At 39.1% G+C, this 137,932-nt stretch overlaps 26 protein-coding genes and 3 long non-coding RNA genes across 51 annotated transcripts; 11 read left to right on the top strand and 18 right to left on the bottom strand.

The window, feature by feature from the left end:
• Positions 1-1,774: 1,774 nt before the first annotated feature.
• On the top strand, positions 1,775-41,827 carry LOC137575346 (protein qui-1). 9 transcript variants are annotated; one of them, XR_011032152.1, is made up of 20 exons: positions 1,775-1,981; positions 3,022-3,195; positions 18,570-19,269; positions 19,952-20,277; positions 20,496-20,659; positions 20,725-20,869; positions 20,929-21,097; positions 23,469-24,390; positions 24,445-24,935; positions 27,035-27,482; positions 27,599-27,731; positions 27,816-27,927; positions 29,813-29,995; positions 33,416-33,511; positions 33,570-34,653; positions 34,719-34,961; positions 35,017-35,333; positions 35,583-35,661; positions 39,413-39,801; positions 40,060-41,827. XR_011032152.1 is itself a non-coding variant. In XM_068287885.1 (19 exons), the coding sequence occupies exons 3-19, from the start codon at positions 19,075-19,077 to the stop codon at positions 40,098-40,100; spliced, it is 5,148 nt and encodes a 1,715-aa protein (XP_068143986.1). In that variant the 5' UTR covers positions 1,775-1,981; positions 3,022-3,195; positions 18,570-19,074; the 3' UTR covers positions 40,101-41,827. The 9 variants fall into 9 exon arrangements, 8 of the variants coding, with proteins under 8 accessions (XP_068143986.1, XP_068143985.1, XP_068143987.1 ...); XM_068287885.1 differs by lacking the exon at positions 39,413-39,801; XM_068287884.1 differs by lacking the exons at positions 39,413-39,801; positions 40,060-41,827 and adding an exon at positions 38,998-39,327.
• Positions 41,828-44,722: 2,895 nt separating this feature from the next.
• LOC137575377 (importin subunit alpha-like) lies at positions 44,723-46,517 on the top strand. Its single transcript, XM_068287931.1, has one exon. It carries the CDS (start codon positions 44,848-44,850, stop codon positions 46,321-46,323), a length of 1,476 nt encoding a protein of 491 aa, XP_068144032.1. The 5' UTR covers positions 44,723-44,847; the 3' UTR covers positions 46,324-46,517.
• A 2,165-nt stretch (positions 46,518-48,682) lies between these two features.
• Dnaaf3 (Dynein axonemal assembly factor 3) lies at positions 48,683-50,394 on the top strand. Its single transcript, XM_068288135.1, has one exon. It carries the CDS (start codon positions 48,789-48,791, stop codon positions 50,316-50,318), a length of 1,530 nt encoding a protein of 509 aa, XP_068144236.1. The 5' UTR covers positions 48,683-48,788; the 3' UTR covers positions 50,319-50,394.
• rswl (roswell) lies at positions 50,339-51,789 on the bottom strand. Its single transcript, XM_068288136.1, has one exon. It carries the CDS (start codon positions 51,711-51,713, stop codon positions 50,385-50,387), a length of 1,329 nt encoding a protein of 442 aa, XP_068144237.1. The 5' UTR covers positions 51,714-51,789; the 3' UTR covers positions 50,339-50,384.
• A 54-nt stretch (positions 51,790-51,843) lies between these two features.
• On the top strand, positions 51,844-55,502 carry Prp19 (pre-mRNA processing factor 19). The gene is made up of 3 exons (XM_068287625.1): positions 51,844-51,971; positions 52,035-53,388; positions 55,271-55,502. The coding sequence occupies exons 1-3, from the start codon at positions 51,953-51,955 to the stop codon at positions 55,413-55,415; spliced, it is 1,518 nt and encodes a 505-aa protein (XP_068143726.1). The 5' UTR covers positions 51,844-51,952; the 3' UTR covers positions 55,416-55,502.
• Positions 53,414-55,169, bottom strand: LOC137575439 (trichohyalin). Its single transcript, XM_068288019.1, has 6 exons — positions 55,139-55,169; positions 54,993-55,069; positions 54,820-54,929; positions 54,128-54,764; positions 53,935-54,068; positions 53,414-53,873 (listed from the first exon to the last, which is right to left on the bottom strand). The coding sequence occupies exons 1-6, from the start codon at positions 55,167-55,169 to the stop codon at positions 53,414-53,416; spliced, it is 1,449 nt and encodes a 482-aa protein (XP_068144120.1).
• Positions 55,503-55,518: 16 nt separating the features above from the next.
• Positions 55,519-56,176, bottom strand: Lamtor2 (Late endosomal/lysosomal adaptor, MAPK and MTOR activator 2). Its single transcript, XM_068287626.1, has 3 exons — positions 56,022-56,176; positions 55,779-55,965; positions 55,519-55,717 (listed from the first exon to the last, which is right to left on the bottom strand). The coding sequence occupies exons 1-3, from the start codon at positions 56,087-56,089 to the stop codon at positions 55,595-55,597; spliced, it is 378 nt and encodes a 125-aa protein (XP_068143727.1). The 5' UTR covers positions 56,090-56,176; the 3' UTR covers positions 55,519-55,594.
• A 742-nt stretch (positions 56,177-56,918) lies between these two features.
• slim (scruin like at the midline) lies at positions 56,919-62,149 on the bottom strand. Of its 2 annotated transcripts, XR_011032151.1 has the most exons (4): positions 60,714-62,149; positions 58,293-58,853; positions 57,359-58,217; positions 56,919-57,235 (listed from the first exon to the last, which is right to left on the bottom strand). XR_011032151.1 is itself a non-coding variant. In XM_068287877.1 (3 exons), exons 1-3 carry the CDS (start codon positions 61,587-61,589, stop codon positions 57,786-57,788), a joined length of 1,869 nt encoding a protein of 622 aa, XP_068143978.1. In that variant the 5' UTR covers positions 61,590-62,149; the 3' UTR covers positions 56,919-57,785. The 2 variants fall into 2 exon arrangements, 1 of the variants encoding a protein (XP_068143978.1); XM_068287877.1 differs by having other exon boundaries at positions 56,919-58,217.
• Positions 62,150-62,827: 678 nt separating this feature from the next.
• Positions 62,828-64,828, bottom strand: LOC137575382 (uncharacterized). The gene is made up of 4 exons (XR_011032155.1): positions 64,273-64,828; positions 64,087-64,214; positions 63,860-63,976; positions 62,828-63,790 (listed from the first exon to the last, which is right to left on the bottom strand). It is a non-coding gene; the product is annotated as an uncharacterized lncRNA (long non-coding RNA).
• A 4,065-nt stretch (positions 64,829-68,893) lies between these two features.
• On the top strand, positions 68,894-77,910 carry Ttd14 (TRPL translocation defect 14). Of its 4 annotated transcripts, XM_068287563.1 has the most exons (12): positions 68,900-69,227; positions 69,278-69,752; positions 70,983-71,050; positions 71,418-71,455; positions 71,881-71,918; positions 72,914-73,045; positions 75,623-75,751; positions 75,809-75,945; positions 76,196-76,409; positions 76,476-76,806; positions 76,874-77,058; positions 77,353-77,910. In XM_068287563.1, the coding sequence occupies exons 2-12, from the start codon at positions 69,488-69,490 to the stop codon at positions 77,406-77,408; spliced, it is 1,593 nt and encodes a 530-aa protein (XP_068143664.1). In that variant the 5' UTR covers positions 68,900-69,227; positions 69,278-69,487; the 3' UTR covers positions 77,409-77,910. The 4 variants fall into 4 exon arrangements, with proteins under 4 accessions (XP_068143665.1, XP_068143664.1, XP_068143663.1 ...); XM_068287562.1 differs by having other exon boundaries at positions 68,900-69,752; XM_068287565.1 differs by lacking the exon at positions 72,914-73,045 and having other exon boundaries at positions 68,903-69,752.
• A 192-nt stretch (positions 77,911-78,102) lies between these two features.
• Positions 78,103-82,004, bottom strand: PIG-O (phosphatidylinositol glycan anchor biosynthesis class O). Of its 2 annotated transcripts, XM_068287560.1 has the most exons (7): positions 81,880-82,004; positions 81,600-81,819; positions 80,859-81,511; positions 80,617-80,800; positions 78,934-80,536; positions 78,430-78,878; positions 78,103-78,370 (listed from the first exon to the last, which is right to left on the bottom strand). In XM_068287560.1, exons 2-7 carry the CDS (start codon positions 81,744-81,746, stop codon positions 78,170-78,172), a joined length of 3,237 nt encoding a protein of 1,078 aa, XP_068143661.1. In that variant the 5' UTR covers positions 81,747-81,819; positions 81,880-82,004; the 3' UTR covers positions 78,103-78,169. The 2 variants fall into 2 exon arrangements, with proteins under 2 accessions (XP_068143661.1, XP_068143662.1); XM_068287561.1 differs by having other exon boundaries at positions 81,600-82,002.
• Positions 82,005-85,838: 3,834 nt separating this feature from the next.
• On the bottom strand, positions 85,839-87,368 carry LOC137575313 (FAD-dependent oxidoreductase domain-containing protein 1). Its single transcript, XM_068287806.1, has 2 exons — positions 87,119-87,368; positions 85,839-87,055 (listed from the first exon to the last, which is right to left on the bottom strand). Exons 1-2 carry the CDS (start codon positions 87,347-87,349, stop codon positions 85,940-85,942), a joined length of 1,347 nt encoding a protein of 448 aa, XP_068143907.1. The 5' UTR covers positions 87,350-87,368; the 3' UTR covers positions 85,839-85,939.
• Positions 87,369-88,755: 1,387 nt separating this feature from the next.
• LOC137575412 (tumor protein D52) lies at positions 88,756-92,795 on the bottom strand. Of its 10 annotated transcripts, none has more exons than XM_068287987.1 (6): positions 92,646-92,794; positions 90,537-90,661; positions 90,299-90,459; positions 90,105-90,164; positions 89,722-89,884; positions 88,756-88,904 (listed from the first exon to the last, which is right to left on the bottom strand). In XM_068287987.1, exons 1-6 carry the CDS (start codon positions 92,653-92,655, stop codon positions 88,872-88,874), a joined length of 552 nt encoding a protein of 183 aa, XP_068144088.1. In that variant the 5' UTR covers positions 92,656-92,794; the 3' UTR covers positions 88,756-88,871. The 10 variants fall into 10 exon arrangements, with proteins under 10 accessions (XP_068144088.1, XP_068144084.1, XP_068144089.1 ...); XM_068287983.1 differs by lacking the exon at positions 92,646-92,794 and adding an exon at positions 91,042-91,828; XM_068287984.1 differs by lacking the exon at positions 88,756-88,904 and adding an exon at positions 88,955-89,440 and having other exon boundaries at positions 89,680-89,884.
• Positions 92,796-93,122: 327 nt separating this feature from the next.
• Positions 93,123-93,634, top strand: LOC137575534 (uncharacterized). The gene is made up of 2 exons (XR_011032179.1): positions 93,123-93,283; positions 93,339-93,634. It is a non-coding gene; the product is annotated as an uncharacterized lncRNA (long non-coding RNA).
• Positions 93,635-94,401: 767 nt separating this feature from the next.
• Dp1 (satellite-binding protein 1 Dp1) lies at positions 94,402-102,487 on the bottom strand. The gene is given in 8 exon segments (XM_068288116.1): positions 94,402-95,920; positions 95,983-97,368; positions 97,432-98,031; positions 98,033-99,286; positions 99,374-99,636; positions 99,691-99,774; positions 101,605-101,680; positions 102,414-102,487. Coding segments are annotated over 6 exon segments (3,948 nt in total). The 5' UTR covers positions 99,722-99,774; positions 101,605-101,680; positions 102,414-102,487; the 3' UTR covers positions 94,402-95,506.
• A 668-nt stretch (positions 102,488-103,155) lies between these two features.
• imd (immune deficiency) lies at positions 103,156-104,627 on the top strand. The gene is made up of 2 exons (XM_068288117.1): positions 103,156-103,994; positions 104,060-104,627. The coding sequence occupies exons 1-2, from the start codon at positions 103,293-103,295 to the stop codon at positions 104,219-104,221; spliced, it is 864 nt and encodes a 287-aa protein (XP_068144218.1). The 5' UTR covers positions 103,156-103,292; the 3' UTR covers positions 104,222-104,627.
• On the bottom strand, positions 104,591-105,368 carry GstE9 (Glutathione S transferase E9). Its single transcript, XM_068288119.1, has one exon. It carries the CDS (start codon positions 105,314-105,316, stop codon positions 104,651-104,653), a length of 666 nt encoding a protein of 221 aa, XP_068144220.1. The 5' UTR covers positions 105,317-105,368; the 3' UTR covers positions 104,591-104,650.
• A 426-nt stretch (positions 105,369-105,794) lies between these two features.
• LOC137575234 (glutathione S-transferase 1-like) lies at positions 105,795-106,630 on the bottom strand. The gene has a single exon (XM_068287683.1). The coding sequence runs from the start codon at positions 106,531-106,533 to the stop codon at positions 105,865-105,867; it is 669 nt and encodes a 222-aa protein (XP_068143784.1). The 5' UTR covers positions 106,534-106,630; the 3' UTR covers positions 105,795-105,864.
• Positions 106,631-112,054: 5,424 nt separating this feature from the next.
• LOC137575484 (uncharacterized) lies at positions 112,055-113,838 on the bottom strand. Its single transcript, XM_068288064.1, has 2 exons — positions 113,148-113,838; positions 112,055-112,799 (listed from the first exon to the last, which is right to left on the bottom strand). The coding sequence occupies exons 1-2, from the start codon at positions 113,825-113,827 to the stop codon at positions 112,118-112,120; spliced, it is 1,362 nt and encodes a 453-aa protein (XP_068144165.1). The 5' UTR covers positions 113,828-113,838; the 3' UTR covers positions 112,055-112,117.
• A 124-nt stretch (positions 113,839-113,962) lies between these two features.
• On the bottom strand, positions 113,963-115,033 carry LOC137575222 (glutathione S-transferase 1-like). The gene has a single exon (XM_068287663.1). It carries the CDS (start codon positions 114,703-114,705, stop codon positions 114,046-114,048), a length of 660 nt encoding a protein of 219 aa, XP_068143764.1. The 5' UTR covers positions 114,706-115,033; the 3' UTR covers positions 113,963-114,045.
• A 2,290-nt stretch (positions 115,034-117,323) lies between these two features.
• LOC137575263 (glutathione S-transferase 1-like) lies at positions 117,324-118,103 on the bottom strand. The gene has a single exon (XM_068287727.1). It carries the CDS (start codon positions 118,080-118,082, stop codon positions 117,423-117,425), a length of 660 nt encoding a protein of 219 aa, XP_068143828.1. The 5' UTR covers positions 118,083-118,103; the 3' UTR covers positions 117,324-117,422.
• Positions 118,104-120,782: 2,679 nt separating this feature from the next.
• On the top strand, positions 120,783-122,401 carry LOC137575525 (uncharacterized). The gene is made up of 2 exons (XR_011032177.1): positions 120,783-121,913; positions 121,978-122,401. It is a non-coding gene; the product is annotated as an uncharacterized lncRNA (long non-coding RNA).
• Positions 122,402-123,348: 947 nt separating this feature from the next.
• Positions 123,349-124,253, bottom strand: GstE3 (Glutathione S transferase E3). The gene has a single exon (XM_068287612.1). It carries the CDS (start codon positions 124,066-124,068, stop codon positions 123,406-123,408), a length of 663 nt encoding a protein of 220 aa, XP_068143713.1. The 5' UTR covers positions 124,069-124,253; the 3' UTR covers positions 123,349-123,405.
• Positions 124,254-124,289: 36 nt separating this feature from the next.
• On the bottom strand, positions 124,290-125,059 carry LOC137575184 (glutathione S-transferase 1-like). Its single transcript, XM_068287611.1, has one exon. The coding sequence runs from the start codon at positions 124,957-124,959 to the stop codon at positions 124,291-124,293; it is 669 nt and encodes a 222-aa protein (XP_068143712.1). The 5' UTR covers positions 124,960-125,059; the 3' UTR covers position 124,290.
• Positions 125,060-125,123: 64 nt separating this feature from the next.
• Positions 125,124-125,856, bottom strand: GstE2 (Glutathione S transferase E2). Its single transcript, XM_068287613.1, has one exon. The coding sequence runs from the start codon at positions 125,827-125,829 to the stop codon at positions 125,173-125,175; it is 657 nt and encodes a 218-aa protein (XP_068143714.1). The 5' UTR covers positions 125,830-125,856; the 3' UTR covers positions 125,124-125,172.
• Positions 125,857-125,959: 103 nt separating this feature from the next.
• On the bottom strand, positions 125,960-126,813 carry GstE1 (Glutathione S transferase E1). Its single transcript, XM_068287576.1, has one exon. It carries the CDS (start codon positions 126,737-126,739, stop codon positions 126,068-126,070), a length of 672 nt encoding a protein of 223 aa, XP_068143677.1. The 5' UTR covers positions 126,740-126,813; the 3' UTR covers positions 125,960-126,067.
• A 3,077-nt stretch (positions 126,814-129,890) lies between these two features.
• Positions 129,891-130,318, top strand: LOC137575499 (bomanin Short 2). Its single transcript, XM_068288079.1, has 2 exons — positions 129,891-130,022; positions 130,091-130,318. The coding sequence occupies exons 1-2, from the start codon at positions 129,965-129,967 to the stop codon at positions 130,168-130,170; spliced, it is 138 nt and encodes a 45-aa protein (XP_068144180.1). The 5' UTR covers positions 129,891-129,964; the 3' UTR covers positions 130,171-130,318.
• A 2,124-nt stretch (positions 130,319-132,442) lies between these two features.
• On the top strand, positions 132,443-132,975 carry LOC137575579 (protein JTB-like). The gene has a single exon (XM_068288176.1). The coding sequence runs from the start codon at positions 132,451-132,453 to the stop codon at positions 132,868-132,870; it is 420 nt and encodes a 139-aa protein (XP_068144277.1). The 5' UTR covers positions 132,443-132,450; the 3' UTR covers positions 132,871-132,975.
• Positions 132,976-134,961: 1,986 nt separating this feature from the next.
• GstE10 (Glutathione S transferase E10) lies at positions 134,962-136,077 on the top strand. The gene is given in 2 exon segments (XM_068287892.1): positions 134,962-134,995; positions 134,998-136,077. Coding segments are annotated over 2 exon segments (729 nt in total). The 3' UTR covers positions 135,693-136,077.
• Positions 136,078-137,932: the final 1,855 nt, after the last annotated feature.

Below are 137,932 nucleotides of genomic sequence, written 5' to 3'. Positions count from 1 at the left end.
AATGTGTGTGTGTGAGTGTGTCTATTTCTATCTCCGTCTCTGCACTTGATAAATCAATTAATTTATGCAACAGCCAGTGGCAAGTGCATTAGCCAAGCTACGCCGCAGGATACACACACGCACTTGCACACACACACACACACACGGTCGTATATCTATTCAATTACCAAGAATAGAGCATCCTTTGCGAAAAAAGAAGAGAAGAAGGGCCACAGCAGGCGAGCGGCTTATTAACTATTGAAATTGATTTTGCATGGAAAGGGCAGGGCTCCCTTTAGTACCCCATTTTTGTTTATAACCCCCTTTCCGCTCCCCTGAATACAGAAGGAGCTGGTAGTAGCAACATGATATGCTAATGCCAGTAGGGCAGACAGCCCGTTGCTCTTGGTCCTCCTGCTGCTGCTGCTTGTTGCTCCTGCTGCTGCCTTCATTCTAATCGTGTTTAATTTTACTGTAGACTGTGGGGCTAGGCCATGACACCTGGCCATATTCCCCCGTATCCTTGCCCTGCACCGCCATCTGCCCCTCCAACGTGTGCCACAAAAGTTCGTTGCCATCATTTTGCCTGCTGCTGCTTCTGTTGCCGCTATTTGTGTTTCGATAATGAAGGCTTTTATGTAAATGTTAATGTTAAAACTGGGCGAAATGGAATGAGAACTGGGAGGGACTCGGAGGGAATTCTTTGTCGTTGTTGCCTTTCTCTGTTAGAGTTATGCCAGCAATTTAATTACAGTTAAAGTTCCGTTACGTTCCCATTCCGTTCCGCACTCGCACTTTAATGGAGTGTCTTGTGCCTTGGCCCCATAAATCTTCAAGCCTAATTTGACGCCAGAGGCACAGAAGAGCATTAAATCCTTGTAAAAATGGCTAAACAGGACATGTGTGTTTCAGTGTTTTTTTTGGTGTTGGTGACTAAAAAGGGTTAACGTGTCTGCCATCTTTCGACGTTGCTGGTCGGAAGGATGTCAAGGATAGACTTTACATTTGATTCATTTCTTTAACTTCTTAAAACAAATAATTGAGTCGCGTTGAAATGTTTTTGAAAGTATTCACGAAAGATGCAAAAGGTCTTTGCCTCCAGATGATGAAACAAAATGGCAAATGGAACAAATGCCGCTAGCAAGAGGGGGAAAGCTTTTGGAGTTTTTCTTACCCCTGCCCAGGGACTGAAGCAGACAATAAGATTGCCAGATATCAATATCAACACACACAAATTGTTTATGTATATCTTTCTGATCGTTAATATAGATACATACATCCGCACATACATATATGTGCATTTGAAACTGTTTATCTTATCACCAAAGTGCCTAGCCAAAACAGATGGCCCACAGAATGTGTTTACATAGTAGCCGATTCTCGCACAACCTCCCCCAACTACCCACACATGGTCTGACTAACATACAAGTGAGGGAATAAACGTACTCACCTAGTTTATGGGTAAACTTTAATGTATTTTCAAAATTTCGGATTTCGCATATATGCAACAGTTTTGCCAACATTCATATTTCTCGTTTGTGGCAACATTTGATGCCTTTTGTTGCTGGCAACATTCCGACGCCACAAGTGTCCCTAAAGCAACACATGGCCCCCCAACACCCACCGCTCTACGGTTTCCCCCAAAAGTCTCTAACAGTTCCCCTCCTACATAGCCTAGCTCCAGAAGCTCGCTGCTTCTCTTTCGCTCATTCATACGGTCTGTGCCATTCCCATTTCGTTTCATTTTGCCCCTAAAACGAAAGCTTTGCCGAGCTCCAACAGCCGCGGCACGTTCAGTTCCTCGTTGAAGTTCAAAGCGTTTGGTTTGCGGGCAGCGCTGGAAAACCTGGTGAAAAGTGAATAAAACCTATCCTTAAAGAATTAAACCAAACCAAACCAAAAAAAAAAAGAAAATACAAAATAAAAAATACCAAAAAACGGGCGCGAAGATGTGAGCAGCCGCATTTAAGGAGCCAAGAGAGAGAGAGAGAGAGAGAGTGAAGTGTGTTAAACAAGTGAAACAAGTGAATCAACTAAAGCACATAGAAATACAAATACAGTAATTGGAGTTGGGCAGAGGTTGTGGATTGGGTGGCGTTGATGGAGCTGGTGGAGTGGGTACATTTGTTTGGGAGATATTTCAGCTTCAGCAGGTGTTTCAGTTCTTGGGAAAAGTTGAGAGACTTTTCCTTTTTCGTTAGAAATCGGGGAAATGAATATTCGTCCCAATCGCATTTATCATTGTCAGAGAGATTGATATTTGATATGTGAGCAACAAATAACCAAACAGGAAAATGAAAATGGCAATGCAAAAGAAAATGCATTAATTTATTCATGTTTGAGGGTCACAGTTTTTTAATTCAGGATACTCCACCGAGTTATCCCTTTTCGCAACCCTTGAAACTGCACCTCAACGTTTTCAGTTTTAATTGAAAAACTTGACTAATTGAAGTTTAATAAGTGCACACAAAAGAAAATCGCGAAAAATAAACGCGAGGGCAAATGAACGCAAAGGAAAAAGGAAAATGCCAAATCCAGTCACTCAAGTCCAGGAAAAGTTCCCACAGTTTTTCCTTCTCTACAAATTTTTTCAATTAAATGAAAGCGACAACAATGAATACACCAAGGAATGGAAGGAGCCGAAGGAGCAGATAAAGATGACGAAAACAAAACCAAACGAAATGAAAATAATGCCAAGTGCATTGACCACCATCACACACACACACACACACACACACAGGAGGCTGATTCTAATATTGGGTCGGCCATTGTTTTTCCATCTCCATCTCTCTGCTCCTTCAAATTTCTATTGGAGGGCTCAAGTTGTTGTTGGCTTTGCTTTATCTTGACTGTTTTTCCAGTTTGACCGACAGACAGACAGACAGACCGACACCCCGACAGACAATCCGACAGGGGCTGAGCTGTCAGCGGTCCTGCAAGCAATTAAAATATGCATAAAATGTAAATGAGAGATGCCCACTTAACGCCATCCCCACCATGACCCTCTTTTCCCCTCCACTCCTGCTGTTCTTTATACTTTAGGAATTCTGTTTACAGCACAATGGTTGTGTGTGGCCAATTGAAAAACTGAATGTACATATATATGTGTACATAGATATATAAATATTTTGTATATTTCAATTTATAGATGCAAATAATAAAATTTTAATTGTCATAGCCTAGAGGAAACAACAGAAGGGCTCAATTTTACTGCGGGTAAGTCGGTTTTTGTTTTATATTTTAATTGATAATCAATATATTTTATTTGTTATATTTATTTCAAAGAGGAAAAGTAAATAATTCTTTAACCAATACATTTTGTAATTACATTTATGATTTTATCTCTTCCGTATTGAGCGCTGAATTCCCTATTCCATTAAACCAGTTTTCTATCTCACCATCTCTTTCAATTGCTATCTGTCTCTTTCTCTTTTCAATAAAAAAAAAAGAATTACTAAATTGCCTCACTGTGCACCCGGCGTATACGCAATATTAAGATAATTGAATGGCCATGACAACAGTAAAGAGGAAAAAACGAGGGAAAAATGTTTTACTATATGTTAGCGGTCTTTCAACTCCCCCCAACCCCCCTTCGGTTTAAACAATGTTGTGGCTGGCATATCCTTTCATTGCTTTTCATCCTCGAAAATGGCCAATAAAAATGTTTATGGCAAAGGTAAAAAATAAACGAAGGCTGCGAGGGCATCGCGACGAATTCTTATTATAAATATGAATATGGTTTGAACGAGTGTTTAGGTACTTATTTTAGGCCTTTCAAGTTCATTATGCAACATTTAATATAGCGAGTTTTATAGTCCAGCCACATGTAGGCCAAAGAGATTCCCTGCAAAACAAAAAGGACAAAAAAAGAAGAACAGAAATAAACAAAATCCCCAAAAATAGAAAGACAGAAACCTAAGGAATCAAACCATGGTGTACATGGAGGCACTTTTCCACAGCGGGCGGTCCACAGGCGATGGGCAAAGTGAATGTGTGCTCTTCTTCTTCTAGTTAATTAGAATTGGGGCGAGAAGCTGATGAGGGTAAATTGGCAAATAATTAATCGACGGTTAATTAAGAACTAACATGGCACAGCTAAAGAGTCACGAAACCGAAACCATCAGCAAAAGGCGTCAACGTTAGCTCACTGAAGCTTCTCTTTATGCATTATACTATTTATTACAGTATTTATTTATTTATCTAAAGTAAAACGAACTTGTTTCTGTGTAATTAAAGACTTACAACAACAATCAATCTAAATCGATAATCCAATGAATCTTCTGAACATGGGAAATCTGATAATGCCTTTTGTTTGGAATATATTGTGACTTAACGTCTTCTATTAGTAAATCGATCAGAATCAAAGTGTTCATTAGGATCTTTCTCCAACTTTTACCTTCTTCCTTGTTCTCTTCTTAGTTCTTGTTTTTCTTTTCGCCTCTCTTATGCAATTTGCCTCAGTTCATGTGGAAAGAAACTTTTTCCATCAGCGGGAAGCAGGATCGATAGACAAAGTCGTATGAACTCAAGGTGCTTTATGTTCTGATTAACATCTAGATGGAATTTTATTTCAATATCGTATATTTTATTTCCAATGGGCAGCGTCTATCTTCTCGGACTTTGTATAACCTTTTATAGGGATCCGCCTCAAACTGTCCTTAATAAAAGACTAAACATACAAATTTGAATAGATATTGAAATGTCAGACCGCCAAATCAGAAGGAGACTTAATTAGTTTTCAGTTTTTGGGTTTCTGAGAAATATTTTCCAGGCCAACGAAGATGCTATACGCACTATATACAATTTTTACCTGTTAAATATCTTTTGACAACATAAACATTAGACATTAACATATTTAAATAATTCTAAGAAATTCAAAATTGGAATCACATTGAATATTTAGTGCTTAGTTTTAAAAATACATTTGCTTTAACATGAACAAATATATTTTTGATTATTGATTCTGAATAATTCATTATTCCCCTTTTAAAATCTGAAAAGTTGTGTCTTCGTTTGATTTATTTATGGACTATCTGGATTATTTATTTCTACTTACTCCCTTTGAGTCTCAAAAAGACGCTGATCAGTCTACAATATTGAATGAAAGCGAGTTTTTCGCAAGGGTATACAAATATCGGCGTATCCAAAGCCGTTCTGGAGCTCTGGTGGAAAAGTTAGTTGAAAAGACTTTTAATTAGCTAAATTTTGTGTGTGTTTAGGGCGGCGAAATTATTACAGTGAATTCATAAAAAAGTATTAGGAAGAAGAGCCGTTTATTTCCTTTTGTTCTTTTTAGCCGAACAAAAGGTATAAAATAAATATATGGCTTTTGCTTACAATTAGACGAACGGTTTTCTTCTTATACGAATTGCCGGCAAGGCGTATGCGTAATTTGGCTACTGGCTATTGTTGCTGCTGTTGCCGCTGCGGCTGTCTTTGAGCTATATAAACATAAAACTTGTTTATATTTGCACGCTCGATTTTCAATGTTGCGAGCACACACACACACAGACACACACACACACACTCGCATTGAGAGGCATAAAAGTTGAAAACAGCTAAACAAACAAATGCAAAGTGCGTCCATTCGTTTATTATTGGGTTTGCTTTCCGCTCAATAGCCCATTCCTCTGCTGCTGGCCCGGCCCCTCTACTGATATTAATTGCCATTCGATTCGATTCTCGCTGCTCTCGCAATCGATTTTATATTCATTGAAACTATAAAATGTTTATATGTGTGTGATGATGCTTGTTGCATCCTGCCATCCTCTTGCTCTTGCCACTTTTCCATTTGCATCCTCACTCTCAGTCTATGAGCTAAGGGCTGACTCATCACGCACTAAGCCAATTCAATTGGGCACACATTTGTTTGCCACAGTTGACCCAAATAAGGTCCGAAGTGCTTCTTCCGCATCTTCTTTGTCTCACCGACCTTGGCCATTTGTAGCATAAGTCAATTTCAATGTCCGACCATTTGTTTAATGTGTAGCCCCCAAAACCCATTAAAATTAATAATATTCAGCTTTTTGAATTGGCATAATTCTTGAAACATCCGTTAATTTTTTGGATGTGTGTTGTTTTGTGTTCGCAAACTTAAATGGAAAGCAAAGTCATTAGATTATTATATAAACATTCAAAGGAAATGGCACTGGAATATTGAGCTTCTTTCAAGTGGATAGTAAACTCATTTCTATCGGGGAATCTCTGTCCCATCAACCCACTTTTCATTTACTTGACTCTTGTCTCCTACACATCCCTCGTGTGTTTTCTTACCCCATTTTCAATAATTCGATTACATAAATAAAACAATCTTCCACAGCTGAACATTTTTTCCAAAACAATTTGTTCACTGTCGAATCCATTGAAAAGGCTGAAAATGCAGTTTGTCTTTGTGCAAAATTAAACAAATACTTTATAGACAAACACATTTAGTTTACAAAATATACATCGATATTGATTTGACATTCTGAGTAAACATTGTTTTGTATTGTGATATGCTTCAACCATCATTTAGTCGAAATATTGCTTTAATAAATATTGTCTATCACATCCATTTAGACAGCTTTTCATAGTTTTCATTTGCATGGGGATTTCTCTCTACTTGTTCGAGACCTTCTAATATACAATCGGATTGAATCGACTCCGGATAATCACGACTAAGGAGTAGTTAAGAAACAGCTTCATTTGAAGGAGTCTAAACGGCTTGTTGTGTTTGCTTAATGTATTTCAGGTAACACCTGTGATTGCTATAAGGTTGTCCAAAGTTGGGGGAATGATTTAATATTCTTAATTCTTTAAAGTGTTTTTGTTTTTTGTTGCCGATTCGTAGACAAGCCGAGAAGCCAAAAATTGGATAACGAAACACAAAAATTGATTTATACATTTTTTATAATTTCCAGTTGTAAGCGAAAAAATGTTCTCTTCCTCTTCAGGCAACATCAATCAAATTTGTGTTATTTTTTCCATGTAGCTATACACTTTTTAAATTTTCTTCCTGCCATCGCCAATTAGGTAAAGTGCGGTCTGGCCTGGTCGGTCTGCTTTTGACTTTCAGTCGTTCCCGTCGCTGTCTCTCTGGGACCTCCGACAGCAGCAACAGGAATAACGTGGCGTATGAGTAATAAGCTAAAAAACGTATTTATCTGAACCACATACACACAGACACACAACACATATACATTTTAAATGCAAAGTGGCGCTTTAAGTTTAAACGTGAAGGTAGGGCACACTAGCACAAACAACCACGCATAGCCACACACACACACACTCATACAAACATACGATCAGGACAATGAACGAGTGTCCTTCACGTGGCAGTTGCAGGGTGCCTGCTAAAAACAGGATAACCGGCGGTAAAGTGCTATAAATCAACACTCAAACCACTTAATAAAGGCAACGCCATTAGACAACAACAAACCTCCCAATGGCATTGCCTGGCTGCAGCCGAAACCCACCTCAGGCAACCCACAATACACACACACACACCTACTCTAACCCCCATCCCCCACCCATTTGTGTGCTACTGCCAACTAAAACAATTTTTCCCATCATTTCCACGCGCATTTTTCGCGTACTTTCTTCTCTCCTCCAGCAAGCGTGAAATGAATTATACAAGGGCAACAGCAGGGGACCAGGGGTAGGGGCAAAAGGAAAAGCTGATGGAATAAAAATTATTAACAAATGCTGACAGCTCTCGGTGTAAACAGGCGTCGATCTGTGGCAAAAACAGAAATATTATTTGCGGGTGTTTTCGTCACGCGCTTTAATTGCCACGCCTGTCTGAGTAGCAACGCCAAGAGCCGGGCCGTGTGGTGGAGAGGGCGTTGCTGTTGGGTCTGGTGGGGCTGGTGGGCGTTGTGGATGCTAATACCTCGGCCGACTTTTGTCTGTTTTGATTTCTCTCTTTTTTGACTTTTTGCATCTGTTTAACATAAAAGTATTTGGAAATAGCCAAACATTTTACATAGCTTATTGGCCATGTCATTATCTATGTATGTATATTCATCTTTTTCTATCAACAACTCTCTCCTTTTCTCCCCACCTCTCTATGTCATGTGGTATCTGGGTTGCTCTCTTATCGCCAAGCAAAAGCCAAACCTCATTAACGCCGGCATTCCGAATATTATTTTAAATATTTGCACAACGTTTAACTACTTCCATTTTTTTTCTTGTCAGTTCGAGCCAGACAAAACACAGAATATTTGTGTGTGGGTGTGCGTGTGTGTGCATCTGTAAGGGTCCATAGGCGTAGGGAGGAAAAACCAAGTAACAAACAACAATAGATTAAACCTGGGTGGAAATGGTCTTCTCATTTTGTAACGAATCGAAGTTTACTTCTTTTTTCTAAGGGTTACATTATTTTCGTAATCCTTAGCATCAAGCTAATACTTTTCCGAATATTGGTAGTCAAGTTGTCACACCCTGCGTATACGCAATTCTTAGAAGACCAGTCTATTGCGGGAAGAGCAGAAGCTGCCCGTGTGATTTAATCACAGAACAATAAAGAATTAGTTGAAATTCAAAAGGTTTATCGTTTGTTATGAATGTTAAATACCTTTCAAAAACCATAGGACTAAGGACGAAATAAGATTCGGCTACGCCTTTGTGCCAGTGTGTGTGTGTGTGGTTATGCCAATGAATAACATACGTTGCTCCGTTCATTTTTTCCTTGCCTTCTCCATTGTTATCTCTTTGTCATGTAAGTGTCTCGGTCTTGGTATTCTGCGTGCTTTTCATATGTGTTTTTGTATTTGAACGTGTGTGTGTGTGTGCGTGTGTGTGTTTGCCACAATTTTAATTAAATATGAAATACTTTTGTTGGGTAGAGCTGCTGGGCACAGCTGGAGCGGGATACCCACAAATACACAGACACACGTGCATACATACACATACATAAACAAGAATTGAAATGAAGAATGCTTTGCCAAACGATAACAGTAACAATAACAATAAAAACAACGAAGTCCTTATACCCTTGAAGATAACTATGCAAATATAGACAGTGAAATATTTGTCTGTCTCGTATGTGCATTATTTGTATAGCTTGATCAGGTCAACACGGATGCAATCACAATGAATTGGAAGGATAATCCTCAAGCTAGAGTTTAATTTATCAATATGCATAACCTTTTAGCTTAAAAAGTAATTGCCAATTATCTGAGATAAGCAAATTTGCGTCAGCTTACAAATATTTTTCAATTAATCTTAAGTCATTGAGGGGCCTTTGTTAGGAATTCGCTGAAATGATTAATTTACGTGTGTTTTTATAGTAAACAACCGTGAAATTGTTGGTTAGTCAAAGTCTCAAAGTAAAAACATTAAATTTATGTTCACAATAGAATTGTGGAACTCAAAAAATAATTACATATTAATAAGTATTTGATATACCATGCACGAGGAATGTGAAATGGTATGTAAAATCCGCCAAACTGGGCAGAAGTCGGCTCTTCTGGTTTTCCTATTAGGTAGATATACAATTATATATTTGATCAGCATCAACATTAGAGTCAATGTATCCAAGTCCTGTCTTATAAACATTTCGATCTCTGAGACGATGTTAACTTTTCTGAAGTTGATGTGATTGATTGTGATTAGTCTCAACTCACCGAAATAGACCGTGATTCTGTGAACTTGTCAAAGAGGCAAATGTCAAATGAATTTGTTTTCAATTTTGAACATTATTTTACTTTTTATATGTTTTGGCCTGAAATACCTCTATACTCTTGTTCAAATTTAAAGAAAAAAACCGATTAGAAACGATTTCCCCATCAAATTTTGATTTTTTTTTTGTCGCAGTGTCTCCTTATAGTATTTTGTTTCAACTATATAATGAAATAAATTTAAATTTATTAAATACGGAATTGAGGAAGAGTTTTTTGGAAAGGCATGTCGTATATTACCTGTCCTCTAGTCTTATCAACAGGCTACTTGGTAAATTCGGAAAAAGAGGAAGCCGGTCAGTTGACCTCATCAACTTCCGAATAATTACCAAGTCCCAAGTCAAAGTTTAAAATCTCCACTTGGACACCATTTTGTTGGAAAAGAGTAACGCAAAAAAGAAACTAAATTTTCTTTGGTCACTTGTTATGGATTTATCAACATAAATACCTCATTTAAGCCTTGGCGGAAACTTATGCAGGAAAGTACCTGGTTGGTCGGTGTACATTTTGAATTGGTCTTCAAATTCTGTAAACTGGGCTTCAAAATATGACCATGGATGACGCACCGTTTTCTCTCTGGGGTTTTTCTCGTTTCTCATTTAAATTAATTATAAAAAGTTTCAATCTGTGTACATTTTTAGTTTTTATGGGTTCTCAATAAAGTGCACTGAAAAGTCCTTGGGCTCTCTGGGTCTCTCTCTCGTTCTTTCACTCTCTTTTCTAGCCTTTTCAGTTCTAGTAATTAGAATTCGCGTGCGTGTCTTTGGAAAATTTTTATAGCTTTTGCAAGACGCTTCGGCCCATAAATAAAAACTGTTGCATGCTTCTTCTGGCCACGGCATGTGGCTGTAGTTTTTCCGGAGAGCGTTATTGCGGTTGTTGTTTTCAGCGCAATCTGCGCCACTTGTTTACGACCGTTTAATGAATGTTGGCACTTGGCGTCAGGCAACACAATGGGTCACATGTGCTGAATGGGCCAGAATGGGAGAGCCCCGAGAGCCTTGAGAATGCCTACAGGCAAAACCAATTTGCCACAGCACCGAAAAGGAAGCCGCAGCGAGGTAAATGGCGGAAGGGCATGAAGCGAAACGGCTTCAAGTTTTGCTTTTATTGGGTTGCATTTTGCATTTTGGCCCTGGCCCGAACTGAACTCACTTCAACTGAACTGAACTAAGCTGTGCTGAACTGACCTGACTTTTAGGTCAACTAGAAGCACATGCAAAACAGCAGCAGCCTTCAGATGGGCCCAAATGCTCTAACCAGTCAGTCAGTGAGCCACTGTAAAAACAAAACAGGCCATCAACAACAACAGACGCATCAAGTTTCATGCTCCTCTTAAGTTTTCCTACTCCATTTTCCCAGCATCACCTCCTCACTCTCTCTCTCTCTCTCTCTCTTACTTAAGCTTAAGTGCGACTCTTGTAAAAAAAAGGGAAAACTTTTGTATTTTATTGAGATTGAGACAAGGACTGCCTCCCAACCAGACCTTCACCCACTTGCACAGCTCTTTTGATTCCCACACAAACTGTTTAAATTGAAATTTAATTTTCCTGGGCGCCAGCAAAGTTTTCTTTTGGCTTAATTTGTCTAATGAAAAGCGCAAATTTTACCAACAACCACATGAAGAAATGCTGGTTAACTTTGGAGCAACTTGGCCAACTTGGCCTGCATTTGAAAGTGGATAGCGGATAACTATCCGCTTGGCTTTGGACGGCATACAATTATTTCATTATAGAAACAATGCCACGATTGAGTCATGAATATTGAATATGTGTGACCCATTTTGCTGCAGAAGGCCAACTCAATAAAAATTGATTCCCCCAACCCTTACCCCTGAGCGAAAATCAATAATTTTTGACTTTAGCCCCCACAATGTTTGCTTTTGTTAGCCTTATCCTTATGTCATGTTGCCTTATGCCTTATACATTATCCCCTTGTATAAAGTTAAAGCCAAAGAAAAACTTTGCCAATATTCCATTCCATTAATGTTGTTGATCTGGGAATGGTAACGGCAATGACTTCTGATTTGTACTGATAAATGGGCGGAAAGAGATTCAAATCGAACCGCTGTCGATTCTGGTGTCAGGGGAGAACGTGGCATGCATCATTAACTTGAAAGCTGCTTATCATATTTGCTCATTGTGCAATTACGCGATGACTTTCCAGCCATCTAACCATCCCGTGCACTTTAAAAGCTTGGCAAATTGCCAGAGATTGGAAATTGACACACAGGTAAAAGAGCAGTTGGAGGGGAAATAAATGCAAATCAGAAAATTAAAGTCATTCCTTCACCAGAAATCCGACTAAACGCTGTCTGTAGGAAAGTTTTTATAAGCTCTGAGTGAATAATCACTTGTAATTATATACACCAGGCGGGAAAAAGTCTTTATCGAAAGATATTGGTAAATAAAAAAACTTCTAAGTAGTTCATTTTTCTGCTGGTAAACAAAAAGTTGTTCCTGCTAAAGGACGATAAAGGGAAAATAACAGGGGAAATGTGTACCCGAATTTGTTTTTGGATAAAAGAAACATTACATTGAAGAATTTTGCCAAGAAATTGGCCAACCGCAACACAAATATTGGCAAATCCTTTAATAATTAAATGGCAAAAAGCCGACAATCCTTTCACAATGCCGAAAATCAGAAAATCACAAAATGCTTTGCCATAATAATGTGTAAATAGAATCAGAAATTGTCGACTTTGGCGAAAGGCAGGCACTTGCCAAAAGGACGACAAGAAAGCCATGGAAGGGGAAAGGGAACGAAAGTGAAAACGAGAAGCAGAAGTTTTTTTCAAGAAAATTCATTGACATGAAATTCGGTAGCGAACATTTTATGTGACAATGGCATGAAATCGAATTTGCCAAGCGACCGGAAATGCGCACGGCTGTTAAAAAATATATCTATGTATAAGTGTGTAGGTACATAGGCGTACGTGTGTTTGTTCTGGGTGCCAGTGTGTGTGTGTGAGCTAAGGTTTTGGGCTTCAACTCAGCCACAGACAGACAAAAGGAGGGCTGCTGTCTGCAGGACTTTTTGATTTATGCCACACACTTCTTTCTATATTTGTTATACCCTTTCGTGGAGTGGAAACTCTTCTTACTAGCCCACTTAATGCATATATTTAGCTGATATTTATTACAACTCGTGCTGAGCTCATCAATTCCTTTTACCCATTGCGAATTCTACGGGGACCTTTTTAAATTATAAGAAGTAAAAGTAAACGTAAGAGTAAAGTATAGCGAGTAAAAATTTTAAGAATTCCAAAATACATTACATATTAAATCTATAAAAAACTATTAGTAAACTAGAATCTTCAGCACAATACGAAATTCTTGGTTTAAGTTTAAATTTTATCTAGTAACTATTTTCTAATTGTTGTCGTGTTGGAAATTCTTTCTGATCTAGGAATTTAGAGATGACCTTAGTAGAATGATTCTGACTTTAGCAAGGATCTTAAGTCTTAAGTTGACATTGAAGATCTAAGAGAATTTTACTTGTATCTGCATTCGGCAAGAGTGTACAAACTTTGTTAGGGCTTTTAGTATATTCCCAAGTCATTTTGTAGGCCAGGTCTGGCAAGGAGCTTCCTACTTGTTGGCAGGCTCTTTCTCTCCGTCTCTCTCTTTATCTTTCACTCTCTCTTACCAAGTCACGAGCACAATGTATTCAAGCATGAATTGCGTGAGTTGCCTGTGCAAGCTTATTTACTTTTGCCGTTTTGCCAGGAAAAACAAAGCGATAGAATGCGAATACTATAGGAAAGGAAAACGAAACAAGAACGACAAGTGAGAGCCCAAAATGAAAGACTCACTTGAAATTGTTTTTGCATTTTTCCCATTCTATTCTTGTGTCACTGCCTGCTGTGCATAAATAAGATGAGGCTGGACAGTGGCGTCCCTCAGAGGGTAACTGCCATGAACACCTGAAAATCCAAATTCATCCTTGGCCAATGGTGTGGTCGAATAAGGCAAGCAGGAGATCAAATATTCAGAGAGAACTATCGAATAAGGAAACTTCTTTGTTTGTTACTAAAGATCCTTTTCCCAGACTAGAAGTCCTAGGCCGCCTCTGGGGTTGGCATCGAGCCGTGAAGGAAAGTAGGGCTTTTTGTATGTGTATGTGCTTAGAGAATAAAGAAGGCACAGTAAAACGACCTTCAGGTAGTAAAAAAGAATAAAAATTGTCAAAAGGCATTGCAACCATTTTCGAGTCTCCAAATTAAAAGCCTCGTCACAATCAAACGAGCAGCAGCTGTGTGTCTGTGTGTGTGTATGTGGGTGTGATTGGTTGGGTGAGGGTCTGGTATGTGGATGGGTTTTGACTGTATAGATACTGTCTTTATGTTAATGTGAACCCTTCAAGGGTCAGCAATCTGATTGAGGACGGTTAACCAAGCACCGACTGGGGGCCAAATGGTCATCGAAGCTTTACAAATTAACTTCATAACTGCCAAGCTTTCTCTAGTCTGAAGAGCTCTTGAAAAACCCAGAGAAGCATAGTGTAAGCACATGCAATCGACATCAATTGAGGTCCTTATTCACATCCACATCCATATCCTTGTCCATGTCCCCCGTCGACATCCTCAGCCTCGTCGATGTCAATGTCTCTGTCTATGTCTGTTGCTGCCACTCTAATTGCCAAGAGTGTGTTAAGTATATTGGAGACCATAAATCATCCAGATCGATTCCGATGCATGCAAATTGCTTCGAGCTAGACACACGTAGCCTGATTACAGGAAACATTCAACGAAAGGCAACGATTCGACAATTCGACTCTACGATTCTCCGGTTCCCCTTATTGGACCGGCAACAGTTGAAACGGTGAAATTGCTCAATTTTCACGCATCATCTGACAAACGAACAGCCGAAAAAGCCAAAAAAATGAATGAACAAAATCAATTATGCCACTGTGAGAGAGGGGAAGAGAAAGAAGGAAAATGGTGCGGGTGGTAACCGAGGGGAAAACACAAACTTTTACCCAAATGGCAGCTCATTTTGTATTTATCAAGAGAAACAGAAACAGAGAAAAAAACATTGAGGAGCGAGATGCCACGTCTGGCCTGATGGCGAGGCATAAACTTTTATTTCAATGAGAGCTGAGCCTGAGTTGGAGCAGTGGCAATCCTCGCCAGCCACAGCTGGGACTGTGCCCAAAAAATAAGAAATATATACAATACTTATGTATGTATGTACACTCTCTGGATGACTGTGTGTGTGTGTGTGTGTGTGTGTTGCTATTTCTGTCGAGACACAAAACAACATTCATGGCATACTTTTAGGACATCGTCAGAGTTGAGTGTGGTGGCAACATTTATCCTTGGCATACAAATGCAGGTAATAAAAGGCACAAAACATGCAAAATGTGATGAGGAGGAAGAGTAAGAGATGGAGATAGTGAGAGAGAGACAGCAACAGAAAGATGAAGAAATAAGAATAGAGTAGGCAAAAGTTGCCCCGATGGGGGAGGACAGGCAAATGAAATGTTGCGACTGTTCTAATTTTGGGCATTCTTAAATATTTCAGGAAAAATGAGCAGCTAAGCAGCCAGGATAACTATGTACTTATGTTAGTCCTGTGAGAGAGAGAGAGAGAGAGTGTGTGTGCACGTATGTGTTTACACACATATAACCCACATACATACATATGTATGTATATATCCTGCATAGCATTCCATGCTCTTGGTCGTCGCCCTAGTCCTAGTCCTAACCCTACCATAAATCCATACGTTTCCTGTCTCTGTTGAAAAAATGCTGCCACAGTTTGTTTGCTGATTTTCCTCTTTTTGTTTTGCATTTTTGCCAGCTTTCTCGTTTGCCTCTACTGTTGCCTCTTTTGTGTTTGTTATACGCCTTCTTTTCCTTTTCCTCATTTTCGCTTCGTCTCTCTCCCTGCTATTTCTGCTTGTGTTGCCTGTTGCGGTCTTTGACTTAGTGCCATTTATTTATTTATGTCCTGCGCGTCAGTGCCAATATTTGGTTAACGGTTAATGTTCAGTGGCTTCAACAATCTGGTTTCCATTATGCAACTCGATAATCGAAATGAGGTCAATAAGAAAGACCCATACATACATACACAATAATGAAATTCTTACACAAGTATGAAATTCTTATGTATGTAACTGAAACAGAGCAAAATGTTTGGGTGCATATCTTTTTAAAACTTAGATTAGTAGAACCTTTTAAGTTAGGTATGCAAAATGTTTAGATTTCGTTACTAACATTGACATATGTATATAGATCAGACTTTGAAATCATATACACATGCGACATCTAAGTTTCACTCAAAAAAAAGCAAGTATTATGAATAACTTTATATCAGTTTTATGTATAACTGTAGATAACATAGTTGACGAATTGTTATATAGTGTTATGTGTGCTATAGCAAACATTGTATATGGTTCTTACAGGAAACCGTCGAGCATTTCAGCTTCTTCACCGGATAAGGGCGTCCTTTTGGCACTGTTACTATACAATTTTCAATCGGTTTTTGATGAAATTTGGTATGCAGGTACACTTCTAAAAAATATATATAATCTGCTCACTGGGTACACGAATCTACACACTCAACTTGATGACTCTAGCCCTTTGAGTCTCCGAGATCTAGGTGGTAATACAGACGGACAGATTTTGTGTATATACATATGTGAATTCCAATCAATCAAATATCTATCCATTTAAATCCTAGTTATCCTCTTAAACGCCTTTAATATAGCGTTTACTTTCAAGTGGATTTGTAAACCAACTATCTTATCCATCTATCCATTTTGTTTTCAAATTTGCAAGCTTCATTGCATTGCAATTATCCTGTATATCTAGTAATTTTGCTCTCATTCTGCGTCGCTCCTTCTTGATGTTGTTTCTCATTTCAGCAGCCTGCCAGAGTGCCAAAGGCAAAAAGTAAAAGTATGGCGAAAATGTTCATGTTATGTAAACAGCAAAATGGTTATGTCTTTTCCACATTTCTGTCAAGCAATCTTGTACTTGATATTTCCCTTTACCCCAACCCGTTGGCATCCCTTCCAGTGTTAGTCCTGTCTCCTGGTGTCCCATTTTCCCCGTCACTGCTTCCGCTGAAATGCACTTTCACTGTTGGCAACTGTTGAGATGCCTTCTTTGTGGCATTTCTGGTAAATATTTAAAATGAAATCGAGTGGATGTGGCTCGCTTTCAGTGTTGAACAATTTTTATTCACTGCAACGACGGGTGACCATCCACACACGGATGCACGCACACACATACATTGTGAGAGGGAGAGCCGTTTCCGTTTCCCTAATGGAAGTCATTTGACACCCAAACGCCCACAAACCGAAGAATGGGAGCAAATGATAGACCAAGACAGTCTATTGACAGCAGTAGCACTAGGAGAATGGGAAAGGAAAGTTAGGAAGGGAAGTGTCTGAGACACAACAACGATAACTTCCTTTGCCATGGCTAAATGTCCTTGGCAAGTTTTTGTTATTTGACAGTTTTGATGAAACGCTTTGCCAGCACAACCCAAAATGTCGGAAATTGTCTAATAATGGGGTTAATCGGCATAACGATCCATTCTGGGAGAAGGTAATTGTCTGTTGAGCACATACTGACTTTGACATAGACATCGACATCCACATCGAGATCCTGGGAGATAGGAGCTATTTAGGTGGGCGTTCTTGTGAATTAAACGACCTCACACCTTTTGTCAAGTGGCCAATGAATGGGTATTTATTTATACGTTTACATATATAATTTTCACATCATTGAAACAAAAATCGACATCGACGCTCATTAAACGTAATTTGTTTTAGAAAATAAATTATTTAAGAGACTCGCACACACGTCGAGACACACACGTGGAGACGTCGGAGGCATACATACCTGGGGCCCTGGCTTCAAACCTTAAATGGCAAAACTAAAGGCATTGCCTTTAGTCCTCAAACGAGCAATTTAGCCAACTCATTGAAGCGGAATTAATTGCAATCGATTTTGTTTGGCGGGGCAGCCGAAAGGCCCTAGGCTGAGGGGTCTTCATTAGTAACTAACCAAACGGGGAGAGCGCGTACAAGGGAAACCGAAGGACTATGGCCATCGCAGGGGCAGCCACGGAGACCCATTGTCCTTCTTTTATGTCTCTCTTGCCTCTCGTACTCCCTTCATAAATTCCTCTGTGGTTGCGAGCTGGCTTTAAGTTCGACTAGAAGCATTTTGCACAAATTCTCACTCAATCTTATTAAATTTTATTGCGATGTCATAGTCACACCCTAGGCAACAATGTGGCGAGGATTACAGTAGAAAAACAAAAGTAAATCGAGGGAATAATTCTTAATTTTACTTAGAAATGAATACTAAATGCTAAAGAAGTCCATCCTGCTCAAGCCAAAGAAACATATAAACTTAATTTAATTTTACCCGTGACTACTTAAAGATTCGTACTCTTTTGACTTCCAATTGGTGGTCGGTCAATCGCAACAGCATATATGTATACAGTATTCCTTAGTTGTCCTGAGTTTCTGCGGTCGTCCATTAGGTTTTTCTCAGAACTAACTCAAATTTTTATTGTCAAATATTTACTTTTATAAATTCAAGTGTTTGGTCGAAAAGAATCATCTTGGATCTGATGCTTTTCTTTGGAAATGTATGCAAATGTTTTGCTGTCGGCGATGTTTGTGGAAATTTATTATTTTCTACATGACTGGGAGAAGTTCAAACTTTCGCTTTGGCCGCACAACAAGCAGTTTCAATCAAAAATTGCAGTCAACTGTTAACACTTTGCCGACTTTTGCTAGTCCCGATCATCATAAAGCAGCAACAATTCATGCTAAACTTTTCGTGTCTCATGTGGAAAAGTTTTCGACAGCCGCCCATCCCGTCCAGTCGCCCTTTTTTGCCACTTTTTACATAAATTTCGCTTGGCGCCCATAAATACATTTGCTCTTTTCAATTTTTATTCGCAGGAAAAGCAAAAGAACGGAGAAAAAGAGGACAAATCGACTAAAAAGGATAAACTTTTGGCACGCAATGCAGAGGTCCCCAGAGGGGGAGTCGTCCTGGTGCTGGTGCCTGGCCCACTTGCAAATGGATTGAACGTGAGGGGGAATGAGGGAATATATATTCACATTCATTCACATATCCAGATCTACCATACACTCACATGTATTTATATTCATGTGGATGCTGAACATGTGCCAAAGCCTTGGACTGCTTGGAGCTGTCGCTGTTAGTGCCGCTGCTGAAACCGCGAGGACGAAGCTGTTGCTGGATTTCGGCCAAGTTAAATAAACAAAACATACACAAATACAATCACAATCACACATAAGAACAAATACAAATAGACGCACGGACGGTGGAGAGTGGAGACACAGAGAACAACCATAAACAAAGCTAACCGAAGAGCCAACAAAGGACGAAGGGCAAACAACAAACAACACTCGGCAAATCCTCACCGGTTGTGGCCCAGAAATGGCTGCGCCCATCGATGAAAGCGTGCTGAATGCACTGAGGGGCGTCACCACCACACAGACGCGATTGCCCAAGCCACTCCTCATCAAGATCTATGTGGCCAGCCTCAAACACGAATTCAATCAGGAGCGTCGCATGCTCTTGGAGCTGGTTGGACCCGAACTGCAATCTCTCTACGATGACCGACAAATTGAGGTATGTCAATACAGTGGACTCCACATTTGTTAATTACATTCCTTAACTCCAAAAGGGAAACACATACATATATTTATAAAGTTATTAACAATAAAAAAGTGGAGGGACTACTCAAAACCATAGGAAAATGAGAACTGAATAATGAGATCTTCAAAATTCAAATTAGATTAGCTTAAAATATATTCAAAGGGTTTGTTAGAAGATGACTTTTCAAAATCATCAGCTTTTATATATCTTATGGATTTCTTTGCCACATTTAATAAGCCTAAAGAAGCATTTCCATGGCCAGGCATAGACACATAACCATCAAGACCAAGTTTGCTCTTTAATGTTATTAAAAGTGCTCTAAAGTTAAAAAAAAGAGAGTTCTTAATGAACTTTTAAATCTCTAAATGAAGAACAGTATAGGATAATTAGGTAGGATCGGCATTCAAATACATGACATTCAATTATTCAACTAACCAAATGCCTCTTTGACTCCAAAAAGACCAAGAATAAACCAAATTCCAAAATTTTTTTGGAATATTTAAGATGTGTTTACAACGAGATGTTCCACGATGTTTCTAATACCGGAACGTCGTTAAATGTTTAGGTTTTTATTGTACCTTTATTAATGAAATTACACTCCATGAAAAAACACAATGTAATGTACTTTACTTTATGTAATGTACCAATTACGCAGTTGGAATTCGTGGATATGCATTTCGGTACTGGTCCATTGGAGGTGAATCAATTGGAGCGTGATCCGTATTTGCTAGACGATTATCTACACGAGATCGACATCTGTCATGCCCATACAAAGAGTGTGTTCTTTCTGGCCTTGATTGGAGATGGCATTGGTCGCCTTCCGTTGCCCATCCAACTGGACGAGGACATCTACGCGGCTCTGCTGGCCGACGCACAGATTGCTGCCGAAGAGAAGACTCTTCTGGAGCGTTGGTATGCCCCGAGCCAATCCCAGAAATCGAACTCAGACCAGGCTGTACGAGTCCTGAAGCAGGACTATCGGTGAGTAGTGGCATAATCTCTTCCACTGTTAAATAGCCATTAGCTGCTGTTTCATGACTTGGAGCAATTATCCGCATTTGCTTTCATCTTGTTGGCAAATATTTGAATAATTTCTCAATAAAACGCTGATTGGGGGCCATCAGACGGAACGATTCTTTCCTTTTGGCCCCAACCCACAACATCGTTAGTTATTGATTAGTTGCTTTTTTCTGCTGCAGCATATTGCCGCTGGATGATTGGCTGGCCGAATCGCAGCAATTGCAAAAGACTATCGACCAATCCCTGCTGCGACTGGTTCAGACAGGTGCCAAGGGAGACTTCCTGCAACGCATCCAGCAACTAAGACGCACACAGATAGAGCACGAAGTGCAGCGGGCAATGGGTGAGTTAGAGTAATGGTAGTCTTCTTTCAACATCAACGCAAACATTCGCTTAAATTCCATTTAGGTCTGTCTAGCGAGAAGATTTTAGCCGTTTTTCGGGAGCGAGCCGCTTCCTCCATCAACAAGGATGTCGAGGCCAGTGAACGTTTGCGCAAAATTAAGGATGAACTGACCATGAACCTTTCTACGGATAATCACACCACCCTAGTGTAAGCTGAGATTCATTATTTTAATTGATTCGGAATTAGTTTGGCTGCTTTTGCTTCAGTGTGCCGGGCAGTGTCAGCGGCAGCGAGGCTATCGATCCGGACAATGAAGACCATGAATCCTATTTGAGCAAATTCAAGAATAAAGTCACCGATAAGCTGCGTCTGCTAATCGAGGCGCATATTACAAATGATCCCGACGTTATCAAGGGGAGGAAAAAGACTGTGCAGGTGAGTCCCCCAGAGACAGAGACAGGTAAAAACACAGACGCAAACACCGCCAACGCCTTGTGTGGTAAGAGTCTGTGAGGGATGAACGGGCGGCCGTGAAGTGGGCTGGTTGGCTGCTCGGCTGGTGGGTCGAACCTGGAGGGGGAGAGAAGAAAAAGTGAAAAGAACAATTAACACAACAGACAAGCTACAAAGTGCTTTTGGCTTTGCTTTACTTTGGTCTGCTCTGCTCTGCTTTCCGTCTGCCTTGGAGCATTAAATTTAATTTATTTTTAGACACATTTTGTGTTTTTCTCGTTTCTGGACGCTTATTTAATCAACAGATCCTAAAGCAAAGCATTCCAAAGCATTCCCGAACAGTCATAAATTAATACCAAGAATTACAGCCAAAACGAGAAAAAATAATAAGTATAATGCTTGTTTCAGCGTTTTAGAATTAAACTTCCATTGAAGTAACGTCGATGTAGCACAGCAGCATTAGCCACAAGATGGCCATGGGGAATCGGCAACGGGAATGGGGGTCGTACATTCTCTTAAATGGGGCCAGAGCCTGCGGCAATTTGAGCCATGTTTATTAAATGCGGCTAAATTATGCATTATTCAAACTTCTTTGACTTTACGCTCTGAATTCATACAGAAATTTAAGTTTCAGTGTGTTACATTTTTGTTGACAATGTGAATTTACAAAAAAACATAAATTTAAGCCTCAAAAGAATATTCTGCAAGCCAAAGATGTAAAAATGTTCTAAAATTCAGCTAAAGATACTTGCGGACTGTTCTTTGAGGTGGCCGTATCGAAGATATTGAAAAAGAAATTTATTAATAATAATAGTTTTGATTATTAGAAGACTTACGTCTTAAGTTGGGATTATGAATATTTCAGAAAAAATAACAGATAACTTTGCCTTAAAGGTTTAGGGCTTACACTAAAAATCTTGGAAAATCTAAGCTGGAATTTAAACGTGTGTAAATTTTCAACTAGATCGAAAGATTCTTTCCGTTTTTTGTCTGCCTTTTAAACCAAATTGAATTGCAGCAATTGCCGTAACCTTTTTGCTTTGTTGGGGCTTCTTTCGAAGAGCTGTGAACACTTTTTGGCCAAATTACATTCGGACTCTGGCCCTCAGTTGCATAAGTCGAAAGTGGGCTGCGGGAGGAGCACATCCGCTTTCTGGGCTCTTGTTGGCTTTTGTTAAAAGCATTTAAAATTTCAACTTAGTGGAAACCGAAGGACGTAGCCGCGTAATGCAAGTTGGGAGCTTCTCTGCTTTGGTCGGCCCTCTATGCCATTAGTGGACGTGGCTTTACCCATGCCCATGGCTCCTCTCACACTCTGACATATTAACACACTTACACTTGTGCACAATGTACCACCACCATCACTAGAAGCACCACCAACACCACCACCACCACCAACATCATCATCATGACTCTGGTCCTTGTTTGCACTTAACGACGCGGCAACATAAACTGCATTCAGGCGCAACGTGCTCCATGGCCAGAGTGAAAGTGTTACGAAAGGCATTTACCCCAACGTTTCCCATACCCCTTAGAAACTTTGACAAAATGTTGCGGAATTTATAGCCACAGCCAAGAAATATGCAAAGAGTACCCAGCATCACTTAACTCATCTCCTCATGTGGCCTCTCTATATGAAACGAAATTAAAACAAGTCAAATGTCAAGCTAATTAAGCATCTCAACTGCTTCTGAACCCATCTGGGTCTCATTGATTCAATGCCTGAGCAAGACCTTTTAAGAAATGCAATACCCACAGAGGCAATGGCGGCCATTTCCCTTTCCACCTTCTCCAATTCAGCTACTCTTTCAATGGGATTCTGTAGGGGCAAAAGCTACTTAAAGCACATGAACCAGTCGAAGCAAAACCCATGGCTGGTTGAAGAATAAATCTATCCAGGCCAATAATCTAGGGCGCCTTATATCAAGAAGTTAATTTGAGGTTTATTTACTTCTGTCATTGGTTTATCTCTGATCCATCTAATTTTACGAAATTCCATTTGGAGATTTGCGAAACCGACCACGCTGCGTCCCCTTCCAGCCCTGGTTGGCGCCTGGATGGAGTGGCATGAGTACTTGTTAGTGGCAAACATGCCAAAGCCAGACACCAAACGATGACTAGGTATGACTGACTTGCCTTTGCTCACCAGGTGACATTAAGGTAAACAAAGTTACGTGGCAAACACGCCGAATGTCAGTCGCATACTGACAAGATGATGATGATGATGATGATGATGTGGATGATGGGGGAAACGGAAACGGATGAGATACTTTGGCATCTAATATAGAAACCCGTGATGAGTTACATCTCTTTCTCTGTCTCTATACCTTCCTCTTTCTTTCTTTCACGGCAGGAAATCTTTCACGAGCATGCCACCCATTTGCGCATCCTGCGTGAACACATCGAGAGCTCGGCCCTCATCGAATCTCGAGTGCCGGCACAATTACGCCAGAACCTGATGACTAATTTCAGGAATGGCAGCCGGCATGCCCCTTACTTTATTTGCGGATCCGATGGCAGTGGTAAGAGCGCCATTATCAGCCATTTGTACGGCCAGGTGACCAGTTGGTTTAGCTCGACTCGTGTGCATCGGGTGATACGGTTCGCGAAGGCCTCACCGCGCTCCGCATACAATCTGGAACTGCTGCGAGTTATTTGCCAACAAATTTCGATTATATTCAATATACCCGAGGGTTATCTACCAAAGGATGCCTCGTTCGATCCGTTATATATCAGCAATTGGTTCCAGAATCTGTTACGACGTGTCGAGGACATGAATAACGATGTCCTGTTCCTTTTTATTGACGATTTGCACTTGCTGAATCCCCTGGATTGCGATATAGTGACAGCGCTGTCCTGGCTACCGACATCCTTGCCCTGGAATGTACAGATCATTTGCAGTTCCACAACTCCGGTGGAACAACTGAAGTTCACTCCGATGCAGAGGGACAGATTTAGATCAGCCGAATACCAGTTCGATCTGAATCTAGGCGAATATGCCACCAGATTGAAGAAGCCGCCTCAGTGTATACCCCAGGATGTGGCAGATGTGAGCTTCCAAATATATGTGGAGCAGCAGTTTGATGCCCTGGAACGTCACTACGGCAAGCAGGCGGTAGGCAGCTTGGCCGCCTACATCACCTGCTCCGAGTACGGGCTAAGTGAGACGGAGTTGTTGGAGCTGCTGATGCCCACTGACGATCCAGAATCGTTTATTGACACTAAAAACGGCTCCTTTAGCTTCTCCAGTTTTAAGAAAATCCACAGGGAAATGGGTGAGTGAGTTTAAGGTCAGATTATTGATTGATGATTGATTGTTTCTCGTTTAGATAAACTTTTACTGCTGCATGACAAGATCATGTCCGGCAAAGTACTGATCCAATGGCGGCACAACTACTGCGCATCAGTAGCCAAACGACGGTACACTGATGTCCAGAGGACGCGGCAACTGCACATTGAGCTGGCAAATCTTTTTTTCCCGCAAGAGGACGAGGAGGAGAGCACACTAGAGAATGAGTCAACAAAAAGCGAAACGAAATCCGTGATTAGCCTGAAGGAACTGCTCCCACCATCATCGTCCTCCACATTATCCATATCACACAAGGACAAAGAACGCGAAAAGGACAATGTTTCGGCTGGCCGCAAGTCCTCATCGACGCACCATAACGATGACACATCCACCTTCTACAATCCCATTGCCGCAGATGTATCCTACAGCATGCGACATGTCGAGGAGAGCTGGCACCATCTCATGCGCTCCGACGACACGACCCGCTTCAAGCAGATTGCAGTCTGCAATTTTGATTTCCTCCTTGCGGCGGTAAGTTGAACTTCCAATTTCTCGTTTTACTCCCAATTAGTCTTCGAATGACGAGGACATGGCGTGCCAACCAAGCCACCCAGCGGGCACGTGGCGGAAATTAGTTTTGCAAACTGCAAAACAGAAACTGGCGATGAAATCAACTTGATTAGCTGTGTTTGTTGTCCGGACTATTTTAAATGGCTGACAAATTTCAGCAATTAATTTGTTGATCACGTTGTTAAACAAGTTTGCTGTCATTTTCCGGCTTTAAAATGGATTTATATATGCCACATAAAGCCCTAATAGACCGTCCGTGGCCTTAGACAGGGGACCACTATGCGGAACAAATTCACTTTTAACGACGGCGAATCGGGCCATACCAGTGAAGGATATTAAACGACAAAGTGTCCTTTTAAACGGCAAAAAAATTGAACATTAATCAGAGAACGAAGTCATTAGTCCAATTCGACTCATGTCTTCAATAAAAGGAAAAGAGTGTAAGCATTTTGTAAGCAAAAAAATGTATCATCCAAGTTATCGCAACTAAACTCTGAGAGGACAAGGTTCCTTCAATGGAATCATTTACAAATTACAAGTCGGATATTAAACAAAAATAACGACTTTTGTAGGTCATTAATTTAGTCTTAGGCTAACCTCAACGGAGTATGGATTTCCCAAAAGCTTTGGACATTTGATCCTGATTTGATCATTTCCTGGCGACTAGTCTTCTAGTTGATATTTTCTCTAAAATTTAGCACAAATGGCGAACGAGTCACAATAGTTCTTGTACTTGCTCCTAGGTGCAGCTCTATTCCAAATCTGCGTAATTACGCAGAATCCAATCCAACATCCAATCGACCAGCTATAGGAATGAGTTAAAAGTCTATGTCAACTCATAAGCCATAAAAGTTTTAATCTTTCCGTGATTGCATAGAGACTCTAAAGAAAGTAACGTGAAATTCCTCTGATGGTTTTTTGTAGAGATTGAGCTAACTTATTGAGACACAGAGAGTTTAATATATAATTCTTATTCAATGGTCAATGTCCTCAAGGGTCTGCGAGTTTTAGCACCTCTTATATAGATTCACTTCTCTTTGTTTGACCTCAAAGTGCCAGTGATGGTCATTGCAATGTGGGAGCTGATGGCTCATTCTACTCAAACATCGGAGGCCAAAACCAAAACTTCAATTGCCCAATGGCAATTGGCCAATGCCAATTATATACTTACCTTTTCATTTGTTTCAACAAATTTTAGAAATATTGGATGGAATGAATGGATAAATGAAAATTCATGATTTTGGACAATTTAATAAATGGAAAATGAAATATAAACTGCATTCTTCATTGTTTATTATGAGAGAAAATCGAATTCTGTGTTTCGCTTGTCATTTCAAATGAACAGAATCTCTACTCGCCAATTTAAAATCCAATGGCAGATGTCAGCTCATTTCACTCGTTTAATTGTCTCTCATTGCCGTTTCTCCAATTCTCGGCGTCTGTCTCTGCCTTTCTCTCTCTCTCTCTCTCTTTCCCTCTCTCTGTCTTTGTATGGGTGAAAAATGCAATTTGTGAGTTCGCCTTTGCCATTTGCTTTTTGCCAACACACGAATGATGGCCCAGTTGGGGCATTCCTGTTGCCATTCCACTCCATTGGCAACAAACATTAATGCAAAACTCATTATTTCAGCTGCAAAATGAAAGTGGAGTAATCAAATTTATCCCTCTCGCCATTCGTCCTTTCTCCATCCGAAGAGGAGAGCAAATCGCGAATTAAGCACTCAATCTCATTTATTTAGCAACAACCTCCGCAACTTATTGTTGATGACATTGTTTGGCGGAGAGTGTGATGAATTTTTAATTAAGCAAACGTTCAGTAAAAAAAGTAAGCGTAAATAACAAATGCAAAAACTTATATTTGCCATCAACAAGAGAAAGTGAAATGCCAATTGCCACTTTTCATTTAATTAAACAAAGCCAAAATGGAACCGGGCAGATACTTAACTTAATTATGAGAAAACCTTGCTCTTTGGCATTTGCAGCAATTCCTTATCCATTTTCTCTATTTCTCTCTTTCTCTCTCACTCTTTCCTTTTCTATGTTGCATGATTTTGTTGCAGGTGCAAACGGTATCGATTAGCTATCTCCGATGTTTAATCGAGCATGTGCGATGCTATATTCTGGATAGGGACATCGAGCTCATCTATTATACCATTCGGAAGTCGAGCGACGTCCTCACCCGTGATCCCATGCAGCTGGGATCCCAGCTAATTTCCTGGTTGCGTCCCATCGCGGAGCACGACGACGATGACAACTCGCTGCTAAGTATGACAGTGAGATCGGCCACAGCGTGGTGTGACGGCTATGCGGTGCCGTTGCTGGTGCCACTAACAGGCTGGCTTCCGGCCCCGCTGCCCTCCCAGATACGCACCATGACCGTCTCGGGAACAGGTGTTATTCGTGCGGTTTGTCTGGCCCCCTCCAAGCAGCATTTGATACTGGCCACCAACTCGGGGGATGTGCAGCAGTGGCACATAATGAGCAACTCGCTGGAGCACATATTCAAGGGTGAGTGCAGGGGGTAGTGGTCAGTGGGCAGTGGGAAGTGGGTGGGCTCTTGAGGTTTGGCACGTATAATGTGCTAGGGCTGTCATAAAGCGTCTGCTAATCATACGAATCTGCAGGACATACGGCGGCAGTCACGTGCCTGCTGGTGGCACCACCGCAACCGGAGTCGGATTTACTGTTGACTGGCTCGGAGGACTCCACCGTTTTGGTCTGGCACGTGTCACAACGCCAACGTCGTGCACACATCAAGTGAGCATAATTTGTTCAATTGGAATCTCTGCAGGCCCCAATTTATTTATCCTCCTCTCTCTCTCTTTCTCTCACTCTCCGCAGTGCCCACACTGGAGCCATAACAGGAGTAGCAGCTGGTGTGAATAATACATTGATCATTAGCAGCAGCGATGATGCAACCATAGCCATCACGGAGCTGGCCAGTGGCAAATTGGTAAGCCAAAAATCTATCCTGTCGAAAAATTTAGTAAAGCGATTTCAAAAATGCAACGAATTCGGGAACTTAGTTCCAAATGCATCACCTTCAAAGAAAATCTTCACTTGGCCATCTCTCTCACTTTCGTTTGGAATTCCCAACTATTCTGCCCCGTGAAATCGTATTCAATCCGAACGAAAGAGAAACACCACAAAAATATATTTTAGTTACTATTATTTGTGAAGTTATGAAGTTTGGAAAAATTTAAAGTATTGGTAGACGTCACATTCCAAATTTATGTAGTTATATAGTCAAATCTGGAAAGTTTTGTTCCATTTTGTTGTAATTAAGGCGTATCATAGTTTTTATCCGCTTTACTGAATCATCAACTTGTCCTAAAACTGATGGCAATTTGGTTTTTTATGTTCTTTGATTGGCAATATTAAGTGGATTTTGTTGTAGACTTTAATTGGAAATTCGTGTAAATTGATGGCCACTATTTCGTTTTTGGGTTTTGCGTAGTCCATTTTGAAAATTGCATTTACACACACCAACAGAAATGCACACACGCACACAAAAGACAACCAAAATAAATGAAAAATGCATCTGCTGAACTAATTGGCAAGCCTCACCATCAGCCAAATCAAACAGACCACATTAATTTGCATAATTCCTGGGCCAGTCATGATGGAAGACCAATCCAAACATTGCCTTCTACTTGTCCCTTCCACTAACCCCACTAATACACGCACGCACACACACACACACACAGACATACGCCCTTCGCCACCCACCTATGTAGATAGACAAGGTCATGAAGCGTCGCTTGTTGAACATGAAATTTGTGTCAACCACGCATTTTGCGGCTGTTTGCATCATCTGCTCGCCTCGGCCTTTGAGGCATGCCACCACAGGAGCAGGCAGAAGGCAGCAGGCAGAAGGCCGCAGGAGGCAGCGCGCTGAAGCCGAGTTGTAAGTCATATTATGTTGAAATTTCACTGTGATTGCCAGACCCGTCTAGTCGAGTCCTTCGCATCAGGCTGTTGACATACATACTAACATATGAATTAGATTTATAGCCACTTCTTCTGTCCCTGGGCACATTTTAAAGTCACTTTTGCCACATGAAAATATATGCACATATGTATATACCACTCATAATTGGCCATCAGTGAGCAGGAATCTTGACTTTAAACGCACACAGACTCACAGACACACACACACACACACACACACTAACACACTGACACACCGGAATAAAGAGCGAGAGAGAGCGACCAACACGCAATTACATGCGCTTATTAAATTAATTACAATATTACGTATACGCCATGTCATGCCGATGTTGATGGTGGTAGCTGCTGCTTTCCTGGGTGTTGCCTTTCATGTCGTTGGCATTTTCAAAGTCGTGCGGTAATTTATCAAACTTTTGGCATTTTTGTGTGACTGCCCCCCACCGGCCATGGTCTACCCCCTCCCCAATCACCGTCTTATCACCTCAATTTCCCTTACCCTACATTGGCATTGCATGGCATTGTCAACACATCGCATGCTAGGCGGTAATTAACTTAATGCATACAAAATGTGACACACAAAAAACGAGAGCAACAAACAAGTAAAGTTAAGGTGGCCGGGGGCGGTGTGGGGAAGCGAAAACCACAGGACTTGACAAAAAAAAGAGTCAAAAGACAACACCACATGTGTCACGCACACAAAGCGCAATCCCCCACCAACATAGGGACCACCGAGATGTGGTTTACCCCCATTAATATTTAAAGCCTTTCGTTTTTTTTTTTTTGTCTTGTTTTATCAAAAAACTATGTACGAGCATATTGCGTTCAATGAGCTCATCAATATTCTTTATTCTTTTTCTCCCCTTCCATTCTCGTCCATATCGATTTAGATACATCGCATTAGCCACCATCGTGGCCCAGTCACGGGCATATTGGTAGCTGGAGCTTGCGATGTCCTCATCTCGGGGAGCCATGATAAAACCATTTGCGTTTGGAATTTGGAAAATTTTGCTTTATTGAATACCATGCAAATGACTAGCCCAGTGCTGCGTATCGATATCTCATGGAATTCGGTAAGTGGAATACCCTTTCAATAACTATGTAAGTACGTATTGATACCTTATAAGCAACAGCTCGATATTGATTGTGGAAAAGTGATCGAAATAACTTTTTGTGTTGAATACATAAGCCGAATGGAATGCATTTGCCAGTACTTATTTATGGTGATTGATATAAAAACCACATTACTCATATGTCCTTTGGAGGAAAGAGGGCATCTGAAGGTAGAAATAAGTTGAAATCTGCAATGCGAGTCCTTGTGGAATGTCAGTACAGACAATACGAGTGTATCTAGTCGACAGATGAGATTTGTTGGGGAAGGGCTTCAAGTCCTTGGAATTGCATAAAAAATTGTCAAATGAGATTTCCAACTTGCATGGGATGAAAACAACAAAAAATCAGCAGCTTAGCATCAGCTTAAATTCCATTTATTTGTGCTATTTTTTGTTACATTTTATGAAATATCTTTGCCTGTCATATATCTCCATTAATTCCCAGCCATTAAGCAATCCCAGCAAATACAAAACAAAAAAAGCAACAACAACACAAATGAAAGAAAGGAAAAACACATACAAAATAATAATAAAAACCACTCTGTCACAATGACATGAATTCTCTCTCTTTTTGCACCCACAGCTACAGAGTTTTCAATTGCCATTTTGAGCGCCTTAAAGTTTTCCATTTTCCACTTTTTCCTTATTTTAAGTCGCATATTCCACTTGAGTGGAATAACAAGAACAACTTAAATAAACAAATAAAACAGTTTAAGCGAATGTCAGCAAAGCAGACTAGAGCTTCCACCGGAGTGGTTGGCGGCGGGGTCGAGGGACAGACATAGAAAAGCAGCTCAGTTTTCTTTCAAGGCAATTTAAAGATACGCACGAATGTAAAAGATACTCTCCCAGATACCGAACAGATAAAGTTTTCTGACAACTTGGCAACCGCTTTAAGTCAATGCTTTGGCAAGGCGGGAGACAAGACAATGGATAAAATCTAATAAGTGATTCCGGCTTAGCCTGTTCCAACATTATGGAACACACCAAATCCATTGTTGTCAATCAGCGTGACAAAAGTATCCAGCAATCAAGACAGCTCAACGACTTTGGAATACCCTTCAGACCAATTGTCAGTTTAGAATAGACAAGTGGAGTCTATCTTATCTCATCACAACAAAGTAAGAGTATAGGCTATTCTAGTACGCTCAATTGGGGTAATCTAAGTCTGCAATCGCTTAAGGCATTGATAAGCTGAAAGTCAACTCACTAACCGAAAAAATAGGTCTCCTTAAGAAAACCAACAGCCTTCCTCACCAATCCAAGAAAACATTTGTAAAACATTCATACTCAGAAGAGCGTGTAAATTTTAAAATATCCTAAGTCAGTTTAGAACTTGACTATGCATGTTTATGTTATCCTGTTAACAAGGACATAAAACTAATGAAAAAAGGTAAAATTTTACTTAATCGCATTCAATTCTAATACGAAAACAGCTTGGTTCTTTCTTCCATTGATTCTGTTATCAAATCATTTGGGGGCGCATCGCGCCGAGGTCACCAAAACTGTCGCTAGAATAAAGCCATCAATATCATTTATGTATTTGCAATCTCAACTTTATTTGAATTCGGAGAATTGCGCACTTAAACTTCCCTGGCCTAGTGTTAATATAAGAAACAGAACGTCTATGGGATGTCTATTCGTTAGAACCAAGTAGACATTGACTTTATCAAACTCGGATATAAGTTCATCTAATAATAAATATTACTACTGTTCCAATCTAGTAGTAGACTAATTCATTATCGTCATTATCGTACTATATAGTCGCTTAATCGGCTCATATAAAGACCAGCTATTCCTGGTGAACCTTTAAAATAAGAAGATATACCCGTTGGAAAAAGAGTATGCAGATGAAAAAAGCAGAAAAAAAAACAGAAGAGTCCCAGCACCGAGTATGTTCTATCCCATCAATATGTATGGGCATATACATATACATATGTGTATATATACTTAGCAACAATTTGGCACGCAAAACAATCTCCAACAGAATGGTTGGGGGTGTACTAGGAATGGGAAAACCTAGAGATAAGGTCTTTTGTCAACGCCAACTATAGTAAATTTAGTTTAGGAATCGCTATTGGATGCGAAACGAAGGAGATGGCGTGAGGAGAAAGACTGTTTGCGTGACAATTGGTGTTCACTAGAAGGAGCCACATTCCTTTATTCATGCTCTTTATATTCGCACTGAGTCGACAATAGACCCAAAAAAAACAATGACAAACTGTATTGTAGCATACCTATTCAGGTATGCGAAGCAAACAAATAAACTTTTCGTTAATCTCTGAGTTTGACTTGACTGGAGTTTTGTTTTAGCTTATATTTCCGTTGGCGGTGTCCCTTGGTGGGGCATCCAATATCAGTTGGTCGACAAAGAGATCAGAATACACAACACCGACAGGAATAGAAGAACTGGTCCTCCAGTCCCTTGTTCACCACTCAACGTATCAGGAATCCTGACGATTTCACTTTGCCATTGCCGTTTACCTTATCTCTCAATTAGAAACCCTAATCCCGGTTGCTTAACCGCATTTTGAGGTAGCCATTAAATAAAATTTTCCAACATTAAACAAAAGTGCCGCCAAAAATTGAACAAATTGCCTAGGCGATAACAAGCCGACGGCAGCTGAAACTCACGTTTCAAGCAACAAAATTGAAATGTTATTTCACCCAAACACTCGCATAATCATACACACAGCTACCTTCCCTCCATCAGTTTGCCATCCCACCACCCAAGCACCATACACATAAGCCCAGCCAGAGTCACTTGAGCCTTCTGGCGGAGTGAGTGAGAGTGAGTAAGAGTGCGATGGCAAACTGGCAATGGTGAAGTGGCTCTTGGCTTGTCCTTAGCAAATGGCAAACGGAAATCAACTTTCTTACACTTTTACGCTAGCATCCTGATGGCTTCATAGCACGCTAGGTGACCTCCAGTACGCCATGACCGCCTGCTTCTGCCTTTGAGTGCTCCGCTGGAAATTGAAATGTTGCAATGCCCCAGACAAATGGCCCACCACATGTCGCTGTCTTTTTGCCATTTTGCAGATGTAATCGAAAATTTCAACTCCGCCTCAGGGCCCCCATGAATGTGGGGAATGCAATTTATTAATATTCGATTGAATGATTTCGGTTGCTTTTCTCCTCGGTCGGTCCTTTACACTATCTACTTTCATTCATTTTTGGTCACATTTGTCAATATTGGTTAATCAAGTAATCGGTAATTGGTTATCTCCATTAATCGTAAACCAGAGATGTAAAACATGAGTTACATTAACATGAGTTACATACAACTTAAGCCGGGCCAAAAGAGGATTTTATTGTGTTAGATCGATATTACTCCTGCCTTAACGAGAAATAGAATGAATGATTTTTTTTTTGGTTTAGGTCTTCCTGCTGGCGCTTTGTGATGATAATGCTCTGTATGTACGAACTCTGGCCACCGGCAAGGAGCTGCACACCCTGAAGGGTCACAAGTCAAAGGTAACTTGACTGAAACATGTAAACTAGGTCCCGGCTTTCATTTGTCCACATATCTTAGATACGCACGATGTCGATTGGAAAGGACAGCCAGCGGTGTGTTGTGGGATGTGAGGATACCCGTGCTCTGATTTACGATATGCACTCTGGCAAACTGGTGCGATCGATGCCTCCGAATCCGGGTCCGGTTACCGCAACATATGCCATGGACAATGATGATTTTCTAATCACTGTGGGAGGCAATAAAATCACCTTCTACTCCTTCCGCAACGAGGAACTCTATGTGAACCCATACTCACGTAATCCCCGACGAAAGCGGAGCTTGAAGAAGCACTCGCAGGCGCAGCGCTCTCCCTCGACAACTTTGCCGCCCATCACGTGCTTCGATTTGTCCAGAGACTCTCAACAAATGGCCATTGCGTCGGGCAGGAGTGTACACTTGATGAGAATCAACACACCAGAGTTCCAGTGCACTTTGGACGGGCATTCGGGTGTAGTCAATTGCTTAAAATTCGCTCCAAATGGGGAGTTCCTTACCACTGGCTCCGAGGATCGAGTAGTGCAAGTGTGGAGCTTGGCCGCTGGGGAGATAACAAATACTTTCAAGGCTCATGCAGCGCCGGTGATAAAAGTCGTGGTGCTCATGGATTCCTTGCGGGTAATCTCCACAGACCGTGACTCCCTGCTGCTGGTTTGGATGGCCGACTCGGGCAACCTGTTGCAAACCATTCAGGGCCCTTACAAGAACCTTGCCGTCACTAATAACATGCGGTTTGCCTGCTCCACAAATGGCGATAACACCATGAAGATCTGGTCCCTCACACAGGAGGACGAGAAATACTCGGTGTCTCATTCTGACGAGATCACCTGCTTCGAGATCAGTGCGGATAGCATGCACATCATAACCGGATCTAGGGACATGTCACTAAAGATTTGGCAGTCCACAGGAGGCAAACTCAGCCAGGTCCTGGTGGGTCATAGTGATGCAGTGACCTGTGTTGCCGTCTCGGTTACCAATAAGACTCAGGTGATATCGGGATCAAAGGACATGAACTTGATTATTTGGGATCTCCTGACAGGCGAAGAGGTTCACACACTCGCAGGACATCTAGGGCCTGTGATTGGAGTTAAAGTGTCAGCTGACGGTGAGTTTTACCTTAGAGAAGGAAACAGAGAAAGAGAGATCCCCTTAAATCCTTTTTATTTGCAGGCTCCACAGCAGTCTCGGGAAGCGACGACAAAACTTTGATCGTATGGGAGACGAAGCGGGGTTTGGCCTTGACCTCACTCCAAATGCATGTGCCCTTTACACATTTCGACATCAGTCTGGAGGTGTCACGTGTTCTCGTCCAATTGGTTGATAGCTACAATCTTCCAGTGATCTGTTTGCACAATACCCCGGCGCAATATGTCAAGTTGCCCATATATTCGGGGCCCGCCAAAGATGTGGATGGTAAGTCACAAAAATGAAACCCATAAGTTAAGCATTAACATCTTGTCTTCTTCAGATCTTCGACCTCAAGGTCCCAAGCGACAAATGAAACGACTCCTCAAAAAAGAAGTCTCATTAGATACTTATACTTGGCAAAAGAAATATGGACATTTAACCTCTTCCGTGATGATGGCCCAAGTGGACGAACGTCTGAAGCGCCGATTCAGCGTGTCAGCCAGTATGGAAGAGATTTCCAAAATTGCCGAGACCAAAACCGGAACCTCCCAAGCCAATCTCGGACCAGAGCAAGCGGCTCTGGCTCAATCGCAGCACTTTGATCAGCTTGAGGCCTTATGGAACAAACGATCCCCACCGCGAAGACGTCACAATACGGTAAGTACAAAGTTGTCCTAAATTGCATATCTAGAGATTAGTCCAAGACGGCGTTTGAGGTGAAACGACAACAGACAACGAGCCAAGACGCAGAACCCGCTTTTGTATACGTTGCCAAGCCGTTGACGATCTTTGTAGATGCCTTTCACAATTTATGATTTTTGGTTTTGTTTTGTCTCTTTCTTTTCTTATGCTTTCTTCGTGTCCGTTCGCTTACACTCTCAAACGAATACCGTGTCCGAAATTTAGGGCCTGTCGCGGCAGACCTCTCTGGTGGAGGACCGCCTGGAGTCGTCCGATGACGATGAATACCAGGATGAGCGAGCAGGTATGTTGTCAGCCTCCTACGACCACATCCATCTACTTGCACGCTTGCCGGGCCTGCGATCCCTGCACGATGCATGGAAGACGAATAGCTTGCGAGTGTCCCGTACCCGAACAAAATTCTATGTCAATACGCCGCCACATCACAACAGCTGCGATCAACTGACTCAAACAACAACTACAACTACCACCCGAACGGCTACAGACGAACCTCATTCAAATCAGCGTGACCGGGTGGCCCCAGACTTGGTGAGAGACTTGCTCCAGCACCCTTTGTCCGTGTCCGCAGCTCCAGCTGAGTCTGAATCTCCACGACATATAACTCTTCGTCAACTTTTCCACTGGCCCAGCATCAAGTCGCATCTGTGGCGCAGTCAACGGCAACGCAATTGCCAGTCCCTGCAGCCCAATATCCGGCTTAATCAGCCGCATCGTGTTCGACCCACACCCATAATTGTGGTGGAGAATTGCGACAGCCGTCGTATCCAACGTCTCCGCACGGATCTTGTGCTTCATCCCAAATCCCGACAGGCTTCGCTGGGCCATATTGAGACGGCCAATGTGGCATTGCCTCAGGCCAAGAAGCCTCCGAATACCACTTCCACTTCCTCCTCCTCTGAGTCCTGCGGCTATTTCCAGTCGCCGCTGGCAAATTTTTCGAGGCAAATCTAATACCACCGTCCCACGCCACTCTACTCCAAGCCCGAATTCCAATCCTCAAGATCCGGCGCCAGCGACTTGCAATGAATGCGTGACCCAATGACAGAATGGGAAACGGAACGAACTCACAGCCACACCAAAACCAAAAACCCAGCAATATTACACTGCACGAATATTATTTCACTTACTTTATTTCCTAAAGTTAATTCTATTTGTAGTTTTTGCCATGCATAGATATTGAGTATTCCTAGTTGTAGCTACCACTTTTTCCCGTTTGATTTTTTTATGTTTGTTCAAATAAAATTTGCTAAATTTATAGTTTGTTTCATTTGACGTGTATGCTTTAGTTTTGCTATAACAAATCTGCAGGTAAGTGAGAAAACAAAAAAAATGCCAGACAACAAGAAGCAGCCCGATGCAGCTTCCGCCCCAAAAGGATCGAGTCAGATATTCGCCATTTAAAAATATAAATTATTTATGTTTTGATATTTCGCGAAAGATTCAATATACATTTAATTGAAATACACAAGGGTTTACTCCTACTTTTCCAATAGATACATACAATTGAAGATTGAAACATATTTAGAAGGAAATATTTCAATTAAAAGTCGTTGTTCTTTGCCTGAAGGAGAATACAAGGGTATATAAAGTAAACTTCCTAGATAAAAAATAAGGAAATAGTATTCACATTAGAATATCTAACCACTTAACTAATGCTAAATAATCACTGGAGTTGTAGGGATTAACAATCGTTACGCTATAGAGCGCCCATGATATTATTGTTCCTGCTGCCCACGATTAAAGAAATCTAGGAAAACCGGCTTGTCGAACTGATAAACCGTCGAAGAGCTAAACCAGCGCACTCTGACGAGTCCCATTTAACCATTTTGTTTCTTGCTTTTTCAATTTGTTTGAACCAGACTCCGACTCTGAAAAATTTCTATCAAAAAGAAGTACGACGGTTTATGGATGAATAAGAATGAATTTGTACTGTCAGAAATAATACATTAAATTCTGAAACTCATTTGATTCCTTGTTTACAAGTTGTGGCCAAAGTACTCAGTATTCTGCTCAGTTTTTGACTGACTTGTCAGTTAAACATTTTTGGCATTCAACAGAGCATATGGGGAAATGCGCCCCAAAAAGTATGCTACAATTCGCCAATGTACTATGAATTCGCATTTGCTCCAATCGAATGCATAAAATTCCAATCAATTCAATTTCAGCACGATTAACTCGATGAGCAAACAAAAAACACAAAAAAAAAACGACGACGACGGTTCGTGGTGGGGGGTTTCAGTGTAATGAATTTAATCGCACAATTTCCATTAATTAAAAGCAATCAAATCAGACCACGCATTATGCAGATGCGGATGCGTATGCGAGTGCGGATGCGGATGCGAATACGGATGGTCTTTCTCGGGGTATACTAAATGGTATGAGCTTAATTTTTGGATTAACCCATATGCAAAACTGAACTCATTTGAATCAGATAAGAGTTCTGAGAGGTAAGCGTCCTGTTTTACCATGCGTCATGTCCTTTTTTATTCATGATAACTTGTTGGCATGTTTTGCTCCCTCCTCTCCTAACTTATCTCTCTCACTTCCCCCCTCTCTCTCTCTCTCTGTTTTTCTCTATTTGTCTTTATGTCTTTAACCTGATACAAGAGCCAAGTCAAAAATCTGCTATAGAGAACTAAATACTTCTATTTAGGAAACTTTGCGAATTATTTGTCCTCTAACATTTGTTTCTGCTATGTTTTACAATTCCTCATAAACCTAAAAAGGTCAAGATTTTGAGGCTTATTTTATTTTATTAAACTTGGCTTTTTCACTAAAGTACAATAATCCTGCCATATCATAAGAAATTGTCTCAATTGTCAGCAAAATATTGTTTTAAAAAGAATCTAAGCCAATAATTTGTACCTCTGACATTAGATCTCAGTACCGCCAGTTATAGCATTAAGGCTGTTGAAAGGAAAAGGTTATTGATATACGATTCTAAATATGGAATTGGGTTTTGTCCATCACGTCCAGATTTTGGCATTTTTTTCGAAAAATTGACGTGATGGACAAAATCCAAGAACAGGGTCGTCATCAGCATCCTTCAAATTACTGTAGGACTTCTATTGAACTTTGAAAACTTTCGAAAATTTGGCCTATATTATCAATTAAAAATACTAATACCAATCATGTATATAAATGACAGTTGTTAATATTTTATAAATTTTGTTTCTTTCACATTTTGCCGTGCGAATGTTTTGATAGGCCACATTGGAATTACCTATGTATATATACATGTATATGTACATATGTACTATATTAATATACATATATATATTTTGCTACGAAATAATTTATTACCACAAAAGCAATTCATCCTTTTTAGTTTTAGCTCAAGTCGCAGTTAAAAGCTCTCTTGATGTGTACATAATAAATATTTTCTTTTCATTATGCGTTGTATCCATTTTTCCTTATTCTATGGAAGTTTATTATAAAGTTTTGTTGTTGTTGGCAAAGCGCAAACTATTGGCCAAAGATTTTGCAAAACGGACAAAATGACCAATGCCAAATACAAATAATGAAATGCCAATATGAAAATTTCCATTTTAATTTTCCATTCCAATGAACCGACCCAACTAAATGAATCAACCAACCAACCAACCGACCAACCATCCAGCCACCGCTCACAGCTCGAGAACCAGTTCCCGCAGTTCACTGCAACAGCAACACCAGTAATAACAATGCAACAAGCACACCAACAACAATAACAACAACAACAACAACAGCAACCATGTCAACAATTAATAAAACCATTAATTTAATTACCCAAAGAAACTGAAAGAAAGTAGATCGATCCCCCTCGCTCTCTCTCTCTCTCTCTCTCTCGCATTGGCATGATCAAAATTACTCCCAACCTACCCCTACTTTCCATTAAGAAAATAAGCACCTAGAACCGATTTCAAATCCAAATTCTCTCAGTGTTGTTCAAAGGCACCAAAAACGAATGCACTACACTGCAAGAAAAGTCGTCCTTATAATTGAATTTCATCGTGAGAAACAAAATTGTAATATCATTCATTTTGTATTTCTAGACGATTTCGACGATTTCTTTTAGGCTTGAAACTTTCCTTCTATTTCGCGGTTAGCAATCGGTTGACCCCTGAAAATTTCTCTTCATATCAGATATATATAGATCTATACATACATAAATCCAGGCATACGTACCTCACAACTCACTGAAAACCGAATGCTGAAGCTTCTACTAAACAAAATATACTCAACAAACAATATACATATATACATTAATACGTACCAATATTTACAAAATATATACATTAACTTAAAATACATATAGGAAACACTTATTAAACTATTGTACAAGTAGGTACATTAATCACCCAAAGTTAGATTGTGAGAGGAAAACACTCGAATACAACACAAAATACTCGAACTCACGTCTACCGGATCTGGATCTGATCAAGTAAGTTAGCACCGATTGCCAGCAATTGTGGTATTATATACATCATTTGAAAGGGAAACTCAATACTGTTTAATGCAAAAGAATATCGAAAATTTTCATTTGCCAAAACTGCAAGTAATTATATTTCTAGATAGTTTTCTTTAGAGACAAGCATGCAAAATAAATAGAAATCAATCATATATATATATACTTATATAAACACATGCAGTAGATGGATCTACTCGAGTTCTCATGCTAAATGTAATGCTCTCTCTTCAGATCATTTCGCTACAGGAGGAGGAGGATACCACAAAGGATAAGGACTAGATGGCAGCTGAAATAACTAATAACTAAGTATTAATCCAAGTCCAAGTCAGTGTTTTACATGCGTAGAATTTCATAATAAACATATGGAGTAAGCAATTCTCTTACACACATACAGCCACACAACACACACACAACCTGTTTTCCCTACCTATAGTCCACAATCTTAGATTTCGGATATATCTATGATGAGCTTAGAATTTTGATGGATTCATTATGTCAGCCACAAAGTTCTGGTTAAACTTGGAAACCGCTTTGCTTTACATCCTTAGATACACACATAAACACATACAAACAAATATGCCTAAATACTCGTACCCATACAGACATGCATACAAATGTATGTATGTGCGATCTATGTAGACTCTTTCCCTTTTAAGAAGCCAGAAACCACCGTCTCAGACTTTATAGGAACTCCTAGGATTAAGTGGGCGATTCACCAAACGAAGTGAGAAGAAGCCATTGAGAAATTTTAATGTTGTAGCAAGTTTTATGTACCTATAAATGTTGATTATATTATAAACATATATACAAGTAATATATACATATAAATAGTATGTGTGTATGTATTAACATATGTGTAGAAACATGTTCAAAAATGCCAAAAGCAAAAACAAACTCTTGAGGGGTTAAAAGCGTAACTATGCTTAAAATGAAAAACATTTATAAGAAAATGCAGAAAATGCGGAAAATGCAATATAAACACATAAAAACACACACTCTCACACAAACACACACTCAGCCACATACACAATAAGAAAATATGCAGAGAGAATAGGAATAGAAACTTTCAACACACAAAATGTAAATAAAATATTAAGCTTATCCACATATCTAGCCTGGAACTGGAACTATGTTCTAATCTAAAGATTTGCACACACTCGTAATCTGTTTTTCGCATTTAGTTTGTGCTGTTGATTGAATAAAAAAACTCACGTAGATAACCTTCAATAACTATCTGACAATCAGAGGTTCTTGCCTAGAACAAAAAACCAACAAATAAAGAGAGAAACAAACAAAGAAACAAATGAAAATATTGAATAATATTTCTACTAGGTATATTTCTATTGATGCATGCCACATGTGAACTTGTTTAACCTTAACTATACACACACTTACTTTTAAACTTAGTCGGGCATTCACAAAGACACAAGCAAATATATATATATATATAGATTTAGTTGTATATACTATATACATACCTTATGTACATTGGTCTGGTGAAAAGTTGTAAAATCAAATCGCTCATACGACATGTGGTCCGCCGATGATGCTTTAAACGGCTGGTTAATGATGTTAATGAAGTCCAAAGTGAGTGTCCAGCTCAATTTCAAATCAAGATCTGAAACATTTGTAAGTTGGACAAATTTTGTACTTAAAGCCACGTCTCTGTGCGTGAAATTTCAAACCAGTTCAGTGTACATGTTGAAGGATTAATAGCAGAAATGTGATTTTTGTGTGGCAGAAAATGTATTTCATGGGCCCAGGCAAAAATTTAAATGTCCTTGTAGCTGAAAAATAATTATATATACATACAAATGAGAATCTCTTGAGTGTATATTCTAAATGTACTTTTAATGAAAAGAAAAAAAAAAACAAATACAGACACACACGTGTAAACACATTCCCAAAACACACAACTGTCTATGTCTATTAACAAAATTAAACTAAACTTTAACTGAAACACAAAAAACAAAAAAACCAAAAAAAAAGAAACACAAAATCCGAATCTGTTTTAATTAATGATGTGGGAAGGACAAAGTCAAGGTTTCCATTTGGTTGGCTAATTGGTCACGCACATCGAAAAGTTGACACAAAAACAAGAAACAATTAATGTTTGCTTGATTCCCAGATCGGGCCAGATTTCGTTATGCATTGATTTATCTACCATTGGCACGCCCATAAGCATCCACCACCATCCCGCCCCATCCATTTCAGTTATTTGTTTGCAGTTTTGTGGCCATTATGACACCATTTGCCAAGCGTATGTCAAACAATGGCGAAAACGGGAAAAATATGTGGGAGGAAAAACCGCAGACTCGGCCATTTTGTTTGCACTGTCTAATGAGAAAAGTTTGCGGAAAAGCATTGACAATGAATGCCTGCCTGATAAGCGAACCGACTAAAAGGGGAGCCCCAATGAAAATGTGCATGGGTGGGGGACGGGCCACATGAAAAGTATTCACATAATAATCCATCGATTGTTTAAGTTCTGTAATTTTAAAAGAGCCGAACCCTTCTCAAGGTTTAAGGGTTAAGGGTTTCCAAGGGTAAAGATGAATGTGGAGAACCTGGCCCAGTGGAAAGTAGGAAAGTACCGTCACTTGGCAGGGCTGAGCCGTCAGTGGCCCAGTCATAGTCATAAAATATGTTGACACCTTGCCAACATCGCAGAACAGAATCAAAAGTCAAAAGTGCCAGCTGGTTATTATCATCAACTCAGCATTTCAACATCTGTCATTTGTTTTTTTGGATGTTTGGTCTAATTGCAACTTTAAGCGCAGCAAAAGTTTATGCTCGGGGTGCAGCATGGACGCCAACCCACCCCTCCCACGTTTCAAATGGAGATAACCCATGCCGTTTTCCAGAAAACTTTACTCGAGGAACTTTTACCATATCTTAGAAAGTTTTTCAACCGTTTGTCAACTGAAAGTTGTCATCCAGGAGCAGAAAAAAAAGAGAAATTAAAACTAACAAAGGACAACTGGATTCAGTAAAATAAACGATTTTTATCGCAACAGACATTATTCTATTTTCTTTCGTTCAGACAAGTGGTTAAAGTGACTTCCCCCTCTTGAAATTGAGTATTCAGGACACTCTAAAATACGATTTTTGCAAATGGGTCCTTACCCATTTTACGGGGTTTCTTCCCTTTCTTAGTAATTGCTTAGAAATCACTAAGAAATAATTTGAGGTATAACTTTTGGAAAGGTAAGTTCGTATATATGTAATTTAGGTCCTTTGTGCCTGAAAAAAGTGTTTAAACTTACGACGTGACGTTAGTTAAATTAAGAAGGACTACATTTGCCTCTCTATTGAAAACCCAAGGTTGCTTTTTGTAATAAGTCTTTCATGGATAAAGCTCTGATACGTGACTGTCTGTCATTTTCAGATTTGTATAAGCCAGTTGAGTATTTTAATTTTGAGATTATGGGCTGCAATGTGGTCGCACAGTGGTCTGAGATTGATGTATAATGTATGAATTAGTCATATATGTATGTACATATATTCTTAAGAACCTGAGTTGATGTAAAGCATAAAAAATATCAAAGAAGCTAACATCGGCTATGCCGAAGTTTGTATACCCTTGCAGTCCTTGGTAATAATAATTTTACATGTTCAAAATTTGTTTTCTGCAACTCAATTCATCAATATACAAACAAAACAATTTTACTCTCTATTTTACAATTTGTTCTTCTTTTTCCCTCATTCCCAAAGCAAAGCAACGCACGCATACACGAAAACACTTTCGCATGGCGAAAGACGTAGTAGACAGCAAGCAGCGCTGCCGGCAGAGCTGGGAGCAGAGCCGATTATTATATTGACTGTAACTTGTGTTATATTTATCCGATCACATTCAAATTTTGGGATCTGGGGTTTTAATTATCACATATGTAAATTTCATAGCATACTCGATTTTTATGAAAATGTTTCTTCTAGTTCTTCTAGAGCTATATGATATAGTGTTCCGATCCTGACGGTTTTCATACTTTATTTTTGCCGGGTAATAAAAACCACCGAAAAAAAATTTCAGCCCGATAGCTCTTAACACGGCTGAGTAAAACGCATACGCACAGACGTACGGACAGACGGACATGGCTATATCAACTCAGCTTCTCATGCTGATCAAGAATATATATACTTTATAGGGTCGGAAACTTCTCCTTCTGTGCGTTACAAACATCTGACCAATTTTATAATACCCTCTGCAAGGGTATAAAAAAACAGATAGCCAATATGAAATAAAATGTCAGAAAATGCATGACAATTTCCTCTATCCAACGAAAAGAATCATAAAAATTGGAAAGAAAGAAGTTTTTATATTAGAAGGATATTTAGGGATGTCCTGACAAAATCGACTAATAATAATGCTCGAAAAAAATTAAAAATTAACCTGGTTAGATTTCGCCCTGTTTCAAATTAAAGTCATTTCAATGTCAATCATCGAAAAGGCAGCATAAAAAGGTGAATTGCAACTAAATGAAGCAAAAAGAGATTGTCGAAGGGTTCAATACCAAAGCCTACCTTATTGTACACTAAGAGCCATTAAAATTAGTGAAAGAGCTTTGCCCTTAAGAATCTAAGTGTACGGTGAAACAAAAATTCCAAAGCAAATTTTTGTTCTTCCTTTGGTGCTATCTGGTTGGATTACAACCTGTTGGAAAAGTAAGTCAAAACAATCTTCTTTTAAAAAATTATTGTGTCTAGCCGTCTTAAATGGAAGATTTTAACTTACAATGAATAATTGTGTAAAGAATCGGATTACTTCTAGTAAATTGGTGGACAAACTTGTTGTACACTTCGATTTTCGAAATCGAACCAGTAAACAAACCGGAGCAAGCTTTGCCGCCTTCGAAACTAGCCTTGACTTTTTGGATCATGGTTACAGGCTACATTAATGTTACTTCATTACCTGTCGTTCGACAGTACAGACATACATTCAATCCAAATCTGATTTCGATAGAACTTTTTTTTTTTTTGCTGGAAAATACAATCTTTAAAAAGTGAAGAAGATTACTGAACATGGAGCCATCGGATAACTCCAACAACGGGCAGACAACGCGCCAGCATTTTGTAATCACTGTCCAGCTACGCAGATCCAGAACCAACAGCGGTGTCTATCAATACTTCGACTTTGAGGATTCGGACGAGCCTGAAAGCATATGGCCCTTTCAGTTTTCGGTGGATGAAATGTTATTGGCCTTGGGCAGCGAGGATGTGAAGATTCAGTTCGTGGCCGTAATTGTGGCTCGCAAAATGCTGAGCCGTGAACCCAATCCACCCATTGACAAGATGATCGCCCACGACATTGTGCCCATATGCTTACGGTTTCTGAAATGGGTTAAAGATCCAATGGTGCAGTACGAAGCTGCCTGGGCATTGGCCAACATTGCATCCGGCACATCTGCTCAGACGCGCTCCGTCATAGACAGTGGAGCAGTGCCTATCTTAATTGCCACTCTAAAGTCGAGTTCCCCAGATCCGGTGGAAATGGCTGTCTGGGCGTTGGCCAACATTGCCGGAGATGGAGCAGTGGCTCGTGACGTTGTAATTAGTGAAGGAGTCGTCGATGGCATTTTGCCTCTGATCACCGACAATACTCCGCCGGCGTTCCTTCGCAATATTGTGTGGCTGATTGCGAACCTGTGCCGTTACAAGGATCCCCCGGCTTCTTTCGATGAGCTGAAGCGTTTGCTGCCAGTCATGTCGGATCTTCTGCTGAGCTCCGATACGAAAATCCTGTGTGATGTCTGTTGGGCCTTGTTCTACGTGTCGGATGATGACGATGTAAACAAGATTCAGGCTGTCGTAGACACTGGTGCTGTGCCGCGCCTTGTCACTCTTTTGGATAGAGATGAGACAAATGTCATTGTTCCAGCACTGCGCTGCGTAGGAAATATTGCCTCCGGGACGGATCTACAGACCGACGTGGTCATAAACAGTGGTGGACTATCCAGATTGCGTCAGTTGCTGGAGCACCCCAAGAGCAGCATTGTTAAGGAAGCCGCCTGGACAGTGAGCAACATTACTGCTGGAAACCCAACTCAGATTCATGCTGTTATGAACTCTGGAATATTTTATAAAATCTATGATATTCTAGAAAGAGGCTGCGTTAAGGCTCAGAAGGAGGCCGCCTGGGCAGTCACCAATGCCGCAAGTACGGGAACTCAAAGCCAGATCGCAGATCTTGTTGGCAAATATGGAATCTTGATACCGTTCCTGAAGCTTTTGGAAGCAAACGATTCTAGTATCGTTCTCATTGTTGTGACCGGACTACATCATTTATTTGGTCTTGCTGAGGAATTGAATCGCGTGGAGGAACTTGGCATACTGATCGACAACCTGGGGGGATTGAAAAAGCTGAGGGCCCTTCAACAACACGAGAATAGAGATGTCCGTATTAAAGCCCATTCTATCATTTATAACTTCATCGATCGCTTCCCGATCTTCCAACCTAGCGACAATTCGGATGAAGAGGGCGAAGCTTTGCCACACTAAAAAACTGTCCCCAGATTGTTCATGCCGCAAGTCCCCTACACTACCTACGCCAGCATTGTTTATTATTTTTATTCTTGAAGTTCTATGGTCAATATGTTTATTTTTTATTTTCGAAATGTTTATGGGTTAGATTTGAAAAACCAAACGAGATAAATTGTTTAAAAAGTTAAATACATTTTGGGTCAAAAACAGAACATGTCTTTTTTATCTGTGCTGATATTCTCCTTGGTTTTGATCAATAAGAAATACTACTATAGCTTTAGATTACATGCGAATAAAGAGTTGGAGTGAGATCATATAGCTTATAGAATGTTTGTACGTATGTATGTATGAATCACTAAGTCAGCCAACGATGATGATCACTTAACTTCTAATGGAACATTCTAAACATGGAACATGGTAAAGAAATGATGATGACTATTCAGTAAATGGTCAACGAATTGCATGACTTTATATGCTCTACCCAGGCGACCATTGGGGACAGACATCATTTCGAGACGGTTGGTCACCCAAATCAGGAGGAATCTTGGCTTGGGTTCGGGAAGTTCAGATTTTCAGGGACGAAAAAAGGGATCTTTAAGGTTGTCTATAAAAGAAAAATGAAAACTTCTCTAGTCCACAACGCTAGAACTGCTTGGGAATTATACTATAAAAATGAAGCAAGTAAGTCGACTCGTCGACTTGGGTATACCATACACCAGGCGAAACAAATATTTCAAATTTCGAAAACCAAATGTATGTCTATTAAATTGTTTTTACATGTTTCATAGTATGTGCTATCTCGCTCACTCTACGAACATACGAGCACTCTAGCGCCGCCACTAGCCAACGGCCAATTCTGGCCTTGTGGACTGCTTTGTAAAATACGTTCATACGCATATTTTGCATGTTTCTAGTCCGATTTCAATAAAATTCGGTAGTTTTGTAGAAATAGATAAGAATAATTAGTCTGCCGAATTTGAATGCGATAGTCAAAAATCTACAGGAGAAAATCGGTTTTTTCTTAAATATGGAGGCGGAAGTGGGCGTGGCAAAATATGAAAATAGATGTACCCTGCGCGCATACTAAGCCAGTGTACATACTAAATTTGGTGACTTTAGCTTTGTTAGTTTTTGAGAAAATCAGTTTTGTTTAATTTGCGGGGGCGGAAGTGGGCGTGGCAAAATTTTTAAATAGCCAATATCTGCGCGTCTATCAAGCTAATCTGCATACTAAATTTGATGTCTCTAGCTGTTATACTTTTTAAGAAAAACAGTTTTATGTGATTCCTGGGGGCGTAAGGGGGCGTGGCAAAAAGTTTGAACAATCAGTTTTTGCGCGCTAACTAAACGGGTATACAAAATAAATTTGATGTCTCTAGCTGTTATACTTTTTAAGAAAAATAGTTTTATGTGATTCCTGGGGGCGTAAGGGGGCGTGGCCGAAATTCCAATTAACTCTGTACGCGTGCATAATACACGAGTATACATACCAAATTTGGTGGCTCTAGCTCTTATAGTCTCCGAGATCTGCGTGTTCATACGGACGGACGGACGGACGGACGGACGGACGGACGGACGGACGGACGGACGGACGGACGGACGGACGGACAGACGGACATGGCTAGATCGACTCGGCTGTTCATCCTGATCAAGAATATATATACTTTATAGGGTCGGAGAAGCTTCCTTCTGCCTGTTACATACATTTTGGCGACTTTAATATACCATTTCACCCTATGGGTGTATGGTATAATGAAGTGACTGTTTACGTAAAAAACGCATCGGTAGTTTAGGGTGAGAACATTTTACTTGAAGAGTCGAAAAGTTTTCTTGTCTGCTACTCAATCGATTGATTTAACTACTACGTCAGCTTTATTCAATTAATTCAAGTAGTTTTAGCTTTAAATGACTCAGTTAACTCATTCGTCCCGTATAACGATTTGAATACATTCCAATCAGCAACTCAGATGCGTCAACTGAAACCACGTAAAACGCAGAGCCAGGGTAGCACGGTACGGGCTTTGAATAATGCATTATTCTCGAACAACAGCCGGCCACTTCTCGCTCCAGTTCTCTCTCCGGGGCATTTGTATTTGGCCAGTTCCCGCGCTGCAGGCCACTGATATCGAAAAGCAATTTCCGTTATGGCATCACCCAGTATAACGGCAACAGCAGCAGGAACAGACGAAGCGGAGCCTCTTTCTAATCCTCGCAGCGGATGCAAAGAAATGATGAGAATAAACGAGAGAAGAAAACAGAAAAGACTATGGTTGCTTTTCCGTTTATGCCCCCGTCACCTCGCCCCACCCTCCCAGCCACACTCAGCAACCACAGCAACTTGGAGTATTTTAGGAGCAGGTAGTAGTCCTGGCAACGGAACTCAAACGAGTCAAACAAGTCAAGTTGTTTTGAACTCAGGTAAAATTCTCTACGTTTTATTTTCTTTCATTTTCATTTACATATATTGAAGAGAATCAAAAATTATGTTTTGGGGTATCAGTACGGCTTTGGATTTATACGAAGAATACGCCAAAGCGTTCAAATTGCAAGATGACTGCGAGGTGGCTGGAGCAGGAGATACCAGCAAGGTGTCGCCAGCGGCCCTCAACATACTCATCTGCGGGGGAGCAGACGCCCGGCATGTGATAAAGACTCTGGCAAAGCGTTATACCCATCGGGTGCAGCCCAAACTAAACATCTACGTGCTCGACGGATGCGAGGAAATACTAGCCAGAAGCATGCTACTTCTGGCCATTGCCTTGGAATCGTCAGACTCGTTCAGCCTAGTGGGTCTGGTTCATTTGTTCATGGACGTTTACGGGAACTCAATGATGAGACCCACCACGCATCACTATGTGGCTGCCAAAGCTCGTACTTTGCTTAAAATGGTCACCGACGAGGAGCAACTACAGCATATAGCTCCCATGCTGAACCTGGACGGATTAAAGTACAGGGAGAAAGATGGTATGGAAATGGCTTTTAACTTCTGGCAGCCCAAGCCCATCCACTTCTATGACATCAAGAGTTACTGGGAGCAGCGTTCGCGAGCTCTGCTGGGGGGTCGCTATGACCATCGCTTAGGAGTCTGGGATTGGGATCTGAGCATGACTCTCAAAGACCGCGAAGGGCAGCAGATTTGCTCGCAAGAGTATCGATACTGGCGAGAATCAGGCATTGCATTTGTGTTTCCAGAATACGAGCTTTGCAAGCCCAATAAAACCTTTGCAGCGGGCCTGGTTAGAAATGGTCGAACTTATCTGCACCGTGGATATGTGGGCGACATTCAGACGGGACCATTTTGTGGCTTTGGTCTACGTACGTCCGAGGAGCGCATGCTCAATTCTGTTCATGGAGAGAACGACTACAGGTCTACTGATATAGTGGAACGAAATTTACTAGAACTCTTCCATGAACTGCAGACTCAAACGCCCTATAAGCATGATCCAACGCGTTCGCGTCGATATGGCTCTGTCCTCCTCCAAATGAGTCCGGTGCTCACCTACAACGAGGCCGATGATCACAACCAAGAGATTTATGATAAGCCATGGATTGAGATGCCCAACATCACGGTTCACTTCATATCGCCAATGGATATAGTCCAACTGAAGGAGGGCGCTAAACGCTGGCGCGGAGTCTTTGATATCGCCTTTGTGGCCCATAACTATATCAACTTTCTAACGAAAGAATTCTTCAATGTTCTGAAAGACCAAGCTCTCATGATCCAGGAGACAAAACTTATGACTGTGGAACGCAAGGAACATTTGAATAACTTTGAATCCAAGGCCAAGGATCTCATGAAAGAGGCCGGATTGCGTCCAAGTATCAACTATCAAGCTATCAACGGCAAAAATATGTTCTTAAAATACAAGAAATGTGTTGGTGCAGAGGAGGAATTGGAAGAAGAGGTGGTAATTGACGAGAAAAAGGTAGTAATCGACGAAAAAGAGGTAGTAGTCAATGAGGATCCGCCGGCAGCGGAATCACTTGAAATTGTGGAGCTACCTGCTAATTAAATATTTCAATCATTTTCAAATTTGTATTTCATAAATTTAGAGTTTATTTGTGATAATAAACCAGTTTTAGTTTTGATTTTGGTTTTTCTTTTGTTTACCCGTCGCCCACTTGTCCAATTGGAACTCTAATCCATCCTTGTGCTCACGTATTGGCTTTTGGTTTGGTCTAGCAAAGGCTGTCGCCTGCCGACGTTCTTGCTCAAAGCTCAGCAAATGGTCGATTCTGACATTCAATTTACTTGCTCGTGTGCCTAATGCTCGGCGATTCCGTTCCTGCTCCGTTTGTTGGTTCAAGTCGACTATCTTTCGACGCGGTACGTGCTTTAGAGCCGTGTTCCAGTCCCCAGTCTTCTTCATATCCAACATAATGTTGATCATTTGGTTGAGAGTTAGAGATTTCCCTGAGCCCGATCCCCATTGCAGGTAACGATCCAGAGGCAAGCGTGCCATACGCAATCCTAATCGCTTCGCCTTGGCCAAAGACAGGGGCTCATTGTTTACAGTGTCCACCATTGCTCCCACAATATAAATATCATCTGGATTATATTTCACTAAATCCTCTCGACAATGTGGTGTTAAGTAAACTAACTGCTCTTTCGGAAACAATTGTGTAAAACACTGAGTATGCACGTTCATTGGAAACTCAGGATTAAGCATGGTTGGTATATAGCGCTTCAAACTTTCCATGCACTTGCCTCCTAGGTCGGCATTGCAGTAATGCAGATCGAAGGGCTCGTCATTCGAACGGTTTTCGGCGAAGCTGAGCATCAACTGTTTGGCAGCATAGGAGGCTTCTCTAATGGTCATGTGCTGATCGTAGGAGCAGTCTAAAACCATTTTAGGAGCAAACTGCATGGCTCGAGTGAGGCGATTATTTTGCCAGTGATTGATGGTGGTGTCGTAGATGCGCAAAAACATCGATGTGTGGGCCAGACCGTAAATAATATGATTGTTCTCCGCACGCTCCTTACGGACTTCCACCAGCCGACGTTCTGTATCCAGGGCTCGCTGTTCCTTTTTTCGTTTTTCCGACTCTCTTTTCATTTCGATTTGCCAAAGATAGGCATAATATTTAATGCGCGACGATTTGGTGGGCAGTGTGAGGATATACTGCCAATGGTGGTCCTTGAAAAAGTCCACTGCTGGCACACGGCGACCCTCCTGATGAGCAATGTCAGCCTCAAGTTGGAGAACTTTCAGCCTCTTGTCACGTTCCTCCGTAGTTTCGCTTGAACCATACTCTGCGACAGATGCGGAAGCTGGAGTGACCTGAGAAAAGGGGTTCACATGTTTCTTTGGAGGATTTTCTCCAGTTTTCTCCGAGAGTGCAAGTCTTCGAGCTGATATGGCATTTATGTAAGTGCTGGGCCTCAATCTTAACAAGTTTTTCAACATTTTTCAGTTACCTTTTAATGGTTAAAAATTCTAAGGCTGAACAGCTGTTTGGTAATCGAATGGTGTTGCGACTCTAACGTTGAGTATCGATTGGTGGCAAATATAATAGTATCGATAAAACAGAATTTTACCGACGTTATCGACTGTACCATCGATGATTTTTTAGCTGTGCCGGTTTACCACAAAAAAAAAAACGTGTGAAAATTTGCGAAATCCAAGCTGTTAATATTTAAGACGCAATGGCTTTAGTTTGTGCACGTAAGTTATAATCTTTCCATGCCCATCAAAGTTCGACTTAGCTTATTTCTTTGCCTACTGCAGTGACAAATGAAGTGCCCGAGACGCCCGTCGTATCGCCCTACTCTGGAGCCATTTTTGAGAAGCGGGTAATTGAGAAATATTTAATGGAAAATGGCTGCGATCCCATCAGTGGAAAGGAATTGAAACCGGATGAGCTCATTGAGATCAAGACGCCGGCTGTGGTGAAGCCAAAACCTCCAAGTGCGACAAGCATACCGGCCACCCTGAAGACAATGCAGGATGAATGGGATGCCCTGATGATACATTCATTCACACAAAGACAGCAGCTACAGACGACACGTCAAGAGCTGTCCCATGCCCTATATCAGCATGATGCTGCCTGTCGTGTTATAGCGCGTCTCAACAAGGAAGTGGCTGCTGCCCGGGAAGCTTTGGCCACGCTCAAGCCACAGGCGGGTATCGTCAGTGCTCCAACGGCCATACCGCAGCCAGCTTTAGCAGCCGAGGCTGGAGGCAGTGCAACTCATCCAATGGAACAGGCTGGCATGAGTGCAGACGTGATACAAAAGCTCCAGGACAAGGCCACAGTACTAACGCAAGAGCGTAAGAAGAGAGGACGTACGGTTCCCGAGGATTTGGTGATGGCAGATCAAGTGAAAAGCTTTCTCACGGTCGCCTCCCATCCGGGACTGCATTCAGCGTCTGTGCCTGGCATTTTGGCTCTTGACATTAACAGTGCGGATCACAGCAAAATTCTGACGGGCGGCAATGACAAAAATGCCACTGTGTTTAACAAGGACACCGAACAGGTTGTGGCCATTCTTAAGGGCCACACGAAGAAGATCACGAAAGTTATATATCATCCCAATGAGGACACTGTAATTACCGGTTCGCCGGACATGAACATTCGAATCTGGCACGTGCCCACTTCCCAAACGCAGCTCCTGCTCCGTTGCCACGAAGGACCAGTGACGGGACTCTCATTGCACCCCACTGGAGACTACTTATTGTCCACCTCATCCGACAAGCATTGGGCCTTCTCGGATATTCGCACCGGTCGACTGCTGACTAAGGTCATCGACACTGCTGAAATGGGTTTGACCACAGCGCAGTTCCATCCGGACGGATTGATATTTGGAACGGGAACCAAAGATGCCCAGGTGAAGATCTGGGATCTCAAAGAGCAGAGCAATGTGGCCAATTTCCCGGGACACACAGGACCCATCTCGGCCATATCGTTCTCCGAGAACGGATACTATTTGGCCACTGCCGCAGACGATGCTTGCGTTAAGTTGTGGGATTTGCGCAAGCTCAAGAATTTCAAGACGATCCAACTAGATGATGGCTATGAAGTCAAGGATTTGTGCTTTGATCAAAGTGGTACCTACTTGGCCATTGCGGGCACCGATGTTAGGTAAGAAAGATATCATTTATTTAGATTACTTTTTGTTCTTTCGATGGTGTTTGTGTCTGTGTGCCTGTTCCTGCAGTAAGCGATGATGCTTCTTAAAGTGTTCCATCCAGTTGTGTAAGCGATTCTGCTTGACTAGAGCTCTTCGAGACATTTCCTTCTCCATGGCCAAGCGACGACGCACGCGCTGTTCCAACATTCGGAGTTGATTCGGGGCAATTGTATCCAATTTGCCCATAAGTTCCAATGCATAGGATTGTATTTTCTCCACTTTAGCCAAAGTAGTGTCCTGTTCATCCTTATACGAATCAATTTTCGTCGTGGGGAGAGGAGTTTGTAGATCTTCCATTGTACGCCACTGCTTGGATGATTTTTGCACTGGTGCTGCCACTGGTTCTTCTTTCTTCTCATTTTGCTCAGGCTGGACCTTGTTACGTATATGCTTCAAAATCACGGGAACTATACTCGCCAGCTTGATGCTCAGTTTGCTGGTGTGATTTTAGTTTTTAGGGATTAAGTAAATTTTTGAAATAATGGAAGTAAACTTACTCCTTGCAGTATCGTTGTTCATAGTCGTCCAACAGCTCGTTGGCCCTCAGTTGAAGGGCAGCTACCCGTCGTTGTAGGAACTCTGGATCCTTAAGGAACACTGTGCCCCTCACCTGACGTTCATAAGTTTTTTGCTAAAAAGCTACCAAATTAATATATAAAGGCATTAGGCAGCTGTCGAAAGGATGCTCACCGCCTTGTCTTGGAGCATGCCCACTATGTGGTTAAGTAATGCCAATTGTGTGAACCGTCGGTTGTAATTGGAAACCTTCATGCGGTTACGCTCGTAGCCTTTAATCCAGATTTCCGCATTCAAATGATGCCGCTTGGACAGATAGGGTCTCACCACGCCCTCCATGTAATCTTGAACCTGCTGCACTTGCTCCAATCCAGCTGGCTGACGTTCACTTATCTCCATGCTGACTATTTCCTTGGGCAAAATTAATCTCTTTTCCTCATCCTCTTGGTTTGCGATTTCCTCTTCGACGGTGTCATCAAAATAGCTAATCAATTTAAGTAAATACTGAAAACGACCATACACCTCCTGAACCTCCATTAAAACACGTTGATGTTCGAGTTTCACTTGACTCAGCTCCTCCGAAACTTTGTTCTCCTTCAGAGCTTTTAGTTTCTGCTGTGCTTCAAGCATTTTTTTGAATTCCTCGGCCTCCATTTTCTTTAGAGCGTCATCGGCAAACTTATGAAACTCTTCCGCCTTTTGATACAACTTGTCCTGATGCTCTTTTTCTCGCTTTCTATTGAGGAACATCTCCTGCGTGGCGTAATACATGAATCTATTTCGCGTGATTTCGCGCAAAAGCAAAATATCCCTAAAAATACTCGAATCTAGACTAAGGATTAAAAGCGTATTTCTAATGCACTCACGTTTTCATGCGGAATTTTTTGGCCAAACGCTGTAGACTGGCATCTTCTATATAATCGGGATCTATGGTAGTTACCACACATGGAGCACGGGGATTAGCTATTTCGCCACGCTATGTCAGTTAAAAAGATATATAAATATAATAAAAACATCTGCCACAATTTTGTTCACCTACCGCATTGAAATCGTCGATGACTAAATTAATGGGTTTTGGTGGTTCCGGTTCCACATGACCACGAGGACGTATGAATTCTGTGTGCATACATATGTATATGTGTAAAGATATGATTAAACTATTTATTAATTTTATTTAAAGTTTACCTTCATATTTGCGATAAACTTTTCTTTTCATTTTATGCATATTCTAAGGCAGCTCGCGCACTTGTTTATGTTAGTCACTAAGGCAAATAAATCAATAGAAAGCTAAATCTATATCTGTTTATCCGTTTCCAGGGTGTATCTATGCAAACAATGGCAGGATCTGAAGATTTTCAATGACCATACAGCTCTGGCTACGGGCGTACGATTTGGAAAACATGCTCAATATTTGGCCTCCACCAGCATGGACCGAACCCTTAAACTGTACGCTATTGAATAAGTTAAATCCATATACACATAAATAATAAGTTCACCTGTAAACTCTAATCTTGCAAAAAAAATAAAACCTCTTAAAATTTTAATCCAATTATAAACAGACAATATACATATATAATAATGGCAACTTCAGTATTGTTTATTTAATATGGTAATAGACTTATATCTAGTTAATTCTTCACATTAGGAGGCCGAAATTTGCTTTAAAGGCCTTTCCAAGTACGCGGCCAGGGACATTGCCTTCTGTTTGAGCATGCCTAAACCCACATGCTCCTTGGCAGAAAGACACAACAAAACACTGGCCACCTGGAAAAGTTTAGTACAGGAATTAATGTGCTCAAATTGTTATCCGTCTATGCAATATAACCTGCGTGATGGCTACATGTCCACATTCGCAATCAATAAGGACAAAGTTTAACCGATCCTCACGAAAGGCACTACGGCCATGCTTCTCATACGCAGCCCAAATATTACTTGCTATGGCAGCTGTAATACGTGAATCCTTATCACCATACCCGGAATAGGCAAGGAGATCTCCTTCCTGACTGAGAAGACTTTAAGCAGATAGATTGAGAAGGCAATTGATTTGAATTTTATATAAGCAACTTACAGAGTATTCTCAACCCCTCCGGTATTGGCTTGGCTAAGTACTTGAGTTAGTGCTTTGGGTTTCAACATGATTTCCAAGCTTTAATTAAAAAAAACATAAACAAAGAAATTGTCTATTACCAAAAGAAAATATGTGTATCGATATATTTTAAGCGATAAGCGGATTTCAAACGGTCACACTTCAAGGCGCCATCTGTCGTTTAAATCTCAAAACCAATTGGTGGCGGGAAAAATTATAAAATTTTAAATGGAGCAATTAAATTCAAATTACTGTCCTTTCATAAAATACAATATTCAACGTTAAATTCAAGGATGGAATCATCGAAATCCTCGGCGGAAATCTTGGAATGCATCGCATGTTTTCAATAGTTTTTACACATAGTCATCAACACTCGGGATATAAAAAGTTACTTTATTTTCAATTACTATGGAAAATAAAACTTTATTAAACTGGGATTATCTTCTTTTTAATATGGGACTTATCTTCTTATTTAAAAGAAGGAAATTTAGCAAGTTAAGAATGTTTTAAATTGCCCTTCTTTTGATTTAAGACGACAAAATATATTCATAAGATAATAAATACGCTACTGCTAATCATAAAATAAAAAAAAATTCGATTTGCATTTGGATGACGTCATAATGTTGATGATTATCCAGGTCATGGCTCTATTACGCAGTAAATAACAAAACTGCAGTCGATTCTGACCCGTTCGCCACCACCAAAATCGTGAATCCCTTTGCATCAACAGTCAAATTCTACCACCACCAAAGCAACCTTCCTGCTTCCTAGATACGTAGTTTGTTTTTGCGTATTGCAGTTGCGCATGACTTCAACCCTGAGGAAGGCAAACTGGGTCATCCTCAAGGTGGCATTCAACGTAGGGCAAAACACATGCAATTTATACTTTTTTAAATTTATTTTATTAACTTAAAATCAACCAAATTTAGTCTTGAGGGTTTTAACTCGGGTAAATTTTTGTTTTCGTTCTCAATTTTTTCGTTATCAAATCCGGGCAGGCTAGTCTTGACCATCGATATCCGCTGTATATTTGCATTAACTGTTGGTTTTTGAACTTCACATATCTCTGATCTTAGATTAGATTTAAATAGTTATATTGCTACCGCTAAATGTTATGTACATCTTGAGAAAAAATACATGGGAGTGGGGGGGTGGCTTCCTTCACTAAATGAACATGTTTTGGTGTAGTCTTCGATCTATATGCATATTGAATATTATTTGATGCAATTCAAGTGAGGGTGAGAAAGATTTGAAGAAAAGGTGCAAAATTTTCGAAAATTAGAGATAAAGAGAGATGTGCTTATATAAAATTAGATTACTTGGGGTGCGCCGCTCGGTTTGGTTTTTGTTTGGTTCGGTCCTGTTTATCCGCCTGTCTGTCGTCTTCCACTAGCTAAACTTAATTAGTTATCTTATTTACATGCTCTAAACACATGTTATCATCCTTCTGTTCTTCGCTTTTCAAGTCTCGAAATATCAAAATACATATATGTATATATATATATATATAAATATAAATGTCCTTCGTATTCGATCACAGCGCGCGCTCAAAAATCAAAAACACTTGAAAACAACTTTAAAAAATATAAACTTACATACGTCGTTGATAAATAACACACTATATATACATATATCTAGATGTATGTATATGCCTAGGCGTATGTATAATTTGTCGTATGATTTGAAGGGTGGCGATGGGCTAACGACTCATCCTCGCATCCGCCTCCTCCCTTATTTATAAACTATTTAATGCATAGTGGGCCGGGCTCGCTTCGGATTGGAGCTCAGCGATATAACCATCGATCCACCAGCCTCGTCCTTGGACATTATCTTTTTCCGTTGTGGTGGCAGGCGCTGGACAAAGCACTTGGGGATTCCAGCACGTAACAGGCTCTGACGATCGAAGCAATCGAGATTTTCATTGTAATATGTGACGGCATCCCAGCACATTTCGCTGAGCTTTGGTACCGTCATCCACATCTTATAGAGATCATTCCGACGTCGCATCTCCTTCTCATTGTACTCAATGCCGCCGAATACATACATACAACCGTTGTCCGAATGGGCGGCTGAATGGAAATACAGCGGACGTGGCAGACTTGCAGTGATAATGAGTGTCCATTGCTTCGTGCGCAAGTTGAGCTTCCAAATGTCGGAAAAGTATGTACAGAAGTCTCCCTAAGAATGAATAAAAACAAATCGTATGTTATTACTGGTGTCTCCCAGGATAAATCTAATTAAACACCGACTCACCTGCAAACCTCCTGTTATGAAGGCCTCAATATCGCCGTTGTACAATGTATGTTGCACACAGGAAAAGCATTTGCGCGGCTTGGGGTAACCCCTATTGTTTTCCTCGACTGAACCGCCGTTGACGCTTCGATCGGGATATGTGTCAAAGTAATTCCAGCAATTGGCGTCCAGATTGTAGGCCGGAATTCGTTGCAGGTCGTACACCGATTGTGAAGTGCCACCGCCTAGCACAAAGATATGTTTCCCATCGTAAACAACCTCGTGGCGATAGCGTCCCTCTGGATCGTCGCGCATCTCTGGCCGACTGATATAGACATTCTCCCAAACCCTGGTACGTAAATCCAAGCGATAGACATCGCAGGTGTAATCGAATCCCGTGGTTCCGCCAATCGTGTAGAGATAATGCTTGTGTATAACAATTCCTGGCCCATACTGTGCCGTGGGCAAATCTCCAGTGACCTTAAGACGCTCAACGCCAGAAATTCCAGTATTGCCAGCACAATACACATAGCAATCATTCGAACAGGATTCGCCAAAAGGATATCCTGTGCCGCCATGTGACTAAAACGAGTAAAGCAATAAACAAAATATAAGTAATCAAATAAAATAAGGACGATGAAGCGGTTGTTCTCGAACTGAAGATCACCACTTATTCTATTTTGGAAAAATTGACTGTCCTAAAGTGACAGAAAAGGTAGTAATTCACGAAGGGTCAGCTTGAAATTGACCCCCACCCTTTCTGTCAACAGTGTGCTATGTGATCACTGCATTCACATTAGCATTTTACATTTAACGGAAGCGAATGGAACGCACGCCCCTGACATTGCATTAAATAAGCAGATAAAGATAATTTAAGGCAAAAAAAAGAATAGACCAGCGGAGCTTATCATCTGAAGACCTTTGGTGTAACTGAGCCCACAGATAAGCGGAAACATGTGTCTCTGGTATGTTTCCCAAGTGCGTGTAAGTCAGTATGTATTTGTGTCTGTCTGTCTGTGTATTGTGTATCTGGGCAATAATGATTCATCATCAAAAAATTAAAACTAATTGTAAGAAAATGCATTGCAGTAACCACCGACCAGCATAAAATGCCAAAGCAACAAACTACAGTTGAGCCACGTTTTTCCTCCACTCCAGGCGGAAAGTGCGCGCTTTTGGCTATACACTACAGTGGGAGTAGGACGAGGGGGAGGGTTACAATGTTTTTCATTGCGGGAGGGGAGGGGGGGAAGGAAAACTTGGAAAACAAGTTGTTGCATATAGCAGTAGCAATAGTAACGACAACAACTGCGTCGTATCTTAAATAGAGAACGACCACAGGATGGGATGGGGGATGGGATGGGTGGATGATGGTTGTTGATGGCCTCTCTCCCTCTCATCTCCGTAAAATGGCGCACAAAAAAGAGACGGCAATGGCCCTGGCCTGGTCGGGGGCTAGCAGCTGTTTATTGGAGGCAAGGGTTGGGGAGGGGAACGAAAGGAGGTGGGGATGATGGGGAGGAAAGGCTGTGGTTCGTTTCTTTTGGTCGTCGACGACAACCAACCACATTTTCCTAGTATGTTTAGAATGCATAAACAAAGCAACAGAGGCGTAAAAGTGACGACAAAAGCAAAGCACGAAGCAAAACAGAAAACAAAATGAACAAAAAAAAATTAGAAATTGAAAACAAAAGTGCAGGGCGTGGCATTGAGCCCACTGAGTTTTGATGAATGCCACAACTACATACATACATTTTTATGTTCCTATAATGCAATTTTATAAAATGTACACATACATACATACAAATACCAGTTATATCATTCGATTTTGGTTAAATTTATCATCACGTACATATTTAGCATATTTATTTATGATGTATAGTGAAATAAATGAATAGAGAACGATTTGGGTACTATATAGAGAGCATATTTTGAAGGTTAAAACGATAAAAGATTCAAAACATAGTAAAGTCCCGTTAATCCGTACTCTAATATATGCGTATTTATGTATGTACTTATTGAAAATATAATATTGAGTTCAGGCGGAATTTACCCTATACTAAACCAAATACATATGATCTATGTACATATGTACTTTCATTTATAAGCTTTAATTATGAATATGCAATACATTTGTTGATCTATTCCGCCATTTTCTATTTGATTTTAGATCAAATGTGTAAGACGATAGCTGTTGTTTATTTTAGCATTTATATGTGGGCGGAGGGCGAAGTAAAGAAGATTTCCTGATTCTTTTAGTCAATTTAGTTGCCAAATTTACAAAACAAATTTGGATGCACATATTAAAACATTTGTACATAATTATAGCTTATGGAAAACGAGTTTTTTCTTTTAAAAAAGTATCTGCACAAATCAAACCGATACGAATGTGTGTGTGTGTGTGTGTGTGTGGGGGGGGGGGTACATTGTTTTTATACTTACAATCAAAACATTATTGTGAATGGTTAATGCATTGGAAGCCAACTCAACTGGCATATTATTAGCACATTCCTCATTCAGCTCCAGCTTCCAACGATTGGTGGCAAAATTATAGCTCCACAGCTCCTGGAAGAGCAGGCATCGATTACGGCGTACAGCAACCGAAGCACTGCGTGGATTGTAGCCACCCAATGAATAAAGATGCGAATTGGAAGCTATGATTCGATGGCCACTGCGCGCCAGAGGAAAACCTCCTGGAGAATGTTTCTCCTTGTAATGGCACTTGACCAGACGCAACGGCTGGAAGCTATACGGACGTAACAACTTAAATTGCTGATGCTGCTGCTGAAGCATTTGGTCAGAATTAAAAAGCATCTCTTGGGCATTTTTAGATCGAACGCGATTCGCCCCGTCTTCGCCGACGTTGTCCTCCTCGTCAGTCGATTCATCTGTATAGACCTCTTCGAAGTCCGAATCAGAGTCGGAGTCATCATAATCTACATCGACATCGTCTTCATCTTCTTCCTCGTCCATGTCATCGGCATCCTCGTTTTCCAAATCGCTGGCCGCGTCCATTGGCTCAGCAAGGGCAATAGCGTTGGCTGCAATGGCCTGCATGCGGGCTATGAAATTAGCGTTTCCCTGGGGTTGATCCTCCTGCTGACCATGCTCGTCTTCTGGCAAGTCCTGCTCCATTATGTGATTGTTATTGTTATTATTGTTATTATTATTCGGCTGAGGTTCCCACTTAAATGGCAGCACCGCCGTGTGATAGATCCTGTCTAACAGGCGGGCAACAACAACCAGAAGGTGTGTCCAAGTGTGACGCAGTTTGGATAAAATGATGCACTTGAGCTGAATAAGTTTTATTATTTGCATAACACGCCCGATTCGTACTGATATTAAATATAAAACAAACAATTTTGATTATAAATTCGTTATTCCTTTTTTAGCCTCTGTTTTTGCTTCTCGCTTTCATCTACAACAAAACAAAATCTGTCAAATTTCAATATTGTGTGTTTTCATCTATTTTTCAATTTTCCGTTTCTCTTTTGGCCACGACCGACCTCGCTCAGCTGGCTGGGAGAGCACTCGCTCTCGAATTCTCTGTGTTTGTCTTTCACTTGGGCTCACACATGTTACGTTATGTGGTAGTGGTATGTGGAAATCTACACACTACAACTACAAATACAATATTTATTCGCTAGTTTCGCCCGTTCAATTGCAACTAAATCTGCGTTTGATTGTTTACTTTAATTCGATTTGGGGGTGTCTTTCTTAATGCAGCGCGTTTTTAATTGCATTCGAGATCCGTACATGGCTCAGCGAGAAGCAAATTTAAAACGAAAAAACTACGCAATATAAATATTACTATACGCGCGTTTAGATGACAGCGAAGGCGAAGGTTCACGTTCACTTGACGGCGAAAGCGAAGGTTCACGTTCACGTTCACTTGACGGCGAAAGCGTAGTTTACTTGGGACAGTGGACACTCCCTATGTTACATTCGAAATATTTTTGAGCATTGTGAAAAACAAAAATATGACAATAATCAATTCATCAGTTTCTATTTCGAACAAAATTTGAATATTTAATTGATTACAAATTTGTTCATACAATCTGTTTTTCCTTTGACCGCTAGTTTACCATGAAACTAATTACACAGAAGTTTTGATTTAACGTTATAGTTCGTGTATATGTATATGTTATATATGTTAATCACTTGATTATACTTCTGGTTCTGAGGCAGATTTATGGTTGCAATTATGGTATCCGATGAATTGGCCGTTATCGTACCACATGGTGTCCGATGAATTGGCCGTTATCGGACCACAAGGAAAATAACTTGAAGCAATCGAAAAATGTTCGAGACGAATTTTGTTCCGTAAATGAAACATGATATTTGAGCTACTCATAGCCCGGAGAATAAAAAGTGTGAAAATTGTCAGGGTCAAACCACTATATCATATAGTTGTAAAAGAAACATAGGTAAAAAATTGTAGTATACCTAGGAAGAGATAAAAATTGTAGTAAAAAAAGGAATAATTTGAATGCTTTGTTTCTGTATTGATGAATAATAAATAAACATCGGCATAGCTAAAGTTAGCATCTTTGATATTTATGTATATTATAAAAAACATATATTTTTAATAAAATTTCATATTTATGAAAAACAAAACGAAAACAAGAGAAATTGAAACTTTATACATTCATTTAAAAGACATTAAATCTTCTATAAGATTGTCGACAGACTGTTCGAGCTCATTTCTTATTTTATTTTTTATTTAATTAACTTGGCTAAAAACCCTTTTCAGTTAGGCGATTGACCAAGTTACCGAATGTAATTGAAGCGCAGCAGAACTCATCTTAGGAAACGGGTTGTTGTCGCCGGAGTCTCTGTAATTCATTACTTCAACCTAAAATTTAATGGTGTCCTCAGTATTTTCCCAGCAGGAAAGCAATTGAGGAACTGCTCGGGGTACACTTTCAGTCTTCCAATATGTTCCCTGAGATTCAGTTTTGCTAGATGATCTTGCCGTAGCTTCTAATGATATAACGTTGCCTTTTTCCAGCCCCAAGTCTCTCCCCAACTCGCCAGACTCCAGCTCCTTCAAAGGTTGGTGGAGCCGTTGGAGAGAACATTTCTGCCACCATTCTGTCATGCAACTTCGTGCCGTTTATGTCGCTGCAATCAATGTCATGTGTCGCTAAGTCGAGGTGTTGTTGGTTTTTGCGAATCCTTCAATCCTCGGGTGATTCTTGACCTTGGATTTTTCCCCTTTGTGACCGCCGGTGGTAGCAGTCACGCGTCCGATGTTTGGGCTAATATCGTAGACCGTGTTGTTTCACTTCTTGAGTCCATGTTTAATTTAATTTAGGTGTATCTCCCTAGCGTTTTATGCCTACCGCCAGGCTTACCCCATAACCATGGTTTCAGACCCAACCTGTTTTGATCAGGAAATCTCAGCCATTCCTTAGCTAGGCACTGCTAACTTTCGTTCAAACTTAAGGCAATGCCAATGGGACCAGTTAGGGGATTTTTGCCAGACACTTGAACTGGGATACTCTCCTCGAGTTGTGCTGTAAATTAAAGCAAAAAATAAACAAAGTATTATTTAGATAAAGGAGAGCAAATTTTCCTTCTTGTACCTTTATTTTCAAGATGTATACATTGAAATCCATTCAAGAATATGGAATGACTTCGACTGATAAACCAAGTTTTTCATATGCAAGGGATTATTTAAAGGTAGGGAATAGTCCGCTCGGCTATAAAAGAAAGTAGAATTTAAAAATTCAATATTAAATATTAAAAATGTACTACATACATATGTAAACCGTATTACGTTTGGAATTTGGCAAAATTTTCATAGACTTACCTTTTTGATGCCCAGTTTTTTTCGCTCATCGTATTTCCTTTTGTAGTATCGTGATTTGAATGCCTTAAAAGCATATCGAAGTTCAGTCACGTACTCAAAGTCCGTATAGCCATCACGCTTTAAGATATCTGTGAAAAGAACCACAAATAATGTAGAAAATAAAACTGATCAATTTTTAAGCATTACCGAAAATTGTTGCATTTATATTCTCAAACTGTTTAAATTTCTTTTTTATTATTGACTCCCTCATAATTGTATTCCGTGAGTATTTCTGCTGAAAACAATTTGGGAAGAGTCTTGCTCAAAGGAGTTATAACGGCGGGGTTGGGTATAAGTATGCGCTTCATCATTGGTTTATACTGGTTATTTAAACCTGACAACTTAGCGTCTAGTTTGGCCACTTCTCCAAGATCTCTAATGGGGAAATATTTAATCTCCGATTCCCCCGAATCAAATGATTCTGTGCCCGATGCTATAACACTCAACAGAGTCATTATCTCAGCTTCATTGTCCAAAATTTTCTTCATTTTTTTCTGCAGGTTTCGAATTTTTTCACGCTGCTTGTCATCGTCGGGATGTTCGAAAAGTGACAATGGATCCGGATTATACATAGCAATCTAAATGAACCTTTAGCCGTAGCGCCACTGGATGTAAAAGTATGTTTACAAATTAACAAGTTAAATGTATTTTTTTCTCACAAACTGATAGAGAAGGGAATGCCGCTATATCGCACTTCTCACCGGAGGGTTTTGTTATCGTTATCGTACTGGGGAAAATTTATTCTGGTATCGATAAATCGGGAATTCCCACTAAAAACTAACCCAGAAACGAACTCGTCCCCGTAATACCTTCAATATATCAAACAGCGACTTCAAACGGACATGGCTTTATATATCATTGCTACTAATCGGCAAACTCGGCGAGTTGTGTGATAATCTTGAACTCTCAAGATTTTTACTGATTCAAATTATGATTTTTTGAAAATTCCGCTGTCCTTTTTATAAGATACACCCATAGGCTGAAACGGCATATTAAAGTCACCAAAATGTATGTAACAGGCAGAAGAAAGCTTTTCCGACCCCATAAAGTATACATATATATTCTTGTATTAACAGCCATGAACCAATCGATCTCATAGGCTATAAAAGATGGAGCCACCAAATTTGGTAAATAGGCTCGTGTAGTATGTTAAGTGATCGAGGTTATTTGAAAAAACTCGATTATCTCCCGTAATTTTTTGTATATACTGCAGGGTTTGTATATCTCAGATTCAGCCGAATCGAACTACTATATCATATAGCTCCCATACAAACTAAAAAGTCACGAACAGTGATTTTTCTCAATAACTTTGTTATTTTCTGAGCTATTGTCGAAATTTTATAAGATCCAAATTTGATCAAGATCGGGTGACTATATCATATACCTCCAATAGGAACGATCGATCAAAAAACACTTTTGTCAATAACTGCGTTACTTCTGACGCGATTGCTTTCAAATTACACATTTGTTATTTTAATATATCTGTTAATGACTGTTCAAAAATTTAATATAGCTCCTATAGGAACAATCGTTGGAAAACAGTGATTTTGGTCAATATTTCCTATGCTAAGATTGTAGGCCATTCTTTCGCAAACATAAGCCTTTTTAGATAAAACGTTCTGTATGTACATACATATGTACAGTTGCGAACTTAATAATAGCACCACTTGCTGAAGTAATGTGTTCAAAGGATTCCTAGGCTTATTTTAAGGTTCTAGGACAGGGCCCGGCACAAAGAGAGCGCTAGAAAAATGTAGTTGTATGTGTGCACTTGCTTGTCTGCGTGTGTTGCTTTACACTGCGCAAAATGAAAGTTGACAAAATTTTGCCTCAAATCAAGAAAACGAGTACAGCAGCTAAACTGATGCAAGAGAAAGATAGAAAAACAAAGTAGCGATCAATTTTTTTCATGTGTCATCTCTCAACAAAGCGACATAGATCTGCTTGCTTCGAAATGCTGAGGAAAACTAAATCCACCCTCATGCTCTTGATTTTTTTGTGTGACGACTTCGGCAGCCGTTCGGTTACACGCATACGACGAGCCGAACGTGTTCGTCCCCCGGGGGGATATGAGTGCCTGGCTCTGCTCTAATGACGTAAATAATTTAAAGAGTAATCTCTTAAAAATGTAGCAAGTTTACTAAAAACACAAACTCAACTTTTCTTACAAATATTTTGTACATTTAAACTTTTTTTCACTATGAAAAATATCAAAGAAGTTAAATTCGGCTATGCCGAAGTTTATATACCCTTGCAGTCCTTGACAATAATAATTTCACATGTTCAAAATTTGTTTTCTGCAACTCAATTCATTAATATACAAACAAAACAATTTTACTCTTCATACTATGTACAATTTGTTCTTCTTCTTACACATACAGTTTATGTAGCGTTGCGTCTGTGTGTGTATGCATGTGCTCTGTTGATTTGATGATGACGTAGTAGGCAGCAAGCAGAGCTGCCGGCAGCGATTGAACCGATTTATATACATAGACTGTAACTTGTGTTCTATTTATCCGATCAGGGTCAAATTTTGGGATCTGAGATTTTATATCAAATTCTATTATATTGGTAAATTTCATGGGGATACTCCAATTTTTGCAAAAATTTTTGTTCCAGAGTTATATGATATAGTAGTCCGATCCCAAAGATTTTCATACTTTATCTCACCCGGGTAAAAAAAAAGCTCCCAAAAAAAATTTCATCCCGATAGCTCTTAAGATGGCTGAGTGAAACGCGTACGCACCGACGGACAGACGGACATGGCTATATCGACTTAGCTTCTCATGCTGATCAAGAATATATATACTTTATGGGGTCGGAAACGTCGCCTTCTGTGCGTTACAAACATCTGACCAATTTTATAATACCCTCTGCAAGGGTATAAAAAGACGGATATTTGGTACTTTATATTTGGGTCCTGTGGTTAACCTTTTTCCGGAAATGCCCATACATACATATATACATATTTGACCAATCAAATGACATGCAGCGGAAAAAAAGACGAAGTAGGATGGATAGCATGACTTAGCAAAATCATATATGTATGCTACGGACTCAGCTTGATATGACCACTATAGTTATAACGAAACGACCGGTTAAAAAATAATTTTGGTCAGAAAAACTTTATTGCTTATTTTAAGATTAAAAAAAGTAAGAAAAAAAACTTTTAAAAACTGGGTTAGCCCAATGTCCCAAATTTAAACCCGGCAAATCAAAGGGGACACTTTTTCTAAAATTTAAAATAATGTCATACAGAAAACTGTCGATAAACTGTATACCAAAAACTAAAATTTTATCCTCAGAATCCGAATTGTGGCAAATTAAAAATTCGAATTTTGTATGGGTTTTTCAACCTAGCATAGATTTAAGGGAATACTTGAATTTAAAGTGTTATTTTTGTTGAACTATGAATGAAAATGAATTAAATTCCCCGTCAAATAAGATAATGTTCATCAAAATCGGATAAAAAATAGATAGACTTTGTCGGCTCTTTTAATCTCTTACTGTTTTTCCAACTGTAAGATCTTTATCAGCATCAACAGCCGAGCCGATTTAGCCATATCCGTCTGTCTGTCCGTTTAGAAACTCAGATGAAGGAAAAAATACGGGCTAAAACAGCCAAATTTTGGTATTTTCACTAGAGTAGTTTTAATGGGAATCAGGTAAATTTTAAAATTTTGCCACGCTACCGCAATTTGGTCTTATAAATAGAAAACATATCCCCCGGTGCGTGGCATACTAAAGTCGGCAAGACGACTTATTTGACAAATTAATATATAAATGATTATACATACATATATCGAAATAATAAATTAATGAAATTAGCAGCAATTTGTTTACAACTAGACCAAGAGTAGACCACATTTTATTAGGCGAACTCAGTTCGATAAATTAAAGGATTCACTGGAGTATTAAAAAAACTTCTTACTGAATCGAAATTCCGAACGGAAGATTATTGAAAGGATCAGAGACATGATGAAAGAACAATTTCAGCTGGTATTTGTTGGTTCTGTAAAAAAATGTTCACTATCGATCGTAGTTCAAGTGTAGTTATACTTTAAAACGAATTAGTGGCGTTAAATGACGCCAAACAGGAAGACCAAAGAAAATGCATAAAGTTAGCAGTATAGTTGAAAGCTTTTTATAAGCTGTATTGCAACAGTAATTACAGTTATTATTACCAGATCGAAACTTAAATACTTCATCTTTGATCAGATTTACTTACAAATAGACGCATGGACAAGGTCCACACAAGACATGGGTAAGTTTGTGAACAACTAATATCAAGCTGATTACTTAAATTTTATTCTCTGTCTTAGCATTTTCTCACCTCTTTTGGCTGGATTCGTCTTCCTATTGTGTCTGGATTCGTGTTGGTGGGAAGTGTCAAGAGATAGTATTAAAAAATGTGGCGAATGGTGGCGGTAATTTTGAAAAATCTCCGCTTTTAATATACATAATAGAAATAGATATAGATATAGATCTAGTTAGCCAAAACCTGTTTTGGCTAGTTCAAAGCGCCATCTAGAATTAGTTAATATATGCTTCCTAAGGGTGCGAGTAATAATGCTAAGGGGCGAGTAATAGTGCTAAGGGTGCGAGTAATAGTGCTAAGGGTGCAAGTAATAGTCCTAAGGGTGCGAGTAATAGTCCTAAGGGTGCGAGTAAAATGAATACCGGTAAATTGTTAAAGTATCGATAACTTTTGAATCATTCCTAGAGCAGCTGTTTGCCAACGAAATCCTATAAAAGCGGTTGCGCTTCAATCTTCTCCAACTTTTACTCGTGTCGTGTCGTCCTAATACAATTTCTGAATCGAATGCGGTCTTTGCAGTTTGGGGACAACATCAAAATGCTAATCGGCAGTTTTAAAGCGAATAAACTTTGATAGCTAAAAACTCGGATGTGGTGCTTTCTTGATGTCTATGTCGTCCAAGTTCCCTTACAATTGCAATTGTTGTATCCAGTAGAAGGCGGATTTCGGTGTTTTGAGCAACCGGGTGAACCGCGCAAATTGGAAGTCAGGAAATTGCCGCCATAAATAATAATCATAGTCCGGGAAAAAAAAGCTTGTCGGGCATATTTTCAAAATCTCTCTGGTAGTCATTGTCGATGTCAAGAAATATGTATGTAATTGTCAATTGCGCAGATATTGCAGCACACGAGGTTCCATCATCTCCATCTTCGTCTCCGTCTCCATTGCGCTTGTGGTCATAACCTTAAAAAGCCACACGTGCATTCGGTCCTCAGCAGTTGCCATTGCTGGTAGAAGAGCGTATAAGACAGAGGAACAAGGCCAAAGGATTCTACGGATACCGATACCACAATCAGCTGTTGCTGCGCGCGACGAACAGCGACGATGGCAACAACAGCCGACCAGCTAATGGCACCTGGCCTAACAACACCACCAACGCAGTCGGTGCTGGCAACGATGGCGGCCACTTCAGCGGCAGGAACGAATGGTGACACCTCCACAAAGGAGCGCCAACAGGAGCAGCAAGTGGATCAGAACAACAAGTCGACCTCACCGAAACCAAATGCTATGCCAAGCCTAAAGATAGCTAAAATGATGCCAAACAATTCAAACAAGGAAAAGCGTGTCTATAAAATTGTCCTAACAGGCGGTAAGTTTTCGCCAAAACATTTTCCGATCCCCCCCGCCCCCTCTCTCGATCCAATGGCTTGTCCCCCTTTTTTTTTTTTTTTTTATTTTGTGTATCTGTTACAAGTGTCCGCCCGCAATCGGGTTAGCGAATTTTGTTTACGAATTGTGTCAAGGTCGCGCGGCAGTATTTCTCCTATTTTCACGGTTTTTCTTCTGCGAATTTGAGGTGGTAGTTTTCTATTCGGATTCACATTAACAAATTACGCGGGCTACCGGGATTTTTCTATTGTTGTGAACAATAATGTGACTAACAAAAAGACCGAAACGTCTGAACCAGTTTAAAATTAATATTTTATTATACCCATTATCATAGTCGCGTGGTCGAACTCTAATCATTTAATATTATGCCGATTAGGGCTCTGATTAACAATTTATTCCGTTTATACATACATACATACATATACATATATAAATATTTATTCTTCGTCGCGAAAACAAAGTCTGTCAGACGAAATTTGACTCAACTGAATGCAAAATCGCTTATAACGCAAAACTGATATTTCGAAATTCGACACTTCTTTCAATATTTGGTAATGGTGAACCTTTTTCTTATAAACTAAGCACTTTGATGTTTTTATATAGAATCGCCTCATTCAGATAAGATTTGTATACGGGAAAGAACCCCATTTAGTACATACATACATATGTACACTCAGATGTATGTGTATAGACAATCTATGTATGGATGTACATATGTCTGTCCTTGTGTCGTCTTATCACTTTAAAGTAATGGAATTCCTTTTTGCTCTATCTCACTTACTCTCACCCATGACTATCTCTAGTTCGGTTTGTTAATAAATTTAGTTTGAAATTTTCGAAAGGCAGGCCCCATTCAAACACGTGGAACAGCAATTTCATTGATAAATACGAAATGTAAACCGATGCGACAGATGCGTAGAACCATTGTTTCCACTTTGAGTTATGTACATATATTCGAAATGGCTTTGTTGGGTCAATCATAGAAAATTCGATTCCATTTCCTGTTCAATGCACACACAAAATGCAATGGCAATGAAGATAATTGCCCACAGGGTCATAGCTGAGAGTGGCTAATGAAATATGATATCCAATATCGATCTCTGTTCATAAGTGCATATCTGTTTGCCTATGCAATTGTTTACCCTGACAGTTATAACTGCTAGCGGCTTACACGCTTAATAAAATGTTTATTTCTCTCTATTGTTTTCAGGTCCCTGTGGTGGTAAAACAACTGGACAATCGAGACTCTGCACATTCTTTGAGAACCTGGGCTGGAAGGTGAGTCTTACTTCTCCATTTAAGAGATTAATTTGTTGTATCCAGACTGTTAGATGTAAGACATAGAGAGGGAAAGGGAAATAACCCATCGGAGAGAAGAATATAAAGCTTCGTCTTTTCAATTTGTTTTTGTTTTGAATAATATTAGTTTATCTTCTTTTTTTTTTTATTTTGCTGGGCAGTTGTAAGTAGTGCCCCTTGTCCATAACAAACGAAATATATAATCATCAAACCGGGCAAAATAAAAATCAATAAAATATAATAAACAGCGAAAGAATAGATAATAGATACATTCTACATATATTGCCCAACCCGCCCTCTCGAAAATCGAACGAAACAAAGCAATGAGCATGTTAAATATTTTCAGGTTTTCCGCGTGCCTGAAACGGCCACTGTATTACTCAGGTAAATGCCTAAACAATACAAAAAGCAAAAAATTAAAAAAATGAAATAAAAATGATTATTAAAACATTTAAAAATCAATAGTCACAAGCTACTCAAAGTGATACTTATGTTCGACACCCTGATAAGGAGTCATTTTGAGTTCGCTTTGATATTGAAGTTGCAAACAATATGAACTGTCTATTGATCTTGCAGCAATATGTATCCGTATGTGCTATTTGATTTTAAGTTAATGTTCCTGCTTGATCCACCTTTCATACATTCATACATACAACCTTACATAAATAGTCAATAATAATAAATGTAGTTTTAATGTAGAGCTCAGTTATGCTTATGGAATTCTATTTAAACAAAATGAACCAACTAATTTTATAATTTTTTCAACGCTTTTCTTTTCTCTTCCTCATCCTTTTGAATAATCCGTATAGTGGTGGCGTTAAATTCTCCGATTTGACCGAAAAAGAGGGTAAGTTCTTAACATATAGAATACACATACAAATGTAGATATTATGTAGGATAGATTATAGCATATACATAGATACATTTGCAAGCAACCTTCTTCTCCCGACATCTCCCACATATTATATATATATGTATGTATATACATAGTATACATAGTATATATACATACGAATATAATCACAACACACTGTCAAGTTCGCCAGAGCATTTTCTCGAAAATGAAAATAAATCAAAATATTTACTTTCGAGAGACCAACACAAAGCATTCTCTATATACATATATTATAAATATAGTCTAGATCCACCGATTATATATACATACACATGTGTACATACATATGTGTGTGTGTGTGAAAAACATTTATTTTTAAATACCAGCAAAGCAACTGCTGTCAAAGAGAGATACTACATATAGATAGATGTACGTAATTTGGTTCATACTAAAAAGTCTTCGAAACCGCCAATGACAACAACGATGGCATTCAGCAGGTCCCCATGAAAGTCACGTTGTCTTCAATGAAATTTCATTCTATATTTCTTTTTTTACGCAATCAATTATTATGGTCGTTATAATTCTGTTTTAAGTATGTATTTACAATATCCTTCTGTGACTCAAGAATTGCGTGACTTTGTGCCATTTTGGGACAGAAATTGACAAAAAGAAAGTTCTTTTCAGTTTAAGCAAATTTGTCTATTGCGTATTTATGGATTTGCAATTAGATTGAGTGAGTGAGTAGGAGCAGCTGGCCAAGTGGTAGGGGGGTAAGAATTACGGCCTGATTGTGGGGAGGCTATATCTAAATTACCAAAATGGAGCCGATAAGATACAAGTCGGGGGCCTGGTCACATGTTAGGCGTGTGCTTTCGATCCATTAACCGTGTGCTGAACAGAATATATCGTATGGTATAGGATAGTATAGTATAGGTATAGGTACAATTTTGTTCGTTTTGTTCGTTCTTTGCAAAAGATCTTTCTTTATATTGATTGGTTCGCCGCAGACCCACCTACGCCTACCACCTATGTTTATAAAGATCTGCCATTTGCCGCACCGGAGCATAGTCTCATCGATTTGACTGCATCCTGTCCACGTTGCTTGGCCAAAGCTGCCTCCAAGCCAAATGGCAGTGAAGGTGAGTTGAGCTGCTGCCGCTGATCTTGCTGTTCCATTCACCACGTTGCATCTCTTGCGGTGATATTGACGTTATTAATGTCTACATTTCAGTGTGTGTGTGTGTGTGCATACATAAGCGTGACAACAGTTAAAATCTCCAACAGATCTGTTGTCACATGTTCCAACTATAGAATATGGAAAAGATACCTATTTATTCGCTTATGCAAACATTTGTTTTAACTTTTTGTTTATCCTTCTTTCATGATTTTGATTTATGATTATTTTTCCCCTTGTCGTTTGCTAACACCGTTGTCGTCTATCCATCCAAAATGTCCCCTCCTCCACCATCATCATTCATCAGTGCAACCACTAACACTTCATATTCAAAGCATTTTCTTTTTTCTTTTGCAAATTGTTTAAATGGGGCATTTAAATTTAGACGACGGCGACAATTTGTGAGTATGTATATGAAATATATGTACATACCTAGAGATCGTTAGACACGTGCTTTTATTTAGGAATTTTTAAAATTTATAATAGAGATATTTCGTTAAACTTTATGTGCATTAATATCCATAATTTGTTTTCCAAATATCGCCAACTGAAAGAAATTGTAGAAAATCAACTTAAAGCGATAACTTTTATTAGATTAAGCTTGAGTTGAAAATCTCAGATTATATCTTGAAAGGAATTAAAGCAGTCTGTCCATTATAACGATATTTAAGGAACCTAGACAAATTTTCGTTTTAATTCATATTAACCAGTATTAAACATAAATAGGCTTATTAAACATAAATCAGCCGCTTATGTCGGACCAATTTATTTTTTACGCTCTTGAATATTTAATCAAAGTATATTTTTAAAATAAAATTACTTATTCATTTGTTTTTTAAATATGGTTTTTTTGTTTTGGTTGATTCTAACCTAATGACGCGCAGTGTTTTTTGTATTACACAATAGAATGAAAATGTTTTTTGCGATAATTTACCAAAATAAATGGAAAACGCTCACACATGTCCCATTTCCCAGCTTTTCAAATTCATTTTCACTTAATTTATTTATATGTATATGAGGGCTAATTAAATATATACATATTATAATCCCACACACAAAGAGCTTGAGCACTTGAGCAACGTCACGTGCTGACGATGACGGTGACGAGAGTACGATATTTGTCAGATCTGGTCCCCGCCCCCACGGGGCGTTCCCCTAGCCAATGGTTCTCGATATTGTGTCTGTTTACTCTCTCTTCGCAGTTTGCCGTTAATTACTCAGTTTAGTTATTTTTGTTGTGTATTTCACAAAGATATATGTATGTATGTATATACAGGAACGGAAAAGACGTACAAATACATACATAAGTATCTATGTATGTTTGCATTCAGTAGATACAGATACTTTTGACTCGGCGGGAACGTTGCCAGATTGAACTTGGTTTCGATCTTATTAATTGCTGTCATTGATTTGATTCCCCCACTTAGAATCGATGACAATAGATAAAATTGTTGTTCTGATCGCCAATTTCTGGCAGTTAATTTGCATTAATTATGTAATTAAAAATGTACCGCCAAAAGAACAAAAATGAGATATACAATTCTACATACATAAGTTTTTGCATACTAATTTAACAGAGAACATAAAACAAAGTCCGATATATGCAAACATAAATATGTACATATATACAAACATACACATGTATGTATATACATATGTATGTATCTAAACGTGTTTTAAATCGGCGTAAAAAGCTGATTTCTTTTCCATTTGCTGATGCGCAATAACTAGAGAAATTACAAGCAGAAATTCCTTTTCTGCGGTTTCTTTGTTGTATTCTTATTGTTGTTGTGTTCTTATATCATCGTTGCTAATTGAATTAGAAATTCGACAAAAAAGCAAAAAGAGGAAGAACGAGAGAAATAGCACGAATAAAGAAAAAAACAAAAGTAAAATGTGACAAAGCTTTCAACCTTGGTATCGATCAATTCCAATTTCAAAACACACACACACAATGCACTGGCTGGGTCAAGTTCAATGCAACGAGAATTCGTAATACGACCAAACAACTGTTGAGAGCAAAGCAACAAGTAACGGCATTTCTCTCTCAACTTGCACACATTCGACTGCAACAGCATGGCAACGCAATCATGGGTCAGGATCTCCGCTAGGTGGAGAAGGGGCCGCACATTTTCTACCCCTCTCTCCGTTATTGTGTTACGTGTGTTTCACTTTTGTTCTCTGTTTTGAATCTTATCAACAGAAAGAGTGACAGAGAGATAGATAGATGTTTAAACAGATGGTTGAAATCATTTTGTAATCCGAGGCAGAATCTTTGCGTCAATTACTTAGTCAGTCATCGTAACAGTTTCCATTCCATCTACTGATAATGGAATGTACTTAAAGGTCTATTGAACTGCTCTTGTTTTAGTAATTCCATTCAACTCCTACCCCAAGAGTCCACTTACTCCCAACTTTCAACCATCCATCGATGTGTTTAATTACATACCATTCCATTTGAAGTTTGCTTGCAATTGTATTTCGATTCCAGCAATGGCCAGCAAAAGCAACTGCTGATTAAACAAATTTCTATCTCTCGCAGCATATAAATTTCAGGAGAATCTGATACGCACAATGGTGCAAATCGAGAACACCTACTTTGAGCTGGGAGTTTCGAGTACAAGAAACTGCCTAATCATCTGCGATCGAGGCGTTATGGATGCCAGTGCATGTAAGTGGAACCTTTACCATTACAATTCATTGTTTGTATGTGTATTGATCTCTCTAGATATCTCAAAGGACAAATGGGAGAAAATGATGGCCGCCAATAAGTGGAATCCTGTCGAGATGCGAGACAATCGATATAATCAAATCTTGCATTTGGTATCCGCTGCTAACGGTGCCGAGGACTTTTACTCCACAGAGGTAAGCAATTAGTGGTTGGAGTGAATTTACATAGAAAAACATTTTTCGATCGTTTCTTTTGTTACAAATTAAACAATTAGAAAAGAAAGCGTCATTACCATCAGGTACTGAATTACGTATTTGTATATTAAATAACCCGATAAATGGCTTAATAGTGCAGGCTAAAGGGCAGAATTCGATATTTTTATAAAGCGAAATACATACATACGTGTGCATTATTCAGTTGAACTTCATTTCATATTAATTACAGGATCACGCTTGTCGCTCCGAGGGCGTTGATTTGGCTCGAGAACTGGACTACAAGTCGGCAGCTGCCTGGGTAGGTCATCCCTATTTCGATGTTATTGATAACTCAACCAACTTTGAGGCCAAAATGAATCGCATGATTGAGTCCGTGTGCCAGAAATTGGGCATTGACATTGGCGATCGTTTGCAAGCCACATCGAGAAAGCTCAAATATTTGGGTAAATTAACTAATCAAACTGAAATTAACGAGCTTACAAAACGACCTACTCTTTATTTTCTCATAGTTGCTGTTCTGCCGCCTGATAGTGAGTTCCCACCGTTCCAGGACTTCGATGTCGTACATCATTATCTACAATCGGCTGGTCCCAAAGTCCAGGCACGTTTGCGTAAGCGTGGCCAGAAGAATCACTGGAGTTATATACACACCCAACGCCGTCCCAATGTCCATGGTCAGGCCCGCATCGAGGTGAAGACTCAGTTAACCCATCGCGACTACATGAATCTGCTGGCCCAGCGCGATGATGCCCATTTTACAATTTACAAGAAACGGCGCTGCTTCCTAATTAACAATCAATACTTCCAGCTGGATATCTACAAGGAACCAGGTCATCCACGGTAAGATTTTCAATGATGTTTGAAGGTCTCAATCGTTACGTAATTCTTGTCGATCAATATTTTACAGCTGCAAAGGCCTCGTACTATTGGAGACCTACTCATCCTTAACTGGCGATGCTCTTAAGAACTGCATGCCGAAATTTTTGAACATAGTCAAGGAGGTAACCGGCGATCCAGACTACTCCATGTTCAATCTATCGTTAAAGGAGGACTGGAGCACGACCAAAAAGTTTTGCCGCACAGCGACGCATGGTAAGCAACTGGAAGCGGAGGAGGTCAAGAAGCCAAAACAACAGTATCATCCCTACGATGAAACCAGTGACTAGACAAAAGAACCAAACTCATTCATCTTGTTCATAGTGCTTAGCCAAAGAATATTATACCAAAAGTTGCTTTCTCTTTATTGCTCACTTACTCTCATCCAATATTCCGATACTTATCTATGCATGACATCTCTGATCAATCTTAAATTCAAAATTTCACAATATTTTAATTTTGGACTATTTTATTTTCTATTTCTTTGTTCTGTTTTTTTTTTTTTTTTAGACAAGGGCGCTACAAACGGAATTTCGAAAACGCCATTAGTACTAAATGGCAAGTAGAATTCCATTGCGAATCTCTTTCTACAATCCCCACCCACACCTACATACACCTAAGCCACACCAACACACACACCAACACACACAAACAGCCACGCGTTTGAAATGAGCAACAAAACTTATGATTTCGAGATGGCAACCAATTGTAATATTTGTTTAAGTATACCAACTAAAAAGAAGAAAGGAAAACTTCTCTAGTGCCCTTAAGCAAATATAAGTTAATGTGTAAATTATAATTTAAAGCTTTCACAATTGATTCGGTCAATATTATAAATTTAGTTAGTCAATTGTGAATGTTTATACTGTGACACACTCATAAATGCACACACTCACACACACATTGTTACTTATTTCGAGTACTTAACTCCCGGCCCATCCCCCGATACTTAAGATCTAGATTTATATGTGTACTTAATTTTTAACTATTTTATGTCATATTTGCTCGTGTTAATTGCTAAGGAAGAATGAGTAAACTATACATATACAATATATACATACATACATATATCTTTACGTATATAGGAACATCGGATTTTTTTTTACAATCTTTGTTTCGGACATAAAGAATGTGCGCCTCTTTCTGGGGAAACACTTTGAGAAAATGTTTAATTTTTAAATTGTAATTATTAGCCTGAAAGTAAATAAGATATGAAACCAAGTCCACCTGGGAGAAACCAAAAAAAAAAAAAAAAACTGCTGTCTTTTATTTGCCACATTTGGTTCTCATTTATTAAAAAATACTAAATTATTGTAAAAGCATAAGTTCAGTTGACCTTGGTCTTGTTGATGCGCTTGATCAGTGAGTCGACAGCGCGGTGGATGCGTAATAGGAGAAGATAGCCCAAGATTAGTGATGGCAGGCTAACAAACGTGGCCAAGGCCTCGTAGATGAAGCGTGGAGCGAAGATTTTCCAGACCATTAAGTGGCGGCAGTGAATGGTGCAGGCTAACATGGAGCAAAATATCTGAAAGTTAACAGACTTGGGAATTGACTGTTTAACGTTTTTTTATAGCTGCTACTCACCTTAAGGCCCTGCAGCATAATGAATTGTGTGGCCACTTTGAAATTAGATCCTAGAAATACATCCTCATACTCATACAGAGTCAATTCACCTCGAGTCATATCGAAACCCACTGCCTCATTGGCCACATCCGCTAAAGCAGTGGCGGAGTCGCCTTTCCCGAGTCGACTATTGCTTCGTATGAGATTGGGAAACAGGGCAAAAAGCGAAAAAGTCTCTGTACTGAGCAAGGCGTAGACGGTGAAAAAGAATATGTGACCACAAAACGTATTCAAAATGACCAAAGCTCCAGAAATCACATTCGACTGGCCCAAGCCTGTTGTCCGGCCCACAAAAGCCGCCCGCCAATCGATTTGGGACAAAGTTGTCTGATGTGATGTGGCGAAAAAGCAAAAATTGGCCAATAAAAACCATCCCACCAAGGCGGTAAATGTGGGCTGGACACAAGATTCTGTTGAACATATTTAGTAAGAGGACATGTAAGTTTATTAACGGCAACGACTTACCAAAACTAGTAGCTGTACGATATCGCAGAATGCCATGGAGACTCAACAAAATTGCTCCAATGGCCATAGAGGCCACCAGTCCAATGGCAGCACGCGGCTCAAGTAAAACAATCAACACCATAGAAAGGAATACGCCAAAGGTTATTATCACCGAGGAGTAGACAGTAGCCAGACCATAGACCACGGGTATCTCGTGCCTGCGTTCAGCGTCATCTCCCTCATACATGCGTTTCATCTTCTTAAAGATTTCTGGGACTATGCTGTCCTTGCCATTTACACTAATCACATTCGGATTTCTAGGCGGCAGCACGAAGGTCATCAATGGCGACCAGGATACAATAACAATTTGTACTATGAGTAAAGCATAAATGACCAACGCCATGGCATCGATGTGAACCCGATGAACATTCTTAATCGAATTATTCGCGAGCAGTATATGGCCACCAGCACAAATCGAAGCCACTGTGGGTCCATACCGAGCTAGTAAAACATTTGGAGAATTGCCCGTCAAATTGCCGCAGGATCGCAAATATAAACGGGTAAGTGTCGTATAGATCACTATGATAACCACAGCGGAGATGTAAACTCTGCTCAGGCCAGACTTTTTTGTGGAAAATCCTTGTTGAGTAGCAAAGTCCGTGCAATTGCCTTGCTCCTCGCGGCAGCGGAATAAAGTAAACGCAAAGCGTATAAAACAGACAGCCAACAAACTGGCCAGGATGAGCCTCAGCAATGTTGATCGTAACAGCTGAGACGCCTTAAATTTTTGCTTAAAGTCCAAACGAGCACTCAGCTGAATCAGTTCATAGGCTAGCAGCAAAACGATACCACCCAAGAGATAGGACAAAATCTTTGCCTCTTGGATAATAAAGCTATTTGAGAAGTAAACGGCCATACTACTAAATAAAACTATTCTTGTAGGCATATGACTGAATCGCTTAACACTGGACCAATTATTGGCTATGCTCGTCCAGTGCTTTAGAGTGTAAAACGCTAGTATGACCGCACTCAAGATGCTTGTGAAGAAGATGACACCCTGTTCTTCAGTCTTAAACGAGAAATTCTTATAGTATCGGTAGCCAAACACTCCAGCGGCAATGTTTAGCAAATATATATAGGAAATTTCCTTGGCTTTAAAGATTTTTCCGTAATCCGCACTCCTTGAATTGTTGATCAACAAAAATGCAAAAAATATTGGTAGGAAACAGAAGAGCAATCCCTGCGACATTTGAGTGGGATCAAATCTAACCCAAATTGCGCGACATACATTCAATATATCTCTGAGATGTACGTTCAAATCCCTGACAAAGGACTTGAATGCAGCTTCATTGTATATGGTCTGAACTCGATGTGTGAGCAATATGAATTCGGTTTCTAGCTTATCCATTTCCTCCACGTTGAATGTGCGCTTATTTTCCAAGGCGTAGCTAAAAAAGTAGCGATAAATCTGCTGGGCGTTCTGCCATACATGCAGTAGAAGTGTTTGGAAGTTACTTAAATGCGGTACGGGAACATCGGGGATCAGGTTAAAGTTAATCAGTCCCAGATTTGAATAGGGTATGGGCACACCCAGTATGGTCGCAAGCGTGGGCACCAAATCAATCTAAGCAAATGATTCAAAATGTTAGTCTTATCTTCATGATGCGTGACGTTATTTCGAGTTATCTAATCTGTTCTTCCTACCTGCTGCAGCAATTCGCTATCTGAGCCCGCATCACTGCCGTAAAATCTATTTTTTTTCGAGTATGCAAACAGTAAGGCGTTCGTTTCGTCATCTGTATCACCTCCGTGATCTCCCGATGCTGTCATTCCATGGTCACCCATGACCAGCAACGTTGTCGCATCGTCCATTTGTTGCACCACAGACCTGAAGTCGAGTGAAAATAGTTGTGTAAAATATTGCAAATCTTTAGTACTCGCCTTACCTGATCACATCATTCATTTCGCCCAGTTTGCGTTCCATTTCCTCATGCATAGGTCCATGTTTGTGGCCACAGTGGTCCACACCTAGAAAATGGGCTATCAGCACTTGCCAATCGTCGCTAGCCAGCTCCTTTGGCAAGTGTTTTAATATCTGTTGGTCAACTGAGTCCAAGTCGAAAATATCGAAACTGGGATAGGCGTAGGCGCGTTTAAAGCGCCGCGGATACAGATCCGTCCAGGTGTCGTCACCCAGGAATACCATAGGCAACTCGCTTTTCACTATTTGGTCAATGACATTGTCCTCATTAATCTCGGGCGAGGCAAAATTGGAGCCTATGTCTATAAAAGTAGGCAGACTGCCCGTGGTCAGACCCTTCAGTCTCTGCAATGTTGTTGTGGGCGGATCCGCCTTAAATCGCATTAATCGCGCATGTTCCGGCTTCTCGCTAAGGAGCTCATGTAGGATTTTCAGTTTATTCTCATAAGGCAGCGGTGGATCTGTTAGGTTATCTTTATAAACGCCAAACTCGTACTTCAGCGCATCAATGACTAGTATAATGACTTTGGATTTCTGTGGAAGACATAAATTTGACGAGGACGAGGCATTCACATCCTTAAAGATCTCGTTTACAACCTCCGGTGAAAGAACGTATTCCTGCCAAGAATAATGCAAAAGAAAAAACATTCCTGTGAGATACATGTGTAAGTATGTATATTAACCCTCTATGGGGTAGTTTTCTTACATCATTGGGATTCGTGGACAGTCGGCGGCAAGTGCTCGATTCCGTTTTGGACACACGTGCCAAAAGAAATCCTCGAGAAAAGAGAAACACTCCGCTGCATACCAAATAGGCCAACCAAATCAGTACAAAAAAATATGTGAAATTCATCTTAATTAACAAATCTGTGGCCTAGATTCTGAGTATGTCTGTAGTTGCACTTCAATTTGTACTGCCGCTCCGCCTAAATGAAGCTTCATTAGGTTGTTTTTCTTTCAGATATTTTCGTATGCTTTTAAGTTACCGGTTCCCCGTCCCGATGTTGTGGAGGTACCGCTTGTACTTGTAGCGTATACTTAATTTTCGATCAGCTTGAAAACAAAAACAAAACAAACCGAATAAAATTCTCCACATAAATCTTGTGGTGCGTTTACACTGCTCTGAATTTACCGTGGTATCGTTATCGAACGTAATAGCTAAATATTATCGAATCGTTTATGGCAATTCACTTAAGCATATAATGTCATTTCTAATCAGGTCCAATCTTCTTCTTAATCGTTCGTTTTTTGCGGCTTTAATCATAGGAATAGATATAGAATAGGAATAACATCACCAAGCCAGAGAAAATTTTGAAAAACGATAACTAAAGTGAATATTTATATCGGATATCTAATCGATAAAGTGAATATACATTTTTTGGCGGGTCTTTTGAATAATGATTGACACTTAAAGTAACCCTTGGGATTCTTGCTGCACGATTCATAAAATATCCTATGCTGGTCTTATATGCTGATAATCATTATCGTAAACTTTTTAATTTTTCAAAACTATCAGGATATAAGTATTACAAATACAATATACATACAATACAGACAGTCACTGCATGCCAAACTTAGATCATCACGAATTCTATATACATCTGGAGGACTTTGTGGGAGAAACTTAATGTACCCGCTATAAACAGTTTTATTTTGAAAACGAGAACATGGAATATCGTCTCGAGAGATGCCGGACATGCAATGACCCATGTAACAGGAATGAAATTCTTTACCTACAACCGACAAGCATAATTCTGGACTTGCAGCTTATTATATGGGTGCATGGCGGTTTTCAAATGGGACGTGGGCGTATGTAGGTAGTTCAAATTATACGAACAATATTTAATCTATTTTGTTTAACTTTAAGCATTCTCTTTTGCCTATATTTGGATGCTTACCGTCCAAACGAAGTGGATTATTCTGGTGTTATTGGCACGGTTCCGCGTACTCCAACATAAAAATGATAATTATGGTGCTAAACAAATGGAATTATCTAACACAATTTAAGAATTTTGATATATGTATGTATGTACCTACATATTATATAATTTATTTAATACTAACACAAGTAACAATGGCTTGGAAAACCTAAAACTTAACAGGTTGAGCTCGTCCCGAAAATAAAAAGTATCCTTGATCCTTTTAAGAAAGTTTGTGTGTAAGAGACTTAAGGTAGTCCCCCCACAAAATCAAATTTAACTTCTTACTTGTACGTTGCTGGATAATAATGAAGGATTAAAGTGAATCAAGTTAACTTCTACAGCTGTTGTTGTCCTTGAAAAGACAGTATTGTTTGAAATTAACATAAAATATTTATATTTATGTTATAAATTTTGTATTTCTTATGGTTTCCGAGATATAATTGTTTATTCAGACGGACGGACATGCATGGCTAAATCGTTTCGGCACTTGATGCTGAACAGGAATATATAAATTAAGTTGACTTAGCCACCGATCGAATCCAACTCATATATGTAAATTAAATTGAGATGCGGCTTAGGTATCTGGATCACTGGCCTTGTGGCTCAGCAATGTATTAAGGATCTGAATATATTTTTACGGCCAAGTGCCAATCTTTATTGTTTATGCGGTCGTACAAAACTGAATGTGTCAAAGAAAAGAATAGAAAATTAAACTTAAGTACATAAAAGGGAATTTGAATCTAAAATTAAATACATTAGAAGTACATATGTAGGGTATATATGATCGCTGTGTCAGGATATTTATGTATGTTTAGATTATTAGTCTAGATGTTGCGTCTTAAATGACGCACTTGAGTTGTATTGCATTTGAAATTCGACACATCGATATTTTAGCTGCACAGATTGCTCAAAGGCTTAGTCCGAGGGCAGTTCGTTGGATTATTTCTTAACTTGTATTCTGAATAGGGTCTTTTAGCTTGTTAAGTACATTTTGGCGACTTTAATTTACTATCTCTCTCGTTTGTTCCTGTCTCTGAGTCTTTTCGGGTTTTTTTTTTGAGATCGTCCGAAATCAGGGAAATTTGCTCCCAAAAGTATGCAATAAGCATTCAAAAAAATAGATTTTACAAACATATGAGAACGTTTTGGAATTTTGTGTGGATAAAAAACAATTGATAAAGCAAACATTTCTTGTATAAGTTAACAAACAAGTCAACCAACTGCCCTTGCACTAAGTCTTAGAGAAACCCGAGCAGCTGACCCAAGTCAAGTTTCAAACACAATTGTAAAGTGCACCATTTGAGTCCCAACCCAATGTAATGTCCATTTACACATGTACTCAACCAACAAAGATACATTGCTCCGGCACTTGGCCATTGATCCTTAATACTTTGCTGAGCCACATGGCCAGTGATCAGATACTTAAGCCGAATCTCACTTTAACTTATTTGAGTTGGATTAGATCGACGGCTAAGTCAGGATTGGACCCAAGAACTGAAGTTATATATTCTTGTTTAGCATCAACAGACAAGACTATCTAGCCATGAATGTCCGTCTGTCTGTCCGTATGAACACCTAGATCTCGGAGACTATAAGACATAGAGGTACAAATTTTGACATGTAGGCTCGTTTAGTACCTACAGTGATTAAGTTAGTTTTAAATTTTTGCAACGCCTTCAATTTAAACAAAAATGTATACTAGCTACAGTCATGAAATTTAATATGTATACTCGCTTAATACCCTCACAGAATGTTATTATTCAGAAGTTTTGTTACGTCCATTTTAACCTCCATTACTTAGAAAAAATTTGGTATACTAATCCGTATAACTTATTTCTAACAACCTAGGAAATTGATTAAAATCGGACTAGACACACGCAAACTATTCATATGAAAGTATTTTACTAGTCGGTTCTTATGGTCGGAGTTGTCCGTAGGCAAGTGGCAGCGCTAGAGTGCTAGTGTGTTTGCAAGAGTGAGCGAGATAGCAATTGTAAAATTTGTTTAAAAGACGTACATTTGGTTTCGGAATTTAAGCGAAACGAAATGAAAATTCTGTTGACGTACTGCTTACACGCATAAGAGCACTCTAGCCTTGGCACCGAACAAACTTGGTCAATAACTTGGTTACTTTTAGTCCGATTTTGATCAAATTTGTTACTCTGCTGGATTTTGGTGTGTCAACATTTTTTTTAATTACGTAGACGTAGAAGGGGGCGTGGCAAACTCTTTACACAGTCCCAACCTCCGCTTTTTCCAAATGATTACACAGGCCGACATGATTTTTGCTGACGTTAACTTGATTCTTAATTTTGTGAAATCTGGAGATCTGGAGTTGAAAAATAGGCACCCAAAAGTATACTATAGAATATCGTGTGTAACAAAATTAGTTCTTGTTTGCACATAAAACTAATAAACAATTTGTTAGACGCAGCAGATTCCCAAAACTCTTTAAAATTTATAAGCAGACAATTCTTGAAATCTCGATAGCATACTTTTTGGTTCAAATTTTACACATTATAGAACCATATCCATTATAACAAAGAAATAACTCGTTGATATTTTGTAAATATATCATGGAATATTACACCTATTGCAAATTAGGTCATTTTGAGTAATTTTAACGCATTTTTATGGAAATCCTGACGTGATGGAGTAAAGCTAAGTACAGGGCCGTGATCAGCACCCCGCAATCACTATAGGAGACCTATTGAACTTAAAACACTTTTTCATGACCTCAAAAATGTCGGCCTGTGTTATTAAAGCCAAATTCGGTGGATCCAGCTATTATAGTTGTTGAGAAAATCAATTTTACTTCAATTGCGGTGTAGAAAGGGGCGTAGGCACTATCAAACTTTAGCTCCTACAGTCTCTGAGAACATACGGACAGACGAACGAACAAAACAGGAACGACTCGGCCGTTGAAGCTGATCAAGAATATATATGCTTTATGTTGTCGGAAAGCTTCCTTCAATGGGCGCATGGTATAAAAAACTTTAAGTCTGAATTCAATTTTACAGGTATTTGTGATATGGTTTATATTCTCGTTGCGGATTAGGTAATGTTTGGGGTTTTTTTTATTCTTTTAAATCAGAAACCAAGAAAAATATTTCTTGCAGTTGTGTTACACGATATTATCCTCTAGCAGAGGTTCCTTGTGGACTAACCTCTCGAAATTCATACGAGACAGATCGATGGTCTTGTATTGTCCTTCTAGTACCAGCTCGGAAATCGCTCTACCCACTGCCGGGGTTTGTTGTATGCCGTGACCACTGAACCCAGCTGCTATGTAGAGATTCGTATAGAACGGATGTTGCCCGATCACTCCGTTGGCATCGAAGCAATTGTAGTCGTAGTAACCCGCCCAACTACTCTGAACCTTTATTGACTCGAAGGCTGGCACTCGAGTGGCCAGCGTTGGCCATATTTGTGTGTCGAAGTAGTCATGATCCACGTCCAGTGTATGGCATTCCGGTTCGTCTGCGTCACAGGGACTGCGCCCACATAGGAAGTTGCCGGTAAGACCATCGCGACGGAAATATGTTCCATCGGGATCAATTGTGAGAGGCGTAGCCAGGCCGGGACAATTCTGTCCTTGAGTGCTGAATACGTAGACGTAACGCTTCCTAGGCTCCACTGGAAGGGGAGTACGAAGGACCTCGACGTTGGCGCTTGGATCGCCTATCCCTGCCAGACTCGCCACTTTTCCCGAATGAGCTCCAGCAGCAAGTACACACTTATCAAAAAGTACCTTCCGTAACGGCTGCTGTGGGTCGCACGCAGAGATCACGGCTGCGGATAGACCACCTTGGGTATTCCATTCGAATCCCGTCACTTCGCCATTGACAAACTGAGCGCCGTAGGCACGAGCCTGCTGCTTAAAACCCATTAACAGGGCCCACGGATCGAACCAACCCTCCTTGTTCACCCCATAGCAGCCTAGAGCAATATTTTCGGTACAGAGCCACGGGAAACGTTGGGCCAAGCCACTTGGTTCCATCAGCTCATTACGGGCACCCAGTTCATTTTGAAACTTGGAGTTCCTGGCCAGCATGTCGGCTCCCTTCGAAGAGGCCAAGATGAGATAGCCATTTGGCTGAAAATTCAAGTCCACATCTCCCAAATGGGTTTTGGCATTCATGATGAACTCGTAGCCATAGAGCGACATGCGAATATTCTCAGCCAAAGAGAACTGTTGTCGCAATCCACCCACTGAGAGTACAGTCGATGCAGTTGTGTACTGCAAAATGGAAAAGATAAAACTCAACTTGGACTTCCTCCCTTTACCTAAGCTTTCACTTACCCCTGCATCCCTTTCCACCACGAGCACGTTGAGCTTCTTTTGCTGCATTTTGGCCTTGAGGCGAAGCCAATAGGCTGAAGAGGCACCCATGCCTCCACCGCCAATGATCAAGACATCGCAATGCTCGGGCAATGGATCGCAATCCGTGGAGGCAGCCACTGGAGGACTACTGCAAAGGGATCGCCAGTGCTGCCATGCAGCCGTTCGCACAACTCGTCCAAGGCTCAGCATTTTCCACACTACACAAATTTTTCGTCTCTGGCCTTTTTGATAAAAACCAATAAAAATCAAATAAAGCGCCCTGCCTCAGATTAGATTTGTGCACTGTGTGAGCAAATAGAATAGAGAGCTCGCTTCCCCCCCACTCGCTCCCCGACACTCCAGGCCCGCACAAATATTTTGCCATCTAAGTAAATACTATTATCTGCGACTAGCTTATAAGCATTCGTTATGAAATCGTGTTGGCAAACTCTGGTTCTGGAGGGAACTAATGTGGGGGTCACAGCTTCCATAGATTCTCAAAACATTTTGCATAGCTGCACTCTCCACTCTCTCTCACACACTTTACTCTATATGTACCATGTACTATACAGTATATTCTGCTCTCTTATCTATCATATAAGGCATGGAAATCTAAGTAAGTGAGACAGAGCATCTTGGGAGCGCGACCGCTGATGCTGATCGAGATTATATGTAGATTTCGCGCAAAAAAGGATAATGTGTCAAATGAATTCATTGAGAATAAAAGACGAGATTGCGATCGTCTCACATCGCCCGTGATTTTTAACAACTTGCAAAGTGCTGCAAGAATCAATAAATGCAGTTTAGGTCCCAACCAATAAAGTCAACTCTCTTTAGCCAAGTTAACCCTATAGTTCGCTAAACAATTTCGAATAAAAGTGCAATTTTTATCTGTGAATAAAGTTACGATGATATAGCCTCAGTGTGACTGTAGTAGATCAAGAAACCCAATGGGTCAAATAAGCTGTGATTTTAAAAAACCCTAAATCTTGGGTCTTTTAAGTTTTAACAGTGATTTTCAAATGGGGGTGTGCTAATCGGTTGTCCCGCATTGTACCCTAAAAGTGATCTTCGTTGACACTCGATGACTTTTGGAGTAAGTCTTAAGTTTGAGTTGATGTATTAAAACTTTTGTTGTAGTTTTTGACAAAAGTTTTTGGTGAATTTGTTTTTAACCTTTGTTTTATAACGATCTTTTTCAGGGTAATCGAGGCAAGGCACTGGAAAACTAAACACTCAAATCCGTTCCTAGTTTTTGGAATAAGAACTTTTGAGTTTGATTATATGTTATTCATGTTAATCATCTGGTCTCTATAGTCTTTTCATGAATATCTTAAAAACTAGAAGCAATTAATAACACTCACTTCGTATTTGGAATAGGCGTCCTAAAGTTAATCCTTGTACTATTCAAGTAAATTTCCCCTTTTTAAATCTTTCTTCTTATCAAATTGCAGACTGCCTTGTCTGTTAACAGGGGTTTTTTTTAAATCTAAGTAGAGTTTTCGTGTTTTTTCTGGGGTATTAATTTTGCATTTATTTTAAGTTATTTTCATACACATTTAGCAAATTTTATATCAAAGGCGGCTGCAACAAATCATCATTTGAGAGTGTGTGTGTGTGTTGAAATTTTTACATTTGGATGGTGCTTTTCACTTAAAATTAACAATTTTAGCTTGCAAAGCTCTGATCAATTTAAATAATTTGGAATTTATATTCGGTTTCATTGTCCTTATCAGTTACGCCATCTAATCACGCGACTCAAAGCCTAGAGAAGAAAATGAAGAGAAACGTTTGTAAAAATAAACAAATTGTAAACATTTTATACACGATTACACAATGATCTTCATTTCAAGTTATAAAAGAGCTAGGAATGAATATGATTAACATTAATTGTGATTATACTTAGAATTCTATCAATAGTAACAGAATGCAGTAAGTAAGTTCTCTTTCCAAAAACAAAAAAAAAAAACACGCGTTAATTCATAATTATTACATATATAATAACACACACATATATCTTTATGTATAAATAAATTCTGATCCTGGTGTTAGTTAAATAATTTATTAGTGTGTCTCCGTGTGTCTCAGAGTGTGTGGGTTTGTGTTCGTGTATATGTGTATGTGTAATTGATTGATTATTAGACGCGTATTTATATTCCATGTTGAAAATAGTTTTATGTTGTGGCTTTGTTTTTATTTTGTCAGAGAGTCTGTGGGTGAATTTAGTCCCGACGATGATTGGTTCTCATCTAGAGCGTCTGGGAAACTGGAAACCGAACCCGACCGTGATGTCACCTTGGTCTACAATTATATAGAATAGAAGAGGTGTTAGCCAAAATGCAAAGTGAATTTTCAAACCAAAAGCAACAAGATTGCAATAATATTGGGCATGCAAATTAAACCAGTTTCGTATTGTGTATCTGTTTATATTTTCGTACTGTGTGCCTAAAGTTGCAGTTAGTTGGTGTGACTTTATGAAATATGTTTTAAAAGTGAATATATGTATTTATATATATATATAGAAATAAAATAGTAGTTACCGCATGAGATTGGCACATAAAATTGTTGTGTTCATAGCTTACTTTAACGTTCTCATAGGCAGAGCCAACAGAAGCTTCAATAGAACGCATCGAATCAGAGTTTTTCATTTGTGAAAATTTCGAGGTAATGCCGGTGGTAATGCTCCCAAAGACTGAAGCGGTTTTCTCTCCCGTTGACTTGAGCATCGATTCAGTGCGTTGGAATCTGAATTATGAAAAGAGGAAACAAAATAAAAAATTAGTCAACTGAAATGTTTACAAATAGTTTTTGACAACATGTAATGAATGAGACGATTTTCTTCTTTTTTTTTTTTTTTTTTTGTTTTAGTTACAAATAGGTGAGAGAAGTTCTCATGTGTTAAAGCTGAGTTAAAAGCAAGTTAGTTGGGTTAGTTTCAACACTTTAACACATTTTCACAACTTACAAGGGTGCTTCGTGTACAGCTTTCGAAAAAGTGCCCATACTCTGCTCCACCGATTGGTAACTAAATTAGTTCAATTAGCATCGACAATAATCAAAAAACAAAAGCCAAGTTAAAAATTAAAAGTGTTTCTTACAAAACAAAGCCAAATCTAATGATTTAGGATCACTAATTCAGTAGTTAGTGGTATTTCTTACACAGTGCTCTCTTTAATGTTCTTTACGCCCTGATTAACGTCGTCGGTTAGCTCCTTCCAAACAGTGATGCCCAGTTTGCGCTTGAGATCAGAGGCATGACGCGTCTTGGAGGCCAAGACAGTGCGCAGTGTATTGATTTCCTCCTCCACACGTGCCAGTTCCTAAAGAAAATATACATATATGTACATGTAAATGGCATCGAAATGTTCCATTAGTAATGGGTGTCTGGGCCACTCACCTGACTCCATTCGGCCCTTCTCTGTTCCTTTTCCTCGACGGTTAAGGCCGCAAACTCGGCAGCAATTTCTGCAGAAGCCACAGAAGCAGCTGGAGATGAGGGCTCCGTCAGATTTGCAGTATTATCTATTAAGAAGTTATGGATTATTATTAGATTTATATTGCTATTAGAAGTCAGCGCAATTTCTTTTTTCTTGTATGTAGTTTTTTGGATTTTCGAGCTATGTATGTACCTCCTTTGAAAGCAATGTCCTCAAAGGCTTTTTAAACGAATTTTTGGTATTTGGTATATATATTGGTTTTCAATAGAATGTAGTCAAATGATTAGTATTTTGGTTTATATGTTATTTTTCGATTCATTTATACTCACAAACTGTTCAAAAAGCCAAAGAATGCATAATGGAAATAAGTTAATTGAGAATTAGACACCGATTTAATCAGAGCAAATAATTATTTAAATAAAATTAGTTTAAATTATTACTAAATAAGATTTGTGTTTAAGCTACCTTTGCCCAGGTCACCGATATGTAGAAATTTTCTATAGTTATCTTTGTTTGATATTTTCGCCAGATATGGCTTCGAGAAATCTATAAACGTGACCTTAACATCGCGCATCGAACGTTTGGCAAAGAATTTTAGGCGGAAACGTTTCGCCAGTGATGTGGACGGTGTGGTCTGTGGATTTAGTTTGAGGGCCAAAAACTCTGTTTCCACTGCCTGCAGTTCTAATGTGTTGGTGTAATCCGAGTCCACATCGTAAAAGATGTCATCGAGTGTCAAGTGCCGTAGATACAATTCGGTTTCATTTAAATCATAATTGGATTGATCATCCAGGAGCGAATCGCTGGTTTCTTCCTGATCTAGTGATGGGGTGAAGGTGATATCATCGATGCGCGGCAAATAGGAGTCTTCAATGAACTCCAAGCTAACTGGCTCCGATTCCGTCATAATGATGATAATAATTTGCCAAGCTTTGTGGTCTTTTTCATGTTGGCCGACAACAACAAAAGAAAAATACTTTCTATTTTCAACGTGGCATTCATGGGACCAGGAGGCAAAGGAGAAGAAGGAGGAGGAGCAGCAGCTGTAGCATGTGGTTTGATCGTGCTTCGTTTTCTGTGAATATCACATTTCCAACAATAATTTTCTTTCCTTTTGTTTCTTTATAATTGCTTCTCTTTCTCTTTCTTTTCTTTTTTGCTTGCAATACAGTTTTTTATTCCATATCTCCGCTTGTTTCTTTCTTTCGTATCTTTAAGTTCTTTGGCTTGGAGCAGCTCCACTCTCTTCTGCTGCAGAGCTCTAACTAAACTCGATTTGAGTCTTTACTTTGGTCAAAAGCAACAGCAGCAAGCAAAGGTAGACGAAGAGCCAGGTAGAAAACAAATCTGGTTTGCTCATTTTGTGGCTGCAACAATAGAGCAAGCGATAGAAAGAGCAAAACGATCAACAAGTGGGACCCAAATTGAGATGCCCATGCCTGGAAATGTCATCGCAGTCCAATAAAAATGTATCCATCATCAATTTGAGGCAGAATCAAGTCAATTAAATCAAATTCTATTCTAGGGCGGAATACATCTGCCGCCTCTTTGCATCATTCAAACAATTCGCCACGTACATATGTATATGTATGTACATACATATTGACAATTGAAATGTTTACAAAATGTTTAATAAAATTTGTACACATTGGCCATTTCCTTGACCAGACTCGGTAGTATTTTCTAGCTCCTCCCACGGATTTTTGAATTTTCTTTTCGCCAACGTTGCATGGTCGCCCATTCTTCGCTCGAATTCGGGAAATGGAAAATACAATGACTCATCTAATAATTTCATTCTTTAAAGTTAACTACATTACCCAGGATTGAATGACAAATAATATGTAAATTAATTTTTAACTGGCGTCTACCAAATAAACCAACTTGCCGACTAAATAGTACCCGCTACGCTGCCCTCTGCCAATCAAGCGAATGTCTTAAACAAAAGACATGTTTCCCAATAAGAAAACCAAAGACCTGGCCAAAAGGCAACACCTGCACTCAGCTAATTGGACTGTTGTAGGAGCTCACACAATTTGCTTACTTTAATGCACAATACGTTAAACACTTACGATCCTCCATTATTGCTTCTTTTTGTGTTGTTTTTTTGCTTTTGTCTTAAACCGCACAAGCCTTTTTTATTAATTTTTCTATTTTCGTTTGGTTAATGTAAATATCGAATAGTCGATTGCTAGAGTCGGCTTAGAAAGATTGTCAGTCCCTCGATATCGATAGACGATTGTAGAAAGAACCATCTCTAGAGAATTATCGATTTCAAAATAAAAAAACACAATTGAAAGTTACAAAAAAAACTTAATTTTCAACTTGAAAAAATGTAATGGTATATGTATATATGAGTTTTTTAATTTTAAATAAAGGACTTTTGAAATTCCTTCTCAAATCAAGTTAATTTTTTTTTTGTATTCTCACTGTGGGAAGTATTAATTTGAATTGTTTTCATTTTGAAAACACTTCCATGTGGTGCAGGATATGCACAAGTCGGCTTTGTCTCTTAATTATCTTTTATATTTATAGACTTTGTGATTAGCCGTCAGACAACGTTTTAAGCTTCCTTTGTTCTTCAACACATTTGTAAGCATCTTTATAGTCCTGTGGATAAACACATACATATGTACGTGATAGTATAAAAGCGAAGCAAGTTTTAAGTTCTTTTTGTAGTCAACGATCAACAAGCAACATGAAACTCGTAGTAAGTGATTTAAAAATTCAGCAAACTTAATATTCAAAATGATTTGTCGGCTTAGATCCTCCTAATTGCAGTCTTTGTCCTAGTCGTGGTGGCTGCCCCGCCGCCTTTAACGGAAAATGCTTCCAGCATCGGTGTGAAGGTCAACTTAGGAAGTACAGAATCTGGAGAGCTTGACCATTATCAATGCGGTTATGATAATGAAGAAGTGAAGAGCGGTGACAACGGTGACTTACCAATTGTTAACATTTTCTAAAATTATTTTACTTTGATTTTAAAACAATTGAAATACTTTAGAACCAGAAAGAAATAAATGTGTCATATTAAAAATGCATTTACGCTTCAAATTTAAAATTGTCTTTTTTTTTTTTTTTTTGTATTTCAAAAGAAAATATCCATATTTGTTAATAGATTGTTTTGAATAATTAAAAAACAGTACATCGTGAGTGAAAATATTTCGTTTTCGTCTTTTTCTCGTACATTTGATTTTGTTTCTTTTTTTTTTTTTTTTTGGTTGGTTTCTTCATTTGCTTCATTAATATAGGAAAATATATACATTTTTATATTATATTTTTCTTGTTGTTGTCATATTTTCTACACTCTTAAGTTAGTTACTAATGCAGTGGCTGTTGTTGTTACTGTACTTGCTCTTGTTGTAAATATGCATGTATATTTTGAAAAATTTACAATATCAGGTCTGTTTTACTTGGTGTTAAATGTTGTCGATCTTCATCTGCTTTCTAATCTTCAATGCCGCCAAATAAAAATATAAGAAAAGAAAAAACTAAAAAGAAAGCAAGCTCAAAAATAAAATATTTAAAACAAAATTAAATATATTTATGATTTGTTTACGTTTTTTATTGGCTTTTTATGTTGTTTTTGATGTTGTATGTGGTTTTTTATAATTTTTTTATATTTTTTTTTTTATTTTTGAATAGTAATAATAAAAAATTGAAATTGTTATTTTACATTGTTTTAGTGTTTCAACTTTTAAAAAAATGCGGAGTATATTATAATAAAAGAGGGGGAAATAAAAAGACATGGATAAAAAAATTAATTTCCTCCCCATTTTTCGCTACATACCCCCGCGAGTATAATAAAATTTTAAGTTTGGAAAAAAATAAGTGTATAAGTCGAAAACAATTTAATATAAATCAAGAAAAATTGCACAAAATGTAAAAATGTTTTTCTATTCATTTTGAAATATGTGTGTGTGTGTGTGTGTGTGTGTGTGTGTGTGTATATGGGGGTATGTGTATGGGTGTGTAGGGGGAATAAAGCTGGTCATTCATTACTCGATGATTTGATGATGGGCAGGAGCAGGCGTGCGGAAAAGAAAATCCTTTCACGAATAATGAATAAATTTCCACAAATAATTAATTAGCATACAAACAATTCAATTCATTTTGTTTCTCTATGCAAAAGCACAAAAGAATCAATATTAATGCACTTTTGTCTCCAATAAGGATAATTAACTAATATTGGGTTAAGAAGACGATAGATTTCTTATTTCGGTTTATAATCATAATCATAATCATAAAAAAAAGAAAGCAGCGAGAGTAAATAATTAACATTGTATGCTTATAATAAATATTTCTTGTGTTTGCTTTTTTCTTTCCTTCTTTTTTTCGTTCGTTTTCTTCATAATTTCCTTCTCTGATTTCTTTAAATATCATTCATCTATCCGTATTTCAATATTCATTTAACAAAATATTTCTTGAACTTTCTGCTTAACTAATTAGAATATTATTTCATGTTTTGTTGTTGCATATGCAGTGTGTGTGTATGTGTCTTGAAATGAAACAAACAAATTGGCATTGAAGAGAACAGATAACAAAAGAAAGGGAGTTGGAAAAGAGGCGATTGCGGGTTTTGATGTAGAGACGATAGGACCAGGAACCAGAAACCGGAACCGAAAGTGTTCGTATAAATGCAATTTCATGTCGTGTGTGTCTGCATGTTGTGTGTGTGTGTATCAAATTATACAAAAATAGTTTATCGTTAGTTTTTTGTCATTATTTTTCCTGTTGTGTTACTTGGTTTTTTTTTTTTTTTTGCTCAATTAACCTGCACAAATTGCGTTGTAGAAAAGCTCCTAGGAGAGAGGACAACCTATACCATATATAGATATATATATATAGATAGATATAATTGTATATATCATTTGACACTAGAGACGTCCGCACGCCTGCCACCACCCCCTTCCCACATCTTTTCCCCATTGGCTTAGTTCTTAGGACCCCATACAGAGGTAATGGGCGTAGCAGCCACTGAAGCACCTCCGGCAGCAAAATGAGGAAAATCCTCCTGCGATTGAGTGTTTGGAGCAGTTAGATTCTTAGCTTGCTGCTTCTGCTTCTCCCATGGGGCGTCCTTAATGACGAAACCGTTCTCAGTGGCCCCACCAGCACCACCACTACCAGCACTGTTGCTGCTAACGCCACCGCTGGCGGAAAGGAAGGCGCCAACAGTCTGCGGCTGGGGCGATGGTGGCAAGTTCTCAAGGTAGTCCCGCTCATAGTCTTCGGCCATGCTGAGCAGGACTTCCTTGGCATTCTCTACATCCTCCTCTTTGCCAATTATGGTGACGGCATTCGGATTGTTTTGAGCTTCATCGGAGGACGGGAACTTAATGTCCACCTGAAAAATCGAGAACTCATTAATGGCATTGATTAATTTGGTCACTTCTTTTGGCTACCAACCTTGTAATCTTCAATGATCTTGCGAATGGTGCGTCCGCGTTGACCAATGATATGCGAATGAATGCGCGTATCAATTTCAATAACCTCACGGTGCAGGGTCTGCAAGTCGCCAACGATCTCCAAGATGGCGTCACGGGCTTTTTCCGCGTTGGCTTGATAGCCGGTAATGGAAATAATCCGCTGATTAGGATCATCGCGTTTGGGTAGAGAAATATTGACATCGTGGTCGGCACGCAGCTTATTAATGACGGCTCCATGGCGTCCAATGAGCTTCGAATGATACTCCGTATCGACATCGATTTGCAAGACAAATGAGCGCAACTCCCGATCAGCCCTATCGGCCTCATAGTCCTCGATCATCTTCTCCAAGGCTTCCTTTGCCTCGGCCACATGGGCGGGGGTGCCCGATACCTTGATAATATCGGACTTGAGTTCGCTGGGTGGTAGCTCAACATGAACATCGTACTTGGACATAAATTGACGCACGTTGGCTCCACGGGGCCCAATTATGGTACGATGCAGATCGAAGGGTACCGACAACTCTTCCTCGATAGGTATCAGGTCGAGCAGGGCTTGCTTGGCGGCTAGACACTTCTCAATGCGTCCCGTAATGCGAATGACATCGCATTGACGCACTGGCTCCACTGTCTGATCAGAGCCATCTTCCTGTCCTTGGCTAATGCCATCGCCCTCGCCATTCACTCCTGTTGTGCCATTAGTCAGGCCCTCTACAGGATCGGTAGCATCACGATCGGGGAACTTGATTTGCACATCAAATTCAGACGTGACCTGTTGCACCTTGAATCCGCGGGCTCCCATAATGGTTCGATGTTGACGCTGGGGTATGATCACCTCAATGGTGGTCTGTGCCTCCAGATCTGCCACAGTCTCCTCAATACGCTGTTTGGCCGCTTCAATGCAATCCTTGGCCCCCTTAATGGTTACCTTGTCGGAGTTGCTGCCAGGTCGTGGGAAGGAAATCATCACACCACCACACTCTTCCGAAATGCGATGCAAGATTTGACCGCGCTTGGCCACAAAGTGCTTGTGATGCCTTGGGTCAACGGAAACTTCACCTTCGGTGACTTCGTCGCACTCCTTGATAATGGCCTCCAGCTGCTCCTTGGCCTTCTTGACACTCTCCTCCTTGCCAATGATTGTAATTACCTCTTTGTCAGTGTCCTCGTTCGAGGGGAAAATGATGCGTGCCCCAGTGGCATCGCGTATTTTCCGGATTGAGGCACCGTTCTTGCCAATAAGGAATTTATGATGCTGTTGCTTGGCTCTTACCTCAGTGGTGAAAGAGGCCAACTGTCTCTCATTAGCTAGCTCCAGCAACTGAGCCTTGGCCTTCTCCACATCATCTTTTGGACCGCGAATTGTGACCTGAAATGCAAATACTATTAATAGAACAAAACAAGAAAAGCTATCAATATGCATGATGCATACCTTATCGCTCTTGGAATCGCTATTGGGGAACTTAATGGAGACGCCTCCGCACTCTTCCATAATGGCCGAAATGAGTTTGCCTCCAGTGCCAATAATGGAATTGTAGTACTTGGGCGAAATCTGCACCTCCTCGTTGACAATATCGGAGAGTTCGTTTTGAATCTTTTGAATGCGATCCTTGGCCTCGAGGACATTCTCCTTTTTACCAGTGATGACAATAACCTCGTTGGTGTCACCCTCGGCGGGAAGATCTATTTTCGTTTGGGTCTCATCGCGAATCTTCTTAATGTTCGCTCCACCCTTGCCAATCACGAATTTATGGAATTGCTTGAAAATTGGCACTTCGATGATATGAGATGACTCCTGGATCTCCTTGACCAGCTTGAGCAAATCCTTGTGACACTTGTCCACATCTTCTTTTGGACCGCGCAGCTTCACAATATCAGTGTTCTCCTGGGGCGTGGGTATGGTGATGGTCACCTGTCTATACCGCTCCTTGACTTCACGAATCTTCTCGCCCTTGGCACCAATAATGGAGCGATGCAGGCGACGATCGATGATCACGTCCTTTGATTTTTCATTTTCCAGTTTGTCTATTTTTTTCTTGTAACTCAAGTTGAGCCTGACGCACTCCCTCCTTGGGTCCCTCGATGCGAATGTTGTTCTGGCCCTCGCGCTCCTCAATATTGATATTGACCTTCAACTCGTCCTTGAGTCGATTGACATTGGCACCAGCCTTACCAATAATGTGCTTGTAGTAGGAGGGATTCACCGTCATTACTTCAAAGGTGAAATTTTCTTCGTAGTTGCGAATGATCTCGGTCAGATAGGAGACGGCCTTGTCGACATTCTCTGGATCACCCTCCAACTTGATCAAATCCTCCAAGCAATTCACATTCACATTGGGGCAATTCTCCTCCAGTTGCTTCATATTGGCACCCTTGCGACCAATAACATACTTGTGGATCCAATGCGGAGCATCGATTTCCACGGACTTGACCGAGTTCGCCTTTTGGTAGACAACGGTGAGAGCATTGCCCAGGGCCACCTGTGGGCCGCGCAGTGTAATTGTCTCAGAGGTGGAATCATTAGGTGGCATCTCAACACTCACGCCCGTAAGCAGAAGAATCTCGGCAATCGTCGAACCCTTGGGACCAATTACATAGCGATGTTGTGGCTTGGCCACTTCTACGCTAACGGTTGCGCACTTTTTCTCCATTTCCTTATAGATGGCTTCCACCTTGGCCTTGGCGGCCGCGACAGCATCTTTCTCGCCGGAAATTATGATTTCATCCTTCTGCACCTGTTGAGGTGGGACATTAATCTTAGCCCCAGTTTCCTCCTGCAGCTTATTCAGATTTTCATTGTAGGGGCCCACAATAAAGGGATGATAGATTTTCGGCACTGAAAAGCGATCCGATGATTTCTTGTATTGCTCCGCGGATAGTTGACGGATCTCCTGTTCCGCTTTCTCGATGCCCTCCTTGGTGCCGGCGATCGTGATAAATTCACTCTCGTCGTTTTGGCTGGGGATGTTGATGCGGGTCGAAGTTGAACGTTCCAATTCCCGCAATCGCTGACCACCCTTGCCGAGAATGACGCGATAATGCTCGCGCGGTATGGTCAATTGGCGGCTAGCCTGAGTCGAGAAGCTCATCAGAATCTTACGACGTGCATCCAACAGTTCGCTATGTTTGCCCTTAATGAGGAAAGTCAACGATTGATTCTTATTGCTGACAATCTCAATCTGAGCGCCCGTCTCCTTGGTGATTTGTTGACAAATCCGCTTTGATTCGCCTTCCCCAAATTTGTCCGATTCCGTGGACTTGCGTTCCTCGCCGGACAGAGTCAGAATCTATAGGCATAGAATTAACAGTCATTAGGTAATGGTGTCAATAATTTAAAGAGTGGGGAGGGGTTTAAGATATGCCTTCGTACTCACCTGGGAATTCTGAGAGCTCTGTACGCGAGCTATGCTGGGACCAGACGAGCTTGATAGCGTCGCTGCCGATGATGTATTCGTCGGCAAGGCCGGGAACAGATCATCGTAGCTAAAAGCGGGAGTTGCATTGCCTCCGCTTGTGCTAGTGGGAGTTGCCACCAAAGTGGGCGATGATGGTTGTTGCTGCTGTTGCTGCTCGTTGTTATTAGACACCTGCTCTTGGCCATTGTTAAGGGCGCTTTGCTGTTGCTCAATGTTGATTGCTAAAAGAAATTTCACATTAGTTAAATATTAAATAAAGTTGTTTTTATTGTTACCGTTAGATTCCTCCATCACTGCTGCTTGCATTACTCAAAAAAAAAGAGAAGAGTCCTTTTTCGTTCCAAGTCGTTACAGTACCACTGAAAGAAGGTAAATATTTATACTTTTCGGTTAAAAAATTATCATTAAAAACCTGTCCAAAATGTAGATGAATATCGATGAGTTTCTATAGACTTATAGATCTTTTTATCTGCCTAAGCTTGTTAAACTTCATAAATTTTTCAACAAAATTATTTAATTAAGATCTTTGGGAAAAGTGCAATAAGAGTAGCATGTTAGCTTTGTTTACTTGGCTAAGAAGGCAAATTTTTAAGAGAAACTTGATTCCATGTGGCTTCTCTAATATACAAATATGTTTAAAAAGAAAATTTAGGGCAAGACCTTCTTTGGTTTTTCGTAAGCTCAAATGAAAATGCACTCTAAAAAAGAATTTAATTTCGCTGTTCAAAAACTAGTTTTCTCCTATTCCATATCTCTGTTTGTGTTCCCCTTTGTACTCTATCTCTCTTTCTCTCTCCCCTTCTCACCGTTTCTTTATCTCCTACTTGTTTTTACTTCACATAAATTTCTTCTATATACATTTTTTGGTGTTGATAAGCTTTCGACCCGCATGTCGTCGGCTAGCAGTCCTCCATTGATAAGGCTAAAAACATTGAGTGCCTGCCCGCTAAAAAAGAGAGAGGAGAGGGTCGCGACGACAAGTCTTGATAAACCAAATCTATTTTAGCATTCGCTTTAGTTCTTAACTTCTCTATGCGAAATGGCCACGTAATAGCAAAGAAGGCAACTGATAAGTGGGAATAGTGTGTGGTCAGTTGGTGTAGAAGAGAAGAGAAGAGAAGGGACCGGGATGTGCCACGCAAGCAAATACTCCCTGATGATCGTTCAGATATCTAACAGAGATCGAGATCATCATTATCATCATCTTTGGCTGTATGCATACTTGTTGAAAAAGCTGTTTTCTAAATCAGTTCCTCGAACAAGTTTTTTGTAGCCTACATTTTTCCCCCCTTCTTCAAAGCAACAACAACAAAGCTATGTCTCTGGCCCCCTCTATCACACCATCTATCCAACACTCTCTTACTCACACACACACACATATGTACGTTTACACATTCAATATATGAAAAATGTGTCAAATGAAGAAACCAGGCAAACTAGCAGCAGAATACCAAAGAGCGGGAGAGCAAAAGCAAAAAAGAGAGCGCACACACGCTGAAGTTGTGGGTTGGTGGGGATATTTGGGGAGTGCGGAGAGCCATAAAAAAAACCGGATGATAGCCGGCTACTACAATAAAAACGATCGACAAGTGAATGCGTGTTTGTGTGTGTGTGTGTATCATGCTCTTTGTATTGGGCACCTTTCTGTGAGCACCAGGTAAAAATTGAAAACATGCGACGCTTGCAGCGCCGCTGACGTCGACAAATGTGAAGACAAAGCCAAAAGTTCAGCTTAAACCGAAAACTGAAGAAAACGAAGAAGCAAGAATTTGTATACATATACAATATGTACATACATACATATGTACATATATTGGAAATTTCTTGTACCTGATGTATACAGTGAAAATACGCTTAACAGACACCCATCACCGGCGTGGACGATTTTTCTGCGACCATCATTTGCGGAAGAAATTTGACCGGACAAAAAGTTGGGCGGCTATAATAAGAGAGTTTTGACTGTATATCTAAAGAGCTAAATGTAGAGAAGAGGACAGCAGAAAGAGTTGCAAAAACTCTTGACGTATTCACTTTTAGGCATTAAACCGTTAACTTCTTGGGTCCCATACACACCCACTCACACACAACATACATAGTTTTGCATACATACAAGCACACATATGTACATATGTATGTATGAAGATATGGAAATAGGTAAACTAGAAAAAAAGAAGAAAAATTCCACTTACTGTACTGTAAAATCCAAAAAATCCGGCCTATTTAAGTCCTTTGACAAAATCCAGTTTGACCAACTTGGCGTGTCTTCTGCGAAAGAAATAATTTAATTAATATTTTGATATTGCCTTTGTCCGCTGCTGCATCCCGTCTCAACAGTCTGTTGAATATATGTAATTGGGGGCGTGGTGGGTGTGATTAGAATTATGCGGGCCACTTAGTGGACAATTGTTGTTGGATATGCACAAACACCACACACAGAAAAACTGGAGCAACACAATGCGGCACGGCGTGGGCGTGCGTATTTGCATCTGTGTTGGTGTTTGTCTCAATGTGTGCTTCTGTGTGCGGAAACGAGCCGCCGTTTGCCGTATGGTTTTGCAAAAAAAAAAAAAAAAACAGGTGAAAGGTTGCTACTACTTTAGTGCTTCCATCCAAAAGCAACAATGACTAAGCGTGGACTTCCAAAAGAATTAAAGTTAAAATTCGTACGCAAGAATTTACATACATATGTATGTATGTATATTCATTTATAAAATATTTTTTTATTAGATAGGCAAGTTCTTTCGACTCTGCGTTAATTTGAAAAACATATTTCATTCGGAAAAATGCAGCTCCCACTTTAAAAAAGGCACAGCTGCGGGCCACAGACCTCCACGTTGCCATGTCACTTATCATATGAGGGGAGAAAGACAAGGAAAAAAGGTGCTGTAAAGCGGCCTAAATTTGGATTCTTTCACCGCCTGCATTTAGTAACTGTGATTATATGCACTTTTCTGTGTTAACTTATGCAATTATCTGTAGCACTTATAAAAGAGGACACCTTGGTTGGGAATTTGACGATTAATTTATGCCTAAGACTTTCTATTGAGAGAATGCAGCAAGCAAACACACACACACACACGTACGTACGAATCCAAGTGAACGTGGCAAAAGAAGAAGAAGAAAATTAGGGCTGCAAAACCATCGATGGCACTATCGATGAACTTTGACTCTCGCGATAAGCCGATGGTATTCATCGATAGAAACATCCGCGACTTTAAAACAAACCATCGAATGCGTATCACGAGACCCTTTTGGAGTGGAATGCATCTGCTGATATATAGTATGGAGAGAGATAACTGTATATACAAAAAACTATTATCACAACACTTGAATTATACAAATATAGAGATTTGTTTTATTAAATTGTTTATTTTTTGACCTTACGCACTATAATTACTGTATGTGATAGAAACATGTACTGAAATTGGTAGTTAATTTGGAATAGCCTTTGTTATTCCTACTATCACTTTATTTGCATCGTTTTCATCACAAGAATTTTATTTGAATTTCATGGGCGGAAAGGGCTTCACAAAAATGGATAATAATTTAGAAAAATATAAAAATTCAACAAATAAATTGGTAGCTTGAGCACTTTTAATCTCTAAGATGTAGCTGTGCACCAAAAATATATTTACAAAATTATTGTATTTTGCCCATGGTGCGAGCCGTTGCGATATGTTGCCACATCGATTAGACATGGTATATCGATGATATCGATAGTGACATCGATAGGTGTGCAGTTCTAAAGGCCACCCCTACACAAAGAGAGAATTTTGGAATCGCACAATAAAATTCCCCAAGAGCTGGTTTTTAATCAACCTGTGGCATTTCCGGATTTTAAAGATTCAGAGAAAGCTGTGAAACATACCATCCCATCATGCCAAAGCTCAAGAACCTGCTGCCCGGAGTCTTTGGCAATGGCAATGAGGTTCCTACTACAAAGTCAGTTGTCCCAAATCGGACAGCGGAAACAGACGGGCACCTGGAAACTGACGCCTTACCTGTGTTGGATGAAGAACAGGACAATTATAGTAGTGGAGCACTTTCACTACCCTTGCAGACGCCTACAGCGTCAGCAGATCTAACGGAATCTGTTTTACGGGAACTATCCGATCCCAATTACAATTCCATGGATGTGGTGCAATCAACCAACATTCCTGGTAGCGCCCTGGTAAATGGCAATGTCAATGCCGACATCAACACCAACAACACAATGAATGTGCACAACGCCCAGCAACAGGTGGTCATGAACTTCTCGAATGCCAGCAATTTGCATTTTGGCTCCGTTTACAATGTCAATCAAAATTTAAGTGCGTGCAGTTCACGAAAGAGCAGCGTTAGTACTACAGAAGAGACATGTGCAATGGATGGTAAGCGACCACAGCAGAGCACAGCCCGTAAGACGGTTAGCATTGTAACGATGATGCAATCCCAAGAGGAGGTTAATAGGCATATAATCGAAGCAGTATCTAAACACTTGGGCGAAGGCTGGAAGCAGGTCATGAGGGATCTCGGACATTCCGAGGGTCAAATAGAGCAAGCAATTATTGATCACCAAATGCATGGCAACATTAAGGAGGTAAACCATTTAGTTATTTTAATATGTTTGTCCAATTCTCAAAAGATTAATATATACGTAAACAGGTGATTTACCAGTTGCTTTTGCAATGGGTACGCAGTGCGGAAAATGGCGAGGCCACGTTGGGACGTCTAACCACATTACTGTGGGAATCACAGCATCGCGAATGCGTTCAGCGCATGAAACTTGTTTGGAAGGCATTGGAGAAACGCAAGAAAAACAGCTGAAACTTGGATGTACATCTTTACACTCCTTGCCACACTGTGCACCCACTTTTTAAAGTGAAAACCGAAAAGTAGGCACCCAAAGAATTTAACAAAGCTTGCTCCAGTTCGTTATTTCTCTATCTGCCCAAAAATAAAAATCTTGTTAATTTACTTTTAATAAATGTTAAGAATGTAATTTGCTGGACTATGCTCTATACATATATAGATTTAGCAAATTCTTTAGTTTATGTGTGCAGCAAAAATAGGAGAAAAATTGTGGTGTACAGTGTTAGGACCAACATTTTTGTGCAATAATCATGTGACAAACTTTCGAATAACTTGATCTAAAAGTTTGTCGTCAGTATAAATAAGAATACAGTTAATGTGATATTTAAGTCAAAAATAAATGTTTGTATTTTTAAATATATTTTTCAAATAACCTTTATTAAGTCACACAATCTTTGTAATCTTGTCAGTAAACATGTCAATCAACATTTGTGCCCCATTGCCATTAAGTGATTGATAATCGGGAATCTCGGACATACGCTTCAGCCAGCTGCTAAGTTTGGGATAGCGTTGCTCCTCAATTGCAGCCAATCCCACGAGACTGGACACTGATGAGACTAGACTGTAGTCAGCTAGAGTCAAAGTCGGGCCACACATGTACGTTTGTGTACCCAAAAAATTTTCCAGAAAGTCATAGGCCTCAAATATGGCATCTATTTTCGAGCGCGAAACTTCCGTCACATTTTGATAAAACAAAGGCAGAGCAATGTTTCTAATACAGCCCTGGAATACCACACCGGACTCAAAGTGCAAGCGTTGATCAACCACAGCTCGTTTAAAGTAATCCTTGGGATAAAGCGTGTCATCTTTTGCATATTTGCGAACCAGATAGGCACAAATAGCATGCGACTCCCAAATAAATTTGCCATCATCCTCCAGCATGGGCACCGTGTGCTGAGGATTCTTTAGCATATATTCCTTTGTTCTGTTCTCTCCGGCCAGGAGATTAACCAGTTTGTACTCGTACTGAAGTCCCAGGGCATTGAGAGTCAGCTTACAAAATCGGACTGGTGGACTTGGCTCCACTCCGTACAGAACTAGTTTTCCCATATTCCGATCGTGTGTTTCCACTTGAACTGTTGCCTTACAACTAAACTAGAGAATCCAGTCAGTTTGATTGCGCATAAAAGCTTTGCAAATCATTCTATATGATTATAAACATTTGCATACCCTGCAAACGTTTGTATTCAAGCTAATTAGATGTTTCAATTTTACACAAGTTTATTTTAACAGGAACTCGCTAAGTAAGAATGTACACCATTCGGTGACGGATAGCTCCTATTATTATTTTTTTGTTTTATTTTAGTAAATTGAAAGCTCTTGACCAGAATTTGTTTTGCTTACATAATCCCTCCTAGCTCTAGCTGAGTAGTTATCTGATCAATGTTATTTGCACTTACCTATCTACATATGTATAACAATACATACATACATATGTATACTACATACACACATTGGAAATTTTTGTTTACCTGTATGATTGCTAATCGATGAGATAGGGCTCTGATTCTGAAAACTTACACAAGGATTTTAATCATTTCGCCTAGCTAGCGAATGGAAATAGTTTATTAACAAATTGTGAAATTCAATGCGATTATTCATTTAGCAACCGTAAATGGTTTTCCTTTAATCATGGAGACAAAGAATGCGGCGCCTTTTCCATTTGCCTCCTCATAGTAAGGTAATTTTTCCAGCTTCTTGATCCAACTGGTTAGCTTTGTGTATTTGGCCTGATCGATATCTATATAGGCCACCAGCGACGTGATCGAAGAAATCAGACTAAAGTCCGCAATAGTCAGACTATTGCCGGCAATATAATCATGATTCTGAAGAAACTTTTCCACAAAGTCGTAGGCCTCCACAATGGCATCGATTTGGGTTTGAGCGACCACAGTCTGGTTTAGGAATAGAACCAACTTGGTAATACTTCTCAGCGCTGAGGCAAATACCACACCAGACTCGAAATGCAAACGCTGATCAACAACGGCACGTTGTAGCGGATCCTTGGGATACAAGTCATCGCTGGAGGCATATTTGGTGACCAAGTAGGCCATGATTGCATGTGAATCCCAGATGAAATTGCCCCCATCCTCGAGGGTGGGAACCGTATGCTGGGGATTCTTTTCCAAAAAAGCCGGAGATAACTGTTCTCGACCTAATACATTCACTTGAGTATACTTATACGGCAAATTGAGAGCCGCTAGAGTCAGTTTAACGGCACGGACAGGTGGACTACCGTCTACTCCATAAAGTGTTAGCTCGACCATTGTGAAATAAGTACTTGGCTAAAAAGAAAGCGAGACAAACTATTTATAAGCCCAAAAATATTAAGAGTACAAAAATATTTAAAACTCTTTCTGCTCCTCTCTCCAAAGTTCTATTCTCTTGTGAAAAGAGAGAGAGCTCTAACGAAAACTTTAACTGTTCATGGCAAAGTAATGAACTTGGGTTGGATTGGGTTACGATTTATAGGGGGAGGGGAAAATAGTTTGTTAGCTTTTTGTTAAACTCTAGTATAAAAATACAAATGTTTATTCATTATACCCTTGCAAAAAGGTTACATAAGTTTTGGTCAGAAGAAGTAACTTTGCTAGAAAAGTTGGTATCTCACAGTTCTGTATATAAAGATAAAGATTTGATACGGTAAAGCTGCCATAGAAACGATATTTAGAAACAGTGACTTTTATCAATCACTTGGGTACTTTTAACAAATTAATTTATAAAAATTTGTATTTTTCAGTTTAATATACAGGTGCGGTCACGAATTAAAGACGGTTTTTTTTTTTTTTTTAGTTATGAGTTTCTCGGCTCCTAAATAACTTAATAAAATAATTTTGTTTGGCAATAAAAACTATCTAATTTTTGTCCGATTTTAATAAAAAAAAGTGCCATTCGACGGGAAATTCAATTCATTAGTATGAATTAGTGCCGTAAAATGGACTCGCCCAAAGGACCCAAAAATGTCCAAACAAAATTCAGATTTTCAATTGGCTCCAAATCGAAAGTTTTGGCTAAATTCAAAAAATGTTGTATGCAGTTTATCTTAGTTTTGCTAGATCTACAACTTCTTCAAAGAGTTTAAGCCTTTATCTGTAATATATAAGATTTTGGAAAAAACGTCTTAAATACATATGTATGTATGTGCCCCCCAAAAAAACGATTTTTCTTTGTTCTTTATGAAAAAAACGGATTAAACTATGAAGACCATTTTGACGGTCCAATATCTGAATACAATAACCAACAATTTAAATAAAAAATAATAATGAAGCAAGTAAGTCGACTCGTCGACTTGGGTATACCATACACCAGGCGAAACAAATATTTCAAATTTCGAAAACCAAATGTATGTCTATTAAATTGTTTTTACATGTTTCATAGTATGTGCTATCTCGCTCACTCTACGAACATACGAGCACTCTAGCGCCGCCACTAGCCAACGGCCAATTCTGGCCTTGTGGACTGCTTTGTAAAATACGTTCATACGCATATTTTGCATGTTTCTAGTCCGATTTCAATAAAATTCGGTAGTTTTGTAGAAATAGATAAGAATAATTAGTCTGCCGAATTTGAATGCGATAGTCAAAAATCTACAGGAGAAAATCGGTTTTTTCTTAAATATTGAGGCGGAAGTGGGCGTGGCAAAATATGAAAATAGATGTACCCTGCGCGCATACTAAGCCAGTGTACATACTAAATTTGGTGACTTTAGCTTTGTTAGTTTTTGAGAAAATCAGTTTTGTTTAATTTGCGGGGGCGGAAGTGGGCGTGGCAAAATTTTTAAATAGCCAATATCTGCGCGTCTATCAAGCTAATCTGCATACCAAATTTGATGTCTCTAGCTGTTATACTTTTTAAGAAAAACAGTTTTATGTGATTCCTGGGGGCGTAAGGGGGCGTGGCAAAAAGTTTGAACAATCAGTTTTTGCGCGCTAACTAAACGGGTATACAAAATAAATTTGATGTCTCTAGCTGTAATACTTTTTAAGAAAAATAGTTTTATGTGATTCCTGGGGGCGTAAGGGGGCGTGGCCGAAATTCCAATTAACTCTGTACGCGTGCATAATACACGAGTATACATACCAAATTTGGTGGCTCTAGCTCTTATAGTCTCCGAGATCTGCGTGTTCATACGGACGGACGGACGGACGGACGGACAGACGGACATGGCTAGATCGACTCGGCTGTTCATCCTGATCAAGAATATATATACTTTATAGGGTCGGAGAAGCTTCCTTCTGCCTGTTACATACATTTTGGCGACTTTAATATACCATTTCACCCTATGGGTGTATGGTATAATTATTCTATTAAGTTATTTAGGAGCCGAGAAAATCATATCTAAAATAAAAAAAAAGTCTTAAATTCGTGTACGCCGCTTTAGCTTTAAATACTGTTCTAAATTTGATCAAGATAGGGTAACTATAGCATACATATATGTACATATAACTATGTACATATATCATATCAGCGCTTCAGAATACGATCTATCTGGTCATTGGTCTTCTTCTTTCTTCCTGTCCCAGTATTTCGCTTCAGCGTTCCGGTTTTTCAAAATTCTTTAAGAAATCCGCGACAGAAGACTTACTAAACCGAACTTTAGCGTTTATAACGCGGAGACTTAAATTTTCCGATCGTAAAGACAATATGGCGCCATTATCAGATTCAGTCATTTTTGACATTTTTTACTTCTTGTTTTTTTTTTTTCACTTCAGAAGCTTAGGTTACACCAAACTAGGCGGTGTTTTAAAACTAAATACTTAGTAGACAACGCGAAAAAATATCCAAACCGATTGAACCTTATTTACATATTTTACGCGCATTCAAATTTTGCATAAAGAGGCCATACCGAGGTGTCCAGATTTCTATGTCCGCTACTGTAGCCCCCGTAGGAACAAGCACCTATACGATCAGTAGGAACAAGAATATCTTTATCTTTGACGCGATTGTCAGTTTAATATATGTATTAATGGCTATGTCCAGCTTTAAAAAAATCAAATGACTATATTATATAGCTCTCTCACATACACACTGCTTGAGCCTAGATTGTAGGTTGTTCAATTGCGAAAATTAGACCTTTAGTTACCGAAGTTAGACTAGGCCCTCTGACTTATTTCTTATTAATAGGATCTCCGTTTATTAAACATATTTATATTGATAATTTCAGCAACTAAATTAAACTAAGCTATATATTTTAAGTAAATAATTTAATTAAAACGTTCTTTAACTGCTCAACGGGAGGAATTCGGACAGTCAAAATCAATAGCATTATGGCTTTGTGGGGACAGAATGGTATTTTAGTACTTATATTAACACCAAATTACCAATCCACAGAATGATTAACTTAACTTACCGATGATTAGTTCTAGAAACAGTTGTTGTTAAAATAAGTTCTTCATTTCAGTTAAAATACCTATTATTATTATTATTTTTATTATACCATACACCCATAGGGTGAAATGGTATATTAAAGTCGCCAAAATGTATGTAACAGGCAGAAGGAAGCTTCTCCGACCCTATAAAGTATATATATTCTTGATGAACAGTCGAGTCGATCTAGCCATGTCCGTCTGTCCGTCCGTCCGTCCGTCCGTATGAACACGCAGATCTCGGAGACTATAAGAGCTAGAGCCACCAAATTTGGTATGTATACTCGTGTATTATGTACATATATAGAGTTAATTGGAATTTCGGCCACGCCCCCTTACGCCCCCAGGAATCACATAAAACTATTTTTCTTAAATAGTGTAACAGCTAGAGACATCAAATTTAGTTTGTATACCCGTTTAGTTAGCGCGCAGAAATTACTTGTTCAAACTTTTTGCCACGCCCCCAGGAATCACATAAAACTGTTTTTCCTAAAAAGTATAATAGCTAGAGACATCAAATTTGGTATGCAGACTAGTTTAATAGACGCGCAGAAACTGGCTATTTAAAAATATTGACACGCCCACTTCCGCCCCCCGCAAATTAAACAAAACTGATTTTAAGTCTAAAGTCACCAAATTTAGTATGTATACTGGCTTAGTATGCGCGCAGAGTATATATATTGTCATATTTTGCCACGCCCACTTCCGCCTCCATAATTAAGAAAAAACCGATTTCCTCCTGTATTTTTTTGACTATCGTATTCAAATTCGGCAGACTAATTAATCTTATCTATTTCTACAAAACTATAAATTTTATTGAAATCGGACTAGAAACATGCAAAATATGCGTATGAACGTATTTTATTAAGCTAGAGTACTCGTGTGTTTGTAGAGTGAGCGAGATAGTACATAGTATGAAGCATGTAAAAACAATTAAATAGACATATGTATACATTTGGTTTTCGAAATTTGAAATATTTGTTTCACCTGGTGTATGGTATACCCAAGTCGACGAGTCGACTTACTTGCTTCATTTTTTTTACAAGCACTAGCAACTAAGGCCTTCGGCTTGGACGAAAACTACATCCTAGCCTGGGACTCGCACCCGGATCCTCGTTGTTCAATTGCCCAAAAAGTCTACCGAGGACTGTTTAAAATACTTAGTTTTAGTTAAATATTTCAGGCCAAGAAAAACCAGAGGGCTGGGGCTAACTTGGACCGCGTCAAAGTTTGTATACCCTTGCAAGTTTTTTGTTACTCTTTTCTTACCTATTAGCCATAAATGTGGAAGAACGTTTTATCTAAAAAGGCTTATGTTTGCCAAATAATGGTCTACAATCATAGGAAATAACGAAGATGTTGATCATAGTCACTGTTTTCTACCGAGCTATATGATATAGTCGCCCGATCTTGATCAAATTCGGCACAGTCATTAACAGATATATTAAACTAAAAAATGTTTAATATAAATTTCAGCTCTGTAGCTCTTACGGTCTAGGAGGAGTTTGCGTTGATCCAGACGGACGGACGACCAAAATTGACCAAAATTAATATACCCTTTTTACGAGGGTATCAAGATTTTATTGACATAATAATTTGCCCTAAGGGGTTCGAATATAACAGTGATTCCAGTAACTCCAACTCAACTCAACTTTGTAAGCATTGATGAAAGCCTCCGTCCCAACCCCTTTATAGGCAATTTCGTAAGGTTGTAACAAGTACTACCGAAAATGTCCCTGTGCCACCTTGTCGTCAATTTTCAGTTTTGCAAGGACTGATGAAATACATATTTCCTATAGTAATACATATGTACATATATTACTTCTACATTAGTTATAGTGACGCTGACTAACAATAACTAACAATTGTCTGTAAAACGGTCACGACCAGACAAAGCTACTTCGTAATCACGAAATGTATGGGATTGGAATCGATAGTGTATACAAAGCGAGCCAATTAAGCACACATAATATACATTTTTAAATACAGGTGAAGAGACACCCCGTACACCGACACCGATTCGTCTTAAGTTAGTTTTTGCAGACCGATGAAGGGTAATAACACAAGTTAGTCCGTGGAGTTAATCATACCTATACAGCTAATTAAGAATTACAGTTTTCTTAAATAACCAGTGCAGATGCCTCTAACTCCGCGCACCTATTTCTTCTAAACTGTTTTATTTCTTTTCTTACTTACTTTCCAAAACCTAATTACTTCTGATACTAAAATTACAAGCTACAATTTTACGAAATGACCCTGACTCATTTTTTAGGTGATTCATCGGAAGTAGGAATAGCCAACCTCATCTTAGTACGTACGTACACCTCATCAATCCACACTTCATTCAATTACCACTACTGAAAAGCCTCAAACTGGTTCTGTTAGGCTCCCAAATAGCAAGAGAACGATAAGATAATAGCAATATTGTCAAACCGACCGAATCAAATTTTATTTTGACTTCATTAGATAATGTTGTGAAATTCGCCTATGAGGCCAATTTAAAATTAGTTGCTTTGATCGAATCGATGTAGATTTGGGCGCCTTTTCCATTTGCTTCCTCGTAGTAGGGCAATTGCTGCAGTTTCTTCATCCAAGTGGTCAGTTTAGGATATTTGCTCTGATCGATATCTACATAGACCACCAGGGAGGAGATTGATGAAATCAAACTGAAGTCCGCGATGGTGAGATTTTTTCCAGCTATGTATTCATGATCTTGAAGAAACTTTTCGACAAAGTCATAGACCTCCACAATGGCATCAAATCGCTCTTGGGGCACTGCAATCGAAGCTCGTACCAATTTGGTAATACTTCTCAGCGCTGTGGCAAATACTACACCAGACTCGAAATGCAAACGCTGATCAACAACGGCGCGTTTTAGCGGAAACTTGGGATACAATTCATCACTCGGGGTATATTCGCTGACCAAATAGGCCATGATTGCATGTGAATCCCAAATAAAATTGCCTTCATCCTCGAGGGTAGGAACCGTATGCTGGGGATTCTTCTCCAAAAAAGACGGAGATAGCTGCTCTCGTTCCAATAGATTCACTTGAACATACTTATACGGCAAATTGAGAGCCGCTAGAGTCAGTTTAACGGCACGGACAGGTGGGCTGGCATCGACGCCGTAAAGTGTTAGCTCGGCCATATTGAAGTACTGAATGATACTGAAAATTAGACAACGATTTTATACCCACTTATACATTAAAGAGAGCCCAATAAGAAATATAACTCTGTGATCTCATTTTTAATATTTTCTCTTATTGGCCACAAAATATTCCACTCTCTCATTAAAGTTCATATACATACATATGTATTTGTTTACGTCAATAAAAACTTAAAAAAAAAAAACAATAAAAGCTTTATGCCATCATCAATAGAATGTGGGAAACAGCTGTGGTCAGTTAATGAACAAAAACAACTTCAAAACGTAATTAATATTTTTGTATTTAAATTGAATTCTTTTTTCCCTGATAATATTACCTTCTCCCTCGTACGTCTATTCCTTTTAGGACACGGTATAGTTCTTAGACTTAATCATGTTACCAAAATCCTCAAGTCCCTTGGCATTGGCCTTCTCATAGTAGGGTAGGTCTTTTAAAAGAGACAACCAATCATTCAATTTCGGATATTTCTCAGCATCGATGTCAACAAAGGTGGTTAATGTGGTTAGCATAGTGACCAAATGAAAGTCCGCTATGGTCAACTGGTCGCCAGCCACATAGCTGTATTTTGCGACGAATGTGTCAACCGTCTTGTAGACCTCGGAGATGGCATCGAACTTGCTTTGTGGTATTGTGGTTTCATTAAGGAAGACCAATGGGTAAACGATGTTCTTAATGGTGTTGTACACAACACTGGCTTCGTAATACAATCTCTGATCCACTGCGGCACGCTGCTGCAGGTCCTTGGGGTAGAGAGAGTCATCTTTGCCATATTTGCTGACCAAGTAGGAATTGATGGCATGGCTATCGTACACATAGAAGCCATCATCGTCCAGAGTGGGCACAGTGTGTTGAGGATTCATTTTCAGGAATTCGGGGCTCAAATGCTCCTTCGAAAAGAGATTGACTATCTGATAATCAAAGGGAACATCCAAAGCATTCAGTGTGAACAGGACGGACCTCACTGGGGCACTAGCATCGATACCATACAGAGTTAATTTACCCATGTTGTTTTCTGATTCAAAGAACATTCACTGCGGGTTCGGCATGCACAACTTGTCTTTATATTCGATTGGGCAAAAAGCTTGGACGAGCTTTCGTTTGGGCATTAGAAAAGCGTTTGCTTGACTGGTGGATTAGCCGCACCCCCAATTAAACGACAATCATATAGATTCACTTTTTATTCATAACATCAATGGACTTCCCTTTTTTTGTTTCTATAAATAATTGTGAGAATGCTAACAGACATTCAGACAATGGTCAAGGCGCCCTTTAAATGACTTATGAACTGCTCGGCCCCCAAATCGTTCTCCTCCTTGTAGTAAGGCAACTGGGAGAGGCGTTCCAGCCAGGCTGTAATTTTTGGGTATTTCACAGGATCCAACTCCAGGACGCCGGGCAACGAGGAGACGGTGGCCGCACAACAAAGATCAGCGATAGTAAGGGTGTCGCCCACCACATACAAATCGCTAGTCAGAAAGTTCTCCAAATGTTTGTAGCCCTGTTCCACATTGTCGATTTTCTCTTGTGGAACATTTGTCACATTCCTAAGGAAATACGGGGCGCACACATTCTTCAAGGACATGAACAGAACAGTGGCTTCGAAATACAATCGTTGATTCACCAGAGCACGCTTGCCGAGATTCTTGGGATACAGCTCATCCGATTTGGCATACTTGTCCACCAGATAGCACACAATGGCATGCGAGTCCGAAATGATGAGTCCATTGTCATCCAAAAGGGGCACCGTATGCTGGGGATTCTTCTTCAGGAACTCCTCTGATTGATGTTCGCCCTTCAGCAGATCCACATTCTTATATTGGTAGGGCAAATCTAGAGCCTTGAGCACAAGTTTACAGGCCCTAACCGGGGGACTAATGTCCGTGCCATAGAGTACTATATTCGACATATTCTCAACTTATGTAAATTTAAGACCACACTGAACAAAAAATGAAATCAAGTCAATCTATTTATACTTGGCTGCAGTTTCCTCCATGTGTTCGGAATTCTGAGCGAGCTTTGCAAGTTCGCAGCTGGGGAGGAGAGAATCCATTCCCTCCCCCCAAGTGGGTTTGCACCTTAAAACGGTTTCGAATTAAGAAGAAACACCCACAACATCTGGAAAAACAAGCCGCGCCCGTTCCCACGGATAACAAATAATAATATGATAGCAAAAATAAATAAATGAATACAATTTGAATTTGAACAACGTTTGCCAGTAAATCGCGTTTATTCTGGGTAGTTTGTCATCTTGCAGAAATTTTCAGTTCAAGCTCACTTTACTTGGCTTTCTCTTAAAAATTTTTTTTTGCTACAAAAGCCGGTTCCTAAGAGCAAATAAGCAAACATTGATAGCGTTATCGTACTCTTAGTTTGTTTGCTTGATCTTCACATATGTGCATACATACATAGTATACAGTTAAAGATTAAAGAGAAGAATTGCCATATTTGACCGATAAGAAATAATCAATCGAGTAAACTCAATGGCAAGTCATTGTCTTCTATGTACTTGTAATCAAGTGAGTGGTTTTTATTTGTGCCAGTTATCTGCTCTGTCGTCACAAATATGGTTTGAACAAAATTTGTTGGAATTTTTATACCCTATAGCCATGCATAGAGATAATACCTACACACATACATACATACATACATTTCTATAATAAAACACCAATAAATGAGCAAGCAGAAAAATCAATTACAGTAAGCAGATTTCCGGGCAAGTCATTTCACAAAAGTTGGTTGGAACTTTTATACCCTGTATCTATGTCACATGGAAGAATAAAGTTTCTAATCTTTTTACCAATCGTTCTAGAACAGCGGAATTGAATTTCACCATTTCTTGAAATGGCTAAAAATCGACCAAACGATCCTTCGTTTTACCCTTCGTTCCTGGCGTGTTTTACACTCTACGCCCATGTCTACCAAATTGTCATGTACAGGGACGGATCCAGGGGAAATTCAGCAGAGTGTGTTCTTTTTATACCCTTGCAGAGGGTATTATAAAATTGGTCAGATGTTTGTAACGCACAGAAGGAGACGTTTCCGACCCCATAAAGTATATATATTCTTGATCAGCATGAGAAGCTAAGTCGATATAGCCATGTCCGTCTGTCCGTCGGTGCGTACGCGTTTTACTCAGCCATCTTAAGAGCTATCGGGATGAAATTTTTTTTTGGGAGCTTTTTTTTACCCGGGTGAGATAAAGTATGAAAATCTTTGGGATCGGACTACTATATCATATAGCTCTGGAACAAAAATTTTTGCAAAAATTGGAGTATCCCCATGAAATTTACCAATATAATAGAATTTGATATAAAATCTCAGATCCCAAAATTTGACCCTGATCGGATAAATAGAACACAAGTTACAGTCTATATAAATCGGTTCAATCGCTGCCGGCAGCTCTGCTTGCTGCCTACTACGTCACCATCTGTTAACAGAGCACATGCATACACACACAGACGCAACGCTACATAAACTGTATGTGTATGCGTGCGTTGCTTTGCTTAGGGAATGAGGGAAGAAGAAGAACAAATTGTACATAGTATGAAGAGTAAAATTGTTTTGTTTGTATATTAATGAATTGAGTTGCAGAAAAGAAATTTTGAACATGTGAAATTATTATTGTCAAGGACTGCAAGGGTATATAAACTTCGGCATAGCCGAATTTAACTTCTTTGATATTTTTTTTTAGCTCCTTTTACGCCTAAGTAATCGTCGCAGTGGTCGTGTAATTTAATCCTTATACTAATTAAAAATCTCTAGCTAAATTCATTGAATTTTTTTATCGAAACAAAATTTGCTCTTATGGCCTTGAAATTAAGAACAAATTGTTTCCTAATTGTATATTTGTCCCTGACCAATCCCAAGACTAGTATTAATGTTTCTCAAAACGTCCTGACCTTGTTGAGAATCAACAGCCTGACTTCAGTCTAAGCAAAAGGATGTCAAAAGGAAGGAACTAAGGTCCAGCTTATTTTGCTCGAATAGGTCAGTGCCACAAGCCCGAGGGCATGGCCGTGCGCCAGATTCAGCTCAGGGGGTTTTAAACTGATAGTTGTATGAAATAAAATGTAATAAATACAACTGACATTCATTTTGAAAGCCAATATATGCCGCCTAATAGAACCATTAATGCGGATTTGATATTATTAATAATTCGATGAAAACTAAACTATTCTTTTAAACATTTTTTCTTGTCATTACAACCCTTTGAGCTTAGACATTAGAGAAGACATTATCCTGAGTGTATATCTATTGACGTGGCGAACACTAAAATGAATTGGGTGAAAATCGGGCAATCACCAAATACAAATATAAAGACTTTGAAACTCAAGTAGTAATGACTTATTTTCTTCACAGATAAAGTACTTCTTTCCGATAATAAATGTTGCAAAATTCTTTACCATCGCTTGTGTCTTTCAAATGTAAGCGGGCTCTCGAAATCCCAAAAATCCCATCTCTAGTGCAGAGCTCTAACTGAGGGTCTAGTCCAACCCCACTAGACTATTTATGTCATGGAAAAAGTTTGGGAAAGCTTTTGAATAGCTTATAAAATATTTTATTGACGAAATCCATTTACAGGCTCTTTATTTAATAACAAATTCGTGGGAATGGAATCAGCAATTAAACAACAGTTAGGGCACCCTTGATGAAACCTATGAATGCCTTAGCCCCCAATCCGTTTTCCTCCTCGTAGTAGGGCAATTGTGAAATGAGTTTCAACCAGCCGATTATTTTGGGATATTTCACGGGGTCCAACTCCAGGACGCCGACCAACGAGGAGACAGTAGCCACACAACAAAGATCAGCGATAGTTAGGGTGTCGCCTACCACATACGAATCGCTGGCCAGGAAATTCTCCAAGTGTTTGTAGCCCTGTTCCACGTTGTCGAATTTCTCCTGTGGGACCTTTGTAACATTTCTCAAGAAGAATGGAGCACTAATGTTCTTCAAGGACATAAAGAGTATAGTGGCGTCAAAATACAATCGTTGGTTGACTACAGCACGCTTAGCCAGATCTTTGGGATACAGTTCGTCTGATTTGGCATACTTGTCCACCAGATAGCTCACAATGGCATGCGAGTCCGAAATGATGACACCATTATCATCCAAAAGTGGGACTGTATGCTGGGGATTCTTCTTCAGGAACTCCTCTGAGTGATGTTCACCCTTTACGAGATCAACAATCTTGTACTCGTAGGGTAAATTGAGAGCCTTCAAAACCAATTTACAGGCCCTAACTGGGGGACTAATGTCCATGCCGTAGAGAACTATTTTCGACATATTTCTAATGAATGTAAACAACAAACACTACTGAATAAATAATTACAGCGAGCCAATCTATTTATACTAATTTCAGAAAGCTTTGCAAGCTCGTAGGTGTAGAAAAGAGAGAGTAAGGGAGAGAGAGCAAACTTATTTCAGCGTCAATATGCATTTTGGATCTCTTGAGAATAACAAAGATTTCGGATAGAAGGCTTGGTGAAATTTTTGTTGCTGTTAATAGCGTGTTTTGCTATGCTTTAGTCACAGTAACTAATTCATGTTATTACACGATTTGGGTTATATCGTAAAACTATGAAAAATGAAGTATCCTTCTATATCTTAATAATCGTTGAACCAATTTCCATTTTAACACTCATAATCGAATGGAGTTGTATTTTGTGTACTGTGGGATGATAGAAGGTGTCAATAGCAGATTGCTTTAATAGACAGGGCGGAATCTTTTGGGTTCAAGAGATATTAGAGAGAGATATACATACATCTTGTAGCAACAGTTTGTGATCGTTTCAAATATGAAACGTTTAGGTCAATATTATTTCTAGTTTAAACTATTAGGTGAAAGTCGTCTGTGCTCATGTGTGAGTGTTGGATCGTCATTGTATTTCATTTGGTGTAGGCCATTTCAAAAAGAACCACCGAAAGCGGAGAACCTCTTGGAAAGCCGTTTAGAATCTGTGGACAAGAAGCAAATAATATAAAAGGTAAACATGACTTGGTGGTGGTCAAGTGGGTAACAGTTTTTCAGACGTCTGGTCTGAATGCTGTTGTCCAGCAGGTTGAGGGCCAGTGCATTATCTTGGGTTTCCGGTCCTCAGATGCTGGCGGATTCAATGTTTCAGTTATACGCTGAGTAACTACTGCATCATGGACAGTTTTAGGTTTAGCATAGTTCTGTTTACCTTGATGTGACAAGGGTGAGGTACAGGTACTTTCTGTTTACCTTGATTTATGCTTTCCAGGTTAAACGCCTGTCAAGGGTGAGGCACAGATACTTTTAAGTATCCACTCTCTAGAGAAATGTTCCATTAAGGTTGACAGAAACATTCCATCTGCGCAGCAATGGTTACAGAAGATTGAGTTGATTCTGGATAAGTTCCGACGCTGTCATATCCATAAATGGCAATCAGGAGCGGATCATGACATTCAGCATACTCCGAAGTCGCCGAAAATGCTACCAATTTTTATTTCCAATGTGAGCGAGATCAATGGCATGGTTCTAGGTTAAGACCTATTTTATGTTCTGCTAACGATTCGATTTCACTGTGATAGTCGAAAAAAAAGACATGGCAAGATTGGATGGTTTCACCCTATTTCGGGTCCTGCAAATCGAACTGCATCATTAGTTTTTTAAGTTATCACGATGGTTGCATACAACATTTTTTGCTGAAATTTTTCATCAAAGTTGCCATTTTTTCGAAAAGGGTCTTTTTCCATTTGCTTCTAACTTCTAAAATATTAATTTTTTTTTACAAACTTTCTTCAGCAAAGTTTTTTAGAATTTAAAGGGCTACAAATAATGGGTAGACATCTAGCCTCTAAGTCCGTCCGTTCCCGAGATTTGTGACAAAATGTAAAAAAAAAAATCAAAGAAGCTAACATCGGCTATGCCGAAGTTTGTATACCCTTGCAGTCCTTGGTAATAATAATTTTACATGTTCAAAATTTGTTTTCTGCAACTCAATTCATCAATATACAAACAAAACAATTTTACTCTCATATTATCACATACATATGTAAATTTCATAGCATACTCGATTTTTATGAAAATGTTTCTTCTAGTTCTTCTATATAAGAATATATCACTATATGATTTAGTGGTCCGATCCTTATGGTTTTCATACTTTATTTTTCCCGGGTAATAAAAAGCCCCGAAAAAAAATTTCAGCCCGATAGCTCTTAAGACGGCTGAGTAAAACGCGTACGCACAGACGGACGGACAGACGGACATGGCTATATCGACTCAGCTTCTCACGCTGATCAAGAATATATATACTTTATGGGGTCGGAAACGTCTCCTTCTGTGCGTTACAAACATCTGATCAATTTTATAATACCCTCTGCAAGGGTATAAAAATAGAATCGTGACAGTATTTTTTTATGTTTTCTTTCTCGCATTTTGCTAAAATTGATATTTTTCCATTTGAAGCTTAATCATAATATGAGAATTTATTTTGCTCAATGGCAGCAAAAAAACACATCAGACCCATCTAATTTACGATTTATAATATAGACATTTCATCAAATTGAATTTTTTTTTTATATTTTAGCAAAATTAAACTAACTGAATTTCATTAGTTTTTGGAAAATATTTATACAGTCGGTTTAATAACTGCATATTATTTATTTGACAAAAAAAAATATTAGTCAAGGGCGTAGCCTGGATTGAGCACGGGAGAGGGGGAGGGGTGCATTTAAATCAATTTACTTAAAGGAGAACTTGATAAAACTTTTTATAGGTTTTCATCCAATGCATTATAAAAGTTATGTAAAAGAAAGAAAAAAATGTTACCCCTTACAATTTTAACTACTTGATTACGCCCTTAATATTAGAAATACTTATTTCTCATGAGCTTTAACTGTGCAAGCCTTTTACCGCTATTCTACTGATGTCGGTGTCTACTTATGAGAGCACCGTTAAAAAATTACCTCCACTGATCGTGTAAGCATAGATTTAAATCATAATTTTGACTTCAACGTTGCGAATAGACGTGTTTTGAGCTTAAATTAAAATTAAAATAAATAGGAGTAGACGCAAAATATCTCCTGGAACTGCAGCAATTTATGAGAAGTACTTTAAGTTACCAGTGATTAGAGACGTAAATTGGGCGCACAATGCAATAACAATTCGCAGAATTGGTCAAAGAGGTTGCGTGCAAAAATGGGTTTCGGCATTCCAATGATTTGGATAGATCCACAAGGTCATCATAGGGACAACTGCTACGCATGCCAGAAAAAACTCGCAAAACTAAAGAAGTGTTCTATGGTCTGTAAAAGTGTTCAAACTGCACAGTTGCCAGTACCTCACTCGGAGAATATTTCAATTCCTAGATGTCAAAGCCCAACAGAAAAATATATTCCACCCACATTTTTCACCGAACCTGAAGAGTTTCTTTCAATGTATAAGCTATCGCAAATCGATAAACCTTGCCAACATGTCGAGCTATACCAAGCACGTTTAAATACGATACTAAGACAACTAAAATTGTCGCAAAGGAAAGCGATCTGTTTAATTATCGTAAAAGTGTACGGATATCGGAAGAGACAAGAAGAGCTTTTGGACCTTTTCGAAATAAAGGGCAATAATTCGTTTGCATACTGCAAAAATGTTGTTGGGTTAATGGAACATATGAATTGCGACTACAAACCAGAGGAATGGCGATTGTTTATTGATTCATCAAAAAATAGTTTGAAGGCAGTACTACTATTTGTAGATAACACGAGAAATCCAGTTCCCATTGCTATTGGGAAACACAAAGGAAACCTACGATTCAATGAAACTAACTTTGGATTGTGTTCAGTATAAAAAAACATCAATGCTCACTGGCTTGCAAACGGGTTATACGAAAAACCCGTGCATCATCTGTCACTGGGATACCAGATTTCGGTAACCAATATGACAAGTGAGATTGGAAGGCTCGGACAGAGTATAATATAAATGTTGCAAATGTAATCCGTACCCCACTGATACCAGCTCACAAAATTTTACTGTCGCCACTGCATATAAAATTAGGAATCGTCAAAAATATATTAAAGCACTGAATCGGGATGGTGAAGCGTTTCAATGCTTGACACAAATATTTCCAAGATTGAGCGTGGCAAAAATAAAAGAAGGTATTTTATATAGTTTTTTCTTTTAAGAGTTAAAATAAACATATGACCAAAACTTTCATTCCAGGTGTATTCAATGGACCAGGTATTAGAAAGCTAATAAAAAATAGTGAATTTTGCGAGCTTCTAAGACCAAAAGAAAAGATGGCGTGGAAAAGCTGTTATTAACAACTGCTTCGGAGTGCACCTTACTGAAGGCTGGCAAGAGAATGTGGATCAAATGTAAGAGTCTTTTAAGGACATAGGTGTTAATATGTCTTTAAAGATTCATTTTCTCCACTACCAGAAGGACCATTTCGGACGACAAGTTCCGACAGAATCTGATGAACACGGAGAAAGATTTCATCAGGTTGCTGCACCATTGCTGAACATTGGTATAGCGGGATAAGGATTGACTCGTTGCTTGCAGATTTATGTTGGAACTTAATAAATGAAGCTCATGGTATATGATGGAAATTTTGTTGTCAAATAAATAATATGCAGTTATTAAACCGACTATATAAATATTTTCCAAAAACTAAAGAAATTCAATTAAATTTGATTAAATGGCTATAAATCGTAAATTAGATGGGTCTGGTGTCTCTCAAAATGAATTCTCATATTATGATTAAGCTTCGAATGGAATAATATATCAATTTTAGCGAAATGCGAGAAAGAAAACATACAAAAAATAGGGTCACGACTCTATTTTTTGGCTAACCTCCTGACATCGTGAGTAACCATTATCGTTGAAATTCGTTATTTTCGTCGATATTTTAAATTTAAAAATCCATTTTTCGGTGCGATTACTTTGTTTACTATGTTTAGTCAAATTGCTCTTTTAATTTATATTTGTTACCATTCCAGATATAAGAGCAAACCAAAATGTTTAAATATCGTTATCTACACGACTGATTTGTACTATATAGATAAGAAATATAACAAAAACACCTTAATTGACCGATAAGAAGTAATCGATTAAGTAGACTTACTGGCAAGTTTTTGTTTGGTACTATCAAGTAGAAGGCGGTGGTAATTAGTTGCAAGTCATGTGGACTTTGATTATGTCTATTACGAGAGATAATCTTACTGGCATTTGTACACCCTGAGTCACTTTAGTAGCAAACATTAAGAATATTAGCTAATCACAATGATGAATCCCCTTAAAAATCACTTTATCTACGGTCCTGTGCAGCACTTTCATTAGTAAACTGATTGAAATCGCTCACTCAGCTACATCTCCAGGTTTTTGTATGTACACACCTGAATGTTTTGTGTATAGGCAGACTTTATATACAAGCTCATTTACAAATATATACAAACTTATGTACATACATACATATGTATCGCCTACATAGGTATTTTCAAAGACGTAGCTCAAACAAAGCTCTCTCTTAATTGATAAAGTTCGCCAAACCAAATGTTTAAAACTCACGGACAAATGACTAACTATAAAGTGTATGTGTCTAAGTATCTAAACAGTGTATTTATTTTTAGGTAATAACATTAACGCAAACTAAACAATGGTAACATTTTTGCTTTTGATCAAGCCCAGGAATTGATCCAATCGCTTGCCATTAGCCTCCTCGTAGTAGGGCAACTGCTTGATGCGTTTTACCCATTCGGATAATTTTGGATATTTGCCGGCATCCAGTTCTAGGAAGGCAAACATGGTGGTCAGGACAGCAATGATATGGAAATCGGCTATCGTCAACTGTTTGGCTGCAATGTAATCGTTGGCCTTGAGGAAAAGTTCCAATGTGTCATAGACTTCGGTCAGGCCATCGATTTTCTCTTGGCTGACTTCGGTCTGATTTAGGCGAAGTACGGGGAAAAGAATGGCCCGCAGTTTAATGCCCACCACACTGGAATCGTAGTGCAAACGTTGATCGACAATGGCCCGCTCCTGCAGATCCTTGGGATAAAGTGAATCCGTTTTGCCATATTTGCTAACCAGATATGAATTGATGGCATGACTATCGTACACATAGAAACCATCATCGTCCAGTGTGGGCACAGTGTGTTGGGGATTCATTTTGAGAAACTCCGGTTTCAATTGCTCCTTGGCAAAGAGATTGACAATCTTATAATCGAAAGGCAATTCCAAGGCGTTGAGGGTCAGGAGGACAGAGCGCACCGGGGCGCTACCGTCTATGCCGTACAGTGTTATTTTTCCCATGGTATGTGTCGTTGTTGCGGCTGTGGAATTAAGGGAACTACTAGTTTAAACTGTGAGCAAGCTTGGTGCTTTATATAGAGACAAGCGGCTAATTTCTCTTCGATTCGGAAGAGAGCTTTTGCTGTGTTATGATGACAGGGCAATAAATATCTAAAATGACGTGTCTCTTTGGTGTCGTGTGTTTTTACTCTTCCGTTAGCCTGCAAAGCTTTTAATCTCTCTTCAGGCGACAATTGTGAAATTCTTTGATTTGAGCAGATCCACAAATTGCTTGGCCCCCTTGGCATTGGCCTCTTCATAGTATGGCAACTCTTTAAGCCGCTCCAGCCAAGCGGCTATCTTCGGATACTTGGCTGTGTCCAACTCGAGATAGACCCCAATCGAGGTTATGGTCGAAACTACACTGAAATCAGCAATGGTCAAGTGATCACCGGCTATGTAATCTTGGCCCTCCAGAAAGGTTTCCACAAAGTTGTAGACCTCATTGACATGGTCCACCTTGGCCTGCTCGACTGTATTAGCTCCATAGAACAACAGAGGTCTGGTGATTCGTCTTAGGGCTCCCTCGAAAATGACTCCCGACTCGAAATGCAAACGCTGGTCGACTTTAGCGCGTTGCAACAAATCTCGGGGATAGAGGTCATCGGTGGCCGCATATTTCCTTACCAGATAGGCCATAATGGCATGCGAGTCCCACATATAGCTCTCATTGTCTTGTAACATGGGAACCGTGTGCTGAGGATTCTTCTTCATGTAGTCCTCGGTGAGATGTTCACTGGCAAACAGATTTACCTGGACATACTCAAAGGGTAATTCTAAAGCTTTGAGTGTAAGCAGGCAGGCACGAGTCGGAGGACTGGCATCGAGGCCATAAAGCCATAATTTACCCATGACGATGACTAAACGTTAACTGAATGACATTGCCTCAAACCAAAGACCCTTTTATACTTGTCAAGTGGCAGGAAAAGTAACATTTGTCCCACAAAGGACACGTATGTAGTTAGTTAGTTTAGAGCATATTTAATCACACAAAAAAAAGCAGCAATTAAGTTAATGAGCTCTTCTCTCCATCATTTATTTATAATCAATTTTAAGTTGTACAATCTATTCAGTTGTCAATACTGGCTTCAATATTTTGATATACTTTTGGGCCCCCAAACCATTCGCCTCCCCGTAGTAAGGCAGTTCCGAGATGCGTGCCAGCCATTGCGTTGTCTTGGGATACCTTTGAGGATCCAAGTCTAGGACAGCTGCCAAAGAAGATATTGTGGCAGCACAGCAAAAGTCGGCCACAGTAAGATTATTACCTGTCACATAGGCATTATCAGCAATAAAGTTTTCCAAGTGCTCGTAACCAGCTCGGACATTATCAACTTTCTCTTTTGGCACAGTCGAAACGTTATTGTAGAAATACGGCACACTGATATTTCTCAAGGACATGTACAGGATGGTGGCTTCGAAGTACAAACGTTGATTGACCAGAGCCCGCTTGGCTAGATCCTTGGGATACAGCTCATCCGATTTTGCATACTTGTCAACGAGATAGCACACAATGGCATGCGAGTCCCAAATGCACAGACCATGGTCATCCAATAGAGGCACAGTATGCTGGGGGTTCTTCTTCAGATACGCCTCCGTATGATGCTCACCCTGCAGTAAATTGACGTTCTTATATGTATAGGGCAAGTTGAGAGCTCGAAGGACCAGCTGACAGGACCGCACAGGGGGGCTTATGTCCATGCCATACAACACAATCGTCATAATATATGTCTCCTAGTGCTGCTCTTAGTAGATCTTTAGATTCAACTAAATTGCCATAAGGTTATTTACAACTATTTGTATGAATTCATCTGCAAAAAGCTCGCCCAAAGTAAAGCTTTAGAAAACTAAATTAATTTCAATTGGTTTATTTACTTAATATTTTGCTTGTATTATAATATTAAATATATTTATGTGTGAATGTGTGGTAGGTAATTATGGTTTGGGCTTAGGTATGGTTTCAATCCCCCAATTTGGTCCACTGACTTCTTAGATAATCACAATATTGTTTGGCTGGTCCACTATTGATCTCATCGAAGTAAGGGACCTCCTGTTTAATGCGTTCCAGCCAAGCCAAAACCTTGGGATATTTGACAGAATCAATATCCACAACCGCTGGCAAAGAGGTGACCATGGTGGCGGCACTGAAATCAGCCAGGGTTAGTGTGTTACCCGCAATGTGGGTATCACTAAGCAGAACTTCAGTTAGGCGCAGAGCCTCCTGGACAGCATCCAGCTTCTCTTGTGGCACCACCGTGACTCCAGAACGCCAGAAGGGTCCACTTACAGCGGCAAGAGAGGCAAATAACACAGTGGCGTCAAAATAAAGGCGTTGGTTTACCACCGCTCTCTTGACCGCATCTTTTGGATAGAGCTCGAGATCCGATTTGCCGTATTTATCCACCAGATAGGTGATCACGGCATGCGACTCCCAAATGATGAATCCATTGTCATTCAGCACAGGCACCGTATGCTGCGGATTCATTTTCAGGAAGTCCTCTTTCAAATGCTCGCCAGCCGACAGATTCACCTCCTTGTACTCATAGTCCAGATTGAGAGCCTTCAGAGTCAGTTTGACAGCCCTGACACAAGGACTCAGATCCACTCCGTACAATATAATTTTAGAAGTCATTTTTCGTGAAATTGATTGGTTTCCCCTCCGGTTTCTTCTGCTCACTTCAACACTTTAGCTTTGACTGCTTTCGTTTCTCTGAAAATGTTTGTTTTGTAGTCCCGTATATAGAGACTTTATGTATGTTTGTATGTCTGTGTGACAGAAGCTTTGGTTAGATTTGTTTATCGGTTTGCTTCGCAAACCAAAAAGCTCCAAAGCTTTTTCTGAGATCACATTGGGGGGTCTAAAGTTTCAAGTGGCGTTCTTTCATCAGAACAATTGTTTATTGAGTAAGCTCTATGTGCGAACTCAGCATTAATTTCAAATTTCATAGAATTATGAAACCCACACTTCCTATACCCTTTCTGTGTATACACATATGTATATATAATGTGTGACAGAAATTTCTGGCAAATACTAAGCAACACTTCCCAGAAAAAAATATGTTTTTTTTTAATCTTATCGACTTTTTTAAGGTCGTAACCCTGACTCGAGAATTGGTTAAAATATAGAAACCTAATTCGAAGTTCATTTTCAGCATTCATTATAATTAAGAAAAACTAAAAAAAGGGGGTTTTAAATTTGTATCCTTGGTTCAAATTCATTTTTTGCAGAGTGGGAGGTTAAAAATAAAACTCATGGCTGGCATATTTACCTAGGTGAAAGAAAATACACAAAGAAATCCTACTCAAATAAAAAACCCAAGTTGTGAAAAAGATGTTATCAAAACTTTAAATGATTGTATATCACAAGAAATGGAAATTTAAAAAATATTACGTTGGATACATAAATCCTTTCTACTTTGAAAGAAAACTATTGCAAGGTTTCAAAATCAGTTTTTATCTACAGATGTTTCATGACATATTCATTATATTTTAACTAAATTCGAAATAATAATAGGAATTTCTCTTAATTACCCAATTTATGTCCAGATTTTGTGAAATCTAGAGATCTGGGGTTGAGAAGTAGTATACTATAAAATTTTTTTTTTTTAATTTTTCAATTTTTTTTAACAGATTTGAAAATATCCTGTGTAATGCTTTAAAATTTAAAAGCAGACAATTCTTGGAATCGCTATAGCATACTTTTTGGTTAAAATTTTACTCGTTATAGAACCATATCCAAAGTGTAAGATATTATGCAATATAACAAAGAAATAACTCTTTGATATTTTGTAAATGTCTTTTAAATCAAGTCTTATATAATATTCCAGTATAGAAAATCGGTGCAGTATATAGAATTTAACATGCCAAATTTCAGCTCTGTACGTTTTACTGTCTTGGAGGAGTTTGCAAGGACTGAGATGACTATATGTTCAAGAATATATACATATATGGTCAGATATGTATCCTTCTAAACGTTGCAAGTTTAAGAAAAGAAAACACAATTCTGTTGTTGTCTTTTTGCAGAGATTTGTAAAGTTTTTATGGAGTTTGACAAAAAAAAAGTATGTAAGGTGTAAATGTTGATGCTCTGCCAAAAGCCTTATGCTTCCTGTATAAAAAAGTGGAGTAATGAATCTTGTTTTCCTCCTCGACATATATATTTTATAGAGTAATATTCCATTTTCCATTTTTAAATATTTCGATAAAGTTTCACTTTTTGGTCTTTGGTCGATTACAGCTCGAAATATCAACATTTGATATACACCAATCCAATGTCATTCGATATGTTGATATATGTATGTACATATATTGCTAGACAATACAATTCACGAGACATATACAAATATCTGAAATCTAGCCTCCCGCGAGTGCCTCGAATAGGACGCTTAAGAATAACAAGCGATTTTTATTATCGTTTCTCTTAATTAAAAATAACCATTTGAGCCTCACCGGCCGTGGACGATAATAATAATAATTGAAAAAATCATTCACATCTAACAACTTGTATATCATAGATTATGCATTTTCACTATTTATGTATAATAATCATTTATTTTTAGGATTGACTATAATAAAATTTAAATATGATTAACAATTTAGTCCTAAAATTAAAAAGAAATAGTTTTAATAGTGTTACGAATCAATTACGTGCTCTCTTCTCAATTATCTTAATCTTTAATCAGGTAGGTAGTCTCTGGCGAAGAAGATGATAGCAGTCAGAAAGTCAAAGCTGATTACTTGGGAATTGAAAGCTATGGTCCGAAGCGTACTGAAATAAATGCATACCTATGTATGTATGTATGTTGGTATGTTATGCACTACTGGACAGGAAAAAAGTTGTGTGGACTTTTTCTGCACTGAAATTGGTATTTTCAGATCTAATGTGCAACCTCTCGCCGGAGTCCTTAAAAACTACTTTAAAAATGGATAAGGTGCAGCACCTAGGCTTTAACCCGCTCACATTAAGGTCAAGAGAACTCAGTCAGTGGTTACTTGGCAGGAGATTTAAAAGGCCACAGGGCACATCCCGTCAAACAAGTGCGAGATCCGGAGGTATGGACTTCGGTACCTCTCCAGGCTAAAAACCCATGATAATACACTGGCACTCAAACTGCTGGACAACAGCATGCTTATTGTCCACTTAGGATAGATCAGAAGTAAAAATAAATATAAAAAAATGTTCCTGAGACATTTTTTTTACTTTTATTACACTTAATCATGTAAAAAATATGTACGTCAAGGATTATACTAGATTTTTTATAGTTTTATATTTGGGGAAATTTTTATGTAGTGAGTTTTATAATTATCGCTCATCAAAAGTATGTAATCAATTGACTAACATTAAAATTAATTAAATTTATTAAAATTAAATAACATAATGAAAACAGTGCCCGCTAAAAACACAATCTTCTACAGGTGTTAACACATTCATACATAATCTTTACTTTTGTAAACGTCGTGTGCTCATTAATTGTTTTCTCACAATCTTATCAAGCAATTCGAATTCTAGTACTAATGGGCAACCCCATGGGTTAGTGCAATGATCTTAATTCATTTGTAAATTTCTAAATATGTAGGTATATACAATCCGCATTTATTAAAAATTGACCTATCTATATACACCCCGGGGTATTACCAAAAAACAAGTCGCACAGTTAATGGCAATGCTGCAATCTCAGTGTTCTAATGGGATTTCCCTAAGTCTCTCTCAGAAGCAGCAGAGAAGCTTATCAAGCTTGGAATACCTAAGGCATTTGTTTGGGTATATAAGATCGAACAAGCTGCCGCATCAGCATCAGTTCAGCCCTAACCATTGAACGGGAATCAATCAAAACAAAAACATCAAAACACAATCAAAATGAAATTCTTCTCAGTTGTCACAGTTTTCGTGCTGGGTCTTTTGGCTTTGGCCAATGGTAAGTCTTAATTTAGATCTCTAATAACTCGAATTTGTTGTTTCTAACAATGATCTTCTTCTATTCAGCTGTCCCTCTGTCACCTGATCCTGGCAATGTGGTCATTAACGGGGACTGCAAATACTGCAATGTCCATGGAGGCAAGTGAGCACACATGGGAAACCAGGACTGACAATTGAAGTGTGATGGCAGTTTACCTCAAACAGCAAAATAATGTTTATTAAGTTTAGTTAGTATTTAAATAAGAACTGAAAACACAAAGCAAAAAATAAAAAGTTTCATAAATTAAAAAAAAATGATTGTGTAACCTTTCATTTTCTTTATGAGAATTAAAAATAGTTGTCATATTTCAGCTTATTAACAAGAACCCTCCCGGGTTGCCCTGTGGAACAGTTCTTCTCACAATATTTGACGAGGAAAATTCAGTTCAGTTTACAAAAACTCTCGATTTCATAGGACAAAGCAGTTTAGAGCAGCCAGAAAAATAAATATTTTTTAATCTTTACAACCTACAGCGTCACGTGCATGAATAAGATGTCCAACAGCCTTTGGTAAAGCACACTTCCAAAACACAGATCATCAACAAATGAAGAATGGATTACTGTTCGGACATTGAAGAAGACTGCTTTTGTTAACCAGTCAGATTAAGACCACAGCAGCAGCTGTGAAAACTCAGTAAAGTGTACAGCAACAAAGTAAGAAGAAGGACAGACAATTTAGCCAAGCTTCATCAACTTCTGGAAAACACTATCATCTATCTATGAAAATTGTAGGTTACTCTGAACAACCATTAATGAAAAGTGCAGTGCCTGTTTAAAAGGATTCTGTGTTGGGGCCCCTTACAAAATATTGCCGTGCCAACGTCTAGATGCACGGTAGGGGGCCATGTCTATCTCTAATCAGCAGCCAATCGGAATTCGCATTGCTAGTGCGCACTTCGCTATCGCCATGAAGTCACAGCTCGGGACAAATACTTGCACACTATTGTTGTCAACCGTTATACCGTTTCGTTTCGTTGTTATAACCGAAATGCGAATTCAGTGATAGAATTAGACTTAGAAGGAGTTTAAAATGAATTATTGACTACAACTACAAATCCAATCAAATTCGTTAAAATAAAACGTGAGCAGATAAACTTGTATGATCTCTCTGACGCACTGTTCCCAGTTTTCAAAAGGCATCTTGTCATTTGACTTTGTAATTAGAAAGGCTTGATAAAAGTGAACTAACCTAATAAAATATTTCAAATTTGTTTCTTTTAAGTGGATACTTAAAAAGAAAAACATGGATTTTAATTGAAGTTTCATTGTAAGATTCTGGAGCTGTGGTGGCACATTTTGAAGAAAATCAAGCTTCCTTTAAGTTTCCCCGTTTGGATATGTATCTCGAAAGTCACTTCTGCGAATTATTTCTATAGGCTATGAAAGACAGGGCACAGTAAGAGAAGCGGTAGTAAATGTCCCTATTTCCGTCAATGATACTTTTTACTTTAAATAACACCCATGTGGTTCAAGTATTCCTAAAGCGGAGCTAGAGTAGTGAGTAGTAGAGTAGTGGCTGCACCAAAATTTTCCAATGAATGAACTACTCTAAGGTCTTGATGCAGTATTTATACAGTTTTGACTCAACGCCTACTTGGTGCAGAGGCTAAAACTAAAACACATGGGTGCTACGAAAAGCGGCTGTATTGGAACGAATGGTATTGAAATTAATCGATTAATCGAATATACATATATCGTTACATATATACAAATATAGGCATGGGCTTTTAGAAACATATGTACATATGTATGTACATTTTACATATGTAAATGAAAATGGTTATTTAAAGTCTTTAAAAATCGGCAAGCGTTATTTTTTTTACATTACGGCTTGATCCTTCTGCTCATGAAAATTCCAAAAAATATCATAAGCTTGTAACTATATTTGTAAAAAGAATAATATTTTTAAAGCAAAAACAATTGTAGAAAATAAAAATATTTTTTTTTTCTGGGTGCACTTGGCAAAAAGTCTGGTAAATGTTTACTATTACTACCCGATTTTTCCACTTTTCAACACTGAAATCTCGAGTAGTAATAGTAAACATTTACCAAAAGTCTGTCTGTGGCAGATGTGAAATTAGCTGCAAGAGATGGTGAACTGCCACTGGGAATCGGTGTTTCACATCCAACGTTAATCCCAACCGTTCCCCAGAGATAAATCGGGTGGGAATCGGGCCTTGATTTCAGCGATGCATCGAAACGAAAGCAACCCTGACTAATCGAACAACATTATTACAAAGCGAGTATATGTACATGAAAGTATAAATAAAATAAAATAACCACAATCTTAATTTATTAAACATAAAAAAAAAAACAAACAACAAATTTTAGTTATTTGCCTACATGTGTATGTAGTACATACTATGTACATTGTACATATGTACATAATGCTGGAAAACTGTCAACGACATCACATGGTCCTCGGACTGGGACTACTCACACTGGTCACCATTGTGGTCCTAATTGTTGAATCCCGTTATGCAGCTGACGGCCTGGCCAGACGTCGCGAACAACAGCAATTCGTCATAGAGAATAATTCTACGTGTTGGCAAAATGAATCATACACCATTATCCAGGAATGCCAGCCATGCTCCGAGTTTGATATTGTCAGTCGGAGTCTGGGCGTCTGCATTCACACCAATTACAAGGAGGTGCTACGTTGTAAAAGTGGTGAAATTGTCACCAAAAGCTGTGATCGAGTCGCCCTCATTGAGCAACGAAATTTCATAAAATTCGAATCAATTGCATTTGTGATCTGTGTCCTTAGCTATCTGATAAGCTATGCCCGGGATCGGGTGTTATCGTGACGTATGTACATATATGAAAATTGAAAGGCAACTAAATCGGGTGAAGTAGCCAAAAGAGAAGTGAGAAGGCGGAGGAGGAGGCCATCAGCAGTCAATCTCAAGGATACTCCCATCTCTGTGTAGATACTTTAGTTTTCGTCTGTTCTTTTTTTTTTGTTTAATTACAATTTAAATACCTTTGTTAAAATTCAAATAATAAGAAATAATAATAATAATATAATATAATAATGAGGATGACACAAAGGGTATAAAAACTACAAGTTGCTACTATCAGTAAGCTAAAACTAGGCTGAAAATATTTTAAAGTGTGCTTTTAGTTATTTTTTAAAGTATCAATAAGTGACTCCAAGATGGTCCATTGGTCTTTTTCCAGTCCTTAAGCATCAAATCTGTTTTTTATTCAGACATGACAAATCATTTCGTATCTCCCGCATAGCTGAAGTCTATTCTTCAAGCATGGACGTCAATTTTTGGTCCTTTGACATTAGGAGGTCCATTTTGTTCTTTTTTGAAGAAGAGTGTTGCAAATCATCAATAAAATTGAAGTTTTCCTTATTGTCCTCAACTAGAATGTTTAGCTTCAAGTTTGTCAACAGGACAATCTTTTACACTTAAGAAACAAAATTTTTAAGAAGTGTTTATAGTAGATCAATTAAATATTCTTACAGCACGCTAATCTGTAGTTCTTATTGGCGGCCCACATGCATTAAGCCGATCGCTCAGTCTCTGTTAAGTTATTGGCAATGTCCTTGTGTTCCATCATGAATTCAATAAATATTTCATCCTGCTCCTGGGTGCGATGTTTTCCCCTTTGACAAAATCTTTAAATTTATAAACTAAACAAAGTATATTTAAAAATTTGTAAAGTAAACTTACATGATTGATGTCTCCTTAAACTGTGAATGGCAATTTTCAAACGTTGCCTGATGAGAGAAATAGTTGTTTTTTCTTGTAAAATACACGAAAACTATGCAATTTATTTTTTATAATGTCTAATTAGAAGAGTATTATAAACACAATAAGATAGAGATTGTTGTTTAAATGCTTTTAATTATGCAGGCCATTTTTTAAAAAGAAAGACTAAACGTTATGGTTAAAAGGAAGAGTTGTCCGTTACTTAGAAAGCTTTTTAAGTTCAAGTTAACCACAAAAATTTTGAAAAAAAGGGACTTAACTTATCTTACCGACTTTGATTCACCCTGCACCAAGTACGAAAGTTACTTTAATTAAAAAACATTTAGTATTTCGATATTGTCTATGAGATCAAGGTTCTATAAACAACAGACATTACTGAACCTGAATCTGGTAATGCTAAACTTTAATCATCCTGTTACACACATTTTGTCGACTTGAATATATTATTAATATACGTTTAAGTGCAGGTCATAAAAGCTCCGCAAAGCTTTTGACGTATACTTTCAGACGGTTTTATTAACTTTTACCCAGTAAACCAAAGCAAAAACACAAGACTACATATATATATTTGTCTATGTTTGTTAATATTTGCTAAAACTTACCGCTGGACAAGTGTTTTGATAATATCTTGGTCGAGGAACTTTCTCATCGACATACATATGTATGTATATATTAAAAGAGAGAGCGGAGGACTTAAAGTCAGCTCTTCGGTTAGGCTTAAATAAGCATAAACAAAAGTAGGGATAGAAAGGAACTATTGATTGTAGAGTAATCAAAAACCATCATCAAACCACCATGTATGTAAATATTATTTATATTTCGTTGTAATCCATTAAGCAGTGTTGCGTAGCCATAAAATTAAATAAAAGTCGGAAGTTAAAAGCCCCCCTTGAATAGGTGGACCCACCACCCTTGTTCCTCCATCAATCACAGGTAATCAAGATCTAAGCAAATATTGACGAAGCTCAAACTTATCTAAACTTGCAGCATTATGACGTCTTTGTGATAATGATCAAATTTTACAGTTCTTAGTTTGCCTTAGTCTTTTAAATAATCTTATCTAATCTAAAGATACAAAATCACGTCGGAGAGACCCACACACTAAATTTCAGTCAGTCGTAACTAGTCACTGGTAAAAGAATCTCTGTGAAGCAAGCAAAAGGCGAAATCGACAGAATGGTCCTAATACTCTATGGAACTGAGACTAGCCCCCCGTAAGAGCTGTTCTTTTGACGCTGCGTGCAATGCAGCTGGATTATACGTTTCATCAGTTGGACATGCAGTCTGGGGAACATCTGGATCCGGCATATTTGCAGAAGAACCCCCAGCACACAATACCCATGTTGGAGGACGATGATGGCAAATACATTTGGGATTCCCATGCCATTTGCGGTTACTTGGTTAATCAATATGCACAACAGCCTGATGGCGATCTCTTGTATCCCAAAGAACCCCTGCAAAGGGCTGTAGTTGATCAACGATTGCACTTCGAATCAGGCATACTGTTCCACACCTGTTTCAAGCAATTACAAAAGTTAGTCTTCAGGGAGAATGTCACAGAGTTGCCCAAAGAGCAAATAGTCGAACTAAATGAGGCCTATGCCCTGTTGGAGCAATTTCTGAACGATCATTTATTCATGGCCGGTGATCATTTAACCATAGCAGACTTCAGTCTAGTATCTACATTGTCCACTCTTCATCTCAGCTACGCTCCCATTCAGGCATCAAAGTATCCCAAATTATCCTCCTGGCTGGGCAGACTATCCGCTTTGCCGTACTACGAAGAGGCCAATCTGCGAGGAGCTCGTCAATTGGCTGACCGTGTGAGAGCCAAATTGCCCAAGCAGTTTGATAAACTTTGGCAAAAGGCTTTCGAGGATATCAAGAGTGGCGCTGGCAAGCAATGAGTAGGAGGAGAAACTGACCACCTTGTTCCATCATCATTATCATCATCATTATCATCATCATTATCATCATCATTATCATAATGAAAAACATTCTATGGCCCAAAAAAGAAAAGAAATCGGCAGACGAAGCAAACAAGAAAACTCTAAAAAAACTTTTTCCCTCATTAAAATTATAAAATTTTCGTTTTCGTTTTCTGTATCAATTTTTTTTCCTTGTAAAGCGACAAATAAAAAGAAGAAAAAAGCAGCAGCAAAAACAACAAAAAATGTTGTTGTACAAAATGAAAAGCGCAAAGTTTTCCTGTGCCGTGTCGTGCATGCTAAAGTTGTTAAATCATAATTAATTTATGACGGGCGCCAGCCACGGAAGTAACCAGCCACCCACTTTTCCACCTGCCTACCTACATACCTCTGTGTTGCCGTGTCGCCGTTTAAAATACACTTTTTAAAAAGGCAGCTCCGCCTAAATACACAGCCAACTTCTACTCCAAGTTCTGCGTCCCGGACTTCGCGTCTTGCTCCAGCCGGTTTTATGCGCCTCATTGCAGGCGACGGCGGCATCCAAACTAATTGGTTTAATTTCAACTTTTACTTCAGACCATCGCTGTCCTCCAGTCCACTCCACTCAATCCCACCCCATACATTTGCCTTTCAGTCCCAGTGCCATTTTCTAGGAGTTTGCTTTTACTTTATGCTTCACCTGCTGCTGCTGCTACTGCTTCTGACTCTCCGTGTTTCTTTTTTTTTTGGTTGTCGATTTTGCTTTTCAACTTTTTTACAAGCTTTTTGTTGGTCTGGGTCTTTTCTTACCTCTATCCAATCCACCCCGAACCCACCCGGTACCGAACTCTCGCACACTTTCAAGACCACTCCAAAGGGTGTATCAATTTATTATAGCATACTTTTGGGCGTTCCCAAACATCTTAGCACAGAAATAAAAACAAAGAAAAATAAGTTGCTGAAAGCCTAGGTAAAGCGGCTTAAAAGCAAATCTCATGGTTAAGTGGACCAAAGCATTTGGGAAAGTACAACTAAAACGAGAGCCTCTAAAATCAAAGCAGATTAAAAATCGTTTTCATCCGAAATTTTCTGGTCATCCTCTGCTCTTTTTTTAGTTTCGCAAACGAAATGGTGCGACTTAAATTAGAATTATGAAGAACAAATGCTCTGATGGAAAGACTATAATGAAAAATGGAAAATTTTGAGCCAAGTTTTCACAGTTAAATGATGTTACTCTTGGCGTGGACAGACAGAGACATTTATTTGACTTTAAACAAAAAAAATTGAATTTTATTCAAATCAAAATAATATGGGGTGATAAATATTAACTGAGAAAGCAAGCGCTATTGGTCCAAATTACAATAAAAAGGTGCACTTGTCATTCTTTTTTCGCTTTATTTAGTTAAAATTCTCTGCGGTTTGAGATTCAGAACCGCAATCTTGTTCTTGTTTCTTGAAATAACTGCTTACAATTTAAAACTTAAATTTATTTAAGTATACAGAATTACATACATAGGTATACATACATATGTACATATGCGTATGTCCTTGAATGTTAACACTTTAACAAAATTCTTACGAATATTTCCACTCCAAACTATCGATAGTCAAAATTCCTATCGGGCCATCGCAATTTTACAAAACCATCGATATTATCGATAGTACAATCGATTGTAGTGCAACCCTAGCATTGACCAAAAATTGTATAAATACTGCATCAAGACCTTAAAGTAGTTCATTCATTCGAAACTTTCGGTGCAGCCACTACTCTTCTACTCACTACTCTAGCTCCGCTTTAGGAATACTTGAACCACATGGATGTTATTTAAAGTGCGTGGCAAAGTTGTTACTGTATCATTGACGGAAATAGGGACATTTACTACCGCTTCTCTTACTGCGCCCTGTCTTTCATAGCCTATAGAAATAATTCGCAGAAGTGACTTTCGAGATACATATCCAAACGGGGAAACTTAAAGGAAGCTTGATTTTCTTCAAAATGTGCCACCACAGCTCCAGAATCTTACAATGAAACTTCAATTAAAATCCATGTTTTTCTTTTTAAGTATCCACTTAAAAGAAACAAATTTGAAATATTTTATTAGGTTAGTTCACTTTTATCAAGCCTTTCTAATTACAAAGTCAAATGACAAGATGCCTTTTGAAAACTGGGAACAGTGCGTCAGAGAGATCATACAAGTTTATCTGCTCACGTTTTATTTTAACGAATTTGATTGGATTTG

This window comes from Drosophila tropicalis, unplaced genomic scaffold (assembly GCF_018151085.1).
Source record: "Drosophila tropicalis isolate 14030-0801.00 unplaced genomic scaffold, ASM1815108v1 contig_573, whole genome shotgun sequence".
NCBI classification, from domain to species: domain Eukaryota; kingdom Metazoa; phylum Arthropoda; class Insecta; order Diptera; family Drosophilidae; genus Drosophila; species Drosophila tropicalis.
This window is presented reverse-complemented; position numbering and strand designations above follow the sequence as displayed.

Coding starts and splice junctions, on each gene's coding strand:
- LOC137575222 (XM_068287663.1), bottom strand. CDS start 114,705: ATGTCGAATATAGTACTCTATGGCACGGACATTAGTCCCCCGGTTAGG.
- LOC137575263 (XM_068287727.1), bottom strand. CDS start 118,082: ATGTCGAAAATAGTTCTCTACGGCATGGACATTAGTCCCCCAGTTAGG.
- Ttd14 (XM_068287563.1), top strand. CDS start 69,488: ATGGCAACAACAGCCGACCAGCTAATGGCACCTGGCCTAACAACACCA. Junction 69,753..70,982: donor TAAAATTGTCCTAACAGGCG/GTAAGTTTTCGC, acceptor TATTGTTTTCAG/GTCCCTGTGGTGGTAAAACA. Junction 76,410..76,475: donor GAGAAAGCTCAAATATTTGG/GTAAATTAACTA, acceptor ATTTTCTCATAG/TTGCTGTTCTGCCGCCTGAT.
- LOC137575439 (XM_068288019.1), bottom strand. CDS start 55,169: ATGAAAAGAAAAGTTTATCGCAAATATGAAG. Junction 54,930..54,992: donor TCATCGACGATTTCAATGCG/GTAGGTGAACAA, acceptor TAACTGACATAG/CGTGGCGAAATAGCTAATCC. Junction 54,765..54,819: donor AAAAAATTCCGCATGAAAAC/GTGAGTGCATTA, acceptor GAGTATTTTTAG/GGATATTTTGCTTTTGCGCG.
- LOC137575313 (XM_068287806.1), bottom strand. CDS start 87,349: ATGCTGAGCCTTGGACGAGTTGTGCGAACGGCTGCATGGCAGCACTGG. Junction 87,056..87,118: donor TGGTGGAAAGGGATGCAGGG/GTAAGTGAAAGC, acceptor TCCATTTTGCAG/TACACAACTGCATCGACTGT.
- LOC137575234 (XM_068287683.1), bottom strand. CDS start 106,533: ATGGTCGAGCTAACACTTTATGGAGTAGACGGTAGTCCACCTGTCCGT.
- Dnaaf3 (XM_068288135.1), top strand. CDS start 48,789: ATGTTTTGGGGTATCAGTACGGCTTTGGATTTATACGAAGAATACGCC.
- LOC137575377 (XM_068287931.1), top strand. CDS start 44,848: ATGGAGCCATCGGATAACTCCAACAACGGGCAGACAACGCGCCAGCAT.
- Lamtor2 (XM_068287626.1), bottom strand. CDS start 56,089: ATGTTGAAACCCAAAGCACTAACTCAAGTACTTAGCCAAGCCAATACC. Junction 55,966..56,021: donor GGAGGGGTTGAGAATACTCT/GTAAGTTGCTTA, acceptor ATCTGCTTAAAG/TCTTCTCAGTCAGGAAGGAG. Junction 55,718..55,778: donor GACATGTAGCCATCACGCAG/GTTATATTGCAT, acceptor AAACTTTTCCAG/GTGGCCAGTGTTTTGTTGTG.
- imd (XM_068288117.1), top strand. CDS start 103,293: ATGCCAAAGCTCAAGAACCTGCTGCCCGGAGTCTTTGGCAATGGCAAT. Junction 103,995..104,059: donor TGCATGGCAACATTAAGGAG/GTAAACCATTTA, acceptor ATACGTAAACAG/GTGATTTACCAGTTGCTTTT.
- LOC137575499 (XM_068288079.1), top strand. CDS start 129,965: ATGAAATTCTTCTCAGTTGTCACAGTTTTCGTGCTGGGTCTTTTGGCT. Junction 130,023..130,090: donor TCTTTTGGCTTTGGCCAATG/GTAAGTCTTAAT, acceptor TCTTCTATTCAG/CTGTCCCTCTGTCACCTGAT.
- GstE9 (XM_068288119.1), bottom strand. CDS start 105,316: ATGGGAAAACTAGTTCTGTACGGAGTGGAGCCAAGTCCACCAGTCCGA.
- slim (XM_068287877.1), bottom strand. CDS start 61,589: ATGCAAATAATAAAACTTATTCAGCTCAAGTGCATCATTTTATCCAAA. Junction 58,854..60,713: donor TTCACAATAATGTTTTGATT/GTAAGTATAAAA, acceptor TACTCGTTTTAG/TCACATGGCGGCACAGGATA. Junction 58,218..58,292: donor TCATAACAGGAGGTTTGCAG/GTGAGTCGGTGT, acceptor ATTCATTCTTAG/GGAGACTTCTGTACATACTT.
- LOC137575184 (XM_068287611.1), bottom strand. CDS start 124,959: ATGGGTAAATTATGGCTTTATGGCCTCGATGCCAGTCCTCCGACTCGT.
- LOC137575346 (XM_068287881.1), top strand. CDS start 19,075: ATGGCTGCGCCCATCGATGAAAGCGTGCTGAATGCACTGAGGGGCGTC. Junction 27,732..27,815: donor CAACGTCGTGCACACATCAA/GTGAGCATAATT, acceptor CACTCTCCGCAG/TGCCCACACTGGAGCCATAA. Junction 27,928..29,812: donor AGCTGGCCAGTGGCAAATTG/GTAAGCCAAAAA, acceptor ATATCGATTTAG/ATACATCGCATTAGCCACCA.
- Prp19 (XM_068287625.1), top strand. Junction 53,389..55,270: donor ATTGCGGGCACCGATGTTAG/GTAAGAAAGATA, acceptor ATCCGTTTCCAG/GGTGTATCTATGCAAACAAT.
- GstE1 (XM_068287576.1), bottom strand. CDS start 126,739: ATGACTTCTAAAATTATATTGTACGGAGTGGATCTGAGTCCTTGTGTC.
- LOC137575484 (XM_068288064.1), bottom strand. CDS start 113,827: ATGTTCTTTGAATCAGAAAACAACATGGGTAAATTAACTCTGTATGGT. Junction 112,800..113,147: donor AAGTCTAAGAACTATACCGT/GTCCTAAAAGGA, acceptor TCTAATTTTCAG/TATCATTCAGTACTTCAATA.
- LOC137575412 (XM_068287979.1), bottom strand. CDS start 91,483: ATGACGGAATCGGAGCCAGTTAGCTTGGAGTTCATTGAAGACTCCTAT. Junction 90,662..91,041: donor TATCGGTGACCTGGGCAAAG/GTAGCTTAAACA, acceptor ACTTCTTAATAG/ATAATACTGCAAATCTGACG. Junction 89,441..89,679: donor TTATGTGCCAATCTCATGCG/GTAACTACTATT, acceptor ATATAATTGTAG/ACCAAGGTGACATCACGGTC.
- GstE3 (XM_068287612.1), bottom strand. CDS start 124,068: ATGGGAAAAATAACACTGTACGGCATAGACGGTAGCGCCCCGGTGCGC.
- GstE2 (XM_068287613.1), bottom strand. CDS start 125,829: ATGACGATTGTGTTGTATGGCATGGACATAAGCCCCCCTGTGCGGTCC.
- rswl (XM_068288136.1), bottom strand. CDS start 51,713: ATGTTGAAAAACTTGTTAAGATTGAGGCCCAGCACTTACATAAATGCC.
- LOC137575579 (XM_068288176.1), top strand. CDS start 132,451: ATGCTGGAAAACTGTCAACGACATCACATGGTCCTCGGACTGGGACTA.
- PIG-O (XM_068287560.1), bottom strand. CDS start 81,746: ATGAATTTCACATATTTTTTTGTACTGATTTGGTTGGCCTATTTGGTA. Junction 80,801..80,858: donor GAAATGAATGATGTGATCAG/GTAAGGCGAGTA, acceptor ACTCGACTTCAG/GTCTGTGGTGCAACAAATGG. Junction 78,879..78,933: donor TCGTACAGCTACTAGTTTTG/GTAAGTCGTTGC, acceptor TATGTTCAACAG/AATCTTGTGTCCAGCCCACA.